The following is a 116,968-nucleotide window of genomic DNA, read 5'->3' on the forward strand; positions in this document are numbered from 1 at the left end:
TTAATAATCTTGTGGAGAAGGCCAAAGAGGAGAGATGGGTCAGTCATGATTAAAAACATTCAGTAGTGGGGCAGTTCATGACTATTCCACAGATCAGGACAGAGGTTTTGGCAAACCAGAAGAAAGTGGTTGGCAGGGGTGGAAGTAATGAGCTACAAATTCTCAAGTTACTGTTATTGAGTAAAGGTTGTTTTTTTTAAGTACTTGTACTTCAGTATGTTTTCAGGTGTGTAATTTTACTCATATTAAGGTACCATTTCCACCATGTAAACCACTTCTCTACTTTTAAAATCGCAAATCGCTACTGCGTACCTCCACCATTTGAATCACTATCCAAACCTTTCATCAGCATATTGTAGCTAATAAAGCTGTACGATCACGGCTGCATCAGTAACGTAAGGAAAGGTGAACTCCCCTGCAGCAGGCACATGTGTCTGAAGGTGATTCACCATCGCAACAGAGTTGATACTGGAGTTGACAAGTGCCCATGGCCATACCTGGAGGGATTTGTTATGTGCAGAGGGAGAAAAGAAGACAGCCTCCAGATACAATGCATCATTTAGCATCAGTGCTTTCCATCACTCTCTGAGATGTTGAATGAGCTGTCATTAAGCCTGCATGTCTGAATAAGTTACATGTGGAGATTCTCTGTATCAGTCAATCAATCGAACTTAAGACGTTTGTGTCTGAGATAGTTTTAACCAAGGTTATAATAGTTTTGGATTTGTCATTATAGTTTAGTTTTAGTTAGTTTTGACATTTTTTTCCCATCACAGTTTAGTTTCAATTAGTTTTAGAGCAGGCATTCTAGTTTTTATTTAGTTTTGATTTTTGCAACAAGGCTTAGTTTCAGTTTAGATTTAGTTTTTCATACCTTATTAACCAGGTGCAGGATTCATAAAGGTCAGAGTAAATATTTTGTCATACTGTTTATTTTCCAGTCCAACATAGTGCTCACTGCTCAGTCAATGCTGATACCGAACTGTTGGCTGCTGCTTTCAACACAAGAAAATAATATAAACCTTACATAACAAATATGAAAACAAATTATATAAAAATAATGTTAACAAAAATTGCATAAAAATATTATAAACATAAATTATATAAAACAATATAATATGAGCTTAAATAATTAGAGACTTGGACTCTGTAACAATAAAGTCAGACTCAAATACAATCGAAGTCAGACTCACATGCAATAAAACTGTTACAGATGCTCTGATTCATTGCTCCTCTACGTTTTGTCGCAGCACAGCGCACAGCCAGTCAGTGCAGTAAACAAGCACGTCCCAGTACGTTGCTATGATGGTGCCGTACGGCACTGACAACTGCCGAAAACTGTTGTAAAAGGTTGGGAAAATGTGTTGGATTAATTTAAATCCTAAAGGCTATTAATGTTGTCAGAAACAATAACGAAGGACAATTTGTCTTTAATTTTGGTTAGTTTCAGTTCGTTTTGTGAACACGATGCAGTTTTAGTTTACTTATCATTTTTGTTTTCTTTTCTAGTTTTTATTAGTTTGAGTTAACTGCAGTGTATTTTAAATATCAGTTTTCCTTTTTAGTTTCGTTTTAATTAACTATCATAACCTTGGTTTTAACAGATATGCAGATTACAGATTTAAGAATGTGTTCTGAAAATGATTTTTTGTTTTGCAATGATCCAAAATTTGTTCATACTTGTGAATTAATGCAGCAATATATCTGCAAAGTTTCACCAAATGTACCTCTCATTCATACCATGCTAAATAATTCAAATTAGTTCAAATTGTTTACCTGATTAAATGAGTTTTTAAAAAACAAGTTTTCCTTCAGTGCTGATAGCAGAAATGTGATGAAGTAATGTTTGAACATGATGTGTGATAGAATACAGATCTCTACAGAGGAAACATCCATCAAAGATTGAGCAGTACCATGACATCACTGACAGCAACAACTCCTCAAATCAATTTAAATGTCTCCTACTGACACACAATAAAAAACCTCTCCTCCAAAATTAAGTGAGTAGATTCTGAAAGTATTATTTTAACAACTGTTTTTTTACTTGTAATTGTGTTTGGTTTAAACGGTGTAACAATACTTGTACTTGTGTACAATTTTTGGTACTCTTTCCACCTCAGGTGATTGGTAGGCCTCAGTGCTGAAGCTGGAGTATGAATGTGGAGAGGATCAGAGTAAGGTAGTGTCACTCTTTCTGAATTTGGAGTCCAGACACAGAAATGATAGATCTCTTATCCCATAGAATTTCTCACACCTGACTTGTGTTGCGTAAACTACAGTAGATCTTTATTATCTGGCAATCTTTTTGATCAATGCTGGATGCTCACTGACTATTCATGGTACCTTCGGGTAGGAGTTGGAAAACATCACCATCTTGTGGCATGTTGTTGCATTGTTGCCAAAACCTAGAAAACCAGTTTTGTTTAAGACAGTTAATTTTACAGCAGACATTGCAGCACATGCATCAGGAAACTGAACAAACTGCTGTGTTTTTGTAAACTGTACAGTTATTATCCTCTTAATGCCACTGCTCTAAAATCCCAGGTAAGAATGGTCTGTCACAAAAAAAAATGATATAGGGTGAGCCCCAGGTAAGATTTATCCATTCTTCTAATACAACATAATCTGTTCTTACTTTTTTCCTCCATGCCTTTTGATTTAGTTGCTTTTTTCTGTCTTTTATCACCTTATTTGTGAATGGCTTTGTGTTAATTTGGGTCTGGAATTCATCAACACACACAGACACACACAGAGCTGAATCACCAGGGCAGCAGATTAAACTTAAAGCTCCATAGATGACTCAATCCCTCTACATACACATCGATGAATAACTGATTGATTATTGAGAGGTCCAAACATTATTTATTCTGGATTATTGGTGTGATGTAAGGCTGTTCTCAAGTAGCACAAACACAACTAGAGATCTAAAAATAAACCCTCTTTAGCTGGAAAAACATTGACCTTTTACACTAAACAGACCATACCACAATATAACCATACCGCAGACAGCTGAAGTTTATATTGAGGGTTGTTATTCAGAACCAGATTACACTCATTGCTGATACTTTATTTCTCATTGTCGTGATCCTACGTGAAGAAATACAACAAAGTATGGAAAAACTTGAGTATATTTAAACCGGAGTTCAAGAAAAAGAGGAAGAAAGCCAAGCTAAAGCCTGCCAACATTGACAAAAATGCCTCAGCTGCTTCTGATACATGACTAGTTTTTTTTTATATCAGGCATAATCAAGACTGTCTCAGTCACAGAAAAGTGGATTAGTTTGAACAAATCTCTGCTAAAATCAAATAAAGGTCTTATTCTAAAGTGAAAATGACTTTGTATTCTTGCACTGAGACATTTTTGATGAACAAAGCTATGATTATAGTCCTAAAGGTTGAGTCTTAAACTGGGAAGTTGGAGAGATAAGGTTAAAGTTGTCAAACAAAGACTGTTTGTTATTTTGATTTCTTTATGATGCTTTCCTACACAGTCAGATGAATAACAGTGTTATCCTGAAACAGACTGAGGTTTCATTCAATCCTTTCATCCTCTTTCCTGCAGATAATTTGTGGAGATCTCTTACGATCAGTGGGGCTCTTATTTACTCAATGACTCCCCCGATCTCAAACTTCTTCTGCTATTTTTTTCATAGATTTCAGAACAGATAAATAATCAACTGATGATGTGACAGTCTGGGTGTAGTTGCTTGCTTTTCAGGTTTTTCTGTTGTAATCAGTGGTTAGCCATGATGGCCTTTCAGTAAGGACACCATCTTCCATCTCTCTCCGTTTATTTTCTGAGAGTCTGTCCTGACTGTCTTTAGGTTTGAGTGGATGTGCCATTAAGTTCCACCTCTTTACACATACTGACAGTTTTCCTTAGCACAGTAATGCTTGTTGTGTATTAGTGGAGTAAACTTATTTTACTATGAAAAAAATAAAATATTTTGGACCCATATGGACAGATACAAAGTGTTTGAGTGGAATATTTAAATAGAATGTATCGCCAAATATAATACTTCAACCACACAGATGAGACTCCTAAAAGTGAGACTAAACAACAGTGCAAAATAATTTAGCTTGTGCTACATGTATACAAACAATCACAACCTTAAACATGATGAGCTGAGTCTTTTGATTACAGGGACAGTGCTTGATCAATAGACTGATTGATATTAACAGATATGATTAAGTGGTACTGTTCCTCTGTCTTTAATCTCATTCAGGGAGATAATGACAGTTAAGTGTTGCTTTGATGGCAGACGAGGTCAGGCCCTGGGTCTTTAAAACCAGGGAGCCTGAACACGCCTCATTCAGTGTTTGGCCTTCAGCAGACGGGAGAGACATCACTTTGACCTGCTACACTGATCAGGTACATTTATATTAACATTTTAGCATTTGTTTTTCCATTAATGTGGGATTGCTTAAAGTTGTTCTGTTTTTAAATTTGCCATCTCTTTTATTTCACAGATTCCACTTCAGGTTCTTGTTATGGGTAACTCTGTATCCACCAGCTTCATCACTCCCACCCCCAGGAGACTTTCCTGGGGTCGCCAGAAAGAGGACACAGTCAAGCTGGAGGACTACCTGACAGAGTGTGAAGAGGACCTTTGGAAAATTAAAGGAAAGCAGAGCGTGTTTGTGAGGAGGGCCAACATCTCTCGCAGCATCCGATACTTAGACTTAGCCGTACCGGACGGTGAGAGCTGCTTTCCAAACACTGGTGCAATGCTGAACCCAGCTTTTGTTGGAGATCAGGGCCCATGAACACAAAAGTGAACATTGTGAACATTTAACAAACCACCAAAATAACAAGGCCATCTTGGTTGTGAAACTGAGAGGGCAAAGTGTGAGGAGCAGCTGTGATGCTGTCAGAAAGAGGGCTATTCTCTCTCTAACCACAGGTGAAGGTGTGAACATAAAAACACAAAAAGAGGAAGTGTGCCCTAGCAGGCCCTCACTTTGTGAAATGACAGTTAAAATGTTTTTATCGTTTCTTTTTCTGTTACAGTGGACACAACCTCTACTGAAACAGATGAAGGACATTTTTTAGATGTTGAATTAAGAAGTAATGTTTACATATAACTGGGTAATTAATTCCCTCATGATGAGACGATGTGTCTTCATTAGCTTCAGGCTTCGACAGGCAGAGGAAATCCTGTCTGTAGCTCAAAGCATCTGTAAAACTAAGTGAGGTAGAGTACAGGTTGTCTGTTTGTATCACCAGTTTACCATGTCTGAACTGTAAAGTCTTGTTTTTAACATCTTTCCATACTTCTGTTCTCCATCAGGACAATTTCATCCTTTTGTGACTTACACTCATATTATCTTTGTTTTGCACTTTGTTTTTAAGGTTTGAAAAAGTCTTTTTACTCTATTTTTAAAGGATTTCTTTTCTACTAACATGTAAGTCAACATAGAAGTTGGACCGCACAGTTGATTGGGTTTCAAGGTGGTGCAAAAATAGGTCACTGCTCGCCCCTATGAGGACTCTTTCATGGTGTTCTCAGAGCTGTGGCCAGTAGATAAATAGAAGCTTTACTTTCATATACAACTAAACTTTGTTTGCAGCAATCCTGTACAACATTGCAAAGTAGGTGCTCTTACAATGTATACAAAATCTGCAGTGCGTCTTTGTTGAACTAAAATACCAACTTTCCATTCATCATGTGAAGGAAATAAACTAAATGTGAAAGCAAATGGCCTCAAGAATTCATTTGTCAATCATTTATAAACTGTTCTGAGGAGTGACGCCCTTGATGCTGGATGAATTTATACCATAGATAAGACATTTTACAGTGGATCAATAATTGGCATTGAAGTGGAAGGTGACTTTTGTGATCAAACAACCGAAAATGTGTAGCCATTAGCACCAGAGTAGTGGCCTGTTGGCCCAGCTGTATAAGTGGGCGATGAGGTTAGTTGGCCTACTTGTCGCAGTGGTCACTGGTTGAACTATTTGCTGCACGTCTTCTAACCCTGCTGTCTAACCCCCACATTTCCTGTCCCTCATCAGCTGTCCTATCAATCAATTTTTGCCCTTTTTATTTATTTATTCATTTTTTAAATGCAAATAAATAAATTTCTCTTAAAAAAGAAAAAACTCTTCAAGCAAGCCAATGGTGCCATAATGCTCCAGGCTTTTTTTCCTGGGACTTTTTCTTTTTTAATAACCAAAGGCAACAGTACAATTAAATTGCCAATTTTAAAGGTTTGTTCATTCTCTTTATCAAAAATCATGTGATAAACTGCGATGACTTTAGGGAGCAACTGTTTCAAAAAGTAAGATACATGCCCAGAATAGTTTTAGAGAACTAATGACGGCCCAATATGTATCAGATATCAATTGCTAATAAGGAATTGAAAGCAGATGTGTGACTGATGATAGGACAAAGATGCAGACATGGTGGAGATTGTAAAAAAAATAATAAAAACAATCTCACACACACACACACACACACACACACACACACACACACACACACACACACACACACACACACACACACACACACACACACACACACACACACACACACACATATATATATATTCCCCTTTTCTCTGTCTTACACAATTTTTTGGCACAGTATATATTTATAAAAGTTGTATTAAAAAGCTCCAGCTAAGGCAACAATAGCAAGAATAATAATAAAGATGATTAATACCTTGCACTTCCTTATTGTACATGTGATGACATGAATATGTGCAGCATGGTGGTCACAGAAGGGGAATGGAAACTAGTCGACTTTTTCTCAGCAGAGGAAACGACAGCTGTACAGCACAAGCCTGAGAGGATCTTTCATCGTATTTGCAGGTTGGATCCTGAGAAGACATGATGCATTCGTTCAGATGGTTTCTGATTTTCCTGTTTCTTTACTTTAAAGGTATTTTACACTTTCCATTGTTAACTGCTTACACAAAACTCAGTTGAACCGGTAGTACTTCCTGTCTGTTATTGTGTCCTCTTATAGGTAAATGTCCTTTGGAGTAAAACAATTGAAGAAGTCTTTTATTTATTTATGTATTTATTTATTTATTTATGCATTTTCTTTCTTGTAGTTCTTCAAACTGAAGCCTCCTCTTGGACTGCCAGGGTGCCCCCCTCAGTTAAAGGTCTTGTTGGTTCCTGTGTGGTGATCCCCTGCACATATGACTATCCGGATCCGGGGAAAACACTCTCTGGATTCACTGGGATATGGATCAATGAAGCACATGAGATAATCTATCACCCAGTTCAGAGCAAAGCACATCAGCAATATCAGACTCGGACGGAGCTGCTCGGAGACGCCAGTCAGAAGAATTGTTCACTGATGATTGATCCACTTCAACAAGGTGACCAGGGGCCCTTTTTTTTCAGGATTGAAATGGCTGATCATGAAAAGTATTCTTTCAGACAAAGCCCCGTCTCCATTACAACAATCGGTAAGTTATAGTTACTACTTTGAACTACCAGCCATGACAACTTTTCTTAGGAGTCTCTTTTCAGTGGTCACTTTTGATTATTTTATGCTTTTAAGAAGATCATTACACCATAGCCGAACAGTTAAAATAAATGAATAAATAAATCAGTAATTCAGTTTCCTGTTCAACAAATCCACTTTATTCATGAAGCACCAAACAATATGTCTTAAGATCAGCTTAATGAAGAGCAGGTTATGACTGTACTCTTTCATCAGAGAAACCAAACATCAATCCACCATGAGCCTGCAATTGGCAACAAGTGTAACAGGCAAGAGAATAACCAAAGGTGTAATATCACCTGCACAGGCCAAGAGTCTTAAGAACTCCTAAATGCACAGCAGTGTAAATTTTGCTGTCTAATATTTGAAAGCTAAGCTTCACAACTGTTGCCTCAAATCATCAGTTTTGGTTCACTGGCAAACAAAACTCAATTAGTAATACCAGAGGTCATCTAGGTTTTAACTCATGCTGACCAATTGATTTTAAGTTCCCAATTTCGGTAACAGAAACTCCTCTTTCTTTAAATAGATAGATTCTATCATAGAAAGTCTTTGTCAGAAGGATGAGTGATATCAACTTAAAACACCAGTCTTTTCAAGAGCTAATCTAAACCAAATTCTGTTCTCAATGGACTTTCAAATCTGATTCAAGACCTTGAAATATGTGAAAAACAGTTTTATCAAAGAAAAGCGCCTCTTAAGGAGCAAATGTAGCCAAGACAACTTACCTAGAAAGTTTCTGACCGAGCATTGTTAGGTCATAAAAAGAGATTTGATCAAAGCACTAATGAGATAGAAGAAGTTCCTCAGAAGCATTATCACATCCCAAATAAAACAGGTAATATCTGTTTAAACTTTTAGCTCACATTCATTGAAAGAATTATACATCAGGTGTTTCTTGTGTTGTAGGATATTAAAAGGTTTAATATAGCCTTGTCTAAATGCATGTGCCAGTGATTATGACTGTACTTGTCCTTACAGTCGAACCAGAGCCGATCAGTTTCTCAGTGAAGACTGAAGTACAGGAGGGCGAGAATGTGTCTGCGTCCTGCTCGGTGTCTCACTCCTGTCCTGCCTCTCCTCCTGTCTTTGACTGGAGTCATACTGGAGTGAAACATTTCCAACATCAGCAACCCAGCCCAGGCCAGTGGAGAGCAACATCAACTCTGACCTTTCAGCCGACCAAGGCCGATCATCAGAAGAGTTTACAATGCACTGTGCGATACAAAGGAGGGATGCACAGGGTTGCATCCAAGGTCCTCAGAGTTAAATGTAAGTGCGCAACATATAATTATTGGTGTAATGATAACGTTGTGTAAACTTAGAGCTTTTCATTTCATCAGCATTGTGGCAACCCCAAAATCCTGAGCAATGACATTTGTCTTGCCAAAGATAGCACTAAAAATATTATACTATTGAAATTGTGCAAATTTGTTATATTATTATATTATATTATATTATATTATATTATATTATATTATATTATATTATATTATATTATATTATATTACATTATATTACATTATATTATATTATATTACATTATATTATAGAATAAAATAGATTAGAATGAACTTTATTCATCCTTATAGGAAAATTCAGGTGAAATTATTAAAAAAAAAAAAAAAAAATTCCCAAAGGCTCATGTCCTATTAGTTAGAGAGTTATGAAGCCTAATGACGATCATATTTTAATATATAAACTGGTATCAATATAACTGACAGTAACAATTATTATCAAATGTATTATACAATATAATATAATATAATATAATATAATATAATATAATATAATATAATATAATATAATATAATGTAATATAATTTAATATGATATAATATAATATAATATAATATAATGTAACATAATATAATATAATATAATATAATGTAATATACTATAATATAATATAATATAATATAATATAATATAATATAATATAATGTAATATAATATAATATAATATAATATAATATAATATAATATAATATAGTATTTTCATTATGTTATATCATATTATATTACATTATATTATATTATATTATATTATATTATATTATATTATATTATATTATATTATATTATATTATATTATATTATATTATATTACATTACATTATGTTGTATTACATTACATGTAATTCAATATATTTCCAGACTTTGAACAAAAATCTTTTGCATGGCCCTAAGATTCAAGCTTATAGGTTTAATTCTTGCCACTTTTTGTTTCATTGTACATTACAAACAAAAAAAAACAACCGAATTATTAAATGCTTTAGTTGCATTGGTTGCATTAAGTGAAAATTGTGTGATGAAGTCCTCATCTCCTATTTTTGTAACATTTACAAAGACTCAACAAGATAATAAGATGATAAGAATTCCTTTCTCATTTTAATCTATCTTGAGATTAAGTGCTTTGCAGCATTCAGGAAGTTTAAATAGCATTAAAAAATACTTTTTCACAGGCAGAAACCTTGGGTAGAATGTGACCCATGTTAGACAGACATCTGCCCAAGTCAGTGTGTCATCCTGGTTAAAAACAACCAACACAGCCCCTGGAGCAAGGATGAAACTAATGAATTAGAAATATGAAATTTAAAGCGAACCAAACTCAGGACATGAACAGGCCAAGTTTGAAGTTGAGGTTTGGTTTCAGGTTTATTAGCTTATTTTCCATGTCATGTAATGTGTTTGTGTTTTACCAGCACTCATACTGTATATTTATTTATAGGAGCTTCCAGAGTTAAATCAGGCTGAGAAGCTGTTCGGGGGTTTACAGTCATCATGTGTTCACTCCCTGGAAAAAGAGCATCACAATGTCTGTAACTGTCTTTTATTCCTGGTGAGCTGTCTATGCACAGAGTTTCTCACTGGAAAGAAATCTTAAACTTCAAATTTAGACATGAGAATCTGCTCTCTTTGACATTTCATGTTTCAGCCGGCCGGTGTGAATCTGTGTCCCAATGCATCTCAGCATTGACTTTGTATGTAATCTTGATGCGCATCTTTGCAAATTTGCGTCCGGGGTGGCCATGGCATAAGGCTTCCTACTCCACAAACCCCCTTCGTCCTGGTTGGTCAGCCCAGTAGCAGCCTGTCAGAGACGTAGCTGTGGGCAGACCTTGTTTGAAGCCTGCCTCTCATAAACCAGTCAGGAGATCCTTATGTGAAGGCCTCATCATTCCAGCAAGTCTCATGAAGATCAAATGCTACTTTAAAACAGACTATTCAGCGTGTGAATTTGTAGCTGTGTGAAAATCTGCACATTTATGGACATCCAGCATTGTTACGTCATGTCTATGTTTAAAACTAGAGAAAAACAAACAAACAACAAAACAAAAAAACAACAACAGCTTAATGCCTCTACTTTAACATACATCTTGTATGCCATGTCCATGTCCATGCAGATGCACCAGTGAATGTGAAAGTTGAGTACAACCCAAATGTGAAAGAGGGGGGGACTGTAAGGCTGAAATGTTCAAGCGATGCTAACCCTGAGGCCAGCAGCTACGAGTGGTATAATGAAAAAGATGCTCAGCTGTACCGAGGAAAAGTCTTCACGCTGCAAAACGTCTCCAGACACGCTGCAGATCTGTACTGCACTGCCATTAATACGATGGGACGAGGCAGGTCAAGCCTGGTGCAGATCAGTGTGTTACGTAAGTCAACGACACATGCTGAAAATGTGTTTCATTTGTACTCAGAAGTCGGAATTTCCCAGTTCCCAGTGAGAATGCCCAACTGGAACATCCCCCAGGTTGGAATTTCTGACTGGGAATTCGGAGTACTCACACCACCCCCGAGTTCCCGGGATAAAATTCAGAGTTCAGGGGTAAACAGTAATTAAGCTCCTGTCAGATTCTTTTTATTATTTATTCTTCTAGAATTTCTGACCAGAGTTCGTCACAAAAAATCGGCAGTATACATAGTATTATCTGATGTCTATATACAGAAATACTGCTGCTATGGCAAGTTTTTCCAACTTGGCATCTGGAACGCTTAACTTGGAGATGACATCATTCACACTCCCGACTTCCCAGTTCTGAGTATAAATGGAATGCAGCCTTATTTGTTAAATTTCCGTGCGGAACCAACAACGCAAATCATTGTCAGTGCTCTGTATTGATTCAAAGTTGAATCAGCTCTCTGGGGCCCCCTTTTGGCTTGGGGCCCCAAGCTCTTGCCTGCTCTGCCTATTTGCATGCAGCGCCTCTGCTCAGAGGTTCATGCTCTTGCTATTGGGGCCTCTGAACTGTGAAATAACCTACCTGCTTGATCCAGTTTGCATAATCAGGAACTAAAACTTGATTCAAAAAAGCCTTGATCTCTTTGCCAGTTTATATTCATTCTCTTTTAAACACATCATAATCAATCATAACATTTTTTAAACTGTAAAATTTTGAGCTGTCACATGCCACATGTCTTGTGCTTCCAGATGCTCCTGAGATAAAGACTGCATCCTCCTGCTCCTTAGAGGCAGACGAGGTCAAGTGTGTGTGCATTGCAGAGTCCAGACCTCCAAGCATGGTCCATTTTGTGCTTCCTGACAGAGCCCTGCCCAAAGTAAGGGTAGAGAAACATGGACCAGTTACCATTGGGACTCTGCAGGTCGAGGCTGGATCTTCTGACTTTGTCCACTGCCTGGCAAACAACACGCAGGGCACCGCCAACCTCACGCTCTATTTCCCCGTGAACAGTAAGCAGAATTTTTTGGCCCACTGACATTTATGTGAAGACTGAATAAGTGAAACCCACATGTTTTGAGCAAAATCTGTTTTCTTTTTGAACAGGTAAGATGCAGAATCTGTTTGTTTACATAGCCAGCGGGGCAGGTGCGATTGTGGCGATAGTAATAATCGTAGTGGGAGTAAAAAAATGGTAAGAGCATTTTCCCTGTCATCACATTACATTTTTATCTCTAGTTTCTCTTTTCAGCCACAGATCACTTTTGAAGTTTTGGATGTTTGGTTTCAGTGGTTGTGTGAGGTGTCGATGTTTTTTCAAAGTCCTTAAATGAAGAACTTTACTCTGCCAGCAGGGGGAGGACTGAGGCTGTGGCAACAACCCATTTGAGCACCATGAAGGCAGAAAAAGATGTGGAGCCTTGTCAGTATACTGCGACTAAAAGGTTAAATTCATCACACACACACAAACACACAAAAAAATGCTTATCTGGTATAGTGAGGATAAATTGAGGAATTTAAAATCAATGTTTTCTTTTTCCATCTTCAGGAAAACAAAGCCCTATGATAATGTTAATTTCCAAGCTGCTGGTGCTTTTGATCACGTTTACGGCAACATGGAAGTATGTCACTTTTTTTTTCTCTTTTTCTCTCTTTGTGAGTTCAAGGCTGAGAAATATATTTTCCATTTGTTTCTTTTAGACCGACCTGGATGATGCAATATACGCCAACGTGTAACAGGAAGGAGAACAATGGTTTCACTGGAAAAATGACTGCACATGCAAGACGTGTGAAGACGTGACTTATGTGCGTGAAGAAAGTGAAAGAGTTTATTGATTTACCATTTTTTCTATAGATTATAAACATTATTTTTTATCCATCTCCTGTGATGCATTTATATGAGAAGACAGTAACTCATGTCTCAAATGATTTGCTTTGTTTCTGCACCTTTGTTTTAAAATGCTGCCTCTTCTTTTTAAACTTCTTTTGAGTCGTAAGTTTTGAGAAATGCCTGTAAAATGTAAGTAAACTGTGTGTCATTGTCTCTATCTTTGGTGTCTCTTCATTTTCACACAATATCTATCACTCTGTTTCAAGACACAAGGTGAAGGTCACACTGAGGCGAAACAGTTATATTTCCTGCGAAGAGATTAATCTATCAAAGTGACACGTGAGGCTATTACAGTGAAAATTCTATTTCCTGTTGACTTACATTTGAAGAAAAGCCAGAAATGTTGACCTGTTTATTCAGTGATGCCCCTTTAAGGCATCAAAGCACAAAGGTACTGAACATGTACTGCATGTATATGTATTGTATTATTCAACAGTCTCAAGAATGATGTGAATGTTTTTTGAGAGCTACACACACACACACGGCAGCCGCACTGACAGACCACACATGATGCTTACATTAATATTTAGTCTGAAAGGGTTTCAGTGTACAGAGAGGCAAAGAGGAAGCTGGGTAAAGGCTTACCTCAAAAAGAGAAATGCTTAAGTGATTACTTCCCACAGTTTAAAACAATATTTTACTTTTAACACCGAGACCAGACTTTAAATGACCCACTCAAGGAGACATTACAGCCCACATGTCAAAGCTCTGGGTAGATTTGAATGTGAATATTTGGTGGAAAAGGTACATAGATATAAACCTCATGAGTACCCTATGTTTGAACTGTGTCCGCCCAAAGCTGAGTTTTGAGATTTTGAGTGACAATGAAAAACATTTTGAAATACTAAAGTTGGTGTTTTTGTGGAAAGACAATGCTTTTAGATGGTGTGTATCTCCATATTTTACCCTCCTACTTCAGCAACATCAAAAAGGTCAACACAATGACAGAGTTGCATCATTTATTGTTTTGCAGGCACAGTAGGTTGTACTAATGAGAAAACACAAGAAGAAGAAGAGGAGGAGGAGGAGAAGCATGACAGAGTGTGCGGAAAAAAATAACAAAATTCACCCCTGGTCTAACAATCCATTTTTGTTATTGGGCTACAGAGTGATGTATTTCTCACGTTGACCAAAAGGTGATTTTTATTTCAGATGTGAATGATGGTGGAGTTCTGAGCCACCTTCCCTCCCCTGTACTTCACCGTGCACGTTAGAGTCTTGTTGAAGTCAGACAACAGAGGGGTAAAGGTCACGGTTGACACCATCTCCCACTTCCATTCATTCCGCTTCTTCGATCGCTGTGTGATGGATCCTCTGTGATTCCAGGAGAGCTTCGGGGGCATAGCCGGGCAGGAGTGAGTCACTGAGCAGGAGGCTGTTATTTTGTCGCTCACCTGCACTGACAGAGAAGGGGGCTTGGGTTCACCTGTGGGATGAAAACATTAAACTATTATAAACTGTTCACATTTCCCAAACATGATGTGTAGGGTTTGTTTTCAAGAAATGCACTCACGTATGATGTCGATGGTCACTGCATTTTTAATGTAGGAGAAGCGCATGCCCAGTGACAATTCGATAGCGAAGTAGAAAGGGCCTGTGTCTGTACTCCTGACTCCATCTAGAAGCATGGTGCAGTTACGTGACCGCAAATCTCCCAGAAACATGGTCCGTTGTCTGTACTCCTTTGACAGCTCCCGGTGAGGAAGATTGGTTGAGATAATTTGATTCCCTTTTTTCCAGAACCCTCTCCACCAATGCTGAATACCCTTTCTGTTGGCATCTGGGTAAGAGTAGGAGCAGGGAATAACCACACAACAGCTCTGCAGGGCAGGGATCCTCGGTGGCACACTGACAGTCCATGTTTTTTTAGCTGACTGGACATGAGGAATCACTGAAAACACAGTCATTAAATACCAAATATTGCTGAAATGTTTTAATCATCTTTTTGGTCTAAGACTCACCTTGTACACACAGAAAGAGAAGCCAAAACTCCAGCTGCATGCTGATGAGAAAGAATATGAAAGAAGTAAAAAAAAAAAAAAAAAACGTTTACACAAGAACAAAGAAAGTTTCCTCAGAAATCCGTTTTTCGCTCACCTTTGGATCTTTCTCACAACGTCCCTTAGCTTTGTGTGGTGTCTCGATGTTTCATAGTTATATATAGTCCAGCCTCACCCATAGATATTGACAGTGTTACCAGTTGTGTTACAAAGCACTGGACTCAAACTGTGAATCTGTATTTGAAAAAAGCAACAATGGTTGCCAGGAACAAGACAAATATTGTTGTGGTTACATTTGAATGGTTCTTCAAGGACACAGGAAGAATTCCTCTGAGCAGTGAGTTCCAGTAAAGCTCTGAAGTGACACTTTGCTGCACTTGAAATAGAAAAAAAACCTGAAAGGAATGCTTTGTGGTAAAAGCCAACACTTGTTGTCAACATTGATATTTTATCATTAATGGGGCCCTCACACCTTTTAATAAAGGCCTGTGGTTAATTTTTTTTTTTTTAAGTCAAAAGTGTATTTCATCTTTTACCAACACAGCCTCTTTCTAATCATGCACTTTTCAAAAAAAAAGGAAAATACCAGAGTTTCATTTAAGTAAACCTCCTGAGGGGAAATTTCCCAGCTTGTACAGCCTTGTTGTTCAGGGGCGCAGCTGAGTTTTTGTTCTCATGTCATGGTCAGCCACATTCAGAAACTTCTAAGTAGCTTTTATATGCTTAATCTGGCATCTCTAATACACAACTGTTAGAGACTACATCAAAACAAAAGAACTCAATTATTTCAGTTGGACTTAATTTGCAGGAAAGATTTAACATAAGTAAGATCTTAATTTCTTAAAAGGATGTGTGCAGCGAGTGTCTCATCACAGGAGTCTGAAAATAATGAGTATCATATTAATTAAGACTTAAAGTTAAAGATACTGTGAGGAGGACCTGTTTTAAGTGGACTGCCTCGCCACCTTCTGGCCCAGTCTCATGCACACTGTCATAAAGATGCAACTTTTAACAACATGTGTGTTTGTTTTGGAACAAACTTTCTTTGATCAAGGCAACTTTTTACTGGATACAACGTGACATGGTCAGGTATTTATCAGAACAGTTCAGGGTTCTTGCACCATTTAAAAAGTCAAATTTATGCTTTTTAAGACATTTTTTAAACCAAAACAAATATAGTTAACAACCCCAAAATTTCATTCTGTTGACGAAAAAAAAGTCACTTTATTTGCTTTAAACACAATCACAACTCACGGTTGAGGTTTGTGTGATTCAAATCCAAGTCGACAACACAAACTTTTTATGCCCCAAAAAACAAATAGACAAAACACTGACCGCACACAAGACACTTTACCAGACGCAGAGTCCTACTCTCTGCTATCACATACTGGTTTGATCCTATATCCTCATATGTGATTGGATGCATTGCTGCCATGCTGTTAATCAAAACAAAGTTCTGCCACGAGCAGAGCAGAGCAACTGAGTAAGAGCTGAGCAATGAAAAGAAAAATGTGTGAATCTAACTCGTACTCGGTGGGAGTCAGCTTTTCCAATTCACTTCAAAGCATCAGCTCATATACATAAGAGCGGTATAACTAACACACTTCTTAATGGTACCTTTGAGTGTTTTGCTTAAAATAAACTCAAGAAACAGAATTCGGATATGTCCTCTTACCAGAAATTTCAGAATTCAAGATTCATTCAGTCAAAAAGGATAGATATTTATATAATCTTAATAAAATGATTTGCAGCAGAACAAAGTAAAAGTTAGCCAAACTGGTGAGCCATTTGAAGAACCGGAGAGTTTTTGACCAAACACACCCTACATATTCTCGACTGTCAGTTAAGTTTTCTCAGCTGTGGCTAAAGAGGGGCTCTCGAACAACTTCCTCTACTTGTTCACACATCTGACAGTTCTTTCCCAAATGTCAAAACATGCTGTTTCAGAGAGGTGTAAAGGACTCTTTCAGTGAACAGAATCCTTCATATCCAGGTCAGGTTCTCCATGAGACATTCACATACACCTATGATAATGACACAGTCACCCTCAGTATTTCTCAGAGAGACTTTTGGTTCATGCACTCGTTGATGAATTCTGACGTCCATCTCAGCGAGAAAGCCATATACTGTGGTCTGTTCTCTTTTTTTGGTCTTGACTTCCCCACCCACTTCTTTGAATTCACTGCTCTCTGAAACACACCAGAGAATTTTCATTCAGTGTTACACTCAACATCATTTTGAGGACACACAAAGTTCAACCAGCTCATCTGACTCTCTCTCACAGTGAGTATTTATTTATATGCCACAGACATTCCAAAAGCTACTTTTTTTAAAAATTACTTTTACTGACACCTTTATATCAAATTGTCAGAACTTAGCATTTTACTGTCTCCCTTTGCTCTCAACATATCCCACTGCTCAATTTTTTTATTTTAATTTATTTTTTTTGTGTGTGTGCGTTTGTGTTTTTCTCCACAGTAAATTTAAAAAGAGAGACAGTTAAACATGATCAGTTTGTAGCATGAGTTGAACTGAAGTTCTTTATTTTTCAGATGCAGCTGATTGGCCTGACTGAAGTCACTCTTATTCTAACCCTGACCTTTGTTTCAGAAAGTGGGTACCATTTTTATTTGTTGTCTTTATTGAGAACTACGTCTTGGAAAGTATGCATTTTAATGTATGTAATGTTGGTTTTATTTGAACACAGGTCTGGGAAATGAAGAATGGACTATAAAAGTTGACAGGACTTTTCATGTCCCAAGGGGCTCAGACCTGACTATACCTTGCAGATTCGACTGTCCAAGCTGTGATGGGAAAGTGTCGGTTTTCTGGAAGAGGCGGATAGGGAACAACTCTGATGGCAATGATAATAAGAAAAATGAATTTGTCTATCATGAGAATGAAAGCTTAGTGATGGACAGGTACAGACACAAGACAGGACTAGTTAAGGATGCCAAGGACGTTAAAAACTGCACCCTGAGGATCCAAAATGTCACATTAAGTGATGAAAATATCTACGTGAGATTGGAAACAGAGAAAAATAAGTACAGTTTCTTCAAGAAAACTGTCTCAATTTTTGTCTCTGGTGAGTACTTTATCACTGTTTTTTAATAGTTGGCTAACATTTATCTCCTTATGACTAGTCATGAAACCTTTCTGTCTCACAACAGGAGCTTTTTTATTCACCTTTCTATAATATGCCCTTTTACACCTCACATCTAACACAACGAAATAATTTACAAAAACATTTGCTGTACCACACGTGAACTTGTTCAATAAAAACAGTCCCACTTTTTTCCACATAGAAATACCCATTTCAGAAACAAGTACACCCACCCCAGAAGCTGGAACCAAAAGTAAGTTAATGAATTACATACTTTGTTCCTCAGTCAGTTTCAGTCAGTAAAGCAACAAACTGTTATCGCTTCAGCTTTATTTAGGCGGATCTGCTCACAGTGACTGTAATTTCTTTCTTCAGAGAACAACCAAAACAATTCATCAGCGATTTTGTACACAGCCATCTTTGTGCCGGTTTCTGCTCTCATGATCATCGTAATTCTTGTTGGAACTTTTTGTTTTATAAAACAAAGAAGGTAACATCACTTAAAACTGATTTCAAAATAAGCATGGAGCTAATAAACAGCAAAAGAATAACACAATTTTACTTAGACTTTCACAGAAGTGCATTCTCATGTTAAAAACTATCACTACATTACAGATGCATTTCAAGGGGGAAAAATCAATTTGCAACAATGACATAAAAAGTAAAACCTATTTTTGATACATATGTCACTTCTCTCAACAATTACTCTTTCTTTCATAAACAGGAAGCAGTCTTTCACAAGAGAGGACTCTGGATATTATGCTAATTTTAGCAGACCATCGTCAAACAACGCCAAAAGGTTCGGGTTCTGAATCAAAAATTAGAAAAGTGAAGAAGAATAGTAGTAGTGGCTTGACACATAACAAAGTTTAGTTTAAGTTTAGATAATTCATATTGAATAAGAGACAGAGGAAGTCTGAAGACTAGATGCAGACTTCTCTTCTTTTTTGACTGTGTTAAAGTTTAAACTGATCTGTTTTGTCTCCACAGTGAGGTATCTTCAAAAAAAATTGACAACCTTCCAGAAATGAATGATGTTGAAGATCCGGTCTATGTCAATGTAAAGGTAAAGTCTGTAATGTGATCAGCTTTTAGGTTCTGTTTTAATGTCACTGGCAGATAAAGATTGGCATGCAGTTGTGATGGGCTGCAGGGTAGTGATGAGTTAGTGCTGTAACAGGAAAGTTCCTGGTGTGACCCCCTGCCTGGGCAGATCCCTGTCTGTGTGGAGTTTGTATGTTCTCCCCGAGCATGTGTGGGTTCTCTCTGGGCACTCTGGCTTCCTCCCAAAGCCCTAAAAAACATGCTCACCAAGCTAATTGGTCGCTCTACAAGGCCTGTAGGTGTGAGTGTGTGAGTGGTTGTGTTAGCATTCTGCTAAGCTCCAGCCCCACGACCCCAAGAGGAGAAAAAAGCATAGAAGAAATGGATGTGTAAAAATCTGATGCTCATTAACAACAAATGCAACATTGACTTTAACTTCACCTAGGGGAGCTGATTTTACTCCAAATGCAGGTTTCAATGTCCCATTTTTGGAAACACCTGTGTTTGCTTTTTTCTGTAAACGTCCTTGTACTGAACCAACTTATCAGTTTAATACTATTTGATTCAAAGCAGACAGGTGTTTTTATGCATAGTACTGTGCTCACCATCATGCAAACAAATAAAAAAGAGCCTCCAATTAAGAAAAACAATGTTTTCCCTGCAGGACCCTGTGGATCGGATGGACCAAAACATAGACAACACCAACAACATTTATGCAAATGTGAATTACTCAAGATAGAAGAAAAACTGCATGTGATATTGACTTTAACAATGTATTATAAGTTTATTAATGCCTTTGTGCAACCATGTGTCATAGTATGTTTGATGGAGGATGATTGTTAAAAGATTGGTAATATGTCATGATTTAAGAACATTGTTAAAGTGCTTAGCCTCATATTCTATCGCTCAGGTGTGAGTGTTAAGAAGATGAGAGGAGTGCTCTGTAGATACAGTCCACTGCTGTAAGTCATGGTGGCATTTTGCTTACCTGTGCTAGAGAGAGAATGTCAGTTCAGGAGTTCACAGCAGCAGCAGCAGCAGCAGCAGCACACATACTGTATATACTAAATCAGCTCTGTGATAGTTTATGCTTTTTCATTAAGAGACAGTCAGACATGGCTTCCTTGGTGGTTAATGGATGGACTTTAAACAGGTTCATCTGAGGCCAAGAATCCAACAGATCTGCTGCATACAGTGCCTATTTACATCTGAATAACACAAAACTATCACCAAGGGGTAAACAAATGCTGAAAAAGGCAAAAGTATACGGCTGCCCCCTTTCTTTTGTGCAGATGAAGCTACTGCAGTGTGGACAAGGGCCTGTTTGCACCAACAGCAGTTTTTGCACTTGCAAGACCCTTGTTTTAAAATCTAAACTAAACAAATCCAGCATTTAGACAATGTTTGCTGCATGAAGTAGGACAGAACCAAAAAGTGGTTAATCAGTTAAAAACACCTTACAGATCTGCATTTCATGTTCACTGCAACAAAGGTTCATTGGACATCAGCATTACACATCCTTAACTTTAATGGGGAATCTGTACAGAGCAGAAACTGATGAAAACGTTACAAAAACAAACAAAATAAGTCTTTTTAGCCCTGTTTACTTGTAGTCTCTGTTTGCATATAACTCAATGTGACAACCACAATAAACATAAGAATATAAGAAAACTCTGAGACATGTTCCCTTTGCTTTGAGTAACACATCGTGTGATTGTTCTCTGTTGCTGGTTTTAATATGTTGAAATGGAATGACTCCTGAGGCTCAAAACCGTCAGTTTGGCCCTTTGTTGCACCATTTGGTGTGACAGGAAATGATAATAAGTATTTAGCACATCAGTTTTGCAAGGTGTTTGTAAAAACACCCTCAAAGCTGGAGTTCTGTTTTCTGTAGAAGTGTTTCATGTGAAAGCATTTCTTGTGCCCAGGTCAAAGTTCATCACACTGTGTTTTAATTTGTGTTCTTGTTATGTTTGTGGATTCTGCTTCTGTGTAAAGTTCACTTTAAACTACTGGTTTTCCTTCTCGTATTAGGAAGTTACGAATTATTTCCTGTTAAGTCACAACTTCAAGACACAAAAGAATAAAAGGTTAAAAGGGATTGTTGTTGTCTTCCTTCACTAATGTACACTACTTGCCATTTTTCAACTCTCTGACTGATGCAGCAAGCTGAGCTTAGTAGTGTTGGTTTTCTGTGTAAAAGTCTGTGTAAAAGTCTGTGGTACAGAAAGAGGAAGTATGTGAAGATGTTTATGAGCTCATAGCTTTTAACCTGGCAAACAACATTTTTTGTACCAGTTAATTGACAGGATACTCTTTCCAGGATAATGTTAGACACTGAATTTGAATCTATTTAAACTCAACCAAACACACACACACACACACACACACACACACACACACACACACACACACACACACACACACACACACACACACACACACACACACACACACACACACACTAAAAACACAAAATAAATAAATAAAATCAGTCAAACATTAATATGACTGAACATTTCTGTTTTTTGACAATTTGAGGAGTTTATTTCACTGATCGGGCATTCACTGCTGAGAATGGAGGATGGACCATTTGAAACCACAAAAAGGTTTTGGAAAGAAGAAAAACAGCACATCTTTCTTCTCTGTTCAAGATGACACAGGCTTTTTGTAAGAAATACAACCGTAAAAAAAAGTTTAACCCTTGACCTCGGTTGTGGGAGTGTCCTGCATCCTTCATTCAATTTTATCATCAAAGTGAAACAATATTCTTTTGTCTATCAGTCCATTTTCAAGAGTTTTTCTTCCACATTTCAAATGTATCTTCTTTTGTGTGACTTTCTTTAAAGGGGTCATGAGGAGTTTCTAATTGATCTTGAAAAAATCTTTCTTCAAGATATATGGCTGACCGTAATCAACACACTGAAATGAGATCATCAGCGCCAACAAAGATTATTTTGAAATGCTACTCTATTGCTTCCTGATCGGGTCAAACAGGAACAAATTGATTTATGGCAGGTCTAAGACTATGACAACACCATGCTGGCTGATGAAGTTTAGTAGTAAGAAAAGAGATCTGTGTTTTTCTCTGGTGAAAACATTTTCTGTGATTAATTTTATAGTGATGGTGGACACAGGAGCCTAAGTGTCAGACAGAAGAGCAGAAGAAAGCTAAATGGGAGAGTGATACAGCCCGAGCTGAAAGCTAAAATGGTTAAACTGTTTGTGAAAATGTCCATTCCAACCCACAGTCAGCAGTTATTCTGCAGTGGTGCTGCAGAACATCACAGGGACAGGTGTGTGTGTGTGTGTGTGTGTGTGTGTGTGTGTGTGTGTGTGTGTGTGTGTGTGTGTGTGTGTGTGTGTGTGTGTGTGTGTGTGTGTGTGTGTGTTTTTCTACACAGTGAATTTAAAAAGAGAGACAGTTAAACATGATCAGTTTGTAGCATTAGTTAAATACTGTATTGGTTAAACACAGTTTTATTTTTCAGATGCAGCTGATTGGCCAGACTGAAGTCACTCTTATTCTAACCCTGACCTTTGTTTCAGAAAGTGGGTACCATTTTTGAGAAAACCCTCAAAAATAACTTAAACAAACAATATAAAAAAAATGGGGAAAAAAATATTATTGCCACAGTGGTGATACCATTGTATCAATTACTTTTGCCTGTGATAATTAATTAGTCTCACTGGAGCTTTGACAAGTCAGAACTTAATATTATACTGGGACAGGAAGCCTATGGAAACCTGAGTCTCAATGTATGTGAGTTTGTTTACTTACATTAAATTCAATATGTGTGGTAAATTTTACAGTTCTTTCTAAATGGACCCTGTGTTATGCACAGACATAGAGCGTGTCACCTGCAGTTGAAATTAGACAGTTGTTGTTTTGTTCTAGCATTGATGTGAACTGTGTAGCCAGTGGAGTGAGGACTTGTGCAAAGGTGGCCTGAGATACTTATGTGTTAGAATGATAAATTCAAGATGCGTTATTGATCACATTTCTTTAATTTTTTCAGAGTTTAATGCTATAAATAATTTAAATTTTCAATAAGCAATTGTCTTTCACCCATTACTTTTTATACTATTTAGATGTGGCACAAGTTGAACATCATTTATGAACAGATGATTTTTTTTCTATCCAGGGTTTAAAAAAGATATGGTGCTAAGTTTAACGTAACACACACACACACACACACACACACACACACACACACACACACACACACACACACACACACACACACACACACACACACACACACACACAAGAAAATAAAAAAAGACATTCAGATCATAATCACACCTAATGTTTGTCGTCAGTGTATATTTTACTGGGAGGCTCGTGATTGGTCCCGTCTTGTCAATCTGTTTTAGTTTCTACCATTTTTCCATCATGGAACAAAAATGTTTCATGTTTGATTTAAAGTAAAATGCCCTTAGGGAAAAAGACGCCACCTTCAGACCAACCAATTACAAACCCACGACATTGTACAAATGGAATAATGCTGCCTCTCAGGTTAAAGACCGCATTACAATTTTGTGTTTCTCTAAATTTCGCCAAATTAAACCACTAGGTGGAGCGAGACATGCTCCCAAATCCAATGGTGAACTTTAGCACTGAAATCCTGACTCCACCTGGAATGTGGGCCAAACTCGGATCTGAGGGTGCAGTCATATGACTCCCAGATGGCTGAATGAGAGTCAACAGGGCCAGAAATGCCTCACTGAAACTACTTTACCAAACTTTTTGTTCTTGAACGATTCGACCGCGTTGGAAGAAATCGATCCTGGCTGGTTTGAACTCCAGGGCGCACGGGGAGATGAGAAGCCACGCGTTGTTTTTGGAGCAGTAGTCTGCAGGAGGATGACAGTTTGTTGTTGTCTGTTGAGGCTCTGTGGATGCAGCTCTACTTCACCTGTGCACGGTCGCGTACACTGCGGGTTCAGATGGAAGAACGTAGAAACCGGAGTGCACTGCAGGCAGCAGGAGTGAGGAAGAGCTCAGCGGACAGTCAGCAATCACATGTCCGCCTCCGGAGACAGGTAGCAGCGGTGGACTCTCCTGCTCTGTCCGCAGCACGACTCACCTTACCAGGAGTCATGGACGCCGAGGGGAGGGTGGACGAGTCTAGACTGAGACTGCATATTTTCAAAAACGGTACATCTATCCCCCTGTCTGTCCTGAAAATAACTATTGTTCAAACCTTCCTGACAGTTCCCTGCAGATAATATATTTGTTTACATGTGAAGGCGATTTTAAAACCAACAGTTGAAAGTATTAAAGTTTGATTTTACATCAGCCTTTGAAACTCTTAAGTGCATCTGTGTGCTGTACACATTTAAACTCATGTTTCTGAGGTCACAACAGGCAAAGTAGAAATCTTAAATAATCCCATAATTCCCATTTAGAAATATAATCCAGTACAATTCAGTGTTAATGCAGAATGGCATGACACAGTCCTGTTTTCCACACTGAAAACCTTTATTATGAAGCCTTACATTGAATCTAACACAATATTCCCAGGTTGTCTATTTATGTTGGTTTTAATTTGTTTAAGATTTGTGCTTTTTATTTCTGCAATTAATAATTTTCTCCATGGTCCTTTTTATTCTTTGAAACTTTTTCAAAGAATGTTACATGTGGCTAAAGCCATGCCTGCACATGCAGCTTTTATGCTTTTCTTCAAGTGAATAATGAGGAAATAGGCACTTCAATGATCAGACATGGCTTTGTGCCTCAGTGTGTTGTGACCAGTCCTCCTGACAGAAAAGCACGTCAAGTGATGCTCTGCTGTAGGACGTGAGTCGCAGTCGAACCTTTGTTTAAAGCGTTTTATTTCACAGCAGACTGCCTCAAGCAAAGAACTCCAGCGTGACTTCTGAGATAAAACAACAGATACTATTTAGAGAGAGGATAAGATTCCTAAGAAGCTGAATAAAATCACATGAGATTCATTGGTCAGAGAAAAGATTCAGTGAAGTGTGCTGAGAAATGAGAACAACAATGTTTCAGAGATGCATGAATGCATTAAAGGTCATAAAGTAGCATTATAATTGTCTTTCTTTATGGAGCTGAAAACCATAAACATTGACTCAGGAGGCTTCTCTTGAGCCAAACACCTCACTACATTCCATCTATGAGCAGTGATGTGTGAAATAACTGGCTTTTCTGATGCCCTTTGACCTCTTCTGTGCTACCTCACGACCATGGGACCTGGTTATTAAATAATCGTTACACAAGACATCTTAACTCCTCTCAAATCCTGGGGAAGCAGAGCAAAGGTCACCAAATTTTGACCTCTTGTCTGCAAAGCTTTTTTCTTTTTATTATCATCACATTTTTTTTTTTACTTCAGGATGATGTGATCAGGGTGGATGTGCATCCTGTAGGGTCAGTCTTGACTCAGTGATGACCACTGAGATAACATCCTTCCCTGAAAAACACTGATAAGGCAAATTCATTAACTCTTATCAATGGTCAAAGTGTTTGTGACTAACCGTGTATGTATTTGTTTTAGTTATTATGTATTTATTAAAGATAAGTTTATAAAAACTTTTTACCAGTATGTTGGGGAGCCTTGTGGTTACTGAAGATGATAATAACAGAGAGCAGCACATCTTCTTTAAAATATTTCTGTATTTTCTTAACACTGTGATTTTGTCCAGTAGTTTATATTGTCATGTTTACTTGATTTATACTGTATTTTAACATGTAGTGTTGTCATTTTTAGAAAAAAAAACAACTGAAACCCTTGTTTGAAAAACTGATCCTATATAGGAGGCGTGCCCCCCACTGAGCGTGGCCTTGTGTGGCGTTTCCTGTTCGGGATGTACCCATGCAGCTCAACGGCGTTGGAGCGCTCTCTGCTGCAGGAGCAGCTGGTTGTACGTTACAGCGTCATGAAAAGAAAGTGGCAGCAGTTTCTCCCTTCAGCTGTACAGATTCATCTCAACGGCACCGATGGTAAAAGCCTATGCAAAATCTAACTCTTTATCTTTTTGCACTGTCCTACATTAAAAAAAATAAACATCAATGACCACATGAGCTATTTGTCCGTTAAAGCTGAGTTGGTGGCAGCAGTCCGATACTTTGACCAGAGGCAGACTCGAGCCAAGCATCAGACCCAGGACCAATCAGAGGAGGTCTGGGAAAGACTGGCTTTCTTGGAGCTTCAGGCACAGGTTAGAGGAATTGGTAACTTCTTGTTCTATTTTGAATCTGTATACAACCCCAGATCCCCAAGAGTTGTTAAAAATGTAGTTAAAGCAGATTCTGAAGGTTTGAAAATCCATCAAACTATATGTTGAACTGATAATAGAGACAACTGCTAAAACAGATTTTTTTTTCTAAAATATGAATATTAATGTTTTAGATAAATGTCAATATTATGTTTCAAAACAGCTGGGATGGGTGAAAAAGTTGCATAATGCTTAGAAACAGATCAGTAATATTTAATCTACATGGCATCAAACAGTTCAGCTACTGCTCTCAGCCTGAGCCCATCTAAGATAGACTGATGTGAAGAGGACAACTGTCCCACTATATGATGAATCCAAATTTGAAATTCTTTTTGGAAATCATGGACTCCCATATATTCTGCTCACAAAAGGAGAGGGTCCAGCCGGCTTATTGTGAATTTTCAAAGCCAGCGTCAGGGTTTGCATAAGGTCCCGTGTCATGGTTAGTTTTCACCCCTGGGAAAGCACCATTCACACTGAACAGTTTTTACAGCTTTTGGAGCAGCATATGCTGGTACCCAGACAACCCTTATTCCAGGGGAGAAGTTGAAAATTTCAGCACGACAAAACCAAATGTAAAAAAATGGTGGCAACAGCGAACACCACACAAAACTGTTGAGCAGTTGAAAACCTATACCATTCAAGAACGGTTGGATGAAATCTCACTTTCAAAACCCCAGATACTGGCCTCCTCAGTGAGTACATTTTTACAGAGGGTTATTAAAAAAAGAGCTGATCCAACACAGTGGTGAACATGCCACTGTCTCAACTGTTTAAAACTTGTTGCTGGCATCAAAATGATAATGTGTCCTCATTTTCAAGCATATTTTGCAGTTATAAAATGTTGTAGGTTGTCTTAGAGTCAGATTTAAATGATTCGCAAACCGTTGCTTTACTTTCATTAAATCATCATCCCATCATAAACTCTGTCTCCTTTGGGTTTGTTTGGTGAAAGAAAATGACTTTTCTGTTGGAGAATGAGGTGTGCAGTACGTTTAGGGAAATTGAAGCAGGATCTAGTTTTGTTAAACAAACTTGTTTACATACAGTAACATTTGACCTATTTGCTCCAGCTGAAGAGTGGAGCACTTTGCACTTAGCAATGGTTGCTAAGTTTGTGGAAGTCAGATGAGTCAAAAACTTGATGCATGAACAGAATCATGCTTGTCTTTAAAGTAACCACAGCCCAAACAAGTGTTTGTGTGGTTTTTTTTGCCTAAACAAGATGGAATTAAAAACATATGCACAGATACATGGAGTCTACTTACTGAGAGTGAAGAGTGGAACAAAAAACCACAGTGTTAAATGATATTTGTCTTTTCAATTCCTTGTTGTCTCTAGATATTGTTTGAGCGGGTCACATTTGACAAGGAAGAGCTGCGAGAGGCCATACGAATCATTGACAAGGATGTGCCGAGAACCAACAGAGACCTGAGCTATTATCAGTAAGTGATTGGAACCCATTGTTGAACGCTTACACACAATAATAATATTAATAATAATATTTATTATTATTATTATTATTATTATTATTATTATTATTATTATTATTATTATTATTATTATTATTATTATTATCATATAAAATTTATTATTATTATTATTATTATTATTATTATTATTATTATTATTATTATTATTATTATTATTATTACTATTATTGTTGTTGTTAGTAGTAGTAGTCGTATTGTACATTTTATTTGTTGGTGCCTTTCATGACACTCAGGGTCTCCTTACATAGCAAAAGCAATGTTCAGGAAGTCAGGTTCACTTACTATACCTAACCAAGAATGAACTTCATTGTTTCCCCTTGGTTTACAGCTGTGGGGTTTGGGGGTGGGGTGCGCAGGAGACTGACTGTTGCATCTTCACAGGGAAGGCGTTGGGAGATGTTTCTTGTGATAGTTTTCCCAGCTCTCTGTCTGCTATACAGAATGTGCTTGTCTGAGTGTGTCTGGGAATGTGTTGGGGCGTGAGGGAGCACGACGAAAGATGTGAACCCGGTGATGCACAAATGGCATCCCGTGATGTAAATTAGATGAATAATGTAAGACTGTTTGGTCTGTTAAATTAAAAAAGGCTCCGTTGCCCCCTTATATAATGATAGGTGAAACACTGACTTTTGTGGTCACATCAACAATTGATGTGTACAAGAAGCAACTACCAAAGCCAGGTAACAGCAGAAAGCTAGGTTCAATTCAGAGTCAAGTCTGATTTAAATATGAATGTTAAAACTACCCTGTAATCATTTACTGGCCTTCAGAATTGGACAAACATAAATTTTAAAGTGTGCGTTTTGAATTTTCATTAACACTAATAAGCAGACAAAGCCTAATTTTGGACTTTCAGATTCAGATTCAGATCCAGATTCAGATACAGATAGATTTGTGTCATTATTTTTCCTTCTTATAAAGACTACATCATCTCTAAAGACAAGCATGTTAGTACAGCAATAAAAATGACATAGAAATGAAAACAGAAAACTCAGTGAGCTACATATGTTAAATGTGGGTGGAAAGTCAACATAGTGTCTGCAATGCCACAGCTGAGAGGGTATTTTATTCCTTATAAAGCTTTTATACATGAATCCAAATATTAAACAATCATTTTTCAGTATGACTTGCAACTTGAATACCAGGAAGCATCAATGACTACATGTTGTGTTGTTTTTTTTTCACTTTTAAGCTCTTGCCGTATTTTCTTTACTCTGCTTTATTTGTTTGCAGGGGGGAAGGTTTGGCTAATCTGCTGGTGTTGAGAGATATCCTCATCACTTATGCTGCTTTTCATCCAGGTACTGTAAACAAACAACAGTGAGCCTCTTGGCATGTATTTGCAATGCTTGATGTAATTGGAGAGACACTAAACATGATTGTTTGTGCATCTATTGAAAATTGATCCAGAGGTCAGTTATGCTCAAGGAATGAACGACCTGTGCAGCCGGTTTCTGGAGGTTCTTGACTCAGAGGTTGACACTTTCTGGAGTTTTTCCTGCTACATGGAGAAGTTTTCCAAGGACTTCCGGGCTGATGGACTTCACAGAAAAATTGGTGAGATCAGCAGACAGACAACTTTATGTGCATGCTATTTAATGGAGGGATATTAAATGTAATGTGGGAAACATAATGTGCACTCGTGTTTCTGAATGGACAAATAGAGACCTCTGCTGGTAAAACAAGGATACCTAACTCTTTGTACACGCAATTAATAGTGACTGTAAATGTTTTGAGCATTTTTTTTTATTCTGAAAAATCAAAATCACTGTCTTAGATGAATCAATAAAAAGATACAAAGATTAAAACATTATACACAAAGCCTGAATATCAAGAAAAAATAATAATAATTCAGCCAGAATGAATTCAACAGAATGAAAGTTTAATTTAGTAGTCTAATTATCATATATACTTGTCTTTCAGAGCTGGAAGCAGCACTGTTAAAGGAACTGGATCCTCAGCTTTATGCTCACTTAGTCACAGACAGTATGGAGAGCTTCACCTTCTGCCACAGGTAGCTCTGCTGCTCATAAAGCTGTGTATATTTACACTTAGTGCCCATTTTTTATTTTTGGTGTGTTTTTATTCCAAGTATACATTTTGTTTGAGTCTGTCTTCACGTGTTGTTATTTTCTCTCAGGTGGCTTCTACTTGGTTTCCAAAGGGAGTTTGAGCACAGTGACGCTTTACGCTTGTTTGAAATCCTGAGCTGTGACCACCTGGAGCTTATCTCCCAACAAGTGGACCGAGCTCGTTATCAAGAGAGGCTGGCGCGAAAGTATAGCACAGGTAAACACCAGACTACAAGTTAGCTGATAAATAAGAAGGCAGAATACATACGTATGCAGAGATACTGAAGTCAAAATGTAAGGCTCATTTAAATCTGATTATGTAATTTTCACAGAGGAGAATTCTGAGTCAAAGCTCCAGACTATCAACACTGACTTCACTTTTGAGCTCTTCATCTGTGCAGCCATTCTGCTAGAGAACAGAGAGGCTCTGCTGCGCTGCAGAGATGACGTACAACTCATCCAGTTTACAAGCAGGTGTGTCTCCAAGCTAAAACATAACAGTGTCATTACAATCAAAGGCATCCTGTGTTGTTCAGCCTGTATAAGTGTCTTTGCTAACATTTTTATTGTGCAGCCTTCAGGGAACACTGGACCTGAACAGCACACTGAAAAAAGCAGAGCACCATCTGTACAACTACTGCAAGCGCTGTGCATGGGACTACATGAACAGTCACTGCAGAGCACACAAGAGCAAAGAAGAGGACTTTCTTTGTCAGCTGCGGAGTTTACTTGTTCTAAAGTGATAGCTACTGTTTAATAATTGATGTCAAAGACTTTTCTGATACTGTAATTTCCAACAGGGGTCAAACAATCCCAAATTGTAATTTTAATGAAATGTTTTTTTTATCCTAGTTTGTCTTTCCGAGGGAAACACTCTACTTGTGGTGACTGCTGCTGATTGACAGTGTGATCTGTTTCCACTGGTCATTTTAAATGTACAGTATTTATTTTCTGAAAGCTGAAAAACACCAGCTGTGAACCATTTTTGTTGTTTTGCTGAACCCCCTTGAATTTGAATGCTAAAGCTTGATATCTGAGTAGATCAGTCAGCACTTTTAAGGATTTGTTTTCGAAGTTGGGCTTCACAACTTCTGTAAAATAAAAAACAAACCACAACATCACAGTCATACATGAACGGTGATGCTGTGTCGCAACAGGTGGTGTGTGTGATGAAATGCAGTTGTATATAATGCCAGATGGCCTGTGTGTCAGAGGGGTTACAAGAATAGATGTACAGTTATTGGGCTTTGGCAGAGGGACCACGTGCTAAGGGGAAGGAAAACTTACTGCACATCTGTGTCTTTTTAGAGAATGAAATATTTTCAATAGTTGTTCTGAAGAGTATACCTCAATAAAACTCCTGAGACTGTTTACTATGTGATGCAAGTAATATCTTTGTTTTGTGTTTTAACATTCCTTAAAAAATTATATAAGATTGGTCAAATACCTGACAAACCACTGCCTGCAGGTGCGACAAACTATGACAAATGGATGAAGCCCCAAGTCAGAAATATGAGATTGCAAAAGAAAAAAAATCCCTTCGAAATTAGCCACCTTGAAAATATTTAAAAGTATATCACTTTGAGTACAGTTTTCATCCCTCTCAAAAGTTTTGTGTGGGTTAATACTACAACTTCCCCTGTAGTACTTTTGACATCGAGATGCCAAGCTAAAATTGTTTTTCTTTTATTAATCAAACATCATTTGTAAGCTGATTTTGTCACTGTCTCTATCTATACGATTCCTGAAGTTGAAGACAACTCAGAGAAAGGAATCTTTAAAAGCTACTCTGTAGCTGAGTGGTGAGAACAGTATCCCTGCTCTGAAGAGGTTTTTTATATATAGATATATATATATCAGATGTCTAATCAAAGCCTTTAAGATTTATCATTTTGACTTTTTGTTTGTTCCTTCTTTCTTAGCAGAGGGGTACTGAGTCAACCACAACAAGCTTTCAAAGAAATGTGTGAAGAGATATGGGCCTAGAACTTTCCTTGGTGGAGTCACCTGACACCCTCTTGAGCTCCCCCTGCAGCGCTCTATATACCTCTGGGAGAAGAGATAGTCGCCCTCTTAGTCTGCTTGCCTGGGGAGGGAAAGGAGTTCTGGAGAGGAGTGTTGTGTGCAAGGCGAAAGCACCACTAACTCAGTAAACTCTCAAGTCTTGAACATCTGACGGCACAAGGTAACCCCTCTCTATAAGAGGCACTGCACTCAGCCTGGCTTCACATGTTCTGTCTTGCTTTCTGCTTTTAAAGCCTGACCACCAAATGTGAGAGGTATTTCCATATAAGGGAGGCTTGCATGGTTAGTGTCAGACAGACGGCATGATGAGCTGAAGCAGGAGGCCTATTAGTGATAATTAAAAAAACATTTCTGGGAATTTCCAGAAAAATAAAACTATTTTAGAAAATCATTACCATAGCACAATGCTGTGAGTTGGAAGGTCTGACCTCATAAAATACTGAGGAATTGTGCTATCGCTCAGTGTATCCACATAGAACTCTTGTATAAACACCCTCGAGCTGTTATGATAAGATGTTTTGCTGGATCTGCACATGGAAAGTTTCAATGTGGGAAGAGGACATACAGTGGAGCAACAGTGCTTTGTCAGCATTTTCTGCTTCGTGTTACACAACTGGATAACAAGCAATAATCCAATATTCTACAGCTGAAGCAGCTCTCGGCTTCAGGGAACAAAGTTTGTTCTTCATTGCTGAGAGTTTTTTAAAATTTGATGTAAAACAATTCTGTGCCTCAGAATAGTTATTCCAACAATGCCCTATGCAATAAGGGGCTCATGTTGAATAAGTTAATGACAATTTGGTGTTTAAGCCCGAGTGAGTCACTGTTAAATGATCACTCAGACTACAACCAACTTCCATTCATTGCCATGCTGATACGCTGATACTTATTATAGTAACTGTGAGCTATCTGAAACCAGCTGTCGGAAAATAGACCCTCCAATCACCAACCCAGGATCCGTACATCACATGTCACTGGTCTGACTGAGACACTGAGGAGTGTGTTTCTGAAGAGGGGAGAAACAGTTAATGCAGAGAGGTATTAAAATTAAAGGGCGGTGTAAGATAGACTAGACCACGCCACATCTTCCATCAATGACAGCCCCAAATAGCCAGGCTTGACTTGTGTAATTAAGTAATGGCAAACATGTTAAGCAACACCTGAAAAAAATAACATAGCTACTTACAAATGATTATAAATCTAAGAGTACATGTTTATAATTCCAACTACAAATCATGGACAACCATGAATGTCAACAAAAACAAAGTCTTCCCACAGCAGGGATGAGTACATGCACTTATTTAAGATCAAAGGTCAAAGTGAAAGGCACTTTTTCTAATCATTACCTCTCTTATCCTAGATGTCTAAAGGACCAGCTGTAGGCATTGATCTGGGCACCACATATTCCTGTGTGGGCATCTTCCAGCATGGAAAAGTGGAAATCATTGCCAATGACCAAGGAAACAGGACCACGCCCAGCTATGTGGCCTTCACTGACACCGAGAGACTGATTGGAGATGCCGCAAAGAACCAGGTTGCCATGAACCCAGCCAATACTGTATTTGGTAAGAACTACAACACCCAGAAGACAATGGGCTAAAAAAACAGAGGTAAATGGTAAAATTTTAAATGAACCCGTACTCATATAGCGCTTTTTCAGTCTTTCTGACCACTCAAAGCTCTTTACACTGATTGTCTTATTCACCCATCCACACCACATTCACACACGGATGGCAGGTTTCCAGAGAGAACCATCAGTTTTTAACTACACCTTCACACCCATCCATACACCACTGACCAACAGTGGGAGCAATTTGGGGTTCACTGTCTTGCTCAAGGACACAGTTTTTATTCACCTTTTTACAGAGTAGGAAACAACACTCATTATTTATCCGTATTCACACTAAAAAATGTGGTTTAGCGACACTTTTTTCTCACACATCTTTTTTAGATGCTAAGCGTCTGATTGGCCGGAAGTTTGATGACCCTGTGGTCCAGGCAGACATGAAGCTCTGGCCCTTCCGTATTGTGAATGACTCATCTAAACCCAAAGTGGAGGTTGAATACAAGGGTGAGATGAAGACCTTCTACCCCGAGGAGATCTCCTCAATGGTCCTCACCAAGATGAAAGAGATCTCCGAGGCTTATCTTGGCAAGGTAGATGCCAATAAGCATATGATACTATGTTTATAGAGAAGCAAAAAGGTAGTTTGCTTTTAGATGAAGTAGAGAACAGTTTCCGAGCTTGCTGCACACCCAACCTTATCTGAAATCTAACACCTCAGAGGTGATGCAAGCATTTCCTTGCCTGTGCTGTGTGGTGTCTTGCTCCATTTTGCAGTACCTTGACAGAGTTTAAAAACATCATTGCTTGAACGCACAAATAATTTTAACTCTTTTTTTCAGCCAGTGAACAATGCAGTCGTCACAGTACCTGCTTATTTCAACGACTCCCAGCGCCAAGCCACAAAAGATGCTGGAACCATTTCAGGGCTGAATGTGCTGCGCATCATCAACGAGCCCACGGCTGCAGCTATTGCTTATGGCCTGGACAAAAAGGTGTCTGTCAGATGAAATGAGTGAGGCCGTAAGATAAACCATACATGTAAATGAAAACAGAACTGTATTTACATAAGTAATTCCAGTGCTGTCCTTTAGGTTGGCGGTGAACGTAATGTCCTAATCTTTGACCTTGGAGGTGGTACTTTTGATGTGTCAATCCTAACAATTGAAGATGGCATCTTTGAGGTCAAGTCCACAGCTGGGGACACTCACTTGGGTGGAGAGGACTTTGACAACCGCATGGTCAATCATTTCATCGCTGAGTTCAAGCGCAAGTTCAAAAAGGAAATCAACAACAACAAGCGAGCCGTGCGTCGCCTGCGCACAGCCTGTGAACGTGCCAAGCGCACCCTCTCCAGCAGCACCCAGGCCAGCATTGAGATTGATTCACTCTTTGAAGGAACCGATTTCTATACCTCCATCACCAGGGCCCGTTTTGAGGAGCTGAATGCAGACCTGTTCCGTGGAACACTCGAGCCTGTGGAGAAAGCCCTGAGGGATGCCAAGATGGATAAATCCCAGATCCATGATATTGTCCTGGTAGGTGGCTCCACACGCATCCCAAAGATTCAAAAACTGCTTCAAGACTTCTTCAACGGCCGCGATCTTAACAAAAGCATCAACCCTGATGAGGCTGTGGCCTATGGTGCAGGTGAGGCTTTTTATTGCTTTTAGGTGTCACACTTTTTTGGTCCTTTTACTTTTGGATTATAAAAGCTCCTCTTCATCAGTGATTTATTGGTATATAAAATCTGTCTGCTTTCTATTGCACTGGTTTTACCAACTGAAACTCTTTGCAGCTGTGCAAGCAGCCATCTTGGCTGGTGATAAGTCTGAGAATGTACAGGACCTGCTCCTGCTGGATGTCACACCCCTCTCCCTGGGAATCGAGACTGCTGGAGGGGTAATGACTGTTCTTATCAAAAGGAACACCACCATCCCAACCAAGCAAACCCAGACCTTTACTACTTATTCTGACAACCAGCCGGGTGTGCTCATTCAGGTAGCAACATTTCAGACCAAATGTGGTCCTCTCCTTATTCTCACTTACTCAAATCTTACGGATGAATTTACTTGTGCATCAGAAATTGATTTGCTTGTTTCCAGGTATATGAGGGTGAAAGAGCCATGACCAAGGACAACAATATTCTTGGAAAGTTTGAGCTGACTGGTATCCCACCTGCTCCCAGAGGGGTTCCTCAGATTGAGGTGACCTTTGATATTGATGCCAACGGCATTCTCAATGTGTCAGCAGTGGACAAAAGCACAGGAAAGGAAAACAAGATCACTATCACCAATGACAAAGGTAAATTACAATATTAGATATCAAAAACTTTGCATGTAGAAGCCAGCACAGGAACCTGTCAGAAATTCTCAAACAATGGTGAGTCAATTCAGCAGCAAGCACCTGCCCACAGCTGCACGCAACAGGCCACATCTCAAGTCAGCCAGTCCCCAGTAGATAAGTAGATAAGTTGTACAGGATGTTGAAACCAGCACTTAGTTTCAAATGCGATGGTTGTTCATCACTGTCTCATAAGCAACTAAAGATGTATTAATGGAGACAAAGAGCTAATGCCCACAACACAATGTACTCTGCCCACCTGCGTAGATATCTGTGGGTTCAAGAATTGTATTCAGGCAAATGCAAACATGATAATTTCATATGCATATTCATAATATACAAATTGTATTGTACATAAACTCAGAGATCAAGTGGAGCTATATTTCACAGATCTATTGACCTTTATGTTTCTTGCCTCTCAGGTCGACTGAGCAAGGAGGAGATTGAAAACATGGTGAGGGAAGCAGAGCAGTTCAAGGCCGAGGATGAGGTCATGAGAGACAAAGTTACAGCCAAGAACTCCCTTGAGTCTCTGGCCTTCAACATGAAGAGCACTGTGGAGGATGAGAAACTCCAAGACAAGATCAGCCCGGAGGACAAAAAGACTATCGTAGACAAGTGCAACGAAGTAATTTCCTGGCTGGACAGAAACCAGGTAAAGTTCCATAAAAGATAGACGTTCCTCTCAGACTTATGCTGTGAAGGCAATTTGGAAGTATGCTGTATGTTCTCATAGTGTTGATATTACTTCTCTGTTTCTTTTGTCATCCAGACAGCAGAAAAGGACGAGTATGATCACCAACAGAAGGAGCTAGAGAAGGTGTGCAACCCTATTATCTCTAAGCTTTACCAGGGTGGCGCACCAGGGGGAATGCCTGGAGGAATGCCAGGGGGAATGCCTGGTGGCTTCCCTGGTGGAGCTGGGGGTGGATCCTCCTCCGGCCCAACTATTGAGGAGGTTGACTAAATGTTCCTTTAAATATCTTCTTATCCTTTCTTAGGGCAGGTGTTTCAAATTACTCTACTATAAACACTATGATTTACACATTGGTCATCAGTCAGTCTGCATATACTGTACCTGTCCCTAGTGAATAAACCATAAATCAATCACTGATTAATCTTGATTTATAAAATGTTTTAGGACTTCAACATTTCACAGCTGCAACAAACTAAATCTAACACACTATGCAGTCCACTTAGACAAAATAAAAGTGTGCTTTTTGTCTTTTAAAGATCAATAAAGCTGAGCATTGGGATTCTGATTCTCTCAAAGTGCAGTGTGTATTTCTTATAATGCATCTTCTCTTATGCACATGCAGCATTAGACTGCTGACAAAGTAGGCTTCTGTAGACAGACCTCAGAAGTTTTGATTATGGTCAGATTTTATCTCCTGTACTAACACAGGAAACATTGCCACAGTTTAGAGATTAGATGATAAAAATGGTTGTGCTGTACTTAAGACTATTAAATAGTTTCTGCTCAATTTTCAATGAATCAGACAAGCATGCTAGTGACTGCAAAATGCAGCTTGATGTGTCCGAAGTATCTCGAAAGAGTTGCCAGCTTTTCTGGATAATGTTTTTTCATTTCATTTCATTTCATATACTTTATTGTCCCCATGGGGAAATTTGTCATGGGCTCCTTGCTGGTCCTGCAGTCATAAAAGAGCAGCACAAATTCATAGCACAAACAACACAGTCACAAACACATCACAATTACATTCAGAACATCCCTATTGCACAGTGCCAATAATTGAAATAAAATACATTAAACCAGAATGAAGGTCAAGGAGTCAAGAGAGATTAAAACTACATCAGTTCATTCATAATCTTAATACTATTATGTGGTTTATAAATGGTTTCCTTTTTGCATGGTATAGTTTTAAAACTACAAACTGCATTTCACCTGCAGCGACAAACTGTCTTCACAGACAACAAGTTTCAGATGGCGTTTTGAGTCCTTACAGCAATTTCCACTTCAGAGCCATGTCTGATTTCAGTGCAGTGGTGCCTTGGGGCCCAATGCACAATGCCTTCCAGTGTGAGTTTTGGGCTTTATCCTTTTTGCAGAGACTTCTTGGTATCTTTTAATGATATTGTGTACTATGGATGACAAAATCCCCAAATTATTTGCAATTTCATGTTGAGGAACATTATTGAGAAACTGTTGACAGAATTTCTCACGCAGTCTCCCTCAAAGTTCAAAAACCTCTTCTAAACTTTACTTGTAAGAAACACACTCTTTCTGAAATAAACTTTTTATCCCCTACATGTCACCAATAAATCTATGTGTTGGGAGAAATTCCTCCAGGTTTTTTTCAGCATTACACAACTTTTTCAGTGTTTGGTCTTTCCCGTTTTCCGAACTGTTTTGAGCCCGTTAATGGCATCAATTAACCATCGGAACTTCTTCTTAATTTTTCTATTAAACAAGAATAATGTTCTATTTCAATTTTTAATGTGGTGTATTGGGACTATATTTAAATAAATACAGGGCTTAAATGATTTGGGATTTGTTAGGTGACATTTCATACAGACAACTTTTGAAGAAGATAAAACAATGAAAATTATACCCAACAATTTAATTCCTAAAACCCTTGACCCCGAGCAAAAGAGCAGGACAAACATGAGCATTTGACTGTGTGGATGAATTTTCCAGAAATCCTGTAAGTCCTCTCAGGTGCTTATCAACAGATTTTTCTGTTCCCAGAGCTTAAAAAAAGGCTGTGTGCGTCTGTGTGCGTACCTGCGATATGGAGTGCTACGCATAAGACACACACATATAAAAGCAAGTGTCCCACATAGCCAAGCCTCAGGGAACTGGACACAGTTGAGACGTGATCATGTTTTTGCTTATTAGTTGTTTTGCTCTTGTGGCCTCCACACTAGGTGAGTTACTGGCAGTTAACCAGCTGATAATATGTTGATTGTGTATTTAGTCATGGCTCATGGCTTATTTTGATGCTTTCATATCAGTGAAATTTAGATGCAAATATGAAGACACTTGGGGTAGGCAGTGTCTTGGGGTAGGCAGACAGTTTTTAAAGTATGATTTTGATGCAGGTTGTGGAAGGCCTGCCATCAGACCCCAGGTGAGCGGATACAACAAGATTGTAAATGGGGAGAATGCTGTTTCTGGGTCCTGGCCCTGGCAGGTGTCACTTCAGGTAATCTAAGAGCCCAACCTTTCACATCAACTTTGCTCCAATCTTAAAGAACATGTGTATTTCAATTAAAACATTGAGAAAAATAAGAAGACACCCTCTTTCTTACTGGTAGGATGGACGTGGATTCCACTTCTGTGGGGGATCCCTGATCAGTCAGTACTGGGTTGTCACTGCTGCTCATTGCCGTGTGTCGTGAGTATTTCTTTTAATGCATCTCATACAAACATGATCAATATAAACATCTACACTGAAATCTATTCTTATTCACCTCAGACCAAGAAACCATCGTGTTATCCTGGGAGAGCATGACCGTCAGTACAACAGTGAGCCAATTCAGGTCATGTCTATTGTCAAGGTAACTATAGCTTTTATATGCTTCAAATGATATTTTTCAGTGACTGCAATTTAATAACCAACTTTCACTGACCTATCCATTCAGGCCATCACTCACCCCTACTACAACAGCCAGAATTTCAACAATGACATCACTCTCCTGAAGCTGTCATCCCCCGCTCAGATGACATCTCGGATCTCTCCTGTGTGTCTGGCTGCCTCCAGCACCAGCATCCCATCTGGAACCACATGTGTGACCACTGGATGGGGCAAAACTGGCCAAACCTGTAAATAAGAGAGTGCTTTGTTCACATTGACCTTTTTTTTGTTTTGTTTTTTGCAACAAATGATAGTATAAAATGTTTACATAATGATAAATGATATGTTTATTCTTGTACATTTCTTTATCTTAATTCTACTCCATTCTCAGCAAGCCCTCGCTACCTCCAGCAGACTGCCCTGCCTCTGCTGAGTCCTGCTCAGTGCAAACAGTACTGGGGCTACAACAGAATCACTGATGCCATGATCTGTGCTGGTGCTTCTGGGGTGTCTTCTTGTCAGGTAAAAAAAAAGGGGGGAAAAAAAGGAGGAAAACAGATTTCATTAACATTCTTCAAAACATCCATCAGTGATAATTCAGTGATTAAGTCATACATTCAAAATGAATGAAAATGAAAGCATCAGAAATGCACGTAGCTAATGGATAATCCATACTGCATACAGGGAGTTCTATGAAATGACTTTATCAGGAAGTGTTTCTCAAATTCTCTTACACAACAGGGACGTTACATATCAGGTTTCCTGTTTTTCAGTTTCATGAATGTTAAAGCAAACTGACCCACATCCTGTGAACAATTTTACAGAAAAGTGCCCAGAATGCATGACTTTTGAAAAAATATGTTTTTACACACGGTCTGGCTCCATTTTATTTCAATGTTCTGAAAAATCAATTACACTTTTATTTTTCTCTCATTTTAGGGTGACTCTGGTGGCCCTCTGGTCTGTGAGAGTGGTGGAATGTGGTCCCTCGTGGGTATCGTGTCCTGGGGCACCTCTAACTGCAACGTGCGCACCCCTGCCGTGTATGCACGTGTGTCCTACCTGCGCAGCTGGATCGACCAGACTGTTGCCTACAACTAATGTGCAAACACAAAATCTGCAACACACAAGTGCATGTTTTCCTGCAGGTCAAAGTCCTGTCCCTCGCTGTGATCAGTGAGTGATGCCTGCATTATGAATATCAGCATTATGAATGTAACACAGAGATGTTATGGATGGATTTGCTGACTTTGTTTTGTAACAACTGCTCTCTGTACTGCAGGGGTCATGCATAAAAGTAACTTCTAAAAACACCAATGTTTGTTGCAATGTCTTGCATTCAGTGTCAGACTTAAGACTGTATTGATGTGTTGAGGTGAGTTTGTGCAGAAGAGTGTGTGATATAGGGAAAGGACTAAAAAGAGTAATATGCAACTTGATTAAAAAATTGTAAGAAAATCTCTTTAAAATATTTAATTCCACTTGGACCGCTCAGTTATATTAAGGTTACAACAGGTTTTGAAAAGCTACTTCTCATATTACTAAAATGCAAAGCATAAGACACAAACACCAACTACTCTTTTTCCTGTTCCCTCCCTGAGCAAGATCACAACTTTGCTGCTGAGTCGTTACATTGGAGGTTGTCTCATAGGCAGCTTCTTGGGTTATCAGATTAATACAATGTGTAAAGGGAGGGCCACAGAGAGAGACAGATGAACAAAGACTCACCACTTAAGAAACATGGGAGCTGGTAAGAGACATAATATGCTGCATCCTTTTTATATTTTAACCTCAAAGACAGGCAGTTTGTTTGAATTAGACATGAAAGGACATCAAACTAGGAAAGTTTAATATAAAAGAGGCGTACATTGGGGATTAATTTTAATTGGCTGATTTAATCATCTGATCAGAACAGTTTTGGAATAACTTTAAAGGGAGCTTGTAGTAAATATTTTGTGATCACTTTGTCTAAGCTAGTGCAGCACAGCCTTGGATCTCAAACTACAAAGATAATTTTGCATAGTCAGATTGCAACAGGTAGCTAATAATTAGTTCACCTAAACTCTGTTGACCTTTTTCTTCTTTGTTTTACACATTTGCTGAATTTATTTGTCTATACTGCTGTATATTCAAGCTACAAATGTGTGTTCAACTCTTATTTGTCCATTAGCTACCAATTCCAGTGCTGATCAACCACCCTGGTTGGGTGAGACTCTCAGGATCATAAATCTGGTCTCCCTCATCCTGTTCTGCGTGATATTTGTGCTTGGGCTTCTGGGCAACGGCCTAGTGATCTATGTGACAGGCTACAGGATGAAGAGGACCGTCAACTCTGTTTGGTTTCTCAACTTGGCCCTCGCTGACTTCCTTTTCACAGTCTTTTTGATTTTCTCTATCATCAGTCATTCTCAAGACAACAAGTGGCAATTTGGGCAAATAATGTGCAAGCTCAACACTTTTGTGACTGTTGTCAATTTGTTTACCAGCATCTTTCTTCTGATGGCCATAAGCCTCGATCGTTGTCTGTCCATTTGGGTGGTGGTGTGGGCACAAAACCAACGCACTGTCCGCAAGACCCAGATTATATGTGGTGTTATCTGGGTTACAGCTGTGGCCTGCAGCATACCCTATGCCACATTCCGTGAAGTTCAGGAGAGAGAGGGAATGACTTTCTGCAGTTACACAAAATCCTTCCCAAAACACATGGGTACACTCAGGGTTTTCCGCTTTGTGGTGGGCTTCCTCATCCCATTCCTGGTGATATTTGTCTCCTATGTGGCCATTGCTGTTCGTGCCGGGCGCTTGCAGAGGAACAGGAGAAGGAGATCTAGGAAAATTATCTTTGCCGTCGTGCTTGCATTTTTCATCTGCTGGTTGCCGTTTCATGTTATGCAGTTTATACAGTCTAGTACACCAGCTCTCCAGATCGTTGTACAGATTGGAGGAAAGCTGTCAGTGTGTCTAGCCTTTCTAAACAGCTGCCTAAACCCCATTCTGTATGTTTTCATGTGTGATGAGTTCCAGAAGAAGCTCAAACAGTCCATATGTTTGGTGCTAGAGAGTGCACTTGCAGAGGATCACTTGACATTTATGTCCTCTCGCTCACTGTCCTCACAGCTCTCTCGGATTTCCCGTAAGTCTGACGCAACTACACCATTGGAGGTGAAAGGCACAAGTGCAAAATTCAAATTCACTGAGTGCAAAGTCTTCAGTGTTGAGGACAAAGACTCTGAACCCGGATAATAAAAACTGTTGAATTGATCAAGACAGTGAGCAACATGTGACAACATGTTAATGGAAATTTTGATTTCGAGGTTTTTTTTTAATCCTATGAAGGTTTTCAGTTAAGACTGCCAGAACATGAACATGCCCTTGGCAGCATTTACCTGAATTGTCTTTATTTTTATTAACATTTTGTTTGTGTGTTCCTTATGGCATCTCTCCATATATGTGTGAAAAATAACCAATGAAAACTGTGGCAGCTAAACTTTGTAAATATCTCTCTTTTTTTAATGCGTGTAAAATGCTCGTTTTGTACCACGATACTTTGTAAAACGACTTGAATACATAATTGTCAAAAATGATTAGATGATGACACCAGTTTTACCTTTACCGCTCTACATGGTAAGCTCTTTAGGATGTAAATGGTTTTGTTATCACAGCTGAAAACACATTCTGAACTTTAAGTGTAATGGAATGAAATAATGAAATGTCTTGAAATGCCATCATTCCAAATCTTTTATGTTTTCAACACCAATGATTTTGAGTTCTAGCTTAAGTAACATTTATAAAGATGCATACTGCCACCTAGTGTATTATAGAGTGTTCTGAATGTTGTGAGATTAGTAATGTTTTCAGGTTGCAATTGCACCAGCATCATCTGATCAGACTGTCTTATTTGCTTTTTTTTCTTGATCCCAATGACGCTTGTTTCCCCAAAGCCATTGTTTGTTCCTTATATTAAATGAGTTTTTGATCATCAAACATTAAAGAAATTTTTATTGACCAAGTCAGTCTCTTGTCTTTATCTGGTCATGGCTCTCAGCCTACAGGAAAGTCACCACAGTGGCATTGTTTTCTTTCTGAAACAAGAGTTCAGCTTTGTAGCTACCTAGTTAGCTACATGAATACACTTGACTACCTTAAAGATGTGTTTATTAACTGCTCAGGTACAAATATTAAATATTTAAACAAGTCTAAACAATTTAATTTCAACTCATTCAATGTCAAGGGAATAGATTCAAACCTTTTTCAGAGAATATGGAAAATACAACTAATGAGATTTGTTTGATTTTACTTTAACACTGAATCTGTATGAATAGAACATTTACTCGTGACACCTAGAAGGGATTCATGCAAAATATAGTGCAAACCTTTTTAGCCTTCTTCAGAACATTACTGTCCACAAAGGAATAAAAAAAATGGTTTGCTTAAGGTTCACAGTCCTGTTAATGCTTTTCTGTGAGTCTGGTGGTGTAGATGGCAGGTGTTTTATACAGTGACTTGTATACCATGGATGCTTTCAGAGTCCATTATGTGCAGAGCTGGGAGCCAGTCAGTGATCATACAGCTCCTTCATCTCCTTAAGGATCTTTATACTCTCGCTGTATCTCAACTGGTTCTTGTGAGAGCACTCCTTCCATCTGAGGAAAAAAAGACACAAATGTGTCAAACTTCAGGATGTAAAGTGAGGGGTAAAAGGGTAAAGGGTTTCTCAAATACAATTTATTTCAATTTTATATCACGTTACGATGACTGTATTCACTAATTTCAGTATCAATGTTTTTTCTCAATGCACCCAATACATTTACTTTTTTCTGCCCAAAATGTTTTTGAATAAACCACATACAGCAAGTAGACTAATGGGCACTGAACACCATGAGTAAGACCCTGACTCCAAGGTGGGTTACATGCAATACTGTGTTGCTCTTTGGAAAAACTTACTTGTGTTTAATTTTCTTCCATCGTTCCATGTGGTCAAATAAGAGAGAACCTGACACAGGGACAGGTTCTGTTAACTGTGAATGGAAAAAGTTGAAGCTATAAGTTCACTGCTCAAATCAATGACTAGCTCTTTCTTTTTCATAAGAGATGCACTTTAAAAAATAATTCAAGTGCAAGTTATTAAAATAAAAGATAAGGTTATTTAAAAAAATATATGCATATGTAATACAGAACCTTTGTTATGGTGTTTTTTTCTGTCTGTGGGATCCTAAGATTGATGACTTCACCAGTTGAGCTGACTGGACAGGAGGTTGGCGGAGGAAGTCTGTATACATTCTGACCTTTACCATTGATCATGTCTGAAACCTGAGGGAAAAAAGAGCATTTTTCAAAAACAGTGCTGTAGCTAAGTCATTCATTTAATTGTCTAAGATGTGACTTAGTACTTCAGATCAAGTTTATAAGCAGGGATGTGTCTACTACCCTCACATATCAAAGATCTGGATAAAAACTGTTTTTGGAGCTTAGAAAATTCAGAGCTAAATGACTTTTAATCAACTTGCTGTTCTTCAACAACCAATACACACATTATTTCTGACAAGCTGGGCATATGTGGTTATGGTAATTATAATAAGTCAGACGATCCATTATCGAGTCAATCCTCCTTGAAATAAAGGTGTCCAGGTATTCCAGTTTGACTAAACCACTGGATGAACTGAGAAGCCTCACCTCCTCTTCTACCATGCTGTGTGGGGGGCTCGGGGAAGCAAGGGGCTCCCGGACAGAGGGGTTGTTTCTCATCCAGGCACGGCAGATAGGATACAGCGGGGTGTTGGTGTTAAATTGAGCTAGATCGACACTGCGATCAAACAACTTTATAACATAAGAATCTACAAAGACAGAAAGAAGACACAAATGCTACATTAATAACAAATTAGTGGCAGAAAAAAATGATAAAAATATTTTAAAAACGAAGTCCAGCAATCTAATGTGTGGACTGAATTACTGTGAAGTTTGCATTTAGTTTACTTTGTTTGTGCTGATTGGTTTCTGGTATGCCTTCATCCATCTCTTTTCTTTTCTTCCTCCGATGCTGTGGAAAGCGAGCCGATGGCCTAAAAAGAGGAGGGACTAGGACTGAGCATGCAAAATTCAGCAAGGATTCTTTTTTTTAATAAGTGTCAATTTTTACCTTCACTATGGAAGCCCATTTCCACCACTTAAAATGGAAATTAAACCTGGCTTTGTTGAGATTTAAATTTGCCCATATTCAGGGACACTCTCACATTGCCTGACCAACTATGACAGAGATACAGGCACAACAATGCCAGGTGAAGCACATGGACTTCATATTTTCAACTTGATCTCACAATTCTAACTTTCTTCTGCATAATTTTGCCTTTGTATTTTAAAACAATGACTTTTTCCCACAATTTCTACTTTAAATCTCACTATGACTTTATATTCACAATTTTGAATTAATACGGGCAAAAACGTCTCAACAAAGCCAGGTTTTCATTTTCGTTTTTTAACTGGCGGAAATGGGCTTCCATACACAATCACTGACATGAAAGGTCCACAACAGGATTTTCCCAGCCATGAATGCAGAAAAACAGAGACATGCATGTATTTGTTCACCGCCAACATTTTTTGAAAAGTAGCCACTTGCCTTTTTCCAGCAGATGATGGAGACAAATCCCTAAAAAACAAGAGAAACATGAAAAGTGAAACGTTTTTTTTAACACATTTTGATTTAATAATCTCTGAGGTATTTCTTAACTTCACCTGCAACAATATATCATTTAAAAACTGTTTCATACTTGCTTAGAGAGTCCGCTGTTATTTTCCCAGAGTCGCTTTCAGTTTGCTCTCTGTCAAACATAAAATGATAACGAATGCTATTCAGCTTGGCTACCGAGTGATCACATTTAGTTACGACTTAGTAAATCAATTTAAAAAGAAAATCACAAACCTCTCATTTTCAGTCCTCTCAACCAGTCCCTTTAACACAGCATCCAGTCGGCTGCGTGCACCAGTGCCTTCCATATCTGCAAAGGAAACCATATGGAGAATGACAGCTCCTGTGATACAATGAGAACTAATAACAAAATCTCGTCAAAAATATAAGTCCTTATCATACGTCGGTAAAACTTGTAGGGATACCCAATGCAGAAGCTATGTCGAGGGAACTGTTTCAGTGAAACACTAGTTTGGGAGATCGCTGTGAATAAAAGGTATCCTCTCACCTGGTCTTTCGGTCTTGATTTTGACGTGGTGCATTATCTCAACTTTTTTCTGTATTCCAAGAAACCTTAAAAAAATCCAAGTTGTGGCACAAAAACTTCACTTTAAGTGAAAGTCAACCGAAAAACAGCGTTTTGGGTTTGGTATCGACAGACGCCACAACAAATACTGACGTAGAATTGCCACAGGACGTCGGTTGCTAAACGTTAGCGTGCTAACTGCAGTAAGGTTAGGACAGTTTCCACGAAAAGCCTTTGGTCATGAAAAGCTACTGCAAAAGCCTGTTTTTTTCAGTGGGTTTTCCGATAGGAAGTAATCCTAATGGACTCCAAAAAATCAACCCAGAAAGAAGCTGGACGTCAGAAAACTGTTTCTAACCGTAACGTTTTCTAGCCTAACTGACGGTAGCTAACTAGCTTAGTTTTGTCCACCAGCCTGTGTCGACTTTCCTCTTCCGCGCGCTGCCACTTTCCCACCAACCGATTGGCGTTTGTATGGTGAGGTCATCGTACGTGATTGGCTACACACTATGTCGATCATATTTAACTCTGTGCTCATTGGCTGTATGCGTAGCAGTAAATAACGATCACCAAAATCAGTCTTTCCTCTGGTTTGGACGATAGTGGAACCTGTGCCTAAAAGAACAAGTTCCTTGTTTAACTGAACAAGTTGAAATATTTAGGTAAGTTGATCTTCAAGTTTTCCACCGTAACAACTTAATTTGGTATTTAATGGGAAGTGTATGTAATATCGACGTTTAATTCCATGGTAACTCTTTTGTATACATGTCAAGTCAGCCTCGCTGTAGTGCATCCTTATGTGTTTTATCGTAATCAGCTGCAGCGGGATGAAATCCAGGTAAGCTCTTTGTACACCGAATATATAGCAGCCATGAAGAGAAGCCACGCTTGGCTTAAAGTGTTGTTTTCGCAGTGACCCTGTTTTCCCGAGGCAAAAACCTCTTCAACAAGCTTCCAAAGCCAGGAAGACACAATACCACCCATCCTCAAAGCAGCCCCAGTCTCTGAGTAAAAAGAAAAAAGTAGGGTTTTTTTTTCAGCAAATGACACATAAATTTGAAGTCATGACATTCTTTGTTTTCCTAAGTTACTGTAAATATCTCAACAAACTTTCTTGCAGATAAGTCCAGTAGGCATAAACCAGCAATCTAGTTCACATTTACGCACTCGGAGGAAGCCAGAGGAGCAAGAGCATGACCACAGCTTTGCTACCACGGGTGACTGTGGATCTTCTCAAGCGGGCACTTCGATCTTTTCTGACATGGTGACACCTGGACAATCTGTAAGAGCAGGGAAACATTCAGTTTCCTCAGAACAAGGAGTTCAGCAGGATTCAGTGTTGTCAAAGTATGTTCATGTTTAGTGTCGTTTTAAGTCTGAAAGATGGAGAGACTGGTCTCTAGTTGTACATCCTTGCTTTTAGAGTTACAGCTCATATGCATCAACCTTTTCTCTCACAGGTACATAGAGCGCTTTCGCCATGGCCGACCACAGAGTCGAGAGGAGCGCCAGCACATGGCTTCAACTTTTGATGAGGAGCCAGTGCCTTTTTGGTGGATGTCGTCCTTATCCCCCAGCTTGAAACCAACTAAATCGACAGTCCAAGGCACCTGTTGTGACTCACTGAAGACTTGCTGTTTTTTTTTGTTTTTTTTTTTAATTGGGACCTTTATTACAGCAATGTAATCATTCCATGCTATCTTTGACTGCACAGATGTGATCCAGCCTCTGAAAGATGACCATAGACCTATCACTTCCAGTCCAGTACATAGTCAGCATGATAGATCCCTCTCTCCCTGCAGAGGATCCCAAAGTGTGAGTGCATTTGTGAGTTTACTGAATTGCTGTTGCAGACAGGGAGGAAATTCAGTTAAGTCATTGATTATGGAGAAAGTAGGGATGCATGACATATCGGTAATAATCTGCCGATTTTGGTCATTTTTTTTTACATATTGGTATCGGCCGATATGTAAAAGTGGGCCGATATTTACTAACCAGCTGCCAGCCAATTTCAGAGCATCATGAATGATCTTTTAAGACCCAAAAAATATTGTTTTTTTATGACTATGTAAACAACAAAACTACCTAAGTGGACCTTCTTCTTTTATGTCTCTCTTCCTGTTTTTGATCCATGAATGGACAAAACATAGTATTTTGATCCTGTTGATCTCGACACATCATTTGTGTCGAGTTTTTCTTTTTTTTTTAACCAATATTGACATTGGTCATCGGTTATCTGCTGTAACAGCAATATTAATATTGAATATCTGTATTGGCCAGAATTTTCATATCCGTGCATCCCTAGAAAAAAAGTTTGTCTATATAACTTCAAATATGATAACATTTAGGATTGTTGGATTTGCTACCAGTGTATTTAATGTCAGGTTTGTCTTACTGCAAGAGGAGCCAAAGACTGTAGGGGAGAAATCTTGCATGTCAATTTTGTACTGTATATTAAAACTAAAGTGTAATTTTTAGTAGTGTAAGGCCAGATTAATTTATCAATTTGACTGTTTTCTGCCCAAATACGAGGAGTATCCTTAAGTTTTACATTCTACAGTACATTAATGAAACACCCAATTCAGTGTTTCCCTGTCATCTTTTCCTGTCAGATGATGTCAGACACTCCCAGTGGTGAATTTGATGACACAGAGATACTTCATCTTCAAGAAAGAGCCAATAGACTTCTGCTGAGAGAGTATGAAAACCAGCACATAGCGTTATTAATAATTTAATTAAATACTTAAATTGTCACAAGTGACTTTTTGTTTTTCCAACAGTGACTATACTGTGAATGATAGATCTTTCCACGTCAGTCCAGAGGGCCTGGGGTGTTCTGATTTCTCTTCCCCACCCAGCGTAGATGAGCCAGTCCGGAGACCTTTTGTTCCTGACGTAACAACCTCTGCTAATGGTAAGTGTTGACTTGACTGCAGTAAAATTGTATCAGCTTCCTGACATTTGGACCTGCTGAATTGGGTTCATTTTCATCCAGCATGTAATAGAGGGTTTGCTTAGTATTATACAACCCCTGTGTTGGTGTAATTGTGGGATGTGTTTTCCAAACAGCAAAGGCCAGCTCAGACTCCATTTATGCCTTTACCTCACCCAAATCCTCTGTAATTCCTCCACTGGTGCTCCCCACTCGCCCTCAAGAAGACATCTTGTTCCAGTGGCGTTTGAGGAGGAAGATTGAGCAGGCCAGGGAATCATCCCAGCAACATTCTGGACCTCATGGTGCAATATTTAACGGGCAGTTCCCCAGTTCGTGTCAGACCTTTGCTGAAGAAAAAGCCTACAAGTTTGGAGTCTCGGTATGTGAAATTTACTTCAGGTTTTTGTTTGTTTTCCAAAATTCCCAGTGTAATCTTTCTGTTGTTGTTCTCGCACCAGGGCATTACTCAACCCACTGAAGTTCTAGAAAAGGCTAAACATCCTCAAATTGCTGCTCCCATGACGGAAACCAAAGAAGCTCCTGGATCATATGCTTCATCCTCAATCCCAGCTCCAACTCCAGCTCTGTTCTCTGACTGTGCTGTCTCCGGCATTCCAGCTTCTCAACCTCAAACTATCGCCCAAGTTCCTGCTCATATGCATTTTCTGTGTGACATCTTGCCCTGTCCAATTCAGGCATCTCATACAAGTGAAAAACAAATTCTTTTGCAAAAAATGGATGAAATTCAAACCAATGTTATCCATAAAAAGTCTCAAGTCACTGAAAACTTGATGAAAACAGCCAATGACGCACCTGTTTGTGGACGTGTGCCAGTCCACCCACAGGCTCTGTCTGCACCCATAAAAGGTGAGGAAACTTATCAACACCGAGGCACTGAGAGGAAGAAAAAAGAGAAATCTCAAACAAGAGAGATGCAGAAGGATGATGAGAAGGCCTCTATTTCCTGTAGGAAGCAAAAGAAACCAACGAGGTTAAGTTTTTAAACATGCACATAGTGAGCAAAATTCTCAATATGAGAATGAGCACTGAAAATTAACATTTTGATTGTCCTAACCCTTCAATCAGGAGTTCAAATCAAAAAGTTTGGCAGCGGGAGTTTTCCAGTGAGAGCTGTGCTGTTGATCATGCACCACCACCATCTCCAGTCCACAGTGCCTTAGGACAGGTCAGCATACTGGAGAAGTTTTAAGCTCTTTGAGCAGTTCCCATGAAATTCTGTGCTTTTTTTAAAGTCTGTCAGTTAATATAAGTATAGTTAACACCTTATGTTCTTTTAGATCATACGCCATTATCTGATGTAAAGTTTAAAAGTAATCTTAAAGTTCATGTTTGAGAGCTACATTAACTAGTATGATGTATTCGTGTGCACTAACAGGTTATTTCAGAGGTGTTGTTCCCCACAAAGGATTCCTCTCCTGAACAGAGGACACCTGTCTCGTCTGCTTCTTTTCACACTTTCTCCACGCTACCAGAATCCTCGGTGCCTCCATGTGACAATCAGCCTTCTATGGAGGTCATCTCACAGCTGCTGCAAGAGGCTGAAGGTGAGGCTATAAGAGCAAAGAGCAACAACCTCTACCCTGTAGATAATTGTGGAGAATACACTCAGACCTATAAATAACTCCTACATACCAAAACTCTTTAGGTCTTTCTTGAACTATTGCTGTTGGCATGGCAATCTGGTCCTGTTTGTAATCTATGGTTGAATTTTTACGTTCACTCTCAGTTTAGTTTACAATAATGACAGCTTGGGACACATACAGTTTTAGTCCTCCCTGTGTGCCAAGCTGAAAATTTCCAGTATTACCACTTCTTGTACTTTGATTCCCCTGAACATAAACAGTCTCTTTTCCTTTTTTTTCAGATTCAGATGGAAAAGAGTTCGAAGAGGACCCATTATTAAAAGTCCTTCGCAAACAAAGAAAGTGGGTAAAGGAACAGATAAGGTAAAGTTATCCACAATGAGCTAACAAGAAGCCAAATTGATAGAAGTTTTCACTGTACAGCTGTAAATCTTTAAGTCCAATAAAAATGCAGCATGTTTTAAATGCATTAACACAGAAAGTCCCAAGATAATGATCTACTGTCTTTTCCTTTTTTTCAGGGAAGTGGACTCATTGATGAATGACTTTTTAGACAAGCAACAAGATACCAGACCTCTTGCAACATTAACTTGATGCTTTAACTTTCATTAATTTTATAAAGAAATAAAGTTTATTTGTACTTTTTTTGGAAGGAAAAAAATCCATATTAAAGAGCTCAGAAACATGTTGTGCATCATCAATCACGATCACTATACAGTGGAGTTTAAAAAGTTGCACAAAAGCATTACTATGTAGTATTAGCACAGAATATTTACAAAGACTGGTTTGTTGAAGCATTATGTAAGAGTGATGAGTTAAAGCAGAGCAGTATATACAAACGTCAGAGAGCAGGGGATAATAGAACAGAGCCAGGAACAAAACAAACGAGTGTTTTGGCACATGCTGAGTGTTTCTATGACTAAAGGAGGAGAAGTTATGTCTTATGTGCTCATAAAGGTTTCTGCTGCGTTTGTCATTGCTCATTGTGAAAATGGCAAATATGTGAGTGCTATTGATTCAGTTTAGTTCAAGATTCTGGTTTGCAGCATTGGTGCAGCGATGATAAGAATGCCATCTGGAGAGACTGCTGACTCCAAAGCCATGGTATCCACCCCTTTTGGGATTCGGTAGCGGCGGTTAAACTGACGTGTTGTTAATCCTGGACCATTCTTCTGCAAAAACAGACAGGAATAGCAGCTTAGAAGACAATAAACATCACAACTTTTGCAAATAGCCTTTAAAGCCAGCTCATGTGTGTCCCATTCAAAAACAAACCTTTTTTTCCTCATGCTTTCCCTGCACCTCTACAAAATCTCCAACCACTTTTACCATCAGGTCCTGTGGGCTGAAGTCCCTCACATCAACTTGAACTGTAAAACCACTGTCATCACAGTTCACCTACGAAGACAATGCAAAACACACTGTATGTCACTAAAATAAGGGGAAAAAACAACAGAAAAAGCCTATTCTTTGATGTGCATTAGGATATGTAGTTAAAAATTGTCAACGAAAGAAAAATTGATCTTGATTTATAGTTCAGACAACGCAATGCTTGAAACAAGTTTCTATTGTTTAAATATATTTAGTACCATTTTTTTTATGCCCCCAGGCAGTTCCACTATACAACAGTAAATGTAACCCAATCTCATCATACCTCTGTGGAGCTGGTGTTTTCAATCTCTGGAGTAAAGAGTTTCTGAGACCAATCACATTGTCCATAGGTTCCGTTCAGGCGAGGAATAAGAGGTGGTAAAATTTTCTCCCATTGGATTCCATCAAACGGCAGAGTGGATGGTAGGATGAAGTCCATCTGGACAACAGAGAACTCGGAATTAGACAAGGAAAAAGACTGAGCAGGTTGACGCAAAAGAAAATCAGTCCAGGAAGCTTTGAACACTAGTTGCTCTTACCTCCTCTTAAATTCCCTGACCAAATAAGTGTGTGAAAGGGAAAGGACGGCCCCTGTTATGCAGCTCCTGTGAGGTCCTGAGTGTGGGACAGAGAGTACTGAGGATGAGCTGTTGCGCCCGTCTGTCTGACTCCTACTTCCTCTCCCGGTGGGTGCCTGGCGTGACTGAGTGTTGTGGTGTGTGTTTTATACTGGAGTTGCATAATGGGATGGGAATTCATAGTGGGGCACCTTGCCTCTGTTATGTCCCAGACTAATGCGTACCCTTGAGTGTCCAGTCAGCGCCATATAGGATAAGAGCGTATTGTTTTGGGGGTGACGCAGCTGTCCCAGGATTAAGGCAATTAATGGTCATTACCAATTTACAGTTTATCCCTCGTATTGATGGCGCCGATACAAAAAAGGCTGGTTACTTAGATGACTTGTCATAAAGTATCGCCTGAGGGCGGTTGTCAAGGCAGGTCGGCCAAAAATAAGTTCAAAAGACGGAGTTGTTGACCCTCGTGGACTGATGCCGGACAGACAGTGACAGCAGGGACGTACTAAACACATGTGAGAGCACGTGCGCTGCCAACAAGCCTCATACAGCCATCACTCACTGTCAGGAGCCAAAGAACCATCCAGATCACAAGCTATGATAAAAGTAGATGTGCTTTAATATCAGACTATAAAAATGGCATCGAGTAAAAAAACAAACAAACAAAAACAAAAACAAAAAAAACTAGTGAATACGACACAGAAAAAAATGAGTTATAAAAAAGTAGTCCTTATATTGTAAAATGTGTACTTTGAACTCATTAAATTAAAAAAAAGGAAAATGCTTAGGTGAGTTAATCTCAACTATAATAAGCTCAGAAGCTTGTTTGTCTATAACAGCAAGCCTGTTTATTTTTTCTAAAGATTTCTTCTATTGAGTTTCTCTGTAAAAATGCAAGGAGGCAATTAAAGGAAATTTCTAAAGACATTATTTTTTTAACAGAAGTTACATTCTTAAAGAATCAGAATGTATTATGAGTGAATGATTATTTTTTGCCTGTGGTGTTCAAGAGTAAGAGTCTGTTGCCTCTTAATTGAATTATCAACTGTACAGATAAAATGTAGTACACTTGTATACAGTGCATAACGTCCTGAAACGGATTCCTTCTACATCCACCCCACAATTAATCTTCTTTATGAAGTGACTCCCTGTGTTGTGATTGTGAGTAGCACTGATTGTGCTGGTACTTCTGACATGTTCTTGGCACGCAACAGTGAAGTCAACAGTTAATACGGGTGCACATGTTCTCTCTCTAAGTAATGTGGAACCTGTCACTTAAGCTTTGACTGGTGTGACTAAAAATGGCTCAGATTGTGTTATGACTCATATAGGAGATAGGGATTCGGGGACATTGAAGGGATTAAGTTATTGGGTTTCATTACAGGCGTCACTGAATGTCCAGCCTTTAGGAGACCATAACAATGTAAATTATTTGGAGTATGTATGGAGAGAATAGCTCATACATGAGTCATCACACTAAATGTCCACTCTGACTTATAAGCACTTGAGAGATTTAAATTGGTTGGCCAAAATGTAAAATCCAGGCTAACGTACAGTTTGTAAAGACAGATAGTACCACCAGGTAGCTTTGTTACTTTCTTTTTTATTAATCATACACAAGTAAAAATATTCATTGATGCACAACAATACACAAAAATCAAAATTTTGTGCTCAAGTTTTTTTTTTTGTAAAACTCGTCGTATAATAGCCAAAACTAATATGAATGTTTAAGTTTAGTCAGTAGTTACTGTTTAAAGCAGTTGAATAAGATAACACTGTCTGCTATACAAGATTAGTTAGCCTACACTAATACATGAGATCCATTCAAATGAAGGCATTTCTGAACAAAAAGCAGCTAGCTTTTAAAGATACTTTTGATTACTCTGTTAGGTTCATTGAAATCACAAATTTAGCTGAAGATACCACACTCATAGGCAAATCTTAAACAGGAGTTATAAAAGAAATTTCTTTGGTCCAAAAGAACTGCCTTGGTTATTTATCTTAAGGAATGCCAAGTGGTATGGTGAAGGAGAGGTAGTCCCCTACCTCCCCCCACTCAGCTCTAAAATGCTGGAAAATAGTAATCCATGTTGTTAACACAGCCACCCACAGCAAAAGGCCCAGCGCAGATCGCTTCACATCTAAATTTAAAGCACACACACAAAAAGACAAGTCGTTAAAACAAAATTGCACATGTATTTTATTACTGTTAAAATAATTTGGCACTTCAATATAAAAGATAGATATTTAAATATTACTGAACACCTTCAACTCACCTGAAATTGTAAAGCATAATTTGTCTGACATTTCAAGTGTGAGTTGGGCAATATGACGCAAATTTTTATCATGTTATTCCTTTGTTTTGTGGTTTTATTATTAATATGTGAACTTTACTATTACAATGTCTGAGAAAGATCGAACTTTTCCATGTGCTCTTTAATATATATATATATATATATATATACAGTATCAAATACAATCCCATGTTTTTTTAGGATGTGTATGATGATATTTGAATGGGTAATCATCACTGTATCCAAAGGAAAAATATTAAGGTTTATAGTAGTAGTAGTAGTAGTAGTCTTGTCTTGTTCTTTAAGTTGTTCTCCCTGTCACTGAAAACTAAAATGTTTATGAAATCTTCTACAGAAAGCGTTGACACTTTAGGATGGTGATAGGCAAAACAAGACTAATGTGTATATGTGGACAGAAAGATGCAAGGAGCTTGTAAAATGAGGGAGACAACGTTTTTTTAAATACTGAACATTAGGACGTCACCTTTGAAACTTACATGTTTTAATCTGAAGCTGTTCCCCATATGCTGGCTTCATGAAGGCTTCGCGGAAAAACCAAACAACATTAACAAGCCAGAGGAATGGCAGGAAAGCAAAACCACCTGAGACAGAAAATGAAAAACATTTTATTTACAAATGAAATGGAGTGACCATAAATAAACTCATGACTCTAAGCAAGCCCCTCTTTGCAGGTACAGTACTCATTACATTTCTTTATTTGATAGATTTTGTAACAAGGTGAATAATTGGTGAGTCGGGAGATCAACACAAGGATGCATATGATATACAAAGCAAAAACAAAGCTGAGGAAAGAACGAACTTTATTATGATTATTTTAATGGCTAATGGAATACTCACCTAGGTAGTATTTTCTGCAAAGACTAAGCTTCTCTTCGTTTGGAAGTCGTTCCAGGTTCATATTTCGTGTCTAATACAGGCAAAAAATTAAGTTAGAAACAGAACCAGCAACTGAGAAAACTCCAACACATTTCAAATCAAAGTGATTACAATAATAACTTTACTATTAAAATACGTCCATTTCAAAATACTGATACACTAAGTACTTTACACGACAAGGGTGACAATATAAAATTAACGCATAAGAGTCCAACAGCAAAGTGCTTGAAAACAATTCATTTCAAACATCATGAAAGCAAACATTAAGACACAAAAACGGTGTAAACCCAACACGATGAGTAAGTCCCTAAGTTAAAAGGATATCGACTTAAAAAAAAGCATACCAAATTGTGTAGGGGGAAACGGGCCTGCTTTATTGCCTGTTAACACAGGTTCTTTTGTGGGACAACTCGGGATGTGCCACTAGCCAACGTTAGCATTTCATTAGCTCAGGAAGAAAACAATGAGTGGTCTGAACTAAAAACCGTAATTATATGTTAAATCAGCCAACAGTTCCTAAACTGAGATGTTGCACAACTCCTAATCTTCTTGGTCTGCGTACATAAAAAAAGAATTTACCTGTTTAAACGATCTGTTACAGCGTCTTCAGTTTTTCACAAATTAAGCTCTATTTCCTACTTCTTCTAGGGCATCCAAATATTCTTCGTTTTGCTCAGTGTAGGAACGCACAATACTGCGCCACATATCGCCACCTATCGTACTGGAGCACAGGATTCAATCCCCTTTCGTGATCACAAACATATTGTTTATCGATTTTCACAAGAATTTTCTTTTTTTTCAAGAAGTGTTGTTGATCATGAAGAAGATTCGGATCAGTATCACTTGGCAGTTTGCTGAGAGACAAATCTAAAATGTTATTTCTAACCTTTACTCTATATATCACAGACTTCTGCGTTGTTGTTTTTTTGTAGTATCTCACAAGGAAACCTCCACTTTAGCAGCTGGCATGGGCTGCATTATATGCAGCCTAATGATATATAGTTTTATTATGGTAGACGCCACGGTGTAAAATCAGCCCTTTTATTGCCTTTTTAATGAAATATTAAATGAACTTTTCTCACATTGAGCGAAGTGCTCCACATTTGAATAGACTTCCACCGCCGCCTAGGGTATTTAATCTGGTACTGAAAGTTCCGACAAAATAAAGTACCCTAATGTCAAAATCTTTGAGACAATAAGTATATCAGTTATGGGTCCAGGACAACAAAATGACCATCTTTTTTAAAATCGTATTTAGTTGAAAAAAAAAAAAGATATTAATAAATGTAACTGAAAATGTTTAACTCTATAAAAATTGTTCTTGAAAGCAAAACTTCATGACTCACATGTAGCCTATGTAAAAAGCAACTACGGGAAAAGTAGGAAAGTATCGGGTTTGAGCCCACAAGACAGCGGTTGGTAAAAACAATCCTCATCACAAGATCTATAGTTGTTCTGTAGCTAATCCACCCACAGAGGACGAGGGGATTAGTGGAGTGCGTTAGTCTAGACTGCTGAACTCTTTAATCCTCTGTCGGTCATCTTTTATTCCCTCACTTTTCAGAATTCTCGTTATAATGTACCCTCAAGGAGAACAAGGCGAAAAATGTAATCTAAATAAATGTCCAGACTTTAATTCAGTTAACATTTTCTGAATTATAGCCCATTCTGTAATTTATCTGAGATAAATGTACATTTCTGAATGGACAGCTGACGAAACCCACTATCACCACTAGAGGTCAACCGACCTACTTTATCCTCCCGTCGGAGCATGGCCAAAAAAAACTCACTTTCCCTTGAGGCATCGCGGCTCCCCCCTCCCATCTCGCGCCTTCCCTCTTGTCTCTCCTCGAACTGCTAGCCATCGGTGTGTGTTGTTGTTGAAGCAATGATGGCGGCAGCGGGATGCGGATCAGCAACCGCGGCTGCCGTAGGAGGCCAAGGTGGAACCGCTACGGCCAGAGGTCGTTTCCCTGGTCGGCCTTGGTCGTCACGCAGTCGTTTGCGTTCCGAGAAGCGCTGGCAACTCGGGCGATCGGGCTTAGAAGCTGACGATGTGACTAACGGAGGGCCAAGGCCCGCAAACCTGGTCCTATCGTTAAACGAAGACCAGTCTCACTTGCGCTTACTCGGGATAGAGGCAAGCCACAAGGTCCTTGGCCAGGCTGGATACAGCTCTAGTGGGAGTGAAGAGGTGAGGTCCCAAACCGAACCAGGAGTTAGTATCTTTATTTCATCTTTTCTTATTTTGTGTGATCGTTAAACATGCGAGAATGTGTGCTGCTCACAGCCGTGTGACTGGACAGTGCCTTGGAGAAATGTCAACATCCTTTCGCTAGGCTAGTGTTAACTTTAGCTTCAAGCTTGGTGGGCTAGCGTTACATGCTAACCTCTCTTTGCACAGTGCAGCTCACAACTGTCGTAACGTAAAATACCACTTCACAACAGTAGCATGGCACTTTGAGTTGTGAAGCACTTCCCCGCAGCTGTTCATCTTAGTGAAATTATAAGACTAGATGCAAAATCTCTCTAAAGAGTCAGTGAATGAATGAGTACGACAATTTGTAAACACATATCGTTATCATTTCATTTCTGGCCCGCTTAGTATCAGGCCAGACTAGCAGCTAACTTACAGCGAACACAAAGAACGGGAAGGCTAACGGCTAACTGCTAACTGTTTTTATACGGGGTCCAGATGCGGGCTGAGTTGTCTTCCTTGCTGCATTATATTAGTCAGCACCCACAAATCTCACCAGAGCCCACAAGTGTACTTGCTGCACTTGGGGTTCTCTTTTTATTGAAGTTTTCATTTTGGCGAGGCACCTTCTGACAGCAGCAAGCAGACAGAAGGTGGGCTAAAGAGGAAGGATGGCTAATTGCTATCTTGTGCTACAGAGCACAACGGGTTTAAATGGTGGTACAGAGTGTGTGCCAATGTCAGTTGCACCCTTGTTATAAGACCTGGAAACCTCCCTTGCAATATTGTTAACTACACCTGCAGGCATTGATGTCTATTAGTGATGTAACACAGTAGAGCTGTTTGAATGCTGTTAAGTCACCGCTGTAAGCACTAGAGAGATGTTCAGTATCGCTACTCGGAGGGAGATAAAATTACGGACCCTTCCGTACAGTATTTGTAGGCAGTGTAGGTGTTTGACCAACTGCCCAAGTTTTGAACATAGTAAAGATTGTCAAGTAGTGATATTATTATTCCAATTGGACGAAAGCGTAATTGATTATTAGCAACGCAGGTATTTCTGTGGTAAACTTAAAACGAAGAGAAAGTTATTGATAAGACTTGGTTTGAATGTGGAGAGAATGAAAGCAATTGTCCGTTGTGTTTTATTGGTGTTTTTGTGCATGACCGCATATACAATGTTTTGTTACTGTTGTTGCATGACAGACATTCATCCCATATGCTAAGATAAACATGCATTTCGACAGAAATGGGTTAGTAAATTACCACTGTGTATGACATATATCTGTTCCCCATAACAAACACTTTAAGACAAAGTGTATTTAGTCATACTGCTTTATGCAGCAGATATTTCACAGCATAATGTGAAAATACAGGATTTAAACTAAATATTATTGTTCTTATATATTTTATTGTAGTTGTCTCTAGTGGGGTGGTTTTCCAATGTTTTTATTGTTAATAACTTCTTCTTTTTTTCTAGGGAGATGACTTTAGGGGATTTGAAGCTGAAAGAAAAGTCTCCAAAGGACAAAACCCTTCCAAAGGTAAAGAAAAAAAAAACAGTACAGAGCTGGTGTGATTTGTGAGCAACACATGGTTTGAGTCTGGATAAAGCAGGAAAACATTAATAAAGCATTTTTCTTTTTAATCACAGCTTTGCATTCAGTTGAAGAAAAGATTGCAAATTGTACAAGCCTTTGTACATGTAAGAGTATAATATAGATATATAATTTAATTTATTGATTAATTAATTAATTAATTTTTTCATCAAAACTTTCAGGTAATGCAGTTAACACGAAGTCAAAACGACAGACTGAGAAGCCACCGCCTAAAATTCCAGCAGTGAAAGCAGCTATTACCCCACTGGACCCTGCAAAAGATGCTACATTTTTGGAGGAAATAAAAGGCTTTTCTGACGGAACAGAGCCTGGAATGGACTGCAGGAAAGGTCCAAGAGGAAAAGGCACTATGAGTCGTCACTCCGCTAAAAGCGGAGCTTCATCAGCAGCACCAAGGATTACTATAAAGTTGGTGGCCAAAAAGAAGGTGAAAACTGTTAAGGAGCCTCATTCAAAATCTGCAAGGAATTTGAAGAAGAAAGGAATTCAGGATGAGCCTAAAGCCAAGGATATTCAGGGTGACCAGATTTCAAGTGCTCACGTCAAATTAAAAAGTGAACCCTCAGAGGATGTACATGGCACTGAAGACAAAGGAGGAGGGACTTTACCTGCAAGACGCCGGGGGAGATCTGCCTCAAAGACAGAGCCTGTCTGCCAAACAACAGCCAAAGCTGTGGTTGATGACCAGATGTCAGAAGGAAAAAAATCAGAAGATCAGTTTGAAGCTGCAAATGATAGAGGGACTGTTGAGCCAAAAACAAATGCAAAGACTTTAAAGCGAAAGGAAATTTTGACAAAGCGAAGTCCAGATATTAATCAACCATTGACTCGGAGGAGACGTAAAGGCACTACCCCTCTCTCTAAAAAAGTCTCAGGCAATGCAGCTAAACCAGAAAGTCTGAACAAAAATGATAAGATTTTGACTGAGTCTGCTGATGAAATTTCTAAAAAAATTGTCAAGGCAAAACCACCTGCAAAAAGTGAACGACGAAGGCAAAGCAAAAGACTAAATAAGGATGTCACAGTGCCAGAAACCCAAGACCCACCATCCACAGAGACAGGTAGTTCTGCTGGAAAGTCCAGTGATGGCTTGACCTTGAAAAAAGAGGAAATGAGGGTCCCAAGTTTAAAGTTGCTAAAGATCAGAAACCCCAAATATGATGCACAGGACAGTGGGAAGAACTCGACTCGAAAGAAAAAGCGGAGAAAATTTATCTGGACTCTTACATTGGTGAAGCAAAGTCCAACACAAGTTTCAAAAAACCCAGTCAAAGTAACGGAGAAGACTGACAGCAAAGCGGATCAGTTGGCTGTTTGTGATACCACTGCAAGAAGGGGCTTAAAGGGAATGGATAAAAAGTCTAAACTGGATACCTCAGCTCCTCAAGAGAGTATAAGCAAGGAGGATAAGGAAAAGGATGCTCAAAAGATGACTGATGTGTTCCCAGAGGAAAAGTCATCTTTACTGGTGGAAAAGGAGGTAGAACAAATAAATGAAAATCCTCTGCAAGAAATATCTGATTGTGGTAAAGTCCCACCTCTTCAGATTAAAAAGGTCTCCTCTCCCGGTAAACACAAAAGCTCAAAGCCTTCATTCCTTATACAGCAAGTTAGTCCTGTGCCTGAAAAAAAGGAGGATGTTCCAAAAGATGTCAGCGAAGTTAGTGAGGAAAAAGCCTCATGTCTGAATGCAGAAGTCACACCAACTAGGAGATTGAGAAGGAGGACACCGAGCCTAGATTCCCCACAGACTAAATCTGTCATTCCAAAACCAGGTACCACTCAAAAAAAGAGGCAAAGAAAAAGTCCATTGGAAGGAGTGACTGCCATGGTGCACATTGAGGATTCTACTCAGGCTTCAACCGAAGATTCCAGTTCACATGGTCTTCCTATAAATGACAGTCTGCTTTCAGTAGAGGACTCAACACAAGTGACAACTTTACACTCTTCTGAAGTTCCTACTCAGGACTCCTCAGAAATTGCTGATGTTGCGTCACTGGTTCTGGTTGAGGTTCCTCCACAGAAAGTGGAGGATAAGGTAGAACCAGAGATGAAAGAGGCTAAACCATCCCCTGTGCCTTCTAAAGCTAAAAGATGTAGAAATAATAAAGTAATGAAGAAGAAGTCTCTTCAGAAGAAGAAGAAGAAGGCTGTAGTTTCTCCCATTACTGCTGTAGTGACAGAGTTCGCTACCATTGAAACTACTGTCACAAAGCCTGTTCTGAAGGAAGCTCTTCTGCCTTCAGTAGCAGAGGAAAATCAGTCAGAAACACAAGAATGCACCCAATCTGAGGCAAAACAGGACATAGTGTCGATGGAAGAAGAGCAGAAACAGCCACCAGTTAAAGAGGAAACAGACATTCAGTTGATAGACAGTCAGCAATCTGTTGTGTTGGAGAGTTCAGTCAGTGATCCAAAAACATTGTGCCTACAAAAGAAGTCTCAAAAGAAAGTGAAAAAAAGGCGTAAAAGTCTGATTGGGCAGCGTCAGAAACACAAACACAGGAGCAGAGATGGGAAATTTGCACCACTTAAAACAGCTGAAAAAAGCCCCAGCATTGCACAGGTAGATAGTGACATTTCAACTCCACTGGCTGACGATGCACCAACCCCAGGTCCCAAACTCATTGGAGTACAGAAAAGATACAAAAAGAAGCACACAGGGCTGGATTTTATTGGGTCAAAAAGGGCGAAACCACAAGCTAAGCTCATATCTGAACTACTAGAAATGGGGCTGGACAGCGATAGTTTAAAGCAGGAAGAATCAGACACATTAGTGGACGCTGGACGACCAGATGCCGTGGACACCCAGCCCGGCAAATCCAAGTTTATAAAAAACATTAAACATTTCATCATGCCTGTTGTAAGTGCCAGATCCTCACGAGTAATCAAGACCCCACAAAGGTTCATGGATGATGCAGGAATGTCTGTGTTGCCTCGAAGACACTCCCCAAAGAAGGGTTTACAGCTCGGCTTTCAAGTGCGTCCGGGAAAGAAGCGAGATGATGGGTCGAGCAGGCCAATATCTCCTATCCTGCCGGTTGATGAGGAGGACATATTGAGTGAAGCTCAATTGGATGTAGATCTGTTTTCAGCTCAGGACCTGGATGACGACATTGATTTGCCAGACAGCCTGTTTTCTGAAAGAAAAAGCAGCCTTGTTGAAAAGAAGAAGTCTGTTATGAAGAACTCCGGTTTCAAGTGGCATCTGCCAGAGGACTCCAGTGAGGAAATGTTTACACTGGACAAAACCCTAGAGAGCAAATGTGAGGACCTGTTTTTATCTACACCAGCTGATAAGCCCACTGTACTATCTACTGACTCCCTGGATACCCAGAAGAAGAAAAGCACCTCCAAGTTTAATAAACAAATGGCTCACCTAAAGATCTATCAAAAGCTAAATAAGACGCACACCGGCCTCCCCAAAAGCAAAACCACATCAGAGACAGATTGTGTCAGCAAGGCTCCCCAACCTCCCGTAGATTTAGCTGAAGGACTTGATGACGAGGCCATGAGCATCAGCCTTAGGCAGAGGAATACGAACACAGAAAAGAGCAAATCCAAGCTTAAGATAGAGGACCTTGATTCCCCTGGAGTGGTGAGAAAGGTTTCTGTGTGCGTAAGGACCATGAAATCCAAGTCCCTTACAACTCGGCACGACAAAGAGGAGGATGTTTCAGGGAAAGACGGTGCCCAAATTCCCTCAGGTGAGAATAAAATGATACACAACCACTCTTTTCCCTCATGCTAAGCTACGATGGCTTTAGAGCACACTTAGTGGAAGGGAAATAAGTGTGTATGACTTTGTGTCTACAGGAGAACTGCAGTCAGAACAGACCCCAGGGGCAGGTGAAGGCGATTATCCGGGATCTGTGGAGAAAGGAGCTTCACAAAGGGCGCGCCTCACTGGTGCAAATAAAAGAATGTTCAATCTGCTCAGGAAAGCCAAGGTCCAGCTCATTAAGATCGACCAGCAGAAACAGCTTAAGTCATCGGGGGTAAGATCATGATCACTGAAATCAAATGCTCTCTTGTTTTGGACTGTTAATTATTTGTTGACTCATAAATTCTTCGTCATATGATTCACTATAGGTGGAGAAAACCCCTTATAACCCTGTTATTGCCAATGAAAAGTGACATGACAACAGTTTTGTAGCTCCATTGTGCTGTGTTTAATAACTTTTTTTTAAAACCTATTTATACTACAGCTGTTGTCTGGCTCAACTGGTGCCCGGTCACGGGATGTGTCCTCCAAAAGACACAGGAGGAAGCAGAGAGTTCAGCCTGATGCTGCTGTACCAGTGAAAACAGAGCCTCTTCAAGGACAAGTAAGTGCACTAACCTGGGTGTCTAAAGTACAAGTCAATCAGAGCTGAGCCTATTGTTCTGTTTTGATAATTAAAAAAAAATTGATGCTAGTTTAGTTTTTAATAACCAACCTACACGCACTGCTGGTACATAAATAGTCTTAGCACATCAACATTTGACGTGCTGTTAATAGCAATGCAAGGCATGTTATCATATTCAAAGGATGTGGTTGATGTCTGTGCATAAGCAGATTGGCTTTGTCTGTGTTTTTTGATTTTCACATCATTTACGTCAATTTTTAATTTTTTGCATCAGCCATTGTGTTGCTATGTGAACTCCTGATCAATAGCAGGAGATAAAAGGGATAAAAGGAGATTGGTGTATTGAAAAGCCTGACAGCGTCATTGCCTCATGTCAGTTCCAGCTTCATCTTGCACGTCCCTGTTTGATCCTTAGCTTGAAAAATGTCTTTTTTGTCTTGACAGCCCCAGCTCATCTCTCCGCTGTGCCAGGAGTTCCGTAGAGCAGGGGGTCCACGTATCAAACATGTCTGCCGTGCTGCCTCTGTGGTGCTGGGGCAGCCCCGGGCCTTGGTACCGGATGATATTCCCAGGCTAAGCGCCTTGCCTCTACATGAAAGAACCGGCATCTCCCCCTCAGACATCACTAAAGGTAAATTTTAGATGATCAGCAGACTAAGTTGAAGTTACATGCTGATGAAGTGTCTCATAGTTTAAATAAAGTCATTTAAAATATTGGAGAATACAAAAGAATGAAAATGCACAAGTTGAGTCTAACAAAAATATGGGTGAATGTTGTTATTTTGCAGATGTAGGATCTCCTTCTGAGTCAGACAGCCCTGGCCTCTCTGATCAAAAGGTCACCAAGGTCAAAAAGCCAACAAGTTTTGTGAAGCGGAAAGGGCTGGGGCCCTTTGGTTATCGCTCTCGCAGGTGTGGAGTTTGCAAAGGCTGCAACACTGAGGATGACTGTGGCAGGTGCATGAACTGCCTAGACAAACCTAAGTTTGGTGGTCCCAATACCAAACGACAGTGTTGTGTGTAAGTTTACCCGTTCTTAATTATTTATTTTAGACATGGTGATTACTGATATCAAAAATATTGATGAACATGTTTTTTTTCCCTAAGGTACAAGAGATGTGACCAAATTGAAGAGAGAAAGGCTCGGAGACTGAGTGGGAGAACAGCACCCAAAAGTACATTTCATTTTTTTGAAGCAAGCATCATTTTTCTGCAAAACATTTTAAAAATGAGCCATACCAGCTCCTTACAAACCTCTTTTCTTCTAGGCTCCTCTAAGCGACGGCGTTCCTCTCCCAGTGGGGGTCATTCGAGTAATGACGAAGGGAACGATGGGGCTGCAGACTCACCATCTGGTCTTCATGGTGATGGCAGCAGTCCCTCAGTGCGGAAGCAGCCAAAGCGAGTTGTGAAACCAAGAGTCTACTTCGACCTAGTGGACTACGATTCTGATCTCGATGACAAGGCTGTCCAAAACTCTGCTTCACCAGCCAGGAGAAGAGGTGGTGGGCCTCGTTTTAGTCAAGGTACATTTTTATGCTGGGTAACAGATCAAATCGATGTTGTGTGTGCTTTTACAACTGACAATAATGAATCTGGGCTTACACATGATTCCCAACATGCTGCTTAGACTGTTCAGTTTTTAGGAAGTGAGAGTAGAGGGTAACTAATGTGTCTCAAAATGATTTATAACTGTCTTTTCTTGTCTTCTGTAGATTTTGTGTCACTTGATGGCTTCCTTGGAGATATTTCAGATGATGAAATCAGGCATCGAAAGTCCAGCTCACACCGTGTACCATCTGGCCGTCGTAAACCTGAGAAGGTGGTTATTTCAGACTATCTTGTCATTGCAGTTTTGTTTGTACGTTACATTTGATAAGCTCTATCACAGCTAGTGTCATTTAAAAGGTCTGTATTGACACCTTGTGTTGCTTTAATCAGTAACATACTGTCATGGTTGTAGACTTTCATTATGCCACTTCGTCTCAGTTGTGTTCATTTTCCGCCATTGCAGTTTTTGACATTAGATTGCTGACCACCTAACTCAGTGTTTCCTTTTGTAACAGTGCTGTCTAAAAATGCCATACCATTGATCCAAATTAAAATCACACTTGGTAGTAGCAAAATTTTTATTTCCAGTTCTTGTCCAGACTACATGGGATTAAACAAACAATGCCATGTCACAATTCCCTCAGGGTCCTTTGGAGCAGACTCCCCCCAGTGTCCTGGCAGCCCTGGCCCATGGCTTTGAGGAGAGAGATGTTGAGTCATCTAAACCTACTCACAAAATCAGAGTTGATTTCAAGGTACGCCACTTGTTATAACTCTCTTGTGTTGTGATACCAACACATTAAAAACAACATCCAGTGGTTACAACAGCCATAAATCTCCTTTTGGTGACACCCACTCTGGAAAACAAGACATCTGTGTGATGAAATATGATTTGGTCTTTGAAATTCAACATATTAAATCAGTTGTTACTTTTTTTTTTTTTTTTTTTAATAATTTTTTTATCTGAGAGTTGGAGTCACACCTAAATTTAAGCTAGTTAATCAGCTGTTGATGTAACACTTTTTGGCCACTAGATGTCACTGTTGTGAGCTAAATGAAAAATGACATGTCATCTAAACTGTTAACCTTGACTAAACTTTGAACCTCTTCTCACTTCTCTGGAACAACAACATCATGATGTGAAAGAATATGTGCACATTGTATTTTTTTTCCCAATTGTGTCATCCTGGTAACTACTGGGATGTGTTGTAACTGTAAGATTTTGTCATGTTCACTCTTTTTTTTTTATTCCTAGGAGGACTGTACCTTGGAGAATGTGTGGAATATGGGCGGTTTGAGTATACTGACCTCTGCTCCATTGATGCCTCCCTACGTCTGCTTCCTTTGTGCTAGTAAAGGACAACAAGAGGTCACTGCTTTATACATTTTGCTTTTTCAAATTAAAATAGATTTTTGATTTCATGCTATCTTAGAATATTCTTAACCTCATTGTATTGAAGGTCCTTAGGGTTGTGTTGTAGTGAAACAAAATGTTGAATAGAGTGTGAATAGATTGTTTCTCTTAATTAAATTCTGCAGATGCTGTATTGCCAAGTGTGCTGTGAGCCTTTCCACCTGTTTTGCCTTGAACCAGCCGAGCGCCCCTCAGAGGAGAACAAGGAAAACTGGTGCTGTCGTCGCTGCAAATTTTGCCATGTGTGTGGACGGAGAAACAAGCAACTAAAGGTACAACAGACAAGACTACATTTGTTTTATATCTCATCGATGTAGTTGAGATATTGAGCGTTCATATTTGTTTCCCTCCCTCAGCCACTGTTGGAGTGTGAGCGATGCCAGAACTGTTATCACGCCTCCTGTCTGGGGCCAAACTACCCGAAACAAAACAAGAAGAGGAAAGCTTGGGTATGGATGTGTCTCTTATGAGAAATTCTCTTTGTTTGTTACTCTTAAGTCTGGTTTATACTTCTGCATTCAGCTACACTGCAGTGGCCTATCTCTTTGTAAGAACTTGTGTGTCAGAGTGTCTGCATTGCTCTGCAATACTCTGCCCAAATGCCTGTTGGCCATGTGGTTTCTATGGTGGTCGTATCACTAGTTTTGTCTAGCTGCACTCTCTCACACTCTGCGAAGGGAACTATTGTGACCCTGAGAATATTATCAGAGCAAATGATGCCAGGGTTGGAACTGATAAATCCTGAGCAGCAGTTGATCATGATGCAAATGTTGCAAGGAAGAGAAGGGGGGTGACTTTGTGGTACATGAAGTCCATGGCTAATATACAGCAATTCCAGATATGTGAATCCCATAATACCCAGCAGACCATCCCAGGACTTGCAGTCCAAGACATTTCAACACAATGTTTTTGAGACTGGGCATGCCAGTCTACGTGCCTCAGCTTCTGCTTGGGAACAGAGCTATGCAGGCCTGTGACAGCATAGCTCCAGCCATGAAGTAAAAACCATGCTATAAGAGTGCTGAGTTCTCTTACATCCTTTCATTGATTGCTGGTCCTTACATGAAGGTTTCTGTGCAGGTTTGTGTGACATGCATCAGGTGCAAAAGCTGTGGCGTAACTCCAGGGAAGAGTTGGGACACTGACTGGAACCACGATAAAGGACTCTGTCCTGACTGCTCAAAGCTCTATGAACTTGGTGAGGATCCAACCCGATACAGATTGGGATATAATTTATGTACAAGTATGTTGGATGATAATATTTTCTTAATCCTTTGTTCTCCTATCAGGTAACTACTGTCCAATCTGCTTTAAGTGCTACGAGGACAGTGACTACGACAGTCAGATGATGCAATGTGGAACCTGTAACCACTGGGTACATGCCAAGTGTGAAGATCTAACAGGTGGTTATTTAAAAACAAAACTACAGCATAAAGACAAAAAAAGTAACAAAAAGAGAAAGCATAACAGACTTTTTTCGCAACACCAGTGAATTCCTGTCAAACCAAATCACATGATGAAATTACAGATGTTAAATTTGAGGTCTTAATCTAAACAAACCTGTACCTTTGATAAAGCGATATTTATTAACAATTGATGCTATATACACTGTTCTTCAAATCCTTATAATTCATCTCACTTTACATTAATGTGGCCACAAGTGAAAGGGTTTTGCTGTTGTTTTTTTTTCTCAGAAAAAAAAGTATGTTGTATTAATCTGATTATTTAAGGAGATGTAAATTAGGAAACTTTTCACAGCTAAATTTCCTGTCTTCTTGTGAAACTCTTTCAGATGAGCTGTATGAGATCCTGTCTAGCTTGCCAGAGAGTGTAGTGTATTCATGTCGGCCGTGCAGTGTGACTCAGCCCAGTGCCTGGAGAGAGCTGCTCAACATTGAGCTCAGGTCTGGAGTGGAAAAGGTGCTCGCTTGCTTGCTGTCCTCAACGCTCACCCAGCATCTTGTTACCTGCTCACAGGTAAGCTTGTTTTAACAAATGAATTTCTCTTTTTGACAAATGAATCAAGTATGTGTTGTGTATATAGAACAGAACCCCACAACCACAGCTTGAATTGATGTAAAGCCAACACTTTAGAGAAGGAATAGAGTTGTCTTTTTTTAGACTCTATACAGTTCCTCTGCAAACCCTATAGGAGCCATTTGTGAGTTGCACCTCAAAAAATCCCTTTTTGTTCTCACTCTGGTGTTATCTTATATAGAAATTAACACTTAATACCCAGGCATATAATACTAACGGTAATACACTCCTACATTTAATTTATATCGGATGCCATAGCTTTGGACAGAAACTTGTACATTGTTTGTTTCATACTCAGTGTGTCAACTATGTTTTGGTCTCTGCTGCAGTGTGAAAAGTCAGTAGATCGTGACAGTGGAGTAGAAGGACAGCCTGCCTGTGACCTCAGAGCTGTTGGCAAGAAGTTTGACAAAGGCCTTTATACCACACTGGTGAGTAAATGACCATCTCTTAACTGTCCGAGTACCTGTTGTTTTCATCCCACATGGTGTGTAACAATTTTTTTATCAGTTTAAAAACAGCTTCAACAAAGATGATTTGTGTAATAGATTATATTCATGGCTAATCTGATAGATTTCGCTAAACAATGCCAGATGAGATGTGAGGAAAAAGGCAAAACATCCCAAAGCTTAAATGAGATCTTCAAATAGCTTCCTTTGCCAAAACATAAATAAAACCCAAGACTCTCATATATGAAATTGGATCCTGTAAATGTTGGACATGGAGATTTTTTTAATAAATAATTAACCAAATTTCTATTTTTCTTCAGAATTAAGATAAAAACATTGGCCATGCATGACTTTCTGATATGCAAGAAATTCAAAGACGGAGGAAGCTAGGGAGCCAAAATGATAAAATATCCTAAAAAATATATCTTGAAGTTTAAAATTATTCTCTATGTATGTTTTAGGACAATCAAAAATTAGGCTCCCACCTGATGCTAAATGTGATGATTGCATCCAGTAGTTCTTGATTCAGTTTTTGGACTCATAGCATCTAAGTTGAAAGTAAATGAACGAACTGCAGTGCTAATGATCATTACACAATGTTTTTGTTTCCTTTTAACAGAAAATGTTCCATGAAGATGTGGTTCAGGTGGTGCGAAAGAGGCTCGAACAAGAGGAGGATCTTCCAGAGGAACAGAGACCCACTGCCTTGGCGCGCTCCTACTACTTAAAGGTGAATGTTACTAAGAAATGTCTGTAGTAGTTTTTTTTTATTTCTACCAAATGAGTGCTAGAAAAACTGAAAAATGAAGTAAAATGCAGTCTATGTTTATAATTTTATGATTTGTCTCTGTAGCTTCTTGAGGAGGTATTTAACTGGTTCAACAGTCAAGACCCAAAGGTGTGGAACCCTTGTACCAAAGATTTGCCTGTGTAAGTGGTTTTTACTGTTTTTTATCATATTGCACATAAATTCAACAGTTGTGAAGATACAGAAGAACTGTGTGGAGTTGTGAAAACCATGTTTTGTTCCTGAATAGGGGTATGCTGTCCCATGCTGTTCATCCCCCTACAACCGAGCATGTTTATGCGCAGTGGCAGGAGAGAGAGGAGCTCTCCTCAGCGGCTCCTCTGGGGCTCATGCAAGAGGACAATGAACAAGGCTTGGATGTAAAGGAAGAGGAGCCTGTTTCCCCGATTTCTGGAGAGCCAACAAGGAACCACTTCTATACTAGCAGAGCTGTGAGGCTCAAATTCAAAGGTAATGCCTCCAATCAGAGAAAAATCCTATCCCTGTTTAACAACTATCAGAGGTACTTAAGAATGTTTTTACACAGGGAGGAGAGGCCGTCTTTCGAAAGCTGATTTAGACACTGGGTGGTCGAAGGATGATGTGAGACAGTGTTCTTTGTGCCAAAAATATGGAGACCTTAAACCAAACGTAAGCTTTGTATTTTTTCACAAACGATATACATTCTTATTTTAAACAGAAGGGGTGTTAACATCTTGTAATGAGAATGATTGTTATCACATGAGGTTTCTTTGTGTTGTGCCACAGGAAGCAGGAAGGTTGCTGTTTTTGGGCCAGAATGAGTGGGCTCATGTGAACTGCTGTCTGTGGTCAGCTGAGGTGTTTGAAGAAGACAACGGGTCTCTTCTACATGTGCACAGTGCTGTCACAAGGGGGCGCCTGATGGTTGGTTGTTTATCTGCTCTACCTTGAATTCACCTTGAATGAAATGTATTTTTAACAACTAAGTTCAATTAGAGAGTCATCTCTATAAAATATTTTATTTATTTTATTCTTTCAGAATTTGTATTGATGTATTCTATTGACACTAATATTGTTCTCCCAATCAATCCAACCTTGTAGCGATGTGAGCGCTGCAACCAGACCGGTGCCACAGTGGGCTGCTGCCTGACATCTTGTCAAAGTAACTACCACTTCATGTGCGCCCGCTCCCGCCACTGTGTGTTCCAGGATGACAAGAAGGTTTACTGCTACAAGCACAGACATCTCATTAGTGGCAGGGTAATGTCCACCAACTTGGTGCTAACCATACTGGTTTTAAAGGTTTGTAATTCTGGATTGTAACATCACTGGCTCCTTTTTGTGGTGCAGATGATAACTGGTCAAGAATTCGAAGTGAACCGCAGAGTGTATGTGGATTTTGAGGGGATCAGCCTGCGTCGGAAGTTCTTGACTGGGCTTGAACCAGAATTAATAAACGTTATGATTGGTAAGTCTTTTCCAGCATAGTTCCTATGAATTACTGAGCTGTTCATCACTTGAATGTGTATTAAATATGGCTGATGGACAAAATTGCACTCTTCCTTTAGACACACAGGGAGAGAATACTAATAAGTTGTGTCAATATTGTCTATACAGGTTCCCTTCAGATCGACAAACTGGGGATGCTTTCTGAACTGTCAGCTAACAAAGGAAAACTGTGTCCCGTGGGCTTTCAGTAAGTTTCTGTTTTGGTTCATCTTTTGAAAATACATTTGAATAAAAAACATGTTTTTGAAGAGAAAACGAGTCTCCGTTGAAACTTTCTTGTCCTCCCTAAGGTGTTCTCGTTGGTACTGGAGTACAGTTAATCCAATGCGCCGTTGCAAATATACGTGCAAGATTCAAGAGGTCCGGCCTGTTGTCCCTGAAAAGCCTGTGGAGGAGATGCCTTACCAAGGAGACAACCAGACCATCGCTCACAGCCCCTGTCCACTGCCTGGTGTGTGTTTTTCCACTTAAAAACTGTAGACACACAGGTAGTGTTTTACTTCACATTGATTAAGATGAGGCAGATTTATTCAACCTATTGTCTAACTCCGCAGAATCTGAAACCCGAGAGACTGATATAACAGAGTCCCAAAACCCAATGGAGGAAGCCTGTGTCCCAGGACCTCCAGCCAAATCAGATCATGGTGCAAGGCCAAAGATTCCCAGCTATCCCCAAACCAGGAGACCAGCTGGAGGAATGTCGAGACCTCTGCCATCACCAGGTAAAATTCCATTTTCTCTTAAGAATTGTTTAAAATCTCTACAATTTTTTGATGCAATAAGAAATACTCAAGTGTTTGATCTTTGCATTATTCTGATTTCGTTGTAGGACTAGCCCAGATGAAACCCCACCACATCCTAACCATAAGTGATCTTGAGGAGACTCGAAGGGTTCGTCGCCACAGCCCACACACACAGACCACAGGCCCCCACAGTCACATGTCCCCACCTCATTTGGGTCCTCTAAGTGGACCAGTCGCACTCCGTGCTGGAAAATCATCCCATCCCCCCTCTCCACTTTTTCCACCCACTGCTACTGACAGCCTAATGAATCCCCCATCGTCCCGGCAAGTCGGAGGTAGAAGCGCTTCCTCGGTCCGATGCTCTGGAAATACAATGACCCATTGTACCTCGTCTTTCTTCCCTCAGTCTCCCTGGCAGGACAGTGCAGGAGGCTTTTCCTCTACAGGTCTGTCGTTCTCTTCATCGGTACATCTCCCCCGAAATCGCCTGTCATTTGATCTCAGCCAGCCAGATTCTGTAGAGGTGCCTCACAATTTCCTAGCTTCACCAGAGCCTGAAGACGTCTCTCCAGCCAACGGTACATCACCCCAGGAGGACTTAGTCCAACAGAAAGGTGAGGAAGATTTCCCCTATGGCTCTTTTCACAAGGATCCCAGCATGTGTCTAGGCCATGAGATGAGGACAGAACTGGAGATTGAAGAGACGCTTCTCAATGAAGGCGTGGCCATGAACTGTGGGGGGCAGATTGTGGTGGAAGGCGATGATCAGGAGGACTTTTGGGGAAAACCTCCAGAGGTACACAAGAGAAAGAGTCTCGTTGCCAGTCTTCCACGATCTGCAGCTTCAGCTAGGGATGACCTTGGTAACACCTCCTCGGATGATGATATGGAGCATTATTTTGACTTCTCACGGACAATAGTCAGCTGCCCTGGTTCAAAAGATCATTCCAAGTCCCCCTCCTCACCTTCATCGCGGCCTTTAGCCCAGCTAGATGGGGTGGATGATGGGACAGAGAGCGATGCAAGTATGCTCACCAATGATGACTCTCAGAAAGTTGAGGGTTCTCGTCCAGCCAAAAACCTTAACAACAAAAATTACCCTGAATTGGAAAAGTCAGTCGATAAACAGGGTGTACAGAGTCTCTCTCTGGAGTCACCATCGGATGATAAAACATCAGCAGCCAGCAGGAATCCTACTGATAGTTCATCTCAAGAGCCTCATAGGTCAAGAAATTCAACACCCACAGAGGAAACATCTGATCGTCATGTTGTGAATCAGGAAACTGTGCTTCCTGCTTCAGTTTGTGATACCCTGCCCAACACACTCTCAGAGGTGCCTGAGAAACCATTGTCAGAGAAGGTATTCCAGGATCCCAATTCAGAATCTGTCTCTGAGACACCTCTTGTTCGTGAGAGACAGGTGTCAGCTCCGAATATGACCAAGATGATTCCTTTGTTTGAGGAAACATCCCTTGGACCCCAAAAGACCAACACAAGCAAACCCCTGAGCTCGGAGCCCGTCAGTAGCCATTTTGTGTCATCTGAGGGGTCTGCTGTGTTACACATGAACCACATGACAACAGAGGGACCCTCTTCTGTAAATTCTGCAGAAAAAAGTCAGGGCCTGTTAGATCTCCTTCAGCCCTCCCCTTTAGTTTCCACAGACGGGCAAAATCCCCCTCAAGTCCTCGGAGACTCGCTGCAGATGTTTTCATGTATTCCAAGCATTGGTCACCCTCTTCCTCCTACAAGTATTACCCTTCAGCCAGTAACACCAGAAGACTCAACCACCTTCCACTCCACAGAGCCTTTGTCCACCAAACTAACCACCCTCACTCCCGTCGGTGACATGACTCAAACACTGCTAAATGTTACCCCACATAATGATCCAGTGTTATCAGCAACAGCAGGCGCAGGTTTCCCCACAGGAGCTTGTAGAACCATCTCTCTACCTGTAATCTCCACTCAAACACAGCCATTGGGTCCTGCAGGCGTCACAATCGTTTCCTCCTCTGCATCGATACCGCCTCTTTCAGGAATTCCGATGCAGTATTCTGTTGCTCAAACGCCAGTCCAAACCACCTCAACCCCTGTGATCTTGAATGGTTACAGCTCTTCATCGCTGCAGAAGGATGCTTCATCCGGTCACACAATCTCAATCAACTTCTCTACACCCCAACCCACGCCAGAACCACAACAGCCAGTTGTGCATCCAGCTTTACCTGGGCATGCTATCCTTACTGTGAAGGAGGTGGGAGGCCCAAATGTGGACCCCACTCCTCATGTCCTACTGGTCAACCGTCTCGGGCAGATCTTTGTGAAAAACCCAGAGAGCAACACCTTTCAGCTCCCCACCCCTAACTCTCCTTCCTTCAACTGTGTCACCCAGATCGCCAGCCTTTTGCAAAGCAACGCACTGTCAGCCACACTGGCAGCAGCTGGTAACATGGGCTCTCCACTGCCTGGTGCCAATGTAGCTACAGCAGGTCCTCCACCAGTGACACCTGTAGCTCAGAACCCCACCACGATAACACAGCTGCTGACTCACAACAGCAGTGGCACAGTGGCTTCCATCAACACAAAGAAGCCAAGAAAAAGCGCTAAAACACCAAAAGATGAAGGTGCTGAAGTGAAAAAAACAAAGAAGAAGAAAGAGTCAAATGCAAGCAGAAAATCCAAGTCCTCCAAGAACTCAGGGCAGTCCACTCTGTCATCTGAGACTCCACCCATGACCCCTGCTGAAAGTGCTCAAGCAATCATCAATCAAGCAATGGCTAGTAACTACACCCCCAAGTGGAGCGGGCTTCGAACCCTAAGCCCCACCTCACTGGTTCTTCCACCCGGCCTTCTTATTGAACCGGAACCCCCAGCGTTGCCTTGCAGTCCACCACCAACACAAACACCAGCACAGGCTCCAGCATCTCGCCCTCGCACCCACGTCCGTATGAAGCGAGTGTCTTCGCTTTCTGACCGCATCGTCACTAAGAAATCTAAGGTTGACTTCCTGAAACCAGAGCCCATCAGCGAGGATGAGGAGCACCGCAGACCCACCTTTCCAACCATCTCCAGCAGGGCTTCAGGAGTTCGTATCAAGACCCCAACTGTGAAAGGAGTGCTGAACCTGGACGAGCTGAAGGAGGAGCACATGAGTGATTCTGAGAGCTCCGGGTAAGATTTCACTTTAAATAGTGCTTCATTATCAGAAAAATTACCAGGCTTCTCTTAATGAACAACACAACAAATTATTACCACTGAGAGGCCAAAACCTTCTTATACATAACTGAAATTGTTAGTGTGCTTTGAAAAGTACATTTAGCAAAGTTGCTGATTCAAGATAAAGTAAACGCATGCAACAGCAACTGCTATCTACAGGGAAGTATTTTATTTGACCATTGAGAATTAAAATCATAATTGTGGTTCATTTTTGTCCTTTCCTTTTTCAGTTCAGAGCCTTGGGATTACATGCCGCCAGGAAGTCAGGGAGATCAAAGCAGTCAGCAAGGATGGGAGCCAGTGGGACACAGCACCCTGACCGACTGGAAGAAATATTCTGGTAGTTGTAGCTGCTCATTTCAGTTATTTCAGCTTATTTGGTGGTCATTCCAATGAAGTGACATGGAGTGACAGACCTAACAGATGTTCATTTTTGTACCATGAATCATGGCCATTTTTTCAGGTGCTGCATCTACATCTGATGATGAACCTCTGTCACCTGATGAAGATGATAAGGGTCCAATCAATAGAGACCAACCCCACTTGAGATTTGAGATAACCAGTGATGATGGTTTCAGTGTAGAGGCAGACAGTATTGAAGGTAAGGCTAAAATTTCTTCAAATCAGTTCTCTCAAACTCCTTTGAGTTGTCATAATTCTCTTGGTATGTTAATTTTTTATCATAATAATTAATACTTTGTATCACCCTCCGTTCAGTGGCCTGGAAAGCAGTGATAGACGGGGTGCAGGAGGCACGGGCAATCGCACGGTTGAGACCGTTGACATTTCAGAGGATCACAGGCGCTCGTATGCTGGGACTGGTCCACGATGCAGTGATGTTTTTACTGGAGCAACTTGAAGGAGCCCATCGCTGTCAGAGGCATACCTTCCGTTTCTTCAAACAGTTTAGTCAGGAGGATGACCTCCCTGTCAACCCCAGTGGCTGCGCACGCTCTGAGCTTTACCTTAGGTATGTACAAGAATTACAACTGCAGTGTACAAAAATCACAGCTATGCATATTAAGCTTACCAGATTGCTCTGGCCTACATCTCTAGTGCTAGTTACAGAAATCAGTAAAAGTTTCATGTTACTCCATGTTTCACAGTTAGTTTTACAGTCAGTTTAATCTGGAGAGACTTAAACACCAGAAAGAGTTATGAACAGATTTAATGAATAAATGAATGCAAAGATAGTTTGGTGGTTAGACCTCATCAAACTTGGAGCAAAATAATCAATGTAGGGGGTACAAAGGCATTATAAATTATGAATATCCCCTGATGGAGTCGATACACTGGTGGTGGTGGAAAGAGTCTTGAGAGGGCTGTGTCTTGAAGATTGAGACGCAAGCCTGAAAGACAGCTGACAAGCAGAAGAGATGGCATTTGAACTTTGACAGCTATGAAATGATTGGCTAACGATTGAAGCGGAAGCAATGTGACCCTGCACAGTGACTACATGACCAGAAGCACCACTCAGACATTTAATCTGTGGATGTATTTTAACTGCTGCAGCGCCCCGCATAGCTCTCTCGGTAGCCTCAGTCAGCTTCACCGACCCCTGTTAATAAACTCTACACCGCTGATCGTGTTGGTAGCTGTGTTTAATATCCTACTGAAAAGGCTTTGAAAATTTGCTGGCAAATAGTGGTGGTATTTGGCGGAAATGCGCTGGAAGCCGGTCACAATTAGACGTAGAAGAAGAAGAGGTCGACATCATGTCGTCATCTCCGGTAAGTATGGCGCTCAGCAGTATGTGATTTGAGACAGCACTACACCCTCAAAATTTGCGCACTAAGCCAGTGAGTAGGTAGTATGCTTAGTACACTCAATTTGAAAATTTTGAGTACACAGTATGGAAGTATGCGATTTGAGACACACTGAGTGAGTGAGTGAAGGAACAGAAGCGCACCCAGTCTTCCTGACTGAACTTTCCCTAAGCTTCATTTGTTTTTTGGTTGCATCTTAGCCCTCACGTCTTGAGATTTTCACACTGTGTGCTGGATTTATTGTTTGCTTTTAGTCACATTGCTGCAAACTAGTGCTGCACGATTTGGGGAAAAGGTGCGATTGACGATTAGGTGGACAATGTTGCGATTGTGCTTGCGATTTAATAAAAAAAAGTTGTGTCATGAGTCTACAGACTTGCTTGGTTATAATGGAGAAAAATCAAGAAAAAAGCAGAGATGGATTACTGAGGATTTTAATTGTGTAATAATTCTCAAAATATCCAAACTAACTGTATAAAAACAACAATGTACAGCACAACAGTACTGTTTTGTTTCTATTCAAAATAGCACATTATTCCACTTTTGCTTTGCATGTTTTGAAAATTACATCTTTTTGCTGTGTCATTCAACCGGTAACCAAAATAACACCAAATAACAGAGGTAGAGTTTCTTTTCGCCTTGAGCGCATCACTTACTTCTTTGTGCTCCATCTTGTCTGATTAAGCTGCCGTACCAGGGGGGCAGGTAGTCACATGACCAGTTGAAACAGTGACTGATTAGTCATCTCACGCTTGCTCTCTTACTCAGTCACACACACACACATAGACACACTCACATCACTCACACAAACACGTTCATTTTTTTACACTTTTTTTTTTAAAATAATTGCACAATTGCACCTCTTTTGGGATTACGTAATTGCATGTGCTGACATTGCGATTGCGATAATCGTGCAGCACTACTGCAAACATACAGAGTAATGTAAGAAGCATCAAACTTAGATTTGATGCAGTGGCAAAAGTACGAGGGCTATTTGATGAGCCTGATTTTTGCATGTCTCACTTCATAAAGTGAGTTTGGCTTTCTTTCTTTTAGCTTTTAGTTTATACATTCAAGATCATCGTCATACCATGATTTTTGCTCTCTGCCCCTGGTGTCTGATAATTTACTGCATCTGACTGAAGCTCTGCAAGGGAGAGGGCTCCTCCATTAAGTCCCTCCTATCAGTGCATTGGTTGAGGCGCCACATCTCGTGTTGAACTCTTTTGTTCTGCTGTTGAAAGTGTAGCTGGTTGCTTCTGAAGTTCTTGATCATTGTTGCTCTCTGCATTGCCTGCCTTACTGATGTACAGATCATTTTTGGTGATTATAAAACCTGAAGTGAAAGATAATAAAACTCATTGTAAAACAGACTGCTGGTAAGTATTTACAAAAGGTGACGCAGAGAATGGAAACTGCAGCTGTGTGTTGTTATGGCTGGGGAATTTAGGCACATTTCAACTAGCAAGTAAAGAATACTTATATTATGATGATTATTATTATATTTAGAATCATAATTAGATAAAATAATCTGTTTCTGTTGGTACAATTTACTACATTTTAATAAGGTTTAGCAAGGCTTTTACACAAGGATGCACTGATCCAACTTTTCTGGTCCCAAAACGTATACCAATACGGTAACCTGGGCCTTGGGTATCGACCGATACCAATACTGATCCGACACCAGTGTTAAATAATAGCCTGCGTGCCCTGCTCTGGGATAAGCTTGGTAATGTTTGGAGTAAAAGATAAAAAGTAAGTACATATAGATTTACTGAAGTTAGTGTTTATTTAAACTAAAAGTGTTTAAATGTTTAACAGCAATTTAGTAAAAACAAAGCTTCAGAACTTACAGAAATGATGATTCAGTTGTAAAACTTTTTACTCTGTGGACTGAATCATAGATCAGCCTTAGTGTCAAACTCAGATTGATCCCTTTCCACTGATACCCAATCCAGCTTTGAGGGGCCGTTTCAGGGCCATTACCAGATACCAGGACCTGATCAGTGCATCTCTACTTTTACAAACTATTTGTGTTTCAATGTGCAACAATTTTTTTTGTGACCGCAACGTATTGTCCATTATTACTTCAAGCTGAAGCTTAAAACATATAAGGGTACTATTTCTGTCTTTCCTGCCACTGCACTGTGTTGCTCAGACCCCCCTGTCTATAGCAAAACAATGAAGTATCAACTTCACTAGAAGCATCTGGTGCCATTTCTACACAAATGTCATCCCAATTCTTAGTTTAACCTTCTATTTACTGCTATGACACATAATTAAGTTCTACAAAAAGGATGTTCTGGCCCTTCCCTGAACAGTTTTATTTATTTTGTATGAAACTAGGTTACAAACGTAATCTGTTCTAATGAAGAGGTTTTATGTAAAAGCGAAATACACAAAAAGGACAACAGAAAGTGTGCATATGAAGCAGAGAAGATCAAAGAGGTGTAGAAAAAAAGTCCCAGAAGGTCTGACATTTAGATTTTACACTCAGAACAGTCCTTCACTTCTTATTCTAATTTTTCGGCATCTTTAAACCAAATGATCTCAGTATGCAGATAATGCTACACTGAAACATCACATGTAAGTTAAGGTTTATACTGTATAATCTGGAGTGCAAGTGAAAAGTCAGCATTAGTGCGGTGAACTATGTACTGCACTCCTGGTAATTGCCTGTGTTGACATATGCTAATCACAACCCTAGAAAGAAGTTTTTCTTCTTTTTTAGATTCCTGTAATCTGTTGCATCATCACCAAAGTGGCACCAGTCAGCATGTACTTGTTCTGCATTTATTACTTCCCCTGTTCTATTTGGTTAAAGAAAAGTCTATAATGATAGCAAACATAACACGTTATGGTTAACACTAAAACTTTTCCTTGTCTTTTTGAATGTGATGGTGAATTTTTCAAAGTCTAACATCATTTTACTTTCTCTTGACAGGAAATCTACATTTGACATATTTAACTTCCTGGCATCTCAGCACAGACAACTTCCTGACATTGGGCCTTATGATGATGAGGAGGATGAGGTTCTTTTGAAGTCAACACGGTGAGGTTTCACACATTTACTCATGTAATTTTTTTGTTGCCTGTGTTAAAATAAGTTTATAACATAACATTTTTAGAAGCACCTTGCTGCCCACACTGTGTGTGTGTGTGTGTGTGTGTGTGTGTGTGTGTGTGTGTGTGTGTGTGTGTGTGTGTGTGTGTGTGTGTGTGTGTGTGTGTGTGTGTGTGTGTGAGAGAGAGAGAGAGAGAGAATGCCTACAGTGTAAATAACCATTTAGACATAATGCTCTTCTGGATGTTTTTTGTGAATTATTATCTGCTTCTTTTGTTAGACGGGCTACCAGTTTGGAACTGCCCATGGCCATGCGCTTCAGACATCTGGAAAAGACATCCAAGGAGGCTGTTGGCGTGTACAGGTGAGCACAGAACTATGTTAGTAATTTAAATGCATTGATTAAAAATATCATTGTGTTGGAGGGTCAGATTTAGGGTATATTGTGTTTTTTTAAAAAAGAAACTTGATTAAGAGAAGTATTGAAAGAAAAACATGATCAGCCTGTGTGACAGAAGGTCCTGCTTTCTGTCTTTCCTTTGGGCCCTCACATACCTGATGTTAACACAGACAGGGAGTAGCTCATTCTGGTGTTCAATGCAGCACAATCAAATACACTCACGGAGAAGCCTCTGGCGTCTCTGGAATAACCACAGAATGTCTCAGTAACAGCTGTCAGCCAGATGTACTAACAGTAGTTGCTCTATGAGACAAAGGAAAATGAGGCTCACAAAGACAGTTTCACAACAGAAATAAATGTGTTTACAGCCGGGTACAAAAAATGTCTTTCGTCAATAGCTAATTTCTTTGTTGACACACTGTATAGGGGTAAATTTTTGCTGCTAACGTGGCAGTTAAAAAGAATTTGAAAACGCAAGTTTCTCCAATCAGAGGCACAGCTCAGCTGATTGACAGGCAGTCACCCTATAGCTTTTGGTATGGAGGCTCAAAACTTGCCCCAATTCCAAAATGGCTCCAATCGACAATTTGCTTGGAAACTCTGTCAGAAACAGAGGGGGGGATGTCAAGAAGACTTCATCCATTTAATATACAGTCTATGGATAAATTTCATTCTCCTGTGAAACAAACTAAAATACACAACATTTTTAGTTTTACCTGTTTTATCAACTAGGCTTACTTACACTTCATACCTCCAGCCTCTTCTATCTCTTAACCCTAAACAATGTCTGCTCACCCAAGCTGTATTTGAACTCCTACCAGCATAGAAGTCCACACCTTGACAGAGTCTTAGTATTGTGAACAAATTCAGTGCTAATGTGTGTTCGTGTGTGTATTTTAAAGGTCCGCTATCCATGGGCGTGGTCTGTTCTGCAAGAGGAACATTGAAGCAGGAGAGATGGTGATCGAATACGCTGGCATTGTCATCCGGGCAGTTCTCACTGACAAAAGGGAGAAGTACTACGATGGCAAGGTGAGTCAGGTTTTTCTTTCTTTCTTTGGGCGATTGAAGTTAAGTATAGTTGGAAACGGTATCACATGTTTTTTTTCCTCTCAGGGGATTGGCTGCTATATGTTCCGCATTGATGACTTTGACGTGGTGGATGCAACCATGCATGGCAACGCCGCAAGATTCATCAACCACTCCTGTGAGCCAAACTGCTACTCCAGAGTGATCAACGTGGAGGGTCGGAAGCACATTGTCATCTTTGCCCTGAGGAAGATCTACAGAGGGGAGGAGCTGACCTACGACTACAAGTTCCCCATTGAGGACGCCAGCAACAAACTTGGTTGCAATTGTGGGGCCCGGCGATGTCGCCGTTTCCTGAACTGAGGCATATTTCTTGTGAGACAAAGAAGAGCAACCTGTTTACTTGTAAGCCTTAACTTAAGGTGGCACTGGATTGGGCTTGAGGAGGCTGTGAGCAGTCTGCTCAGCAGAGGGAAAAGCCACTATGAGACTGGTCAGGATTGTTTGGAATGCAGAGGTGAAATGTTGACCATTTTTGAATTGGAGTAGAAGAAGAGGAGGAAACCTGCACAGATAATGCATTAACTTTTGAAAAGTTTCTTGAGGAGCTTGCAAGGTACTTCTGCCTGTATAAAGTTCAGATGTGCAGCTGGCGCAGCAACAACACCACAGCAGAGGATGTGGTTTTAATTCATGAGAACAAGACGTTAAAAGCAGAGAGGGGGTTCCCGTTTCAATATGGACAATACAAACAGAATTTATCTGATTAACACGTCAAGCCTTATCTGTTTGAATCATGCTAAAAAAAACCTATATATTTTGTTCATTTCTGAGGAGAGGATCTCTGGCTGAGGTACACTAGTAATGAAGACTGCTCCATCCTCCAGTTAGAAACATTACAGCCCTCTCCATACAGCGCTGAGGTCAGTTAATGAGCCATACATTTACCCAAACCTTTATGTTTGTGTTTTATCTTTAACTTCACATTTTTCCTGTTGTAGATATTTCTTTTTCCTTTTAAGATTTTATTTTTTCATGAATAACAAAACAACCATGGTGCTAAGCTTTGAAAAAAAAAACACCTTAGAGTCGTCAGTTGATTCAACATGTTCTGTAAATCAGGAATTTTTGAGCTGTTAATTCACCCTGCTGAGGCCATTTCTATTTGAATTCATGCACTCGAGCAGCACTCTCATGATCACCAGACTATAAAGTGTCTTCTTAGTCTCACACCTGACATCATGGGTTGGCTATTCTCAGCCGCACTATACCTGAGTAGAGGTTTAAATAGTGTCGTAAAGTAACGGTTTAAATCATCAACAAACAGTGTCATACTTCTAAAGACAGAGACATGTCTTTCTTTTGTTTGTTTCTTGATGTACAGTGTATGTAGCAAACACTACCCAAGCCAAAAGTGAAGAGTTGTGGTGAATATCAGTTTTTTTTAATATATATATTTTATTACTGTCATGGCAGATGTGCATTACCTATTGCAATAAGACTTTGTTAACCTATAGTTGCACATGAATAACCATCAAACATTCAAATTATTTACATCTTCTTGAACCTGCTAGTTTATCTCTTAATCAGGGAAAGCACTGGTAAAAAGCATCGCCACTGACTGTGTGTGTTCAGCTGCGGCTCCAGGATCATTGGGAACACTGACTTCTCTAAATGTTGCTGTTGCAGGAAGCATTCACTCTGTCATGGGGCTGGGAGACGCACTCAGCACCTTATAATGACCTTTAATGTTGTTCTTAGTCAATGTTCAGTGCTGTCATTGAAAAGACTAATCTAATTCACACTGTTCAAATTGGTAGTTCTATTTATTCATGTTTTGATTTTGATTTTTAATGGTAAAAGGTTGTGCTTTGTATAAATGGTGGCGGTCTAGTGTATCAGAAGATCACCCCCATATGTATCCTTTTCCCCCCCTTTTAAAATTATGTCCTTTGTTTCACTAATTTACTTGAATTTTCTTTAGGGGCAGGTCTGTCATGTGTTCATGCCTTCATGACAGATTGCTCCAAAGCAGGTATTTTTAAAGAATCCTTGTTTCTTTTCTTTTTTTTAATGGTAGATAACTGACGGTCTTGGAATCAGCCACAGGAGTGAAGTGAGCACTGTTGCCTCCCAGAACACCTGATTGTTTTTGTTTCCCCTTTCTCTTAAAACCCTATTTTCCATCATGTTCAGTCTTCTTCATCTTAATCCTCTTTTCTTCTTGCATGTCCAATCACTGGGATGGAGCCCAGATAACCTTTTGTCAATCATCCAGCTGACAACAAGAGCAGAGTCACTCCCAACTCCTTTGCAAGGATTCTACCTCAGCTGTTTGACGCAGATGTTTGGGAATACTGATGCAAAAAGAGAGGATGATAATTTAAGAGTGGCTTGGTTTTAATGTCCTGCAGAACTAGTGTGTATGTGTGAATGTTGGTGTGTTTGTCGGTGAGTCTGTCGCTCTTTCTGTGTGTTTGCAATGAAGGATGCAAAGCACTAGTCAAAACCTTAAGTTATCATGACCATCTCTCCCAGAAATCTGTTAAAGAAGCTGTATGTTATATATACACACATAAATATAAATATAAATAACTGAATCTATATATATAAAGTAGGGTTATTTTAAAGTAAGTGTATAAAAGACTTAAAAATGAGAAAATATGTGATCTTTAAATTTATGTCTTTGTTACGATGTACAAATAAACCTTGAGTTTGTAAATATTTGTATACATATTTCTAAACCTGTTTAATTTTTCTATGCACTTTTTTTATTTATAATGTCATTTGCTTAATAAAGATGTTAAGATGTTTCAGCAGTTCCATTTTTATTATAAAAGGTAACGGTAGAAAATACATTGGTAATGTAAAGCAATAAAACTGTATGTTACAATAGGCTTTTTAAAAACATGACTTTTAGAAACATTTTTTGGTGTGTAATAACTCAAAATGTCATGTACAGTAATGATGTGAATAGTGGGTACATATGTTGTCAAATACAAAACATAAATAAATAAGAGCTGTCATTTACAGAGACATAACTTGGCCGTGAATCCAAACATTTAATGTACTCTGTCGCCCCAACATGGAGAGTCAATTGGGTTGTTTTCTTGAGATTTCACCAGTTTTCTTTTATTTTTTTACCAATGAAAGATGAAACAAAGTAAATAAGGTGTATGGCTAAGATATCTCCTCTGGGCTCCCACAGCCATGAAGTTACAATGACAGAGGTAAAAAAAGAGAGGTATGATACACAAACAGAAAAATAATTACACTTCATTTCTTTATGTTTATTATTAACCATTTTAGTGCATAAAGAAGACACACATAGGTGGTTTTCTTTCATTGTATCAGAAATGCTAAAAGCTACCAACACAAAAATGTTATTATTGAATTGTGTAATACTGTCAAGGTATAACATGGTTGAGCTATATTATCTGTTGTCTTTCATGAGCAGCTGTGTTATCAAACACGTTTGTCTTCAGATTTTGCATGCTGTCCTTCATTTTTCAAACTTACTGTACAGAAAGTCATGAAACGTGAAAACTCGAATACATTTTTATACATCCCTAACAAACCAGGACCCCTTCTGTTCCCCTTGGGGTTCCTGCTGCTCAGGACACTGACATATTTTCTTCACCTGGATTTCGTGAACAGTGACACTTTGAATCTTACAAGTATGACTACAGGCAAGAAAACAAAGGTTACACAGCCATCTCACTCAGCCTGATTTTGGAGAGGACAGCGACGGCGTCATTGCGCTCTATCTGTTGGAGCAGCTTAGCCAGGTGCCCCACCGTCCAGTCAGGGTGGCGGCTGGTAACCCCCTCTAACACGGCCTTCAGGGGGCTTTTGCTGTCCCTCATAGAGTAGGTGTAGGTGATCCAGGTGTTGGGGAAGGAGACGAGGGATGCTAAATGTTTGGTGTTTTTCACTCCATGGCTTTCTGGATCCAACAATATCACCAGCTCTTCTAGCACATCCAGGTCGTCCAAAACCGTCTGTAATGGGGCTGAAAGTACATCAGGACCTGTACAGAGAAAGGTAATAAAAAACATCATTCAGTTTTCAGCTGAACTATTTCCTGTTACCTGAACAGAACAGAACAGAAATAAATGAATACCAGCTTTTGAAACTGATATTAATTTATTACACTTTTCCACCTTATTACACTGTATTGCACAACTGTCACTTACGGCAGTAAAGCAGATATTAAAACAAGCAAAAAATTGTTGTATGACATGTATTTATCTTGTTAGCAAATATGTATTCGACCTGGATTGTTTATATAATACTTTTACACAATTGAGACAGCTGGTTCCCAACCTTGGTAGACCCAACCTTAGATTTCCAGGCATACGCCTCTTGGCCATGCCCACTTTTGGATAAGTGAGGAAAACTGCAGCTTAAACTTCATTCTGACAGAAACTCACAGGAGATACATGCTCAACCTGCAGGAGATACAGCTTGTGGAAGAAGCCATTTGACTTGAACTTGGTTTTATACACTGTGAGTGTCTTTTTCTTCTTTCTTCAAGACTCAAACCTTTGATTGTAGCTGATACTTTGTCTGTGATGTGTCCTATAACATAATGTCTGCAGAATCTGACCTGCAATTGGCACATGATTTGGTTTATCCCTTTACTCAAAGAGGAAAAGCTATCCACAATGGCACCAGCTTTACTTCCTAATATAATTAATTGTCATACTAAAGAAGCCTGAACAGTTTGTGCTGTATTGTCAATCTTTAAATGGTTCTATATGTAAAACCTGATATTCATAAAATAAATAAATAAGATGTATAACTTCTCAAAACAATTTAACTTGGATTCATTGAAACATTTAGACGCATATCTTAAAGCAGGGGTGGCCATATATATATATATATATATATATATATATATATATATATATATATATATATATATATATATATATATATATATATATATATATATATATTTATATATATATATATATATATATATATATATATATATATATATATATATATATATACATTGTGCTTAATAGTGCTTAAGTCCTGGGATTTTAAACATCTGTCATATACAACTGTGGCAACTTGACAAGATATGACACAAGACATAAAAAAACACAAAACTAAATTTGTACAGAAGACAGAAACTCTCACAGTAAAGCTAAGGGGAAAAAAAATGAAATGCAGGATTAAAGCAGCCACCATTTTCCCCTCTTTCACCATCAGAGCCACAGTTAGGGGTAACTTCATGTCTTACCTTCAGTATAACAAGGTACAATCTTTCAGTAATGTTTTTATTTTAAGCTGAGAATAAAGCTCCTATGTGTCATAAAAGTGGCTTTTTTTCCATCTGTTAGGACTACAAAACCTGGAGACTTAAGTGACAAATAAAACACAAAAACAATTTGTGTTGTTATCATAAACTCCAGGATCACATGATGCTGTTTTGTTCAGCAGACCATGGCTGGTGTTGTTACCTCTTGACTTCCCCAGTGCTGACCATGAAGAGGTGACGTCCGCTGCACGATTTTGGATCTAAATATCTCCCAAGCACTGCTTGGATCAGGAAAGCCTTCTGGGTGAGTATTTTGTTCTACTTCATTCTATAAACAATGTAAAAGCTGTATAAAATGAAATTATCCTTTAAAAGGGGCATTTACAGTGGGAGGGAGTGCAGTGTTGTCAGTGGGGCACAGATTTATATAAGGCAACCAATTTTACTGTGACAGTTCATATGCACATTATTTGGATTTTGTAGAGCAGAAGGAGAAGAGAGTGACCGTAAAATGCAAGTTATGCCCAGGAAATAAGAGGCTGAATACTGCGTGGAACACAACCGCGAATCTCTTGAAGCATATAAAGATGTATCAGGGGGATAAAGTAATGTAACGAGTAGTGTAACTTCGTTACTATTTCCATGGAGTAATCAAGTAGTGTAAGGCACTACTTTTTTCAACAGTAACGAGTAACGGGTAACTCTTTACTTTTTTGAGTAACGGACCCCAACTCTGGTCATGAGTTCATTTTTAATTCACCAGGTTACCTGAATTGAAGTAGTTGGTGTTACTATGATAATGTTCTATATTAGTTCTATTTCATGTACACATTTTGTTTGTTTAAGTCAGTTTACTTCTAACTTTATCTCTATTTGTGATAAATTCTTACACTTGACCTTTAACTTAGGCTTTTGGCTTTATCTGGCACATACAGAGTCCTATTTTTTCTGAAGCTAATTTTTGCTACAGAATTTCTTGGGATTTCATTTCCAAGCTATTGTTTACTATTGAACAGTGGCATGGGATTAACACCCATCCTTAACACTGTGTACACAGTCAGGCAAAGTTTAAGATGGGTCAAAGTGATCTTCAGATTCTGTTTTTTCATCCCTGCTTGAGCAGCAGGGATGAAAAAATAACACCACCTTTAAAAACCCTGATATGCACGGTTAAGAATCAACATTTCAGAGGCCCTTGATTCCCTGTATTATGGTGACTATTTGTGTAACAGTTTTCTGACATAGGGGCTCCAGGGGGTCCATCATCAGCCTTATCACCATCTGCCTATTTATCACTCCACATTCAAGAATGTAATAAAAAAAAAGATACACTGTAAATCTACAATGCACCTGTTTTTTAACTGTGTACTGACATGTATTCAAATATAAGATCATTTTCTGCGGGTGAACATCAATGTCAGAGCACCTGTCTTTTGAACATTTTAAATGTGATGCTGCAACATCTTTTGTTTCTGTCTGTGCTACTTCATTCCCCTTTAATGCTACACAATGTGGTTCCTGTTGTATCCAGGGCCCTGTAGACCGGTGCCAAACCCGGTGAGCTTCTGGAACTTAAAAATTTTTTGCTCTTCACACATTTATAGAAAAATATGTTTGTTCAACTTACTTGGAGCATCTTCTGGATCAGAGTTAGCAGGTGTTGCAGACATGGAAGAGAAGCCTGCATTGATGTATGAGGACTTCCTTCTGAAACCCAAGATTGTGTTCTGACCTGGGGTCAACCCAAAAGCAACAGAAAAACACAAATCTGAGTGACATGATTCTGAGTTCAGCCATAAGCCTGACTCTATCATTGCACAGCAAAAATAACAGGTTTGCTCTACAAAAACTAAGCTAACTTGGGTCAGTAGAGTTTTTGGGTTCACATACACTTCTCTTTCTTTACTTTCTTACCTCTTTTTTGCCGCTTCATGTGAAGGACCCACACAGGAAGCAACACAAGCATAATTACAATGAGGATAGCTAATGGCACTGCCCCTGCAACAAAAGGTCAAGGTTGAATTTAGACTTTGAATGATTATGTGCTACATTGACAAATACAAGAATCTTTACTTACATGACACAACATCACCAGTTATGGCTGAACCCAAGACTGCTGATGTAGTTAATGCAGTTGGTGAAGAAGTGGTTGTTGGGTGTGTCTGAAACTAAATTGTAAACAAGAAGAAATGCTGCTGTTGTTTATGCTGTCAGACTCTTCTGGTTTTTGTGTCATTGTGTGCTTCTTGCTATTATAAGAGGTGGTTGCCTCCAGACTCTGAAGGAGCAGCTGACATCATATCTTTTACAGCTATTTCTTCATGTATTGTCTGGATAAAGATTTGGGTCCAGTCGTATGAAACAGATCAGAGCGATATATGATGAGCCAACTGAACGTGACAAAACTAATGGTTTAATGTCTCACCCCTTCCAACTATTTTGATCTAAAGGGCAGGGCTTCCCCATTCCACAGACTATTTTTTTCTTTTTAGCCTTGGAGCCACTTGCTTGTGCTATCTGCACAAACTCTGACATAACTGGAATTAATCAGCCGGTATGCTGATAATATTTTGTTATCACTATCCACTCACTCAACAACACTCTTGTTTAAACTCCTAGTATTTTGATGACTGTTTGAATATATAATTAATTGTAATAAAAGCAAGACCATTTCCCTTAAGCAGTATGCTTTGGTAAATCAATTTGGCTCTGCACCCTTTGTCTGGAAGCCTAAAGGTATATAATATTTAGGAATACTTATTAAATCTCTGATCAAAAAACTATTTTTCATAGTCCAAAAATTCTCCAAGATATCAAAGAAGATGTAAGATGATCAACAATCCTACCCTTATCGTTGTGGGGCAGAGTGAAGTGATAGAGACAAATTCACAAGCCAGACTGTCTTTACTGTCTTTACTGTCTTTACTTACGGCATCCTTAGCATTAAAGTTTCCCCAACCATGGTTTTAAGAAAATAAAAAAAAAAATTCAAACTTTTTATGGCAAGTCAAGAAACCCTGAATTAATTGTAGAAAAAAAAGAATAATGCCCAGGAAAAAAAGTGGACAATGGTGTCCCAGTTCCCTATCTGTATTATGTGGCACATAATGTACATTTCCCACTGTCCCGGGCACATGAGGAAAAAAAAAGCAAACACACACAATAGACGGCTGTGAATGGTTAGAAAATACGATCATAGTAGAATTTAACAAATTAACATGACCAAGTTCATTTTAGTGATACCCTAAATACAACTCTAAAATGAACAAACTACAGAATTTTCTAGTGACAATGTGAAGATAGTATATAGACAGCTGTCAATTTACGGTGTGTCTCTGCCAAGCTGTCCATTGTGGCATCACCCATTATTAACTGCAGGTGGTGCAACACTGCTAGGGGCCACTTGGACAGAACGAAGAATCATCCAAGTCTATGTCAAAAAGGATGGAGGTATTATACCATATAAAAACTAAAACCATATTTTTTACTAAATGATTTTTTTAAACACTTGCAATTAAGATCTGACATTAAAAAATGTTCATGTCAAGGAATCATACCTGGCCTAGACTGTTTTTGATAACTAACTGAAGGAAGCTAGCATAAGTCAAGAGACTGTCCCTACTTCATACAGGCAGCACTACCACCACCAAATCACAGTGGGAATGGGACATTAGCTCATCTTTTACTTTAGAGCACTGGGACATTATTCTAAAACATCCAACATCAGTCTCTCAATTTGTCCTATTTTAGACTATCCAAATGTAGATTATACACAGAGCTTACGTCACTTCACAGTCACTAAAAAAATAAATCCTACTACCGACGATCTGTGCCGGCATGGTTGTGGTGAGACAGGTAGGCTACACTTGAGCACTTATCGTAGTCCTGCCCATTGGTTCAAAGATATATTACCTGAGTAACTGATGTTTTTACAGATAGAATTTAATTCTTGTATAAAAGCATCCTGATTTATGCATACTGGCAGGGGCGTCACTAGGATTTAGGGACAGGGGGGGGCTTCAGCCCCAGGAGATGCAGATGATCAAATGTGTAACAAACGGAAAACAACACATAGGCTGTGTCCGAAATGGCATACTAACGTACAACATACTACATGGTCGTTGTGTAAATACTGTATACTACATACTATAAGTATGATTAGAGTGCCAACCGTTTACACTGTAGTATACTACTTGGTTTCCCATGATGCATTTCAAAACCTCCGACGACAAAAATTGGAAGCACACATAAGTCTATGGAAGCACACCAGGTTATCAAATATCTCTGTTGATTCACCACATTTGAAAGTTTTAAGAACATTTTAGGCGAGAAAGTCATCACGTAGAATACCAAAATGTGGTCATTTGGGCCATAAAACACATGGATATAAATTTAATTTCGACATTTCGGACATTCTGTTAAGAGCGCCAATATGCTATCGAAGAAACTTACGGTCGGCTCCAAAACAAGAGCCCAATTTACAAAAGCGTTTAAGAACTTAAAGGAGATAAACGGGTGCTTTTATTTTGAAAACGGGAAGTTCACTAGTGGATGATTTTTAAGCTAACACCGGTCTCAAGACGAATTCATCACTCTTCAAAAAATTAAAAAATGTTTACTGCTCGCAGACACGAAGACGATCCGTCCCTCGCCTCAGGCACTTTATTTCTTTGTACTTACGTTTTGGTTTCCCTTTCGAGGTAAGTCCATTTTAGTTGCTTCTCATCTTGTCATCTCATTCACTATTTATATTTTTAAATACCGGGCTCGCAATGCATTATGGGGCGTGTCAGTGCGACTAATATGCCCACCTCCCATACTTACAATTTTTACCGATATAGTATAGATCCGGGTATTTCTCGCGCACACAATCTTTTCATACTATTTAATGTGAACGCACTACATACTATTTTTGACGTCACACTTAGTATGAGTAGTACGTTAGTATGCCATTTCGGACACAGCCATAGAGTTAATAACTGCTCAACATAGAGGCTAATGCCATGACTTTCGCAGACAACACAATAATAGTTTTGTATTTTGAAGTCAACTTTAATGGTACCTGAAGTTAGAATTAAAACACTTGGGGAAGCCTCTTTCTATTATTATGTCCCCAATCTGTGGAACAGCCTACCTCAAGACCTAAGGGTAGCTCCTACTGTTCATATTTTTAAAAGTAAACTCAAGACCTAACTTTTTAGAGTGGCTTTCAGCTGATTGTATGTAGTATAATTTATTGTTATTATTTTATTTATTTAAATCCTCTTAACCTGTTTTATTTCTCCCTTTTAGACCAGATCTATCACTTCTAATTTTATGACCTGCTCTGCTTTAGCTGTTTTTATTACCCACCGAGTTAGGCTATCTCATTTTTACCATATTACTTATTCAAATTTTATTTTATTTATTTTCAGTGTCCTACAGACAAATTACTCTATCTCTAGACTCACCTTTCCAGTGGAAGTCTCTCCCCTCTCATTCCCTGTAGTCCTCTGCCCTGACTCCTACAGATCAATAGGGATGTCGGAGTGATTATTGTTAATGTATTATTATTGTTGTATTCATCACAATAATACAATGATAATAATAATCATAAACTACTGTTAGCAGGGGGCTGGAGTCAATTGTTAACTACCATCAGTGATAAATACTTACTTTTGGGAAAAACTTCCTGATACCCATTCTATATCGATGGTTTAAATAAAGACTTCTTGTGTCTTGCTTTACTCCAGAGTCCATGACAAGAAGATAGACTCCATCCTTTTGACTGTCCGTCCAGTAACAAGGAAGAAGAGGCGGATAAAGCCTGCCCACCGCTCCTAGCTTAGTTCAAACGCTGGGAGTCAATATGAAAGTTTAGCCTGTCTCTGCCTCATCAGATAAACTCTTCAGCCCTCCAAACGGTCTTGAGTGCGCTTTGTGATTTGTTTTTACCTCATTAGTTGAGCTAGCTTCTACTATCAAAGTGTTATCTCCTTCCACTACTACAAAGAGGCTTTGTTTCGTAACTTTAGTTGTCCAAGTACCGGGATGGTTTTCGCGAGAGATGGGACGTTCTCGAACGAGTCGACTCTTTTGAACAGCGCTTTTCAGTGAACAAAAATAACTGATTCGCTGCTCTGTGTCAGCCTTTTGTTTGCTGGCCATTACTGACTACAAATTGCCTGCACGTTTCAGAACGAACAGCTCACGCACGACTGTCAATCGGTTCTCACCGTTCATTTGAAAAAGCTATACAAAAGACTCGAATCGTTCGCGATTTCACATCTCCCGCGAAAACCACAGAGTAGTATGTTGAAATCACCTCAAATCATTTAGGGGGGCTTGATGATACTTTAGGAGGGGCTTCAGCCCCTCAAATTAGGCCTAACGACGCCACTGCTGGACTATAACAACATAGATAACTTGCTTGCAGTTTTTTTTGGCTGTGAGCGCAGCTTCAGCTCTCGGGAACTCCAACAAAGGGGGTGGCCAATGGAGCATTATTAGGGAAAAGTTTAAATAAGGAATGACGATGAAAATTGAAATTTTAAACTGTTTAAGATCCTACGTAGACATGTCTGTACATGTAAATGAATTATGATTAAAACTCTACTAATAATGCCCCCTCTTGCAACAGGGTGTTTCTTTGTTCTTTTCTGTAAAATAATGAAATGTGAATTTAAAAAAAAAGGGAAAAAAAGAGCTGGTCGCCTTTTGGATTGAAAAATAAAATGACAGGATTCGGTTAAAGAGATGCTGACGGCCTTCTTTCTTGCACAAAGGTTGGAAACTTTAGGAGGTGGTCCAAACTGTGTTAATTTATTGACTAATTTTGAAAACTTTTTTTAATAATCTCCAAACATCCGTTATTAAAAGAAACTGGGAGAATTCTAACTGTGAAAATGGGGGACTTTTATATGAGGGTTGATTTCCTTTCCAGAAAGAAGCCCTGATGTCATAGTTTCCTCTTTGTCTTTTATTTATTTATTTAACATAAATTTGTTTTTTGCAGATGCCTTCTAACTGTTTATATAAACGACATGTAAATAGAATTACAGTTGAGGCACTGCTAAAATAAAAATAGTCGAAGTGGCCGAGTCGTTTCAGGTTGCTTCAAAAACAGAGACATAAATTATGGTAAAAGCTCGTTTACTTACTTTCTCTGGAACTTCAGTCCCCACGACTCTGTGTAAATCCAGAAAACAGTGAACAGGTTTTCAACTTCGTGAAATCGCACAGAGCTGGACATAGTAAAAGTGGTTTTTGCCTACTTCCTTACCTTATTTTCGCGCACTTCGTGTCGGTAGTTGAGCTGCACTGAAATTCACTTTTGTACCCAGTTGGGCAGGGAGAACAAGGCTTACAATCTGGTCTGTTGCCGTCATTAAAAGTGTTGGGGTCACACGGTTTAAGTGGCACCTCGTGTCTACCTCCATAATCATCATATCCACAGTTGGGGGTGACTTTGTGTCCTATAAAAATGAATACAATAATCATATCATTTCATATCATATCATATCAAACGGTACTGACTGATGGCTTACCTGGTTTTAGAGGACACGGAACACATTTTGAAGTTAACGCGTCCCATCGTTTTTCTCGATCCGCGCATTTATCCGAGTACCCCATCGTCCCCGAGCTTAGACGAGCTGTGGGGTGTTGGAGTTATACTTGCAGACTTTGTACCTCCCACATCAGACAGTCTGTCTATTTTAAAACCTACGTGTACCTCCAAACTGGTGTTTTTTTTTTTCATGACAAATTTCCATGACGTATTTTTCAGAAAAAAAAAAGAAAAAAAAAATCACATGTTATAGGGGAGACTGGGGACAGTTGCAACAAGGGACGGTTGCAACAAGCCTAATTTCTCTAATCAGAAACATGCTAGAGTGATGACACTCACACTGCACATGCTCAGTTAGACCCTCTACCCACCAAGAAGAGAGAGGCCATATTGAGCATCTAGTCCTGCTTCTATCAAGTAAAGTTGTTTTGGAGGTATGAAAGTAGCTTTTTTCATGAGCTGTTTTTTTGTCATACTGTCCTGACCTTATGTATGAATGAACCCAAACTTTTCTAGTTCGAATCACTGTTTGTTGACTATTAAATGACATGGTGAGCATGTCTCAATGTCGATGTGGCTAGCCAGCACATGGCGTTTTGTCATGACTGGTACCATGGGGACAGTTGCAACTGTTGCAACTGTCCCCATGATATTAGGTTTGTTTTATTAGAAGAGACCACACAACCATATTTTCAAATTTTTTTAGTTCAAAATAGGCTAAATTAATATATTTTATTGCTCATGATGAACAGAACAGGCAATCATATGGAGAAACTAACGCTAATGATAAACAGGATAATTTCCCAAATAACTTGTTAAGCAAAAATTAGCACTTAGTTATTGTTGTATGTTGTATGTGTCATATAAACTTGTCATAGAGTGAATGAATCATCTAAATAGAGAAATTGTATTCTGTTTATTTTCAGTATGCAAAGAGTGAGGAAGAGAGTCACTAACAGAGGGGTTCCCCTCAGTATTTTGGAACAAGCCTCAGATATTATTACAGATGAGGGCAAATCAGTGAGGGCAATGGCCAAGGCCTTTGACATATGGCACACCACATTGTTCAGGTTCCACAAGAAAGAAAAGAATCTTGCAAGCACGGCATCAAAAAATAATGTTGCAAGTTATTCCATTCTTTTTGTCCCAAAATGCAATATTGAGTTTTTATAGCTTCAGTAATTTCTGCACATTGACTCAAGGTAGGCCCATGTTTAAAAACAAAACAAAACTAATTAAATACCTTAAAGCTGTACAGAAAAGAAAATTAAATTTGAGCCCACTCTGGGTCATAACATTAGTATTTGTCCTATTTAGACAAAACACTGATGATAATTAGTGAAAAATTAATGGGTTTTTTTTTATATGTTGCAACCGTCCCTGATCTGTGTTGCAACTGTCCCCAGGTTAGGGGTCAGTTGCAACATCTGAATTCCTCTTTTCAAATGAATATTGTGATTACTATTTTATATGTAGCCATCTTTAAATGGTATGGGCATTTAGCAGACAGGTAGGTTTAATATGTAAAGATTTGGTGAGACTAGTCCAAATATTCTCTGAGTAACTGAGAGTAATGTAAAAAGTGTTGCAACTGTCCCCAGTCTCCCCTACGGGCTACACCATTAAACTGTTAAATAAACGAATAACGAACAAAATAGAACGGGATTTGTTGTCACACTTTTTTTTTTTTTTTTACCGTAGAGTGAAATGCTCATTATCAAACATCTTTCAACACTCATTCTTACTTCTTAAATAAAGATAAAGGTGTTGGCTTGAAATGTGCATCTCTCCCATTGTCCATCTCACAGTATCAAGAAGTAATGAGCTATCACTCCGACATCCCATCATGGGGATGCTTGGCACACTGTAGGGCTGTTTTTCACAATTTTATTTCAGATGAGGAAAAAAAAGGAACAAGAACATGAAACAAATCAGGCCAGCCTCCTGTATAGCACATGGTCTATACATCCACATAGCCTATACATCCACATATGCACACAGCGCCCTCTGGTGGTAAGATTAAGTCTTTAAATCAATAGATATTTCACATAAAGTGATCTTTGGTTTTTAATTGCTTTTTTCCAAGCATCCCTTTTTGCCTTTTTCTGTATGAATTTATAAATTCTTTATTCATTTTGTTTTTAAGTCAAAGGGCTGATTTTAGGTCACCCCTCAGAAATTTTAACTATATATCTGACCGTCTATGATGAATCATTGACTCAGTAAACCCCTGCCAGCATGATTAATCCTTCTTTTGACTTACAAAGCGCTTAATGGCATCAGGCCATCATATCTTAAAGACTTAATCGTTCCGTATAACCCGTCTAGGTCTTTGCGTTCTCAACATGCAGGTCTGCTCGTTGTACCTAGGGTCTCTAAAAGTACTATGGGAGGTCGAGCCTTTAGTTATCAGGCTCCTCTTCTTTGGAATAGCTTACCGGTTGAGGTCCGGGGAGCAGACACGGTCTCAACCTTTAAGAATAGACTTAAAACTTTCCTTTTTGATAAAGCTCACAGTTAGAGCTGGATCAGGTCTGAACCAGCTCTTAGTCATGCTGCTATAGGTTTAGACTGCTGGGGGGAACTGACACACAGGGCTCCTGTTTCCCTCTTTTTCTGTCAGTCTAACTTCTAGTCTTACTGTCCTGTTATAGTTACTGACCATACACCTCTCTGGGAGGCTCTGAGTTTGTCTTGTAGGTTCCTGGGGATCGGTGAAGTAGACGGCCTGCTGCTGTGCTCCTGTCAGACTCCAGCTGCTACGGCTTTGGATTGTTGCCAGGCCGGCCTGCTGGTTTCTCCTTAACTGTCACCACAGCAACAAACTTCAGACTGGGTCTGTTTCTCTCTCTCTCCCTTTCTCTCTGTGTGTGTGTGTGTGTGTGTGTGTGTGTGTGTGTGTGTGTGTGTGTGTGTGTGTGTGTGTGTGTAGGTGTGTGTGTGTGTGTGTGTGTGTGCGTGTGCGCGCGCGTGTGTGTATCCCCCCCCCTGTAACCTGTAAATGTTTTTGTAAAGTGTCTTGAAATAACATTTGTTATGATTTGGCGCTATATAAATAAAGATAGATTGATTGATTGATTGATTGATTGATTGATTGATTGATTACCAAATTTATAGTGTGTCCCGTTATAATGACTTCAAAGATACACCACCATCACCTTTAAAGAAGACTTTTTAACAAATCATGAAAGTTCTTTTCTTTGTTAACAAATAATTTAGCAATAAAAATTAAACTTAGAGGATGAACTGCCTCCGCTGAGTTAAGTGTGTTGAGTCCTTATATCGCAGCATTGCCCACAATGAAGCTGAATCACATGTTGCACAGATGTGAAGCACAATTATTGTCTCAGCGCATGCTGGCAAACTGCATAAGTGGAGCCATAGCAAGGTAGGTTCTGCTTTCTGAAAAAAAAAAAAAAAAAAACATTCAAATTGATGAGGAAACATTAAACATCCTTCACTCCACAGCACTACAGATTCTTGGTTTACTTGTGGTCATGGAAAGGCTCTAAACTTTGAAATGTTTCCTCTCACTGTTCCTCCCCTAGTTAACTACAGAGCTGTCAATCGTGATAACGTGCTCTCTCTATTCGACATCTGTTTGCCTTCTCCAACGCTTGCACATAACTCAGCACAATAAGAACTTACTGTCATGGCTGAAAACATGTATGAAGCAATTTAATTTGACATGAGCGTTAACTTTTTTTAAATGGACCCATATGACATGTGTTCACATGAAGGGGGCAGACCCAAGACTTTTACCCCAACCAGTCATGAGGGGGAGCTCTAGAAGTTCTGGCTTCACTCAGAGTAACTGTTTCTCAGTCCCTGATCTGTGCCGTTTTATTTAAAACTGTTATAACCAGTAAGGTTACACCACTAATGAATTCAGATTGTCAGTAATTTAACATCTTTAACAGTTTTATCTCCAACTCTATATCCATCATTAAACCCCAGCAGTGGGTCCGTTCATCCTTTTATGCGTGAAAAATAAGTGAAAATCATTCTTAAATGAGTGAAAATCATACTTAAATAGAAAATAAAAATGCAAAAACACATTAGTTAGTAAAACTTCCCATGTGCACATTACATCCAAGTATTACAAGTAGGGTTGCTCAGTCAGCTCTTTGTCTAAGGAATTTCCCAGTTCACTGAGTCACCTCAAAATTAGAGCAATTTTATGTAAAGTGGTTTTAGCTTGCAGATTTTTTAGATGACTACACCAAATGTGTCCAACCAAGTGTCTCACAGCCCAGCCAAAGTTGCATTTTTATGGCACAATTCAGCTGTTATGTTCTTGAAAAAAGGAACAACAAAAAAAAACCTTCTTTGTGACTGATTTAGCAGTGGTGCTTTGTGCGCTCTTTTTCAACTATTACAGCTTTACATAGCTTGCAGGACTGTTAACTGTGCTCATATCAATAACACAGACCCTCATTTATGCTCCCGAGAAATGCTTAAGGCACAGGACAGGCTTCGAAACTCCATATCAGGAAAAAAGGGTGTAATCATGTCTGTGATGTTAAACGGTCTGGGACATTAAATAGTCTGTGGTAAGGTCAGATTTTAATGCAGCCCAATTTACACTTCAGATTGTTTACATTAAATGGACCAGTAAAAGAAAAAGACAAAAACTAACAGAGAATAAGATTTGCTACTTCAGAGAGGCATACTATCCCACATTATGGGCTTTTATCAGAATTAAAGTCATTTTAAGGTTTTAATAAACTTAATAGCCTTAGTTATTTTTTGGAAGAAAGTGCTTAACCCAGATCAATCAATTTATTTATTTATTTATTTTCCAATTCAAAAGTTTAGATTAACAACTGGTAAACACTGTAAAGTGAGAAAAGCACCATCCGAGTATAATCCAAACCACAGATACAAGCACTGCTGACTGAGGCAGCAGCAGGATGTAATACACTTGTCCCAGCTCATCAGTTCCCTCGGATCAGCTTTTTCTCAAAAACAGTTCTCCTTTTCTAGATGCCTGATTATAGACCTGTTGCTTCAGAAATTTTTCATGTTCCTATAACCTTATCTGGTACCTATATTTGATACAGTCTCACAAAGCATTTACATATCACTGTAACTATTGTTACAGAACTGAAATACTATGTACTCTTCCATAGCCTCACAAATTAAAGGTCCCATATTATGCATAAATCGCTTTATTAAGTCTTTTAGTGAAATTTGTGGGTCTTTGTCTTTCCTCCCAGCCCACAAAATGTGATATTTAATGACAAAACCTGTACTTGGTAGTGCTTGTGAATGTAAAATCCTGACCTAAAACGAGCCGTTTAGATTTTGGGGATTTGCCGATGTCAGCGATTCCCTTTTTGACCAATCAGGAGCAAGTCTGACCTGATTGGTCCAACGGAGCAGATACCCCCGAACCCCCTCCCTGCCCACTCCCCTCCCCGCTGCTGGTCCAGCAGCCATCACTGTTTTGTTTTTGGCTGTAAACAGCCACATAGTTCCATGCTCAAGCTTCCCATCTCGGAAGAAGACGAGACTGAGTGGCTAGAGTTCATTTATCAAGGAAATGTGCCAGCTACACTTAGTAAAACTGTGCATGTGTGTGCTAGTCACTTCACAGCCGACTGCTTTTCCAACTTTGGACTGTACAACAGAGGGCTAGCCAATAGACTGGTCCTGAATCCAGGCGCATTACCAACCATCCTCCAACAAACCTGGGACCCTGGAAATGTGAGTATTTTAAATGCTGTGTGCTGTGGAGCAGATGGAAGAGCTTTTACTCAGTGTCCCCCCTGTCTCTGTGTTAGCTTCAGGAATGCTAACTGCGGTTAGCCCGTTGTTTTAGCCTGTAATGTTACGGTAAACGAGCTTCCCTGTTTTCTAAACATCGTGCACTCGGAGCTTGTGGCGCCGCTCTTAGTGAGGTGGAAGAGCGGGGCGGTATCAGCGGTGGCTCATTTACATATGAAGGTCACGCCCACTAAATCAGAGCGTTCTGAACAGAGGGGCTATGAGAGCCTGGAAACAATGTTGCTGTGCTTGATTTATTGGCTTTTTGGACCAAAACATGTTACTACCATTTCATGAAGACACCAATGATCCATATTAAACTGCAGAAAAGGAGCATAGTATGGGACCTTTAACAGAACTTTAAATCCCCATTTTCCAGTACTCTGCAACATATTAATATATCCTGTTGGTAGAAGAGACTGTTGCTTTGAGATAATGTTTTCAAGGTTATTTTGATTCGTTCAAGTCAAGCTTGGAGTAACAAATTCCTATTCCTTTTCCTGTTTCCCCACATGAGCCTCCTGTGATTTTTCTTTCTCCTTGCGAGAGACTTTCCAAACAAACCCCCAAAGCTCCAAAAAAGAAAGAGGAAAAAAGGTCAAAAGGCATTTCCAGACCATCCACACTCAGTCAAACAGAAACAAAAACATATTGTATCACTGAATGAGACTGTGTGTGTGTGTGTGTGTGTGTGTGTGTGTGTGTGTGTGTGTGTGTGTGTGTGTGTGTGTGTGTGTGTGTGTGTGTGTGTGTGAGAGAGAGAGAGAGAGAGAGACTATAGCAGCATTGTAAAAGTGCTACAAATGAATGAGTTAGTAAAAAAAGCTGTTACATTGTTCCCTGCAGTCAAAGCTAGCCAGTTATTTCCTGTGCTGTAAGCACCAAGTGAACTTGGTCAACCTCAGTATTTTTACTGCTGGAAACAAATAGCCCCTCTTCCCACACTCCTGTAACAACAGAAAGTATGTGCTGGACAACTATATTCTGATTATGCATGCAAGATCTATGACTATGGTGGATGACACCGGTATGTTTTTTGAAGTGTATTTTAGCACAAAAACAAACAAACAAACAAACAAACAAAAAATCATCCAGGGCCCTGTTCTACGAAGCAAGTTCAGTCTAGTGAGATAGCCTTGGAGCTACCTCGCTGAACTGAGCCCGGTAGCCGGCGGTCTCGCTACACGGTTTTACGACGCTGGTTATCAACCTCATAAATTGATCCAGCTAGGCAATGAGCGCGTGCACACATATAAGGCGGAGCCCGCTGCATCTGACCAATCGCAAACATGGAGCAGTCTGGAGCGTCAGAGCAGGCCGGAGAGAGAAGGACCGCATACTTCACACAGGAGGAGCAGGAGGTGATCATGAGGAAGTATGACGAGGTGAAACATGTAATTAACGTTAAAAGCAGCACCGTCACTGCTGCTAAAGCACGGAAGGAGTGCTGGCAGAAAATTGCTGACAGTCTAAATGCGTAAGTGTAGTGGTGTAGTTCAAATAAAATATTTTGTTCATCATGCACTTTTACTGTAACATGCACCATACCTAATTTATTTCTTAGATGATTTTATTCATTTGTTCATTCCTATCGTGTTACCATTTTTGTGATATGTAGCCCACATGAGCCCTACATGAATTCCTGTCACAATTTTAATATGGGCAATAAAATATTGTCATGGAACAGAAGTGTTGGCATTGAAGATCTTATTACAGCAATGAGAATTCTTCATTCCCTTTAACTACCTGTAGAAAGTGTCATGTACTACCAACCCCTCCCTGGAAAACCAGTAATTTTCATAAAGGTGGTCATCCCAAAAAGAGAGTGGGTCGAGCTCCGATGTCTGCGGGATCCTCTAGGAACGGACAAGCCATTTTTTCGTGAGGACTCATTGGTCAGTGGGCGGGGTTTTTATAGTCCGCGAGTTCAATCTGGAACCTAACCTGCCCCGGAGCAGGTTAGCCGTTCAGCATACGTTGCCATGGAGACTCGCCTCGCTGAGGAGTGATCCCGTGTCGTAGAACAGGGAATCCGAAACCTATCCTCAAAACTACCTCGCTAGGCAGTAATCCTGCTTCGTAGAACAGGGCCCTGCTCTCTGCTCATTGTTTTTAAAATACCATGTCAAGTTTTCATTAAATGCTGTCGATTCAAATGTAATCCTGTGATATGCAGACAGGATAGGCCAAAGATTTCCTTTCATCAGACTGAATACAGGACTCTGTGCCAACTGGAGGTCTGGCTGATTTTTACTTTCAATATTCCACCCAGTTCAGCTGCCCACAGATATAAGTTACATTGAGAGCTTGAAGTGAGTAAAAAGTAAGAAGTTAAATCTACAATGATCCTTTTAACTGGATTTGACGTCATGTTGATTTGATGCTGCATGCCTCCTCCCAAAGGTGACACATAAAACCACATCTTTTTTTTTACTTCCCTGTTATTTTGCTGAATAATTTTTCCTCTTTAGTTGAGGTCTTATACTAGCAGCTTTGTAAACCAAAAAAGGGTACTCAAGCAGTTGTGTTAATGACGCAGGATGACAAAGATTACCAGAAAACATCACTGAGAAGACTTTGAATTTCCCAGAACTGTGAGACAGAATGTTTGCATAGGAATCTGAGAGGAAGGAAATCCAGGGCAGGAATTCAAAGTGCAGGTGAAAAAAGAAATCAAAAAGCTGCAGGCAGTGCTGAACTCTTTACCCCATTCCTTTGTACATTTTGAAGTGTGGGCAATCAAAGTGTCTTCACTTAAACTTAACTTTTAACATGGCTTTTAGTTTTCAGTTTCTTTCAGCACTGCATACGGAAGTTATGATTGTTGACTGTTGTCCGGTAAGTGCTTGAGATCATACAGTGACTTTATTGCAGATTAACTCCATGCAGTGCCACGTCTTCACTTTCAAAGAACAGGACAATGAGAGGATAGCATGTGCAGCTTCTACCTTGTAGAAGTACAGCACATTAATAATCTCACATCAGATCTGCAATCTGCAAAGGTGTGATGTTCACACCCCTGACTTGCTCTGATGGTGGAATCGAGCTGCTGTCGGTATCAGAGGCATAAGACAGGTGCACAGTGGGCCATTTCTGTAGGCTTATTTGAATTTAATTATTAAAAAAACCCCAAAATCTAAAAAAAAAAATGTTGGTGTAAATTGAAGACATAAAAAGTCTTTTGCTTTCTCACCCAGAAAACCAGCAATCTGTTTTTTTAGAAGAACCAAAGACATGATGATCAACAATGTCGGAACTAGTCACTATTAGACTGTTCTGATCAAACTACATTTGGGGACGAAATCATAATAACTGTGAACACAAACGGAAGTTCATTTTCTATTTTCACAACGTGGGCGCTGAGTGTGAAAATGACGACTGCAGCAAGTGGAAATAGCTATGACACGTGTGCTGTGCTGTGCTGCAGGGTGCAGCCAGGTGCTATATCATCCCCATACTGTTTAGGAGTGGTCAGAACAGAAACAGAAAGGGTAAATAACTGCTAATCATTTGTCCTACTTTATAAGTCAAGGCTCAACATTTGGCCACTACAAACAAAGAAGTCTGCTTCTGCTCTTATCCTCATTAGTAACTGAGAACATGTAAACAGCAAGGGACCCAGGATCAGTATTTCATTTATTCTTTATTTTACATTGCAATGAAAAAGGGGTTAAAGGTATTTTGACAGAATGGATGATTTTTGGGAGACTTCAGATTTCAGACACAAACCATTTACTGTGGCACTTTCTGCATATACATCTTGTCAAACATCGAGTTTCATAATTTAAAAAAAACAGTCAACGCATGCAATTTTGGCCACATAAAGACCTCATTGTCTTGATATGAAGCTTAGAAAACAAAATGCATAGCCCTGTTAGACTCAGGAAGTGTGTCCCTTTGCTTGACAAACTCAATGTTTTTTTTGTTGAGTGATCATCATGTTGGTTAGAGCATTTAAAATTAACAAACACTATGCTCTGTATTGACGTCTATAGTTAAACTTTTATTTTCACATCTCACAAAGTGCTGTTTAAGCAGACTCACTGAATACACTGGTATTAATTCAAACACATTTTGCACATCCTTTTTGATAATTAGAATTATTAGTAACATATTAACTCTCTGCCCCAAAACTAGAAATAATGCTTTAAAAAAAGAACAAGTTGCTAGGAGTGGAAACAGGTCTAAAAGCTCCATCTAAGAAACAACACAATAACATACAGCAAATGTCAAGTACACACATGAAAACCTCCCAGTGTGATCACTTGTGTACTGCTCACATCCTCCCAACAGAAGATTCACACGGTCAGGATTCCTCTTGAAGCTATCTTCTGATCTGAGCTGTCCAGTTCCCTCCTCTGACCTCCATCATCTTTCTTACAGTAAACAATTTTTTGCACAGCCTCACACTATCCCATGTTACCATATATGGGATTTGGCTGACTTTTCTTACACAGGCAGTCTGGTTGCTGAAGGAAACTCCCACTGTCCTTTTTTCCCCAACGTGTGTCTCTTTGTAAAACAGGGTGAATCACTACTCTAAAGGCTGATATTGATACTTTACTTTTATTTTAAAGGGGCAAGTATGGATGAAAGTCTTTACACTGAGGCATAGTTGAGTATGGCAGTCTGTTTGAGTTCTTCTTTACTTACTTCACCTTCCCCATTCTGACCCTGTGATGCTTTATGTGCAGAAAAAGTAGCTGTTCCAGTGTTTGGCCTCATGAGGGCACAACAAGCCTTAGTCAAACTCACTGAGTTTACACAACTGGTGAAAACTTACTAACAGTAAGAAAAACGATTACTGGTACAGTTGCAGTGAAAGAGGGGAGATGCCTGTTACTCACTGTAGAGGAGCTGTTTATGTGGTTTCAGTGCATGACCACACCTTTGTGATATCCTGTTCTCGCTGTCTTTCTCAAGCTTCCCTTTGGAAAGAAGTGCTGTGTAATTGTGAAGTTGAATACATTTTCTTCATTAAAACTGTGTTGCATACATGTGTTATGATTATTTGTGCCATTACAGGCTCATTTTTGCTGGATATCATAAAATGCAAGGACAGTACAACAGAAAGCCAATGTGAGAATCTGTTCTCAAGGAATAAAATGGGCACGACCGCAAAGCTTAAGCTACCTTTTCTTTCTGGAATCATTTGAAACTACTCTTTCATTAAGGGTTAAATGTTGTCTCAATATACAGTAGAGATTTTTCATTTCATTTATAAGCCAGCGCAAAGTACGAGAAAATGAAACCTATCCCATTCTTTAAATCAAGCTTTTAATTTGGAATAACTGAAATCTGTGTTTTAGTTATTTCAAATCCCCCCCTCTACTTTTGCTTGTATGTTTGTTCAAAGAAGCCGTACAAAGATGAGATGACTCTGAGTAACTTTTAGGTATTTAAAGCACCAACAAGGGTTGATTTAAACTCTGCATTCCAATGCAGGCACCCCCTGAGAGAAATTAATTGGCCGCCACACCTTTGAGAGCTTTGTCTCCCACAGAGGTGTTTGTGTGTGGAGTTCAGATGTGGGAGGTGTACAGGTAGGTGCTGTTGATGCTCCAGTCAGGGGGGAAGTCCTGCACTGCGTGACCTTTGACGTGTCTCTGCATGGCCACCAGGCTACTGCAGAACTCCCGGCACACGTTACACTGATAAGGTGCTGCCCCGCCGTGAGTCCGCAGGTGCTTGATCATGGCTGAGTAGTCCCTTGAACGCTGACCACAGAGACGGCACTCGAATGGTTTCTCTCCTAAAAGCAGAGAGGGGAGGAAAGGGGCAGGAAGGAAGGAAGTTTGGGGGCAGTTGAGAGCTCTTCTGTAAATTTTGTATAAACTCAATGGCAGTTTATTCAGCTGTGTGTCCCTCTTTACAGAAAAAGAACAGTAAAATTAACTAATCCAGCCCACTCAAGTGTAATCTATCATCTCCTCTTGATAATTTCTTAACCATAAAAAGATTCTCAACTTATCCACTTTAGTTGGACCCTAACCCTAATCATTCATCTTAAAAGCTTCATAAGCAATTGTGAATTTATAAGGAGTTGTCTTGTCTTTTTTTTTTTTCACGAATGTTGCTTTTTGTAGCAGGATTTCCATCACAGATCAATGAGTTTTCAATGTCTTTAAAGTGAGTTTTTAATACTATCTAGGCTTAAGGACATCCACCTGTGGATGACAATGTCAAATACTAACGCGTGCCATATTTACTTAAAATATACTGGCACAGTCCTAAAAGTTAACCTAAAAGCCATTGCAAAATGAAAGTCTTTCAAAAGATAGTCCTTCTGATCTTCCAGCTGCCGCAAAACAAAGATTGTCCAATAGCATTTCACCAAGAACACAATTCACACATGATAGAAACTCTGGGAATACTTGGAATATCTAACCTGATGCTATTAATGCTTTTTATCAGTATCTTTATGTTTGGCACAAATATTGAGCTGCCTGCAAGGGTGTTATCAGCTACTGAGTGACTGAGCTGACAAGGCTAGCCACCAACGTTTGTTAACCATTCTTTGAGAGAGATGTATGACAGAAAAGTTTTTCTTATTATTCATTTACATCCTTTTGGAGGTGTACCATCAGCTTTGCCACATGCTGCAGAGCTACAGACATAAAAATGGCCACTTTCTGATGTGCTCTAAATAATATTCCCCTCTTGAGCTGTGAACTCTTTCTACTACTCCTTCTAATCATTATTCTGATTTCTCTGGCAAATTGACAAAACTCGTTCAGTCATGCAAACTTCAGTCTTTGGTATCTATTCTACTCGTGTTTTCTAGATGTTGGATATCATCCTTTTTTTCAAAGTAAAATTTAACAGCTTTCAGTATTTTATCTAAAACAGTGAATTGATCATTTGTAGGTTTTGCTATAAGGGCCCATAGTTTTAAGCAGTTTTTTTTTCCTTTTTGTGATAAGGTCACTGGGTTTATTATTAAAATTAACCCCTAAGAACACAGAAGCACCATAAGACTTAGTACTGATTATTTTACATTGATTAATTTATATTTATACACTTTTTTATGTGTCTTCATCCTCGGCTAACAATCAACATTGTGAGTGAAAGGAAAATAAAAAATTACACATAACACACAACTACAATAATACACTTCTAGAGCACTACAGGTTGAAAATCATGTTACCGGTGTGAACTCGGTGGTGTGTGTCCAGTTGATGTTTCAGGCTAAACTTCTTGGGACAGAGCTGGCACTGGTAGGGTTTTTCTCCTCTGTGCTCTTGTCGTTGGGATTGCGGTTCATGCAGCAACACTTCAGCCCTTCCACAGAAACTACACGCTTCTGTTTTTTATGACAAGGTGGAGAAACAGATGAAGGTGTGAGTATTTGTGGTGAGCCTGTGGCCTGGATTTTCAAAAAAAAAAAAACACCAGGCAATTTGTTTCAATTCCTTCTACTGGAAGAAAAAATGGGTGATGGAGTGAAATATGAATCTTAATGTTTTATACATATATGCCCAATATTTGGTATTTTAATTGATTGAATTAAAAATATAAAGTACTTTCACTGTTTTCTGTCTTTATATGTTTGTGTGTAGAAACATAAATGTAAACATACAGTCTTAGCTCAATAAAAGTTGTGTCATCACAGAAAATGTAAAAAAAAACAGATCTGGATTGTTTGCAAATCTGATAAATATTGTATTAAATAAAACGAATGCGGACAAAGTTTATCCAGTTCTGGCATTGAAAATGTGTTCTAAATGTTTTATGACAGATACAAAAATATTTCACATTTCATGCCAGATTTTGATTGAATATATTTAAATGAGGTCAAAACTTCCCAGGATTTCTTCGTCTACATGTAACAGTGTTAAGAGATTCAAAGGCTCTGGAGAGTTCTGTTTTCAGACAGAGATAAGGACAAAAAAAACAAAATTAGATTGGCAATGGTCTTCTGACCCTTAGGCAGTCATGCGTTAGAAACAGGCTCTAAAGTGGAGATCACTGCATGAACTAAAACTTACCTTTAAAAACCACAGCCTGTGAACTAGTTATTCTCTGCATCTACTAATGTAGATTAAAAAAGTACCATGCAGGGAGGAAACCACACACAAACATGATCCAGGTTGAACAGGAGGCATGGGTTACTGTCAACTAGAAACGGCGCTGTACAGGTTTTAGAGCAGGGGTCACCAACGTTGTGTCCGTGGGTCCGTGCCCTCAAGAACCACTTAAGGTGCCCGCGAGGCATGTTCCAAAGAAGCACTGGTCACAATGGAGCTACTTCCTACTATTGTTGTTCTGCAAATCATTAATAATAACTCTGAAATTATCAACATTGACTTGTGAGCAGTCTCTTCACATAGTATTACCACTCCTACAATGATTAATGTTATTAAAATATGATGCAATTTTGTTCAGGAAGTTTTTATCAGACAAGTAGCCCTTTGTGCCACTCGTTTGCCATGAGGTAGCCCTTGGCCTCAAAAAGATTGGTGACCCCTGTTTTCGATCATCACATGCTGCCATCCAGACAACACCTTGTAATTTTACCTTACAATTCAAGCCTAAGTTTTGCAAATTCTAAAAGAGCAGAGCTCTGTAGTAGAAGCGTTCAGGTGCTATCTGCTGCCCTGACCTGTCACCCATAAATTGAAGCATCTTAAAGTTGAAAACATGACAACAGTGACCTAAGCTTGTTGAGCAGCTGAAACCTTGTATGAGGCTTCAACGCCTTGACACCTTGTTAAAATTAACCCATGTCTTCACTATCAACAAACATGTTGCTTTCATCAAATTTAAGATATCACTTTTTTGAAATATCAAATTAAGTTGTTTTCAAATTTTATTAATATGTTGTCTTTGAAATATTTCAACTGAAAACAGAATTTGCAAGCCATCAGATTCTGTGATCAACATTTTATGCCGCATTTGTAGAACAGAGGATGCGATGGACCTGAGTACAAGGTCATATCTGTTTTAGTCTCCAGTGTGATGCTCTTCTAATTATGAGTTTAAAATTTTCACCATTTGTAAACCTCTATTAGCAACAGGTTAGCATCCTGTTGCAAACAGAAAATACAGTTTGTTGCTTTCTTTTGCCCTTGCAAACACTTCTCTGCAGCACCAACATATGGTAGTGATTCTGAACAGTTACAAAGGTGTGATCTTTGAGGTTTAGTGAGCATGTGTGAAGGCTTTCTGACCCTATAGTTCTTGAAGGTTTCCAAAGTAAACACTAAGGCCTGTATAGTGTAGACAGGATGCTGAAATGAGAGGGGAGAGGGGGGGTATGAGGTAGGGGAAATTGAGTAAAAAGAGTCAAACACCACAACAATTGAACACTCACCACTGCTGAGAAGTGCTGCCTTGAGCGTGTTTCCTGTCCAATATTTCTTAATTTTCACTTTACAAGACCCGTGGTCGTAAGAAAGCTTCATTACTTTCACCATTTTCAGTGCTAAGAAAAAGCTATCAATGATAATGGTGGATAGCAACACCAAACAGAAACTGAAACGCATTTTAAGAATAAATTAGCTTTTCTTCTTCTTTCTTTTTTCTTTTTCTTTCCTTCTTCAGTGGAATGATAATGAAGATTCACATTTTTAAAAGGCTTCTTTAAATTTATGTGCTCTTGTTTAGCCAAAGCATAATCTGTTGTAACTAAAACACAAGTTCCACTGAGCAGAGATGATAATGAATTTCAGATAAGCTTTTTTTTTATCAACAGGGTTGAACACGGCAATCACATCCGTAGCTACAGGCTCCTACAAACACACACCAACACGACTCACACACAGGTAGCATATTTGTTTCTGTCTTACTGCAGCGTTTCCTTTTCACATTTTGAAGCACTGCGTAAAAATATATGTGTCAGATCAGCACAGACAAACTCTGTTATGTTGCAGAACATACAGTAAAGCATGTATCGCTCTGTATCTTAACCACAGCACTGCTCCTGCTGCATCGGAGCTCTTGAAACCACAACAGTCTTTATCACTTTCCATTACGTAGCTTCATGCAGCGGGAGTCTGACGAAGTTCAGGGTCACAGCAGAAACTTCTTATCTTGTCCAAATGATTAATTTACATCAGATTAAAGCTTCTACTGCTGCCACTGAGTATGTATGCTGAACATATCATCTTTAATGCAACGTTTTCAAGAGTTTGTAATGTTTGTAATGTTTTTACCTGAAGCTGTGGAAGATGGATTCTCTTTGATACTAGTGCTGCAGTGTGGGCAGGTTTTAACCCTCTGAGTGCTGGATTTGGCTTCCTCCTGGAAACTACAGAAAGTAGTTACAATACATTTTCCCATTTGCAAAAAATGACACAAATATTACCTTTAGTACTAACTGTGCTCCACAAAAAGACACCCCAGTTAAAAAAAAACATTTAAAATTCACACATAATACTTAGGATGAAGTTTTACTACAGAATACTTCATCTTTATTCCCAACCACAAGACATTTAGAAACCTTTTTTCAGGTAAAAGCTCTTTAAACGTGAAAATGACCTTTAAATGGAACGAAATTAAGTAACTCTGCCAAAAAGCCATTTTCCAAAGAGGAGCATGAATATTTGAATAATTTCTTTCTGGTGCAGGAAAGGCAGGTCAAAATTTTGAAGCTGTGTTTCAGTGGGTGGAAAATTTTCAATACTGCAAGGGAAGGGGAGAAATTTAGGGGGCTCCCCCTGTGCACAATGTTTGGTTACGATGAGTCGAACACTGTACAAGATGCAGAAACTTGATTAAAGGAGGTAAATCACCCAAAATCAAAAGTTAAGTGGGTTTCACATTATTCAGCAACGCAAAAAGAAACTGATTAACTTATTCAGAATTAAATCAAAGTCTGATTTGTTTTAATCCAACAAATATAGCTCAGATCCCCTCTACTGCTCATTGGAAAATTTGTTTTTTAAGTTGTATTTTTTAGCACTTTGGTGTCGTGAGTGTATGGAAACTTGGATTATGAATGATCAAACAGAGTTTTTCCACTCTAAAACGGTCAGGGAAGGGTTAACAGATGAAACCACATCAGTTGGAAAGTTAGAGGCTCCATCTACACAATCAGCAGTGAGTCAGGTAGAGAAGCTGTCGCAAAGGAACAATTAAACAGATCGGGGGATTTGAAATGACTATGTGAGAGGAAAAACAAGGAAAATGTGACTGACACGATAAACAAAGTAACCAAAATCATGTCAGAGAGCCGCCTCACCTCGTCTGTTTGGGCTGAACGGCTGCTCTGAACGCTCTCTGGGTGGATCTTTTTCTCTTCAGCAGGCCTTGCTTAATGATGCCCCCCACCCCTCTGGGGCCAGGGTGCTGGTTCTGTGTGTAGCCCGGATGAAAGGCTGAGTAACCCATCACAGAGCTTTGGAAATGGGAGCCAAGCAGGGGAAACAAGTGGGGAGTGAAGAGGGAGAACTGGTTTTGGGGCTGACGAGGGTGAGCTGCATACTCTGCGATGTGCCTCAGGGTGCTCATGGAGCTCCACATGTTTGTGGGGAAAGTCCAGGGGGGCGAGTAAGATGAACTGCTGGCGGCAGGCCTGATGATGACACTGTCTCTGCTGTAGGACACAGGGGACACTTTCTGCTTCTTTACTGGGGGTTGAGAAATATTGCGGGGCTTAGTCGGATAAGACAGTGGACTTTTTTCCACCACAATGCTGCAGCCTTCTTCTTCCACCAGAGAACCCTCTTCTTGTTTAACTAGATCACATTTTCGCTTTTGATCCTCTTCTCTTTCTTCTTCTCTTTCTTTGACATCTGAAATTTCTTCTTTTCTGTCTTTGCAGACGACGCTGTCCAGCTGCTCCCAGCACTGCTCCTCCAGTTGCTGCATCTCCAGCAGCTGAGCAGCTCTGAGGAGCAGCTGCAGGTCCTCCACAGAGACCTCCAGAGTCTGTGTGTAGGTGAAGTCCAGAACCTGCTGGAAGGTGTGTGGTGAGAAGGACTCAAGGGAGCAGTGAACCGGGCTGTCTGTGTCTCCCTGGGTTAGCAGCTGGGCTAGTCTCCTGCTAGCACAGGCTAGCACGAGCCGATGAGCTTGAAAAGTTTGGTTCTTTACTGAGATGATGGCATCACAAAGAGACCCAGAACGACGGAGAGCATCTGCCTGCTCCAGGAAGTGGAAGTACTGGGTGTTGTTTAGTCGGAGCATTTCTGAAGACAGATAGCAAATATGACAAGAATTTTAAAAAGAGAAGAAATCTGAAAAGAGATGTTGTGAGATAAAGCTAGCTCAATGGCTGCATCACAAAAGGTATACTTCTGCGCTTTCTAAGTGCATCGGTGCATTCACACTGGCAGTATGGAAAGTGTTCTTTGATTATTTTTTAGCTGGTGCACTCAAAACAGTCAGAAAGTTGAGTGAAGAACGTTGTGCACTTCTCGCCTCAATGGTCGCCATCTTGGCTATAGCGCAAGGGGTAGGAATTGGATCAATGGAAAATGGTTTCAATTAGTGAACAGCAGAACATCATTTCCTGCAGGCAGGATCCAGCATTGATGACCCTGTAAGTACACACTGTACGCAGTGCACTTTATGTAAGTGTGCAAACAGAAGTATCCTATTTGAGTCACAGCTAATGTTTAGATGAGCTAAATTCATATGCTGGGTTTATCAGGGTTTCCCCCATCTCTAAAATTGCTTTGATGGTTGTTAAAAGAGCTGTTTAAAAATCAATGACAAGAATTTGCAAGTGATAAAAGGATAAGTTCTTCTGTGCTTGTGTTTTTCACAACTAAAAATGAGAGCTGAGGGAGCGCAGATGGCCTAGCGGCCTAGGTTGCAACATCCAGTCAGTAAATATGAAGCCTATGTGAAAGTGCTAAAAGTTGCTGTTCATCGAGAATCCGCTTGAAGTCATGTACACACCCAGCCATAAAAACGGACTCTTTCAGCATTAAAAGCACATTTACAGCCTGGTTCAGCCTCGTACACACTGTACTGTGAGTGAATTTTTTTTCTAACTCGGTGGCTTAGAAGTTATTAGGATCGTTTGATTGTCCAATCAGAGGCACAGCTCAGGTCACGTGACTGATGGGCGCCCTGTAGCTGTTCAAAAGGAAACCCACAGCCAGAATTGTATCAAATGTGGCTGCGTCCGCGAATTGGCTTCATTTCAGGTATCAGCAACAGACGGGTAACGTCTCAGAGGCTGCGTCCGTGTTTAATACAGTCTTTGCTTGAGCCCCATTTGGTTCTCCCTGAAGTGGGTTCGAATTTAGCCTATGGCCTGCATGTCACTCCCTACTCTTGCCCCCTATCCTACTCTATTGATTGTCCTCTCTTATCCCATTAAAGGCATGAAAAGCCCCCCCCCCTCCAAAAAAACAAACAACAACAACAACAACAACAACAACAACAACAACAACAACAACAACAACAACAACAACAACAACAACTTAAAATAGTGAGAGCTGAGGGAGCAGGCTAGACCTGAGTTTATTTTAATCTACATACTACAAGTTCTGACAGACTGGTACAGTGAAATGAACTGAATGATTCATGTCTACGCTGCTAGTTTGTGGTTTGAAAAAGTTTTTATGGCGACACAATTTCTTTTTCCATAAAACTGTTTTGATGTAGACATCCCAATTCTGATGAAAACTTGAAACAGTCACAAGCCTGTCTGATATCGTGTCTGAATGTCTGGTTAATTTGTGGAAATGTACTCAGTTTTGTGAAAGCTTTGATATTTGCTACTGACATAGACACTCTGAAGCCACAAAAGCCCTTACCAGCATACGAAACCATGACTAATGACTGTACACCAGAGTAAACATGAGTAAAGCTTGAACATCAATAACAATAAGACCATATTTGGATGTGAGAAATATTAAATACAAGAGTGTATAGGGGTGGAATATGTAAATATGTAAGTACGTTGCAAGAATATTTGGAATTTTATGTCTAAAATCGAGAATACATGGATGAAAATGCTGTCGCTTTGAGTTGAAGCTACCGGAAGTCTGAGTAGCTGTCATGTTCACACAGTCTGAAGCCTGTAATGAACTTTTTGATTATACAGTGTGTGGTCGCTGCTGCAGAGGTCACAAGTACTGCTAGCTATTACAAATCTTTTTTTCTGCACGATTGCAACACCATTCAATCAACGGTGACTGTATATGGAAAGTAGGGGTGAAACAAATGACATTTTGATTCGTCTTTACTGGAATTCTGCTTTGATATGCATGCACATTTACATGAACTTCAAATTTCCCTTTCACTCCAACAAAATAATTCAATTATCAAATCTGAGAACAAGATGTTTTTAAAGACGTTTATTGTAATGTGACATTTAAATTAATTATCTTATGAATTATCTGATCACGCAAAGCTGAAAATGTCAGTGATGTAACAGACATGTCAACATCAGAGTAGAATAGTCTTATTTGATGAGGGCCTACAGGAGAGTTAAACTTAAAGTTTAGACTTTGTTTCTCATTTTAAAAATCAAGCTTTATGTTTTCTTCTTCGTGCACAATGTTGAGGGCATGTAGAAAAATTATCACTCAAACCGAAGATGTGTCACTTCGGCTTGTCGTATATGTTTCTGAATTTAAACTAGTCGTCATCCATCACTAAGATACGAGGGAGGGCTGAAAAGTTCATAGCCTGACTAGGAAGGAGTTATGCTGTGGTGATGGAACTTGGCATGCATTAAATTCTACATTTTCTGACACTTACAGCATGGTTTATTTTCAGTTTAACTGCTGCTCATGTGGTGTTTGAGGACTTTGAAAAGTAGAACCAGAGATATTTTGTGAATGTGGATATTTGGCACTTTGGTGTTATCAAATATCTACAGAAAAAGGGGTTAACCCCTAAGGACATTTATGCCGACATGGTCGCTACATAAGGGGATGATATTCCAGCTTTATCAACTGAGAAAAAGTGAGCAGCTGAACTCAAGGTCCAGGCATCCTGCCACTGCAATAACCCAAGAAAACAGTGACCGGGTTGAAAAATAAATCGTGGTTAACTCCTTCCTAGTCAGGCCATGAACTTTTCAGCCCACCGTTGTAACTACCCCTACTTCATCACCGTCGTTATACTCATAAATATAGATCTAAACCCTTTGGCCAGTGTAGCAAAATCCTTCTCAAATTTAAAAGAAAATAATACCTGATAACAATGACATGTGCTTAATTTGGCCTTAAACATTTTGCTTAATAGAAGTTAGATTTTAGAGAAAATTCCTTGGTAGCTGCAATAATAATAATAATAATAATAATAATAATAATAATAATAATAATAATAATAATAATAATAATAATAATAAAGAATTTGTTTAATCTTTAAAAATGCGTTTATCCAGTGTCGTTGTGTGGGTTGATGCAGTAACCCTAAACATTAAAGCAAAAATAATTAATCGTGCATTTACAGCAGGATGACCTCCTGAAGTGATTCCTGCTTTTGTCTCGCGGTTAATAATCAAGTGCTCTTGAAAGGGATGTTTTTTCAGATTTAAACATACAGCTCACACATGTTGCTGTATTTTGGAGCCAAGCGAAACAACGGTCAATAATCATAATTCTCATCTATGCTACATGTGTGGATCTTCAATCTCACACTGTTGTGACACCTAAACGCAACATTCTAAATCTCATAAAAACTTTTGCAATGACACACTTTTCAAATATCCCTTCTGCTGCACTATATTCTGTTTTATAACCTGTTAGTTCCTTTCCAACCCTGTCCACATCTCTCATATCTCTGTACACTGGCTTGTGCAATAATGTAATTCCCCCTGATGCTGCTCATTTTGATAGAGCACCTTTGCAGAGAAACAAATGGCGTGTCTTCAAACTCTTTGCAGTTACACTGCTGTATTCTTCTTTACACAGGGGATGTGCATGCGTATGTGCATTTTAACATCCTTAGATTGCACAAAGGAGCTCAGAACACATCACCAGCTCACATGCAAAGAGCTGGAGTCAGAAGACAACTAA

At 39.5% G+C, this 116,968-nt stretch overlaps 14 protein-coding genes across 18 annotated transcripts; 8 read left to right on the forward strand and 6 right to left on the reverse strand.

Moving 5' to 3' along the window:
• Nucleotides 1-6,832: 6,832 nt before the first annotated feature.
• Nucleotides 6,833-13,048, forward strand: LOC141800451 (B-cell receptor CD22). The gene is made up of 9 exons (XM_074682990.1): nucleotides 6,833-6,887; nucleotides 7,063-7,425; nucleotides 8,445-8,735; nucleotides 10,871-11,122; nucleotides 11,899-12,159; nucleotides 12,254-12,341; nucleotides 12,499-12,591; nucleotides 12,696-12,768; nucleotides 12,848-13,048. Exons 1-9 carry the CDS (start codon nucleotides 6,836-6,838, stop codon nucleotides 12,881-12,883), a joined length of 1,509 nt encoding a protein of 502 aa, XP_074539091.1. The 5' UTR covers nucleotides 6,833-6,835; the 3' UTR covers nucleotides 12,884-13,048.
• Nucleotides 13,049-14,000: 952 nt separating this feature from the next.
• Nucleotides 14,001-15,274, reverse strand: LOC141800462 (sialic acid-binding Ig-like lectin 14). Of its 2 annotated transcripts, none has more exons than XM_074683003.1 (4): nucleotides 15,135-15,274; nucleotides 14,999-15,039; nucleotides 14,551-14,817; nucleotides 14,001-14,463 (listed from the first exon to the last, which is right to left on the reverse strand). In XM_074683003.1, the coding sequence occupies exons 2-4, from the start codon at nucleotides 15,036-15,038 to the stop codon at nucleotides 14,186-14,188; spliced, it is 585 nt and encodes a 194-aa protein (XP_074539104.1). In that variant the 5' UTR covers nucleotide 15,039; nucleotides 15,135-15,274; the 3' UTR covers nucleotides 14,001-14,185. The 2 variants fall into 2 exon arrangements, with proteins under 2 accessions (XP_074539104.1, XP_074539103.1); XM_074683002.1 differs by having other exon boundaries at nucleotides 14,551-14,928.
• A 1,987-nt stretch (nucleotides 15,275-17,261) lies between these two features.
• LOC141800460 (uncharacterized) lies at nucleotides 17,262-20,227 on the forward strand. The gene is made up of 8 exons (XM_074683000.1): nucleotides 17,262-17,320; nucleotides 17,590-17,650; nucleotides 17,745-18,122; nucleotides 18,343-18,393; nucleotides 18,516-18,630; nucleotides 18,865-18,939; nucleotides 19,131-19,206; nucleotides 19,849-20,227. The coding sequence occupies exons 2-8, from the start codon at nucleotides 17,590-17,592 to the stop codon at nucleotides 19,921-19,923; spliced, it is 831 nt and encodes a 276-aa protein (XP_074539101.1). The 5' UTR covers nucleotides 17,262-17,320; the 3' UTR covers nucleotides 19,924-20,227.
• Nucleotides 20,228-23,802: 3,575 nt separating this feature from the next.
• On the forward strand, nucleotides 23,803-31,350 carry LOC141800452 (uncharacterized). The gene is made up of 10 exons (XM_074682991.1): nucleotides 23,803-24,345; nucleotides 25,966-26,151; nucleotides 26,251-26,369; nucleotides 27,768-27,871; nucleotides 29,153-29,220; nucleotides 29,330-29,476; nucleotides 29,843-29,933; nucleotides 30,060-30,208; nucleotides 30,324-30,465; nucleotides 30,566-31,350. Exons 1-10 carry the CDS (start codon nucleotides 24,087-24,089, stop codon nucleotides 30,732-30,734), a joined length of 1,434 nt encoding a protein of 477 aa, XP_074539092.1. The 5' UTR covers nucleotides 23,803-24,086; the 3' UTR covers nucleotides 30,735-31,350.
• Nucleotides 31,351-32,078: 728 nt separating this feature from the next.
• On the forward strand, nucleotides 32,079-37,076 carry hsc70 (heat shock cognate 70). Its single transcript, XM_074682982.1, has 9 exons — nucleotides 32,079-32,176; nucleotides 33,377-33,581; nucleotides 33,968-34,173; nucleotides 34,423-34,575; nucleotides 34,675-35,230; nucleotides 35,379-35,581; nucleotides 35,686-35,884; nucleotides 36,346-36,578; nucleotides 36,696-37,076. The coding sequence occupies exons 2-9, from the start codon at nucleotides 33,377-33,379 to the stop codon at nucleotides 36,888-36,890; spliced, it is 1,950 nt and encodes a 649-aa protein (XP_074539083.1). The 5' UTR covers nucleotides 32,079-32,176; the 3' UTR covers nucleotides 36,891-37,076.
• Nucleotides 37,077-38,766: 1,690 nt separating this feature from the next.
• On the forward strand, nucleotides 38,767-40,563 carry LOC141800464 (chymotrypsin-like protease CTRL-1). Its single transcript, XM_074683004.1, has 7 exons — nucleotides 38,767-38,812; nucleotides 38,987-39,090; nucleotides 39,203-39,282; nucleotides 39,364-39,445; nucleotides 39,530-39,710; nucleotides 39,854-39,984; nucleotides 40,402-40,563. Exons 1-7 carry the CDS (start codon nucleotides 38,767-38,769, stop codon nucleotides 40,561-40,563), a joined length of 786 nt encoding a protein of 261 aa, XP_074539105.1.
• Nucleotides 40,564-41,140: 577 nt separating this feature from the next.
• LOC141800455 (chemerin-like receptor 1) lies at nucleotides 41,141-43,425 on the forward strand. Its single transcript, XM_074682993.1, has 2 exons — nucleotides 41,141-41,212; nucleotides 41,633-43,425. The coding sequence occupies exons 1-2, from the start codon at nucleotides 41,203-41,205 to the stop codon at nucleotides 42,703-42,705; spliced, it is 1,083 nt and encodes a 360-aa protein (XP_074539094.1). The 5' UTR covers nucleotides 41,141-41,202; the 3' UTR covers nucleotides 42,706-43,425.
• lin37 (lin-37 DREAM MuvB core complex component) lies at nucleotides 43,397-47,117 on the reverse strand. The gene is made up of 9 exons (XM_074683001.1): nucleotides 46,653-47,117; nucleotides 46,379-46,454; nucleotides 46,227-46,277; nucleotides 46,076-46,105; nucleotides 45,436-45,521; nucleotides 45,136-45,296; nucleotides 44,641-44,772; nucleotides 44,407-44,480; nucleotides 43,397-44,105 (listed from the first exon to the last, which is right to left on the reverse strand). Exons 1-9 carry the CDS (start codon nucleotides 46,684-46,686, stop codon nucleotides 44,018-44,020), a joined length of 732 nt encoding a protein of 243 aa, XP_074539102.1. The 5' UTR covers nucleotides 46,687-47,117; the 3' UTR covers nucleotides 43,397-44,017.
• Nucleotides 47,118-47,207: 90 nt separating this feature from the next.
• proser3 (proline and serine rich 3) lies at nucleotides 47,208-51,892 on the forward strand. Of its 2 annotated transcripts, none has more exons than XM_074682980.1 (14): nucleotides 47,208-47,332; nucleotides 47,444-47,508; nucleotides 47,584-47,692; nucleotides 47,791-48,017; nucleotides 48,131-48,276; nucleotides 48,385-48,485; nucleotides 49,283-49,368; nucleotides 49,451-49,584; nucleotides 49,740-49,984; nucleotides 50,064-50,596; nucleotides 50,692-50,791; nucleotides 51,002-51,170; nucleotides 51,491-51,572; nucleotides 51,731-51,892. In XM_074682980.1, the coding sequence occupies exons 2-14, from the start codon at nucleotides 47,468-47,470 to the stop codon at nucleotides 51,801-51,803; spliced, it is 2,046 nt and encodes a 681-aa protein (XP_074539081.1). In that variant the 5' UTR covers nucleotides 47,208-47,332; nucleotides 47,444-47,467; the 3' UTR covers nucleotides 51,804-51,892. The 2 variants fall into 2 exon arrangements, with proteins under 2 accessions (XP_074539081.1, XP_074539082.1); XM_074682981.1 differs by having other exon boundaries at nucleotides 47,211-47,332; nucleotides 47,448-47,508.
• Nucleotides 51,893-52,016: 124 nt separating this feature from the next.
• hspb6 (heat shock protein, alpha-crystallin-related, b6) lies at nucleotides 52,017-53,653 on the reverse strand. Of its 2 annotated transcripts, XM_074683006.1 has the most exons (4): nucleotides 53,120-53,653; nucleotides 52,864-53,019; nucleotides 52,485-52,607; nucleotides 52,017-52,381 (listed from the first exon to the last, which is right to left on the reverse strand). In XM_074683006.1, the coding sequence occupies exons 2-4, from the start codon at nucleotides 53,017-53,019 to the stop codon at nucleotides 52,232-52,234; spliced, it is 429 nt and encodes a 142-aa protein (XP_074539107.1). In that variant the 5' UTR covers nucleotides 53,120-53,653; the 3' UTR covers nucleotides 52,017-52,231. The 2 variants fall into 2 exon arrangements, with proteins under 2 accessions (XP_074539107.1, XP_074539109.1); XM_074683008.1 differs by lacking the exon at nucleotides 53,120-53,653 and having other exon boundaries at nucleotides 52,864-53,112.
• Nucleotides 53,654-54,779: 1,126 nt separating this feature from the next.
• psenen (presenilin enhancer, gamma-secretase subunit) lies at nucleotides 54,780-57,045 on the reverse strand. Its single transcript, XM_074683009.1, has 4 exons — nucleotides 56,926-57,045; nucleotides 56,308-56,377; nucleotides 55,947-56,051; nucleotides 54,780-55,296 (listed from the first exon to the last, which is right to left on the reverse strand). The coding sequence occupies exons 2-4, from the start codon at nucleotides 56,366-56,368 to the stop codon at nucleotides 55,157-55,159; spliced, it is 306 nt and encodes a 101-aa protein (XP_074539110.1). The 5' UTR covers nucleotides 56,369-56,377; nucleotides 56,926-57,045; the 3' UTR covers nucleotides 54,780-55,156.
• Nucleotides 57,046-58,174: 1,129 nt separating this feature from the next.
• Nucleotides 58,175-85,210, forward strand: kmt2bb (lysine (K)-specific methyltransferase 2Bb). Its single transcript, XM_074682975.1, has 36 exons — nucleotides 58,175-58,564; nucleotides 60,024-60,087; nucleotides 60,324-63,869; nucleotides 63,979-64,160; nucleotides 64,371-64,490; nucleotides 64,956-65,142; nucleotides 65,300-65,531; nucleotides 65,619-65,686; nucleotides 65,780-66,037; nucleotides 66,227-66,333; nucleotides 66,707-66,817; nucleotides 67,318-67,431; nucleotides 67,602-67,748; nucleotides 67,833-67,925; nucleotides 68,557-68,674; nucleotides 68,766-68,879; nucleotides 69,269-69,453; nucleotides 69,843-69,944; nucleotides 70,582-70,692; nucleotides 70,816-70,892; nucleotides 71,000-71,220; nucleotides 71,297-71,400; nucleotides 71,518-71,655; nucleotides 71,833-71,991; nucleotides 72,082-72,199; nucleotides 72,349-72,427; nucleotides 72,531-72,691; nucleotides 72,795-72,962; nucleotides 73,070-76,151; nucleotides 76,427-76,539; nucleotides 76,660-76,797; nucleotides 76,914-77,166; nucleotides 80,907-81,014; nucleotides 81,307-81,390; nucleotides 82,329-82,458; nucleotides 82,543-85,210. Exons 1-36 carry the CDS (start codon nucleotides 58,235-58,237, stop codon nucleotides 82,816-82,818), a joined length of 11,598 nt encoding a protein of 3,865 aa, XP_074539076.1. The 5' UTR covers nucleotides 58,175-58,234; the 3' UTR covers nucleotides 82,819-85,210.
• A 183-nt stretch (nucleotides 85,211-85,393) lies between these two features.
• Nucleotides 85,394-95,407, reverse strand: igflr1 (IGF-like family receptor 1). Of its 2 annotated transcripts, XM_074682997.1 has the most exons (8): nucleotides 95,254-95,407; nucleotides 94,989-95,181; nucleotides 94,867-94,894; nucleotides 93,178-93,231; nucleotides 89,805-89,895; nucleotides 89,642-89,725; nucleotides 89,355-89,459; nucleotides 85,394-86,485 (listed from the first exon to the last, which is right to left on the reverse strand). In XM_074682997.1, exons 1-8 carry the CDS (start codon nucleotides 95,336-95,338, stop codon nucleotides 86,160-86,162), a joined length of 966 nt encoding a protein of 321 aa, XP_074539098.1. In that variant the 5' UTR covers nucleotides 95,339-95,407; the 3' UTR covers nucleotides 85,394-86,159. The 2 variants fall into 2 exon arrangements, with proteins under 2 accessions (XP_074539098.1, XP_074539099.1); XM_074682998.1 differs by lacking the exon at nucleotides 93,178-93,231.
• A 9,309-nt stretch (nucleotides 95,408-104,716) lies between these two features.
• On the reverse strand, nucleotides 104,717-113,420 carry zbtb32 (zinc finger and BTB domain containing 32). The gene is made up of 6 exons (XM_074683255.1): nucleotides 113,399-113,420; nucleotides 112,809-113,173; nucleotides 112,225-112,637; nucleotides 111,197-111,291; nucleotides 108,190-108,345; nucleotides 104,717-106,794 (listed from the first exon to the last, which is right to left on the reverse strand). The coding sequence occupies exons 1-6, from the start codon at nucleotides 113,418-113,420 to the stop codon at nucleotides 106,565-106,567; spliced, it is 1,281 nt and encodes a 426-aa protein (XP_074539356.1). The 3' UTR covers nucleotides 104,717-106,564.
• Nucleotides 113,421-116,968: the final 3,548 nt, after the last annotated feature.

This window comes from Halichoeres trimaculatus, unplaced genomic scaffold (genome assembly GCF_033239565.1).
Source record: "Halichoeres trimaculatus isolate MK-OKI-2021-1 unplaced genomic scaffold, fHalTri1.1 fHalTri1_scaffold_12, whole genome shotgun sequence".
Lineage (NCBI taxonomy): Eukaryota > Metazoa > Chordata > Actinopteri > Labriformes > Labridae > Halichoeres > Halichoeres trimaculatus.

What these genes read in the sequence shown, in the direction of transcription:
- LOC141800451 (XM_074682990.1), top strand. Translation starts at nt 6,836, where the DNA reads ATGATGCATTCGTTCAGATGGTTTCTGATTTTCCTGTTTCTTTACTTT. An exon ending in GTAGTGGGAGTAAAAAAATG is followed by an intron (nt 12,342 to 12,498) that starts GTAAGAGCATTT and finishes TTACTCTGCCAG; the next exon opens with CAGGGGGAGGACTGAGGCTG. An exon ending in ACGTTTACGGCAACATGGAA is followed by an intron (nt 12,769 to 12,847) that starts GTATGTCACTTT and finishes TGTTTCTTTTAG; the next exon opens with ACCGACCTGGATGATGCAAT.
- LOC141800462 (XM_074683002.1), bottom strand. Translation starts at nt 15,038, where the DNA reads ATGCAGCTGGAGTTTTGGCTTCTCTTTCTGTGTGTACAAG. An exon ending in TCTCTTTCTGTGTGTACAAG is followed by an intron (nt 14,929 to 14,998) that starts GTGAGTCTTAGA and finishes CTGTGTTTTCAG; the next exon opens with TGATTCCTCATGTCCAGTCA. An exon ending in AGTGACCATCGACATCATAC is followed by an intron (nt 14,464 to 14,550) that starts GTGAGTGCATTT and finishes TTCATCCCACAG; the next exon opens with GTGAACCCAAGCCCCCTTCT.
- LOC141800460 (XM_074683000.1), top strand. Translation starts at nt 17,590, where the DNA reads ATGCAGCTGATTGGCCTGACTGAAGTCACTCTTATTCTAACCCTGACC. An exon ending in CCTGACCTTTGTTTCAGAAA is followed by an intron (nt 17,651 to 17,744) that starts GTGGGTACCATT and finishes ATTTGAACACAG; the next exon opens with GTCTGGGAAATGAAGAATGG. An exon ending in TCGTCAAACAACGCCAAAAG is followed by an intron (nt 18,940 to 19,130) that starts GTTCGGGTTCTG and finishes TTGTCTCCACAG; the next exon opens with TGAGGTATCTTCAAAAAAAA.
- LOC141800452 (XM_074682991.1), top strand. Translation starts at nt 24,087, where the DNA reads ATGCAGCTCTACTTCACCTGTGCACGGTCGCGTACACTGCGGGTTCAG. An exon ending in AGAGACCTGAGCTATTATCA is followed by an intron (nt 27,872 to 29,152) that starts GTAAGTGATTGG and finishes ATTTGTTTGCAG; the next exon opens with GGGGGAAGGTTTGGCTAATC. An exon ending in GGCGCGAAAGTATAGCACAG is followed by an intron (nt 30,209 to 30,323) that starts GTAAACACCAGA and finishes TAATTTTCACAG; the next exon opens with AGGAGAATTCTGAGTCAAAG.
- hsc70 (XM_074682982.1), top strand. Translation starts at nt 33,377, where the DNA reads ATGTCTAAAGGACCAGCTGTAGGCATTGATCTGGGCACCACATATTCC. An exon ending in GGCTGTGGCCTATGGTGCAG is followed by an intron (nt 35,231 to 35,378) that starts GTGAGGCTTTTT and finishes AACTCTTTGCAG; the next exon opens with CTGTGCAAGCAGCCATCTTG. An exon ending in CACTATCACCAATGACAAAG is followed by an intron (nt 35,885 to 36,345) that starts GTAAATTACAAT and finishes CTTGCCTCTCAG; the next exon opens with GTCGACTGAGCAAGGAGGAG.
- LOC141800464 (XM_074683004.1), top strand. Translation starts at nt 38,767, where the DNA reads ATGTTTTTGCTTATTAGTTGTTTTGCTCTTGTGGCCTCCACACTAG. An exon ending in TCTTGTGGCCTCCACACTAG is followed by an intron (nt 38,813 to 38,986) that starts GTGAGTTACTGG and finishes ATTTTGATGCAG; the next exon opens with GTTGTGGAAGGCCTGCCATC. An exon ending in CTGGGGTGTCTTCTTGTCAG is followed by an intron (nt 39,985 to 40,401) that starts GTAAAAAAAAAG and finishes CTCTCATTTTAG; the next exon opens with GGTGACTCTGGTGGCCCTCT.
- lin37 (XM_074683001.1), bottom strand. Translation starts at nt 46,686, where the DNA reads ATGCACCACGTCAAAATCAAGACCGAAAGACCAG. An exon ending in ACAGCATGGTAGAAGAGGAG is followed by an intron (nt 44,773 to 45,135) that starts GTGAGGCTTCTC and finishes TTTTTCCCTCAG; the next exon opens with GTTTCAGACATGATCAATGG. An exon ending in TGGAAGAAAATTAAACACAA is followed by an intron (nt 44,106 to 44,406) that starts GTAAGTTTTTCC and finishes TTTTTTCCTCAG; the next exon opens with ATGGAAGGAGTGCTCTCACA.
- proser3 (XM_074682980.1), top strand. Translation starts at nt 47,468, where the DNA reads ATGTGTTTTATCGTAATCAGCTGCAGCGGGATGAAATCCAG. An exon ending in AACTAAATCGACAGTCCAAG is followed by an intron (nt 48,277 to 48,384) that starts GCACCTGTTGTG and finishes TTGACTGCACAG; the next exon opens with ATGTGATCCAGCCTCTGAAA. An exon ending in CCTACAAGTTTGGAGTCTCG is followed by an intron (nt 49,985 to 50,063) that starts GTATGTGAAATT and finishes TTCTCGCACCAG; the next exon opens with GGCATTACTCAACCCACTGA.
- hspb6 (XM_074683006.1), bottom strand. Translation starts at nt 53,019, where the DNA reads ATGGACTTCATCCTACCATCCACTCTGCCGTTTGATGGAATCCAATGG. An exon ending in AAAACACCAGCTCCACAGAG is followed by an intron (nt 52,608 to 52,863) that starts GTATGATGAGAT and finishes TTGTCTTCGTAG; the next exon opens with GTGAACTGTGATGACAGTGG. An exon ending in GAAAGCATGAGGAAAAAAAG is followed by an intron (nt 52,382 to 52,484) that starts GTTTGTTTTTGA and finishes CTGTTTTTGCAG; the next exon opens with AAGAATGGTCCAGGATTAAC.
- psenen (XM_074683009.1), bottom strand. Translation starts at nt 56,368, where the DNA reads ATGAACCTGGAACGACTTCCAAACGAAGAGAAGCTTAGTCTTTGCAGA. An exon ending in TTGCAGAAAATACTACCTAG is followed by an intron (nt 56,052 to 56,307) that starts GTGAGTATTCCA and finishes TTTCTGTCTCAG; the next exon opens with GTGGTTTTGCTTTCCTGCCA. An exon ending in ACAGCTTCAGATTAAAACAT is followed by an intron (nt 55,297 to 55,946) that starts GTAAGTTTCAAA and finishes CTTTAAATTTAG; the next exon opens with ATGTGAAGCGATCTGCGCTG.
- kmt2bb (XM_074682975.1), top strand. Translation starts at nt 58,235, where the DNA reads ATGATGGCGGCAGCGGGATGCGGATCAGCAACCGCGGCTGCCGTAGGA. An exon ending in GCCGTCGTAAACCTGAGAAG is followed by an intron (nt 66,334 to 66,706) that starts GTGGTTATTTCA and finishes CAATTCCCTCAG; the next exon opens with GGTCCTTTGGAGCAGACTCC. An exon ending in CAAGTGTGAAGATCTAACAG is followed by an intron (nt 68,880 to 69,268) that starts GTGGTTATTTAA and finishes AAACTCTTTCAG; the next exon opens with ATGAGCTGTATGAGATCCTG.
- igflr1 (XM_074682997.1), bottom strand. Translation starts at nt 95,338, where the DNA reads ATGGGGTACTCGGATAAATGCGCGGATCGAGAAAAACGATGGGACGCG. An exon ending in GGACTGAAGTTCCAGAGAAA is followed by an intron (nt 93,232 to 94,866) that starts GTAAGTAAACGA and finishes ATTGATCTGTAG; the next exon opens with GAGTCAGGGCAGAGGACTAC. An exon ending in TGATCCAGAAGATGCTCCAA is followed by an intron (nt 86,486 to 89,354) that starts GTAAGTTGAACA and finishes TTCTCTGTACAG; the next exon opens with GTCCTGATGTACTTTCAGCC.
- zbtb32 (XM_074683255.1), bottom strand. Translation starts at nt 113,420, where the DNA reads ATGGCGACCATTGAGGCGAGAA. An exon ending in GGCGACCATTGAGGCGAGAA is followed by an intron (nt 113,174 to 113,398) that starts GTGCACAACGTT and finishes ATCTGTCTTCAG; the next exon opens with AAATGCTCCGACTAAACAAC. An exon ending in TCCATCTTCCACAGCTTCAG is followed by an intron (nt 108,346 to 111,196) that starts GTAAAAACATTA and finishes CATAAAAAACAG; the next exon opens with AAGCGTGTAGTTTCTGTGGA.